Raw genomic sequence first — 144,179 nt, forward strand, 5'->3', positions numbered from 1 at the left:
GTTGAACAGGAAATTGTTCCTGATAATCAGTTGGTAGAGCCTATTGATAATATTCAGTTACCAACTGATACAGCTCCAACTGAAACTGAAGAAAACATTCAGTTGCCAACAGCAACAGTCGCTAATATGGACGCAACAAATACTGATTTAAGATGGAAGAAATCACATCATCCAGAATTAGTGATAGGTGATCCATCTGATCTGGTAAGAACTAGAAATCAAATGCTTAACTTATTTATTCATTCAGCCTTTGTTTCACAACTGGAACCGAAGAAAACTGATGAAGCTCTTGCTGATCCTAACTGGAAAAATGCAATGCAAGAAAAGCTTAATCAGTTTACCCATAACAATGTCTGGAACTTAGTTCCAAGACCAGTTTGTAAAACTATTATAGGTACAAAAAGGGTATTCAGAAACAAACTGAACGAAGATGGTTCAGTTGCACGCAACAAAGCAAGACTTGTGGCAAAAGGAGACAGCCAAGAAGAAGGAATTGACTACGATGAAACATATGCACCAGTTTCAAGAGTGAAAGCAATTAGATTGTTTCTTGCCTATGCATCATTCAAGAATTTTAAAGTCTACCAGATGGACGTGAAAAGTGCCTTTCTGAATGGTCAGTTGCAGGAAGAAGTTTCTGTTGAACAACCACCAGGTTTTATCAATCACTCTTTTCCTTATCATGTCTATCATCTGAACTAAGCTTTGTATAGTCTCAAACAAGCTCCAAGAGCTTGGTATGAGACACTTTCTAAATTCCTAACTGATAATGATTTTTTTGTTGGATCTGTTGATAAGAGTTTGTTCAAATTCTCTAAGAATGATCATATTTTATTTGTGCAAATTTATGTTCATAATATTATTTTTGGATCAACTAACCCCAAATTATGTGAGAAGTTTGCCAAGTTAATGCATGACAAATTCGAGATGAGTGTGATGGGTGAAATGACATTTTTCCTCCGTTTGCAAGTAAAGCAACTGGAAACTGGTATTTTTATCAGTCGGATCAAATATACGAAGGAATTGCTTTAGAAATTTGGCATGGAAACATGTTCAGCTGCAACTACTCCCATGAGTTCATCAGTATTGTATTTACTGTTTGTATGTGCGCTAGATTTCAAGCAAATCCTAAGCAATCGCATTATTCAGCTACCAAACATATTTTAAAATATCTTAAAGGCACACAAAATGTGGGATTATGGTATGCTAAAGACTCTTCTTTTAATTAAGTTGGATATTCAGATGCAGATTACGCAGGATGTAAGCTAGATCGTAAAAGCACCAAGGGATCTTGTCAGTTTCTAGGAGACAGACTGATCTCATGGTTCAGCAAGAAGCAAACATCCATAGCTACTTCCACAAGTGAAGCAGAATATCTTGCTGCTGGAAGCTGCTGTGCCCAACTGCTCTGGATTCAGCAACAACTGAAAGATTATTGAGTCGATGCAAAAGAATCTCCTATATTTTGTGACAATACAAGCACAATTGCGATCACATATAATCCAGTTCTTCACTCAAGGACCAAACACATTGATGTCAAGCATCACTTCATCAGAGATCATGCTCTAAAGAAAGCAATCAGACTAGAATATGTGCCAACTGAACAACAAGCTGCTGACATCATCACCAAACCTTTACCAGAGACTAAGTTTTCTCACTTTCGCAATATTCTTGGTTTAATTTTTGACTTGTCTTAATTATATCAGTTTATTGTTGATATGTTAGTTGCTGTTTATTCAGTTAGTTAACTGTTTATCAATTTTTGTCAGTTAATCATTTATCAGTTACCTAATTCAGTTAGTTCTTTGTTTTTAAATTGATGCCAGTTAGTTTTGCAGATAAGAAAAGAAACAACTACATTGAATCATAACAAAATTTTATTGTTGATAAAATCGAAACCAAGTTACACGATCCATGTGTAGCGCAGTGGAATCTTGCCAAACAGTCAACCAGTTATTCAAACTATGACTCCTAATATTCCTGAAGGTTTCTGTAGTAGAAATACTTTCAAGCAAGAACCACTCCTTCTTGAGCATCATATGGATCAGCACATCATCCTTAACAAGCTCGGAAATATGATCGACATCAGCAAGTCTCTTATACTTCCTGGCATTTGATCTCTGCTTTGTAGTAGCAGGAAATTCACCACTGTGAATTGATTGGAGTTCATGAGCTGTGGTCCAAACGGACATAACTTCTGAAAAGACGTACTTTTCAACAACCCTCTTAAATCTTTCAAAATGATGAGGAGTCCATGAAGGATGAGGGACGTGGGAACTGCTTTCACAATCCATCGAATTTTAAAATGTTATTTTCAATTAACAAACAGTGTGATTTATAGACAGCTATTGAAGAGACTGGAGGAAGACGAAGAGTCATCAGTTCCAAATAAATTTACATGATCCAGACTAAGTTTCTCTTACCCTTATTTTAAATTTTATGCATTTGGTGATTGGGAATATCGAATAAATGGTTGACTAAGAAGACAATATTCAGTTGGTTCTTAACTGAAATGATTCAGCTCATAACTGGTCACTTAGTTGCTGACCTAACTGATCTTCTCCAATAAGTTAACTGATTTGTAACGTACCGTACTTTTTACCTCTTAAAATTTGCGGAAAAATTAAAAAATTTCTTAAAAGAGTAAGCAACTTCAATTTCGATAACGTAAACCGTACGTCCCAAAAGTAGTTGCAACAAAAGATCATAAAATAAAGTTTGACAAAAGTATTTGTTCAAAATCTCATGACCAGTAGCGCGAAATCAGAGTATTTGACATTTCATAAAGACTTAAAACTTGGGCGGTCCTCAGGTCTGGCCTCATGCTCAGTCCAAGCCAGCTCCTTGGTTTCCACCCCTAGTCTCCTCAAAATCATCCTCCCCTGCATCGATCAAGTCTAGTGAGTCTAAAGACTCAAACGTATAAATTGGAAGTAACAAGTAATACGTAATAAAAATCACAAGCAACTTTAAAATAGGAAGTACATACTGAAACTTGAACTTGCATATCAAAGCTTGAACATACTTGAACATACATAACTTCATCATTTTGCGTAGAGGCATATTTCAAAGCGAGTGACCCATACATAAATACGCCTGATCAGACTAAACCACAGTACTGGGTTGACAGAGAAGAACCACTGCCACATACATGAGATCCCTTTCATGCTTTAACGGATGGATTGGTCCCCGTTCATGCTTTAACGCTTTCCAATCCTGATCTAAACCCGTTCATGCTTTAACGGGGTGGATTGGTCCCTAGTCATGCTTTACCGCTTTTCCAATCCCATACATAAATTTGGTCACAAGACATTTAGCATACCTCAAAATCTTAAAAGTATTTTCTTTGCACGTCGAACATACTTACTTGGCGTTGAAGATTCGTTGGATCTCGTTCGGGACCTTGCTGCACATACTAACATGCTACCATGAACTTTAAATTCCACAACTTAATCATGCCTATCGAATACATCACCCAATGAATTACTAACTTATGACCTTCTACAAATGCTCGGGACCTCACCGTAATAAACAACATACTTACCCCCGACTCAACCCCGAAACAAATCTTGTCAAGAAGTATGATTTTCCTCACCCAATAGAAGGTACGGACCTTGCTTAAAAAATAGTTCAACGGTCCCAAATCAAACTCCATGACATCTAGTATACTAGGACATAAAGACTTAATAGTACCCAAAGGAAGCAAGAACACCTAGATTTAAAGCCAAAAATCTACCCGAAGTAGCGCGTAGGCGCTGCAGTGCAGCGCTGCAGCGCAAGACTGGCGCCTAGGTGCTGCCCTGCAGCGCTGCAGCATTGCCCGATGCGTACCAGTAGCGCTCCGGTGCTGTAGAGGCGCTTGCTGGCACGTACCTGCAGCGCGGCGGCGCCCCTAGTACGGCGCTAGCACACACCAAAATTCTGCACACGAGTTTCCTATGGACTTCTAATGCATGCACAACTTAACCAACCCGAGATAACACCTCAAAATTCACATGATCAACCCAATGGACACTCCTAAACACAGCAATGAACCTCCGACGATTCTCAACGAAGCTTGCAACAAGAAATTCTCAAGAACACATCAATAACATAATTTTTCAGAAAACGCAGTTTGAGCAGTCCCACGAAAATGATCATATCTCACTCAATTTTTATCCAAATAATTTGAATTTTATATCAAATTGAAGGTATTGAAAAGATCTATGTTTCATATGTTGAAAGTTTTCCCAAATTATTGACCTGAGAAATCACAGAAATTCAAAATACAGTGAAAAACGAAATTTCAGATCTAAAAACGTTCAAAAATTGATTCGACAAGTTTATGCTCAACTCAAACCTACACATGTTTTCAATAATCAACATCACAAAATGTAATATAACGAGATCGATGCAGAAACAACAGATTATACATGCCTTTTGATAATTAAAAGTACCGAAACGACGATACCGACGCGGAGAAAGATGCGAGGTTGATCCGGGACGAACGTGGAACGATTTTCTTTGAAGAAAACACAACAAAACCTTGCTGGAATTTGAGAGGAAGAGGTGGCTGCTGTAGAGTGGGGGAACCCTAGGTTTTCTCTTTTAAAAATTTGAAATAGAGTGTAGAGAATTGTGTGTGTGTTTTGGTCGTGTATAAGTGTGTGTAAAAGTGTGTGTGCGCGTGAGTTTAGGTAGTAATTAGGGAATAAAAATTGCTTAATTAAAATTTAACAACTAATTAAATGTTAATCAAACACTAACTTTACTAAAAGTCCATTAATTAAAAATAAAAATGCACATGTACTAAATCTTTAAAAGTTTTAAAATCTTAAAATTACTAAATAATTCATTTAGACTTTAAAAATGCTAAAAACTTATAAATCATTTAAAAAATGCCCCAATCCTAACTTAAAATAAATTACCACGTTTTAAAATTACCTAAAATCGTCCTCGGTCTCTTCTATTCGATCCCGTATCGAATAATCGTGTGAAACATGAGACTCAAGAAAACATTTTAACGTGCATCACATAAATATTAAAATAATACAAATTAAATAAGTCATGACCACTAAAATCATTTTAAACTTAAATAAAAGATTTAATCATTAAATAAATCCATGAAATTTACGTGTACTGATTTTGGGTTCTACAGTTCCTCCCCCACTTATAAAATTTTCGTCCTCGAAATTAAATCTTACCAAACAATTCTGGATAGCGAGTCCTCATGTCTGCTTCGGCCTCCCAAGTGGCCTCTTCCACCGATTGGTTTAGCCACCGGACTTTGACCAACTTGGTCACTTTGTTCCGAAGTCTCCGCTCCTGTCTGTCTAGGATTTGAGTGGTTTTTTCCTCATATGACAGGTCTGGAGCCAACTGCAACGGCTCGTAGCTCAAAACATGCGAAGGATTAGCTAGATACTTCCTCAACATCGAGACGTGGAACACATTGTGTACCCCGGCCAGATTCGACGGAAGGGCAACACGATAAGCTAGTGTCCCAACTCTGTCAAGAATCTCAAATGGTCCAATAAACCTCGGACTCAGCTTGCCTTTTTTCCCAAATCTCATAACACTCTTCATAAGTACTATCTTCACAAAAACGTGATCACCTACGGTGAACTCTAGATCCCTTTTCCTCTTGTCAGAATAACTCTTTTGGCGACTCTGGGCGGTCTTCATTCTGTCTCGAATCTTGACCACCACATCTGCAGTCTGCTGAACAAACTCTGGACCAAGTTCTGCTCTTTCACCAGCTTCGTCCCAATGAATCGGCGATCTGCACTTCCTTCCATACAATGCCTCGTTGGGAGCCATACTTATAGATGGTTGGAAACTGCTGTTGTAGGTAAACTATACTAGAGGTAGCTTTGATTCCCAAGTCCCATGGAAATCGATCATACAGGCTCACAATAGATCCTCCAAAATTTGAATCACTCGCTCAGACTGGCCATCTGTCTGTGGGTGAAAAGCTGTACTGAATAGCAACTTCGTCCCCATGGCGGTATGTAGGCTCTTCCAGAAGGACGATGTAAACCTCGGGTCCCTGTCGGACACAATGGAAACTGGGATCCCATGCAAACGAATGATCTCCCTGATATAAAGCTCCGCATACTGCGTCATGGAGAAAGTCGTCTTCACTGGCAAAAGGTGTGCTGACTTGGTGAGTCGGTCCACTATAACCCAAATGACATTGAATCCTCTGATGGACTTCGGCAAACCAACCACGAAGTTCATGGTGATATTCTCCAACTTCCACTCGGGGATAGGGAGTGGCTTGAACATTCCTGCTGGCCTCTGATGTTCTGCCTTCACCTGCTGACAAGTGAGGCATTCAGATGCAAATCGACAGATATCTCGCTTCATACCTGGCCACCAGTACAGAATCTGTAAATCTTTGTACATCTTGGTACCTCCTGGATGAATGAATACGAAGATGTATGTGCCTCTGTCAAAATATCCTCTCTAATCGAATCTACACTAGGCACCCACATTCTTCCTCTGTATCTCACAATACCATCCGCCACTGTGTAGAGTACACTGCCTTTGGCCTCATCTTTCAATCTCCATTTCTGTAACTGCTCATCTGAAGACTGACCTTTACGGATTCGGTCAAACAACGAAGACTGGACTGTAAGATTAGACAGTTTAGGAGCCCTGCCCTTAGGATAAACCTCTAGCCCAAATCTCTGAATCTCTGACTGAAGAGATCTCTGTACTGACAACTGTGCGATGACTGCAACCTTTCAGCTCAAGGCATCTGTCACTGACGTTAGCTTTCTTGGATGGTAGCTAATATCGCAATCATAGTCTTTCACCAATTCTAACCACTGTCTCTGTCTCATATTAAATTCTTTCTGCGTGAAGAAATACTTGAGACTCTTGTGATCAGTAAATATCTAGCATTTCTTGCTGTACAAATAGTGTTTCCAAATTTTCAAAGCAAAGACAACGCGGCTAACTAAATATCATGAGTCGGGTAGTTCTTCTCATGCACTTTCAACTGTCTGGAGGCATAAACTATAACCCGGCCACGTTGTATCAACAATGCGCCTAACCCGAGCTTAGATGCATCGGTGTATAACACAAAATCTCCTTGCCCTGTTTGCATGGCTAACACTGGCGCCGAAATGAGAGCTTGCTTCAAGGTATCAAAGCTCCTCTGACATTCATCACTCCACTCAAATTTAGCATTTTTCTTAGTCAGTGAAGTGAGAGGCACTGTTATCGAAGAAAACCCCTGAATAAACTTATGGTAGTAACCGGCTAAACCCAGAAAACTGCGGATTTCTGATGCATTCTTCTACTCAACCCATTCCTTAATTGTCGCTACCTTAGCTGGATCCACCTCGATGCCACTGCTAGATAATATATGACCCAAAAAAGCTACTTTATCCAACCAAAATTCACACTTACTGAACTTCCCAAATAACTTGCGACTCTGCAAGGTCTGTAAAACTGTCCTCAAATGCTGGCTGTGCTCCTCATGGCTCTTCGAGTAAATAAGGATGTCGTCAATGAACGCTATGATGAACTGATCAAGGTAAGGCTGAAATACTCGGTTCATGAGGTCCATGAAAATTGCTGGAGCATTCGTCAGTCTAAACGGCATCACTAAGAACTCGTAATGCCCATACCTGGTCCTAAAGGCTGTCTTGTGCACATCTGAATCTTTCATCTTCAGCTGGTGATACCCTGATCGAAGATCTATCTTAGAGAACACTGTAGCTCCATGCAACTGATCAAACAAGTCTTCGGTTCTAGGAAGTGTGTATTTATTCTTGATCGTCACCCTGTTCAACTCTCGGTAATCGATGCATAGTCCCATGCTCCCATCTTTCTTTTTCACAAAGAGCACTGGTGCGCCCCATGGCGAGAAACTAGGGCAGATAAATTCCTTGTCAAGAAGCTCTTGAATCTGTTGCTTGAGTTCCAACTTCTCAGCTGGAGCTAATCGGTACGGTTCCTTAGAGATTGGAACAATACCTGGCATAAGATCGATTGCAAACTCCACCTCTCTCTCTGGTGGAAGACTTGTGACGTCGTCAAGAAAGACGTCTGGGAAGTCTTTGACTACTGGCACATCTGATAATAACGGAATGGGCATGTCAGGTGTGGAAATAACGCTGGCCAAGAAAGCTTGAAAACCCTTATAAATAAGTCTCCGAGCCTGCATGCAAGAGATCATGCAAGGGAAACTTCTCCATCTGGCTGGTTCAAATAGAAACTGCCTAATGCCCAACGGTCTAACCAGTACTGATCTCTTCTGAAAATCAATCAGGACTATGTTCTTTGTCAGCCAGTCCATTCCCAAAATGATATCAAATTCTGGCATCGGCAACACTATCAGATCGGCATATACTAGGTGGTCCTGCAGTTCAAGATCAATGTCTCTGACCACACTAGTAGCTGACAACTCTTCCTCTGATGGAACTGTTACTGAATAATTCACGTCGAGTCCAATAGACTTGACGTCTAGATGACTAGCGAACGATTCTGAGATAAAGGAGCGAGTGGCTCCTGAGTCGATCAGGGCCTTTGTAGATACTCTCTTTATGAAAATATTTCTTGAGGTACGTTAGCACAACACAAAACTTATATCCCAAAAATTAACCTCAAGTATCGTAGAAATTAATATCCCAAGTGACTCAAAAATATTACTAGCACCCCAATAATCCCAAATAAAATTTCAACATGCAAGGAGAAATAATACCGAGCTTAGGTAGAAAAGTTTACCAGTCACTAATGTCGTGTCTGGGTTTAACTCCTGCGCATGCATCGCGAACACCCTGCTCTAGGTTGGCTGTCTCCACTGTGGGCATTCCTTTAGCATGTGGTCACTTGCTCCGCACTTAAAACACTTGCCTGACCCATACAAACACTGTCCCGGGTGCTGGCGATTGCACTTTGGGCACACCGGTACTCTCACGGCCTCTGGGGGGCCTTCTGCTGCGGAACAGGGCCCTTGCCTTTCGGTGGTCCCTGATAAGGCTTTTTCCCTGGCTGCCCCTGGAACGGCATCTTAAACAGAGGTCGCTACTGCTGCTGCTGCTGTGGAGCCTGATAGAGGCCTCTTGCCTTGTCTGTCAGCCTCAATATCCCTCTAATCATGCTCTGCTGCCAAAGCTCTAGACACGGCAATTGCATAAGTCGTAGGACCAGCAACTCGAACATCCCGACGCAAGATCGGCCGCAATCCACCCATAAAATGCCTCAACTTACTCTGGGCATCATTAGCTATCAGGGGCACAAAGTGACACCCCCTCTCAAACTTCCTGACAAACTCTGCAACACTACCGTCTCCCTGTCGCAGGGTCATAAATTCTCTGGTCAGTGTGGATTGTACTTCTTCAGTGAAGTACTTGGAGTAGAATATCTCCTTAAAGACATCCCAAGAAAGGGTCTGCAAGTTCCCTGCCACTGACGCGCTCTCCCACCACAGTCTGGCGTCCTCGGTCAGTAGAAATGTGGCACACCTGACCCTATCTGCATCTTGCATGTCCATAAAGGCAAAAATCACCTCGATGAATTTAATCCATCCCTCGGCAATCATCGGATCAGTAGTCCTTGAGAACTCCTTTGGGCTCATCCGTCTTAACCTCTTGTATACTGCTTTTGGTCTGTGCGTCGCTTCTGTATTTGCCGCAGCTTGGTTCCTCGCAAACTGTGCAAAGAACTGCATCATTCCAGCAAGAATCTGTGCCTGCAAATCTGGCAGTGGAGGAGGAGGAGCGTCTCTCCCCTCCTCTCGAGCCTCTCTATCCTCATCCCTTGCTTCCCGGTTAATTATGCGACTAGGAGGCATACTGTTCCAACAATTACCCAACACGTAAACCCCACATGCATGAACATAATATCAATAGTACAAGATGCACGTAATTCGAACTTAAAACATGGACATCCTGAAATCATGACTTAATGCTTAGTACATAACATAACCCAAAACTTTAAAACATACAGACTTGAGGTGTGACTTCGTGAGCTTCTTGCGACAAGCAGTAGGCATAACCCTTTACAAGAACACGGCTCTGATACCAACTGTAACGTACCGTATTTTTTACCTCTTAAAATTTGCGGAAAAATTAAAAATTTTCTTAAAAGAGTAAGCAACTTCAATTTCGATAACGTAAACCGTGTGTCCCAAAATTAGTTGCAACAAAAGATCTAAAAATAAAGTTTGACAAAAGTATTTGTTCAAAATCACATAACCAGTAGCGTGAAATCAGAGTATTTGACATTTCATAAAAACTTAAAACTTGGGCGGTCCTCGGGTCTAGCCTCCTGCTCAGGAAAAGCCAGATCCTTGGTCCCCACCCCTAGTCTCCTCAAAATCATCATCACCTGCATCGATCAAGTCTAGTGAGTCTAAAGACTCAACATGTATAAACTGGAAATAACAAGTAATACGTAATAAAAATCACAAGCAACTTTAAAATAGGAAGTACATACCGAAACTTGAACTTGCATATCAAAAGCTTGACCATACGTACATACATACATAGACGTGCCATTGTCATAAAACTTTTCTTAAACATGCTTGTATACTTGAACATACTTGAACATACATAACTTCATCATTTTGGTTAGAGGCATGTTTCAAAGCGAGTGAACCATACATAAATACGCCTGATCAGACTAAACCACAGTACTGGGCTGACAGGGAAGAACCACTGCCACATACATGAGATCCCCGTTCATGCTTTAACGGTTGGATTGGTCCCCGTTCATGCTTTAACGCTTTCCAATCCTGATCTAAACCCGTTCATGCTTTAACGGGGTGGATTGGTCCCTAGTCATGCTTTATCGCTTTCCAATCCCATACATAAATTTTGTTACAAGACATTTAGCATACCTCAAAAACTTAAAAGTATTTTCTTTACACGTCGAACATACTTACTTGGCGTTGAGGGATTCGTTGGATCTCGTTCGGGACCTTGCTGCACATACTAACATGCTACCATGAACTTTAAATTCCACAACTTAATCATGCCTATCGAATGAATCACCCAATGAATTACTAACTTATGACCTTCTACAAATGCTCGGGACCTCACCGTAACATACTAACCCCCGACTCAACCCCGAAACAAATCTTGTCAAGAAATATGAATTTCCTCACCCAATAGAAGGTACGGACCTTGCTTAAAACATAGTTCAACGTTTCCAAATCAAACTCCATGACATCTAAATTAACTTTTAGTATACTAGGACATAAAGAATTAATAGTACCCAAAGGAAGCAAGAACACCTAGATTTAAAGCCAAAAATCTGCCCTGCAGCGCAGTGGCGCTGCCTGATGCATACCAGCAGCGCTCTGGCGCTGCTCTGCAGCGCCTAGGCGCTTGTTGGAACTTACCTGCAGTGCCGCGCTAGTCCTGCGCTAGCACACCCCAAAATTCTGCACACGAGTTCCCTATGATTTCTAATGCATGCACAACTTAACCAACCCGAGACAATACCTCAAAATTCACATGATCAACCCAATGGACACTCCTAAACACAGCAAGGAACCTCCGACAATTCCCAACAAAGCCTGCAACAAGAAATTCTCAAGAACACGTCAATAACATAATTTTTCAGAAAACGCAGTTTGAGCAGTCCCACGAAAATTATCATATCTCACTCAATCCAAATAATTCTGATTTTATATCAAATCGAAGGTATCTAAAAGATCTACGTTTCATATGTTGAAAGTTTTGTTAAAGTAGGTGCCCGTCGAGCCAAGTGTTGGCCGAGTGTTCACAATGAAACTCTATGTATAAGCAATCTTTATTTTAATAATATTTGAAATTATTGTTTTGGCAAATCTTTATCTGTATACCCATGCTAGTTGCATAGATAAAGACCTTGAATATACAAATAGTAAAAAGAATATGAGATGCTCATACGATGAGTATCATGAAACTCATATTTGGAACACTGTATATTCTAAACAGTTCCTAGTCGATTCAGCCGCCGCTAAGAAGGATATAGGCCGCTAGAGTTCGAGACTAGTATCTGCGATGTGAGTACCATGTTTCATTGGTAGGGGACATTGTGATGTCCGAGCATGCAGATAGGTGCTCCTGGTAGAGTGCACTGAACAACCCTCCATAAAGGACTTTCCAAGTGGTTCTCACTTATCGAGTTGAAACGTCCTAGTTTATGGTTGTACACCATTAGTCCTTATGAATCGGGACAACATTGAGACTCTATGTGCTAGAATTACACTTTGACTTGTTTACCGACTCTCAAGGGGTCATCAGGTGGCAAGGTTGGGTGTTCTGTCGAAACACATAGGAGTCGATGCATTGTAGTCGGGGATTCACCACTTACCTTCGGGTATGCATATCCTATGTGTTCTCATGTATGTGTAGGTTGAAATCTCTGATCAGAGTATGCTGGTAATTATGAAAGGGGTTTCATAGATTACACCATCGATGCAACTACGACATGACACATAGTATCGATTCATTGACAACTCTCGATAAAACAATGGTTGTCGAATCGGTCGGGATATATGAGTTGAAGGGACCGTACTGTACGCTAACCATAATTGAATGGTTCTTGCAGGCACTATCATTTGATACCTAGGGAATCATGTAAGCGATGCTGCTAGGCGTTTAACATGATTGGTTGGGTACTATCAGACTTGAGTTCTGACGTTCTTGTTATCAAGGAGTTGATAAGTAAGAATAGAGCAATTGGGGTATGCTCATATAAGGACATGTTTAGTCCGAATCACATGGAGATGTGAACCCACGGCTAGTTGTATCAATGAACCATTGAGGGCCACACAAGTACTAGCTTTCTAGATCCTGTTGAGAAGTAAAAATAGTTCAATGTGTTGAACGGCTTATAAAGAAGTTTATAAGCGTAGGGAAAATTAGAAGTATGTATTCTATAAAGGAGAAATTAGTTCAATGTGTTGAACGGCTTATAAATGAGTTTATAAGCATAAAGAAAAATAGAAGTATGACTTCTATGAGAGAAATGTAACTTTTAATTTATGGAAGTGTTCCTAAATTAAAAGTTGGCCAAGTGAATAATGTATTTGAAAATTGTGATTTTCATAAACATTATTATAGACTAAATTAAATTAATTCAAGTGTTGAATTAATTAAACACTAGAGGACCTAGTAGAGTTCAAATAATTAAATTAATTCAAGTGTTGAATTAATTAAATCATATTGAGTCTTGTAGAGCTCAATTTAAATAAATTATTTAACTAGTGGACTTGAGTAAATTCAAGTAATGTTTAATTAATCTCAAAAATGTTTGAGATAATTAAATTAAGTACATGGGTTTTTAATTTGTTAAAAACCATATAATATATGCATGCATGGGAGGTGAAGGGTTGGAGACTACTTTTTGGGTTATCAAGGCATGGCATGCAAAAATGTGTTTTTGCTTTTTGCCTTTTGGCAAGACCAAGACAAGTCTCCCTTCCCCCTCATTCCATCTACTATGGCCGAAATATTGAAGGGAATTCTCTCAAGTTTTCTCTCATTTTGTGTTCTTCAATTGTTGGAGAAAACACTCACTTCTCAAAGAAAAATCCTCTTAGTTTTCTAGTGCAAATTAAGAGAGGATCTACCTAGTTGGTGGTGGGCTTAATAGTTGAGCAAGGAGTGCTCAAAGGAAGCTTGAAGATAGTTTCTACCATTGAAGAGCTAAGGTGTTTACACCTTAGTTGTAACCATACATCAATCCTTGTGATTGATAGGTAAAATTCTAAACACACTATGAATGTCATTTATGTGTTTTATTGTATTTGCTACACAATTTCATGTGGTGGCCGAAAATTCCATGCAAAATTTCGATTTTTAAACTTCTGTAGCGCTTCCGATCACCGTAACCGATCCCCTTTCAAGTTTTCCCAAAATCTTGACCGAGAAATCGCAGAAATTCAAAATACAGTGAAAAACGAAATTTTAGATCTAAAAACGTTCAAAAATCGATTCGACAAGTTTATGCTCAAACTTCCATATCCTGCACATGTTTTCATGCATAATCAACATCACAAAACGTAATATAACGAGATCGATACAGAAACAACAGATTATACATGCCTTTTGATAATTAAAAATACCGAAACGACGATACCGACGCAGAGAAAGATGCGAGGTTGATCCGGGACGAACGTGGAACGATTTTCTTTGAAGAAAACACAACAAAACCTTGCTAGAATTTGAGTGGAAGGGGAGGCTGCTGTAGAGTGGGGGAACTCTAGGTCTTCTCTTTTAAAATTCTGGAATAGAGTGTAGAGAATTGTGTGTTTGTTTTTGTCGTGTATAAGTGTGTGTAAAAGTGTGTGTGTGTGCGTGAGTTTAGGTAGTAATTAGGGAATAAAAATCGCTTAATTAAAATTTAACAATTAATTAAATGTTAATCAAACACTAACTTTACTAAAAGTCCATTAATTAAAAATAAAAATGCACATGTACTAAATCTTTAAAAGTTTTAAAATCTTAAAATTAATAAATAATTCAATTAGACTTTGAAAATGTTAAACCTTATAAATCATTTAAAAAATGCCCCAAACCTAACTTAAAATAAATTACCACGTTTTAAAATTATCAAAAATCGTCCCCGGTCTCTTCTCCTCGATCCCGCATCGGATAATCACCTGAAACTTGAGACTCAAGAAAATATTTTAACGTGCATCACATAAACATTAAAATAATGCAAATTAAATAAGTCCATGACCACTAAAATCATTTTTGTGGGGACCCGGACGCTAATCATCTTCTTAATCATCTTTGGGATTTAATTATCAATTAAGATAAACAGGGTCTAAAAATTTTTCTTTTTAAAAATGTAAGTGCGGAACGTAATGGAATCTAACTAATATACATCTCAGTATATTAGTACAATAATGTACAACAATTATTCAAACTAGTCTAAGGTTCAACAACTAAATCTCAAGTATTAAACCAAGTCTACATCCAAGTCCGGATTCACCACTCTAATCTCGATCTCTCATCATCCTCTTGACCCTGATCCTGCCCCACTTGTTGTCATGCACACATACAAACAAGACAACAGCCGGATACTCCGATGAGAATAAATCCCAGTATAAATAATGTATACATGCAGTTAACTGAATTAACATAAAAGCATGAATTATATCTTATCACATGTAGCATAATCAACCAACAAGTATCAATACCAGTCTGTAAATAAAACATGAATCGTAATCTACGAAACATAACTCAATACGGATCTGTAAATCAAATTCTAGTCTCAATATCTAAGACTCGACTCATATCTCATTCTAATCTAGTCTAGGGATCCCGGTGAATATGAACGTAACAAATCTCCCACCTACTACCACCAGTCGCAGTGGTCGTACGTTCTTATTTCTGGACTTTGGTCTACCTGTATCGAATAATCTACAATAAGAACAATGTCTGTATCTTAAGCATATCGATACACCAAACGTCCAGTGCCTTGGCGTATCTACCAAGACTAAGCCTAGTCTGACAATGTGCAATGGGTCAGTGACTATACTGTCAAAATCTAACCCATCTGTCAGTGACACTCACTCAATAGCTCTCTGCTTTTTACTTCTAATTCAATAGAATAACATAATCATAAAAACACAAAGATATAAAAACAATACCATACAAGTATGTGGTTTAGGGAAACTCGAGTTAAATCTAACTCAAGTCGATCTCCCAGTTAACATCGATTTATACCTTTGTCTTCCTGGTCTGACGAAGACGAAGTCTCGTATTCCAATCTATCCATACCCAATCTGGCAAAGAAAAATCGCATAGATACAATATCAGGATATAGCTCAGTTCAGAACCTGTTCTGATTAATACTCAAATCAATACATAATCTGATCAATGTCAATGACATAATAATAAAATCTCATCAATACTGATCTGATCGAATTCCATTTACTGCTGTTTCAACGGTATCACTATACAGTCTCTATAACTCCGTAAATCTCAACATCGCAGATAAAATACCACAATTCATAAATGATATCAATATACTTCATATACAATTTCAGTTATACCGCTTCAGAATTTCATCACAATTGTACAAACAGTCGGTTCTTCGATCTGACTTCCAATATATACTGATTAGTATATACCAAACACATAATACTAATCAACTCTCAATTCATAGTCAATAACGATACGAATCTGATATTAAATCCCAACCAATATCTATCGAAAATCATAATAATTCCATACTGTATTTGTCCTTCAGTCCGGTTTCGATTATAAGATGTCTACTGTCTCGAGAACAACATATATGAATCATCTTCGATTCAATTAACATCGTATTTTCAAATCATCTCAAAACGTAATAAAACTTACGTCCAGTTGTAGCTGTCGCCGAGAGGATCGTAGAACTGTGCTCGGATTTAAATTCTGATAACTGGTTGGTATAAAATCCCAAATCTAGCACCACATCAAACTTGAAAGATTTCTGAGGGAATTCTCGTTTCTTGCTTAAGGAAGAATGAGGATTTGGTATATATATATATATATATATATATCACATTGCATGTAAGGCACATGGCTGAATGTGCTTACTGCACGTTTCACCGCGGGTGCGCTAGGCGTACTGATCATCATCCAAAATTTCAGAAACAGCGACCGCGGGTGCGCTCTGTCTTGCACCGCGGGTGTGCTGCCTCTACTGTAGTAGAACTGCGGGTGTGCTCTGTCTGGAACCGCGGGTGCGGTGCATATTCTGCCCAAAAATGTACCCTACTGCCCAACCACCGGGGTTGCGGTATAATTTCTGGCGCGGGTGCTGTCTTTCTTTACCAATCAACTCAATTTGCAACGGCGCTTCTCCACGTCTGTTCTTCCATCGCCTTATTCATACTACATATATCAATTCAGACATATCAACAAGAATCTCGGGCATTACATTTCTTTCCCCTCTTAGATACGATTTCGTCCTCGAAATCACAGACAATCAATTCAGCTATCAAACGAATCGTATAACAGAGGTAAACTCATCTCAATGAAATCATTTTGAAATCGCAGTCTCATATCAGATATCCCTCAAATAGTCTCTTTGATATTAAGTCTGTCTATTCTGAGCTATCATCGTATGCCTCTGAATTAGCTTCACTTCCTTTTCCATATTTCTGATCAATTTCGATTAAATTTCAGATACCTCAAAGATATCATCTCCATATGAAAGGAATCTGTAGTACTCACTGTACAATATCTTATCTGCAACTATCTCATTACTCTTCTGATGGCTATTATCATACTATAATTCATAGGATGACAATATGTCATATTAACTAGTGCTAGCATCTAGCACTACAGCTCCACAGATATCTTTTAATATCTGGATAACATACTCTGGCTATCTGCCAGTCGGTTGATAATATGTGAAAGAGTTCAGGGTATATTCTGTCACAATTACAACCTCAATCAAAATTCACAATCTGATATAATATATTTCAACATTCTGATCAATCTGACCATTTCTTTGACATCGATCTTTGTCATCTGGTCATGTTTGTACGTCATCTTGTACAAACTAATAGATATAGATTGAACAATCTGTCAATCACAATCATATCATATCACAATCTGGAAAGTATTACAGTTGTCTCATTACGAAATTCATCGAATTATACTCCCTATGCCTAGTCAGAAATATACCAATTCTGTAATAACTCTTCTGATTTCTATCTTTCTATCTTCATTTATTGGTGATTCGGACATTTCAGTACAAATTCTGCCAACATTTCAGTACAAATTCTGTCACCACTAATATAATATGTCTATGTCAAAATTATCTGTTCGAATATTATACATTCTCAGTCACCAGAATGAAAACTGAATTCATTACTGTGCGCTTCTGACCCTATCTGTCATTTCAGATTCGAACTATTTGGTACAAACAAATCAGTTAATAATATAAATTAAAGAAAAATACCTACCTGGTATTCGGTTCTGACTATCGATATTAAATTCTGTTGTACAATTCTGAAACATTTGGCATCATAAGATAACCATTCTCATACAATAAAAATCACATATCTGTCACTCTGATCGATGTTCTGCTCTGATTATCGAAATTAAGTTCTGAACATTCTGATTAAATCTCTGAACTGCCGTAATTCTCGAATTCAGCTCTGATTCGGTTTGAATAATTTGTATCACATACTGACTCAGAATAACGGTACTATCAAATCAGATTCGAAATATCAATAATCTATACTGATCTAGTGAGTTTAGTAAACTCATAAAACGGCAATTCCTGTCAATATTGTCAATTCTGACTAATCAATCACGTCTTCATGTCGTTCTGATCAACTGCTATATATCATCTGCAAATATAATATGCCCTCAAACAATATAAGCTGTCTCAAATATTGTCTTAGATTAATAACAATACTCAAGCAGATACAAAACAATAATCGTATAAGATAATCTGTCAACTCAGACCAAAAATAAATTTCTGACATTTCTAAAATTTCTGATCTTTCTGATATCGGTATCGTTCTCAGTCACTGATCACAATCTCAACTGTGTCAAAATCAATCGGTATATTAACTTCAGATACCGCTTATTCTGGATACAATCTGTTTCAAGCAAGATTCTTATCTGAATAATTTCTGTATACAATAATCACAGTTCTCATAGTATTCAATACAATCTTCAGATATTCGATTCAATCAATCAGATGCTGCAATTATATCAAAATATCATAGATACAACAAGCATGAAATCATCAGAATATCTCTGAACATACTGAAACATGCAAGAGAGAAACACTAAATCAGATGTAACTCCTGGTCGGTACTCTTCCACTGATCTTTCAATTCTTTCAACTTACTCTGTGTCATTCTGTACATTCAATATCATTCCGTACTGAATTCTAATAAAACAAACAGTACCTGATCTCATTTCAATTCTGAAGTCTATCTTTCAATCAGAAGCAAATCCGAAATCTCATCTGGAAAATATCAGCAACTCATACATTATTGGCAAATCTGCCAATTCTAGGCTCGATTTCAGTGCGTCTACTAAATACATAAGGATGTCCATCTGCTCCTTTCTGTAATAATCGAGTCATAGACAATCTAAATATCAAAGGAATTCTGAATCTAGAATCCTTACCGTAGAATTTCTACTTATCAGCCTTATCTGGTCTGAATCTTATATTTTCCTGAAAGAAATCTATAACAGTTCTGTACTTTTTCAGCATATTAATATCAATAATGCAGTCAAATCAGAAAACACAAGTACATCATAATCTAACTCAATCTCATTCTCCTCTTACTGTAGTATACACTATTTCACAGGAGTCTCTAATATCAAGCTTTCTTTCCCAAAAAGTAAGGGAATCAATACTACAGTACAAACAGATTCAATAGATACAACATATATATATCAATGCAACTCAGTCAAAGATAATCATAGGAAATGCATTAGTATTATCAATATATATGCAACGTAATCATAAAAGAACAGTACCTGCCACTATATCATCAAGTGCCTCTTGGGTCTGTTCATCGGTCACTGCCACCAGATGATTCTGCTCCCTGAAATTTTCGGGAACTTCTCTGGGGACAAACTCTAGCAAAATGCCCCGGCTGTCGGCAGATACGACAACTACCAGTAACTCCCTGGCATTGCTCCATGGAATGTCTTCCTCCGCAAATCCTGCAATACACTCCAGTATAACTCGAGCTCGAACAACTGGAACTAGAGGAACCACTCCCTAACTTCTTGAATGGCTTCTTTCGAGCTTTCAGCAAATCTTGCTTTCCACTCGTGCTGCCGCGATCAAATCGGAGAGGGGATTGCTGTGTTTGGGGTTGCATCGCACACACCCTTTTTAGTTGTCTAATCAGACTCGCCTCCGCTCTCTTCGCTCTACTCAAGGCATCAAAAAAATTGTAAGGTCGCTGCATATTCATCAATGCAACTATCTCCGAGTTCAATCCTCAGATAAACTGATCCGCTACAGCTTCATCATTCCCAATTACATGAGGAGCAAAACGCAGTAGAGTAGAGAATTTAGCAACATATCCTTCAATATTCAGTTGACCTTGTCTCAAATTCTCAAACACTGCTTTCTTGTCCTCCCGGTACGAAACTGAGAAAAAACTTCGATAAAATTCAGTTCTGAATATTTCCCACGAAATCACTGTACCTCTATGTTCTAGCATTCTTTTACTTGTAATCCACCAACTCCTGGCAGTCTCTCGTAACTGGTGGAATATCAGTTTAATTCTCTGCTCATCTGAATAATCAAGTAAATCAAACAGTATTTCTATGTCATCAAACCAGTTCTCCCAATCTTCAGACGTCTCAATACCACTCAGAATCGGCGGCTGAAATAACTGAAACTCTTCCAACTGGATTTCCATCTGAGTTTCTTATATATCTATCTGTTCAACCGACGTACTACCTCTTTTTGAAATTCTCCGTGGAGGCATATCTGATTACCAAAACCATTAGTAACCCAAATACTACAAACCTGTTCCATTCTTTCTCGGATCATCTTACTGCTGATCGAGAATCAAATCTGATTCATACTCAATAATACATATTACCAATTCAAATCAGATAATTAGATAACAAGTATTTTAAAGCAGTAAAGCATAATGTCATGCTAGCACACACAATGTAAGTCAACATTAAAATAAATCTCATGCTAGCAATCACATGCAAGGAAAGAAAACTCACTCTACCCCGCTCATTCTCTTCTATCTCAGTCTAAAGGATCTATCGCTCTGATACCACCTGTTGTGGGGACCCGGACGCTAATCATCTTCTTAATCATCTTTGGGATTTAATTATCAATTAAGATAAACAGGGTCTAAAAATTTTTCTTTTTTAAAATGTAAGTGCGGAACGTAATGGAATCTAACTAATATACATCTCAGTATATTAGTACAATAATGTACAACAATTATTCAAACTAGTCTAAGGTTCAACAACTAAATCTCAAGTATTAAACCAAGTCTACATCCAAGTCCGGAATCACCACTCTAATCTCGATCTCTCATCATCCTCTTGACCCTGATCCTGCCCCACCTGTTGTCATGCACACATACAAACAAGACAACAGCCGGATACTCCGGTGAGAATAAATCCTAGTATAAATAATGTATACATGCAGTTAACTGAATTAACATAAAAGCATGAATTATATCTTATCACATGTAGCATAATCAACCAACAAGTATCAATACCAGTCTGTAAATAAAACATGAATCGTAATCTACGAAACATAACTCAATACGGATCTGTAAATCAAATTCTTAGTCTCAATATCTAAGACTCGACTCATCTCTCATTCTAATCTAGTCTAGGGATCCCGGTGAATAAGAACGTAACAAATCTCCCACCTACTACCACCAGTCGCAGTGGCGGTACGTTCTTATTTCTGGACTTTGGTCTACCTGTATCGAATAATCTACAATAAGAACAATGTCTGTATCTTAAGCATATCGATACACCAAACGTCCAGTGCCTTGGCGTATCTACCAAAACTAAGCCTAGTCTGACAATGTGCAATGGGTCAGTGACTATACTGTCAAAATCTAACCCCTCTGTCAGTGACACTCACTCAATAGCTCTCTGCTTTCTACTTCTAATTCAATAGAATAACATAATCATAAGAACACAAAGATATAAAAACAATACCATACAAGTATGTGGTTTAGGGAAACTCGAGTTCAATCTAACTCAAGTCGATCTCCCAGTTAACTTCGATTTATACCTTTGTCTTCCTGGTCTGACGAAGACGAAGTCTCGTATTCCAATCTATCCATACCCAATCTGGCAAAGAAAAATCGCATAGATACAATATCAGTATATAGCTCAGTTCAGAACCTGTTCTGATTAATACTCAAATCAATACATAATCTGATCAATGTCAATGACATAATAATACAATCTCATCAATACTGATCTGATCGAATTCCATTTACTGCTGTTTCAACGGTATCACTATACGAGTCTCTATAACTCCGTAAATCTCAACATCGCAGATAAAATACCACAATTCATAATTGATATCAATATACTTCATATACAATTTCAGTTATACCGCTTCAGAATTTCATCACAATTGTACAAACAGTCCGTTCTTCGATCTGACTTCCAATATATACTGATTAGTATATCCCAAACACATAATACTAATCAACTCTCAATTCATAGTCAATAACGATACGAATCTGATATTAAATCCCAACCAATATCTGTCGAAAATCATAATAATTCCATACTGTATTTGTCCTTCAGTCCGATTTCGATTATAAGATGTCTACTGTCTCGAGAACAACATATATGAATCATCTTCGATTCCATTAACATCGTATTTTCTAATCATCTCAAAACGTAATAAAACTTACGTCCAGTTGTAGCTGTCGCCGAGAGGATCGTAGAACTGTGCTCGGATTTAAATTCTGATAACTGGTTGGTATAAAATCCCAAATCTAGCACCACATCAAACTTGAAAGATTTCTGAGGGAATTCTCGTTTCTTGCTTAAGGAAGAATGAGGATTTGGTATATATATATATATATATATATCACATTGCATGTAAGGCACATGGCTGAATGTGCTTACTGCACTGTTTCACCGCGGGTGCGGTATTTCTCACACCGCGGGTGCGCTAGGCGTACTGATCATCATCCAAAATTTCAGAAACAGCGACCGCGGGTGCGCTCTGTCTTGCACCACGGGTGCGCTGCCTCTACTATAGTAGAACCGCGGGTGTGCTCTGTCTGGCACCGCGGGTGCGGTGCATATTCTGCCCAAAAATGTACCCTACTGCCCAACCACCGCGGTTGCGGTATAATTCCATGGCGCGGGTGCGGTCTTTCTTTACCAATCAACTCAATTTGCAACGGCGCTTCTCCACGTCTGTTCTTCCATCGCCTTTTTCATACTACATATATCAATTCAGAGCATATCAACAAGAATCTCGGGCATTACAATTTTAAACTTAAATAAAATATTTAATCATTAAATAAATGCATGAAATTTACGTGTACTGATTTTAGGCTCTATATGATTTATCGAATAATATTCTATATTAAATGATGTTACTGATTGTTTACGCATTTAATTGTTGTCTTTAAATGAATAGTGTTTTAAAACATGGATCCACGTGATCCATTTATGTTCTATACACGTTTTCATCACACGTACACACATTTTTATTCAAATTTTCTTGGACTGACACGTGTCCAAAATTTGAACCGTCACCTACATATGTACTATACCCCGCTCCATTTCAGTTTTTTTTCTTACGCTCACATGAGCATTCAGAGCAAATCACTACTCAAAACTTATTCTCTTTCACAGTTTACAATTCACTCAAATGGCCAACCAAGTTCCTGCTCACATTCTCAATGATATGGCTTTTGATTTTGATTCAATCTTGACTGTGAAGGATGAAGGAGTCAAGAATATCTTTCTCAAACTTGAAGCAGTCGGGCTGAAGGGAATTCTGGTAAAATTTTCCCAAGAAATTTATTTGAAGGAGATTCAAGACTTCTACGCTAATAGATACATCACTACTGATGGCAAGATCGCTATTACTGTCAATACTCAGTTGCTGATTATTGATGAAGACTTCTTCAGCGATCTTTTTCAGCTGCCTACTGATGGGCTTACATATATCACTGAATTGACGGCATCTGATGTTGAAGAGATGCAAACTCTTCTTTCTGGTGATGGTCGGAAGATCAAGGTTTCCGATCCAAAGAAGTAGCTGAAGCCAGAGGTACAGTTGCTGGTTGATATTGTAGCCAAGGGGCTATTGGCAAAGGCAGAATCCTTTCTAACTCTAGAAAAAATTTTAAGCCATGACTGCAATCTTGGCTGACATGAAGATGAACTGGAATAAAATTATTTTCAATATTTTGAAGAATATGTTTCAATCAACCAAGCAATCCAAGGGATATGCAGTGCAACTCAGCTATATGCTGAAGGTGAAGGGGTTAGTGGGTGAGGATGCTGAGAAATCATCCAAGTTTAAAGTTTTCAATGCTAAGAATGTCCAGCCACCAAATGCTCAAATTGGACATGTCTCCTGAGCATGTTTTTGAAGGTAAAGAAAGATGATTGGGATGCAGGAGGCTCCTAAGTCAGTTAAGAAGGCTAAAACAACAGTCCAGAAGAAGACAATCAAACGTAAACTTATTGTATCTGAGTCTGAGAAGACTCCTCCACCCAAAATCACCAAGAAACCTCGCTCTTTGAAGACTAAGCCAGTAGTTGCTGTCAGCACCATTTCTACTGAACATCTGACACCATCAGGAGCCCAACAGCCTATTCAAGCTATACCTCTGCAAGCCATTACAATTGAATCTTCAGCTGAGGTTCAGTTACCTCAATCTGCTGCTCAAATAAAGGAGAAGATCACCAAATTTAGTGATGAGAAGAAATCAGATCGAATCAAGGCTCCATTGATTATCATTACTGGCCACACTCCTCTACCGATTGCAAGAAAAAAAGGAGTAGTGATCAGGGAGAGAATTGATGCAACAACTTCAGGGCTAAGCATCCCTCATGCCCTAACTGATTCAAAAGGCAAAGGGAAAATGCAAGAAGAACCTAGGCCATAAAATTCAATCCAAACTCACATTGATCTGATAAGGAAAGAGATCAATGAGTTTTTATTGACAAAGCTAAAAGCCTATGATGATTGGCTTAAATTCAGAACTCAAGTTTTTGCTACGCAGCTTTTGAAGAAATCAGTTCTGGAGAGATTCATAAAACTGGAGAAAGTTGTGCTCAAAATGGTCAAAGCCTCCTCAATTGTTCAAGCTCTGGAGCGGAAGAAATACTTCTTTGACCAGGTGCATGAGAAGAAGTTACAAAAAATGCTTGTTCAGTTGCGACTCAATTTTGATCCTACCAGTCCAACCGCATTCAATGATAAAGTTGTTTATGACCAACTGGACTCGGATCTTTTATCACTCCAGTTGGAAATCAAACAATGGGAAATGGACCAAGAGCTAACTCTACCAGCAGATTCCCAAAATCAATCAACTCAAAGCCAGCTGAACAATCAGCTCAACATCAGGAGCAGCCCGAAGAACCAGTTGCTGAGTCTTCCAGGAAAACAACTGATTCTATTTCCAAGGATGTACAACCATCCTCAAATGCTCAACTACTAGTCTATTCAGATGCTTAATTATCACTAGAAAATGTTGATGAAGTGATAAAATTAGTTGCCATTGACATTCATCTACAATCAACAAGAGCAGTTGGCGAAAGTTTCTGGAACTGAAGAACCAGTCGAACAGACAGAAGAACCAGTTCAGTTAGCAGACATGACTGAACAAGAAGTTTTTGAAGAAACTGACAAGGCTCAGCTGGACATGGCACAAACTGAAGAAGTGCCAGCTGAAGAACCAGTTAATATTTCAGTTGTTCAACCAACTGAAGAACTAGCTTCTTAACCAACTGATTCTCATACAAGAGAGCCAACTGTTAAATCTATTGATCCAAATCTTTCCTCTCCTCAACAGCTTCAACAGGGAAGCCTTACCAGAACATGATTCGGAAATGGTGACCCTTGAAACAGATACAACTGACAGGGCACTGATCATCTTCGATGATCAGAACAGAGAACAGGAACCAGAAACTTCTGAAACCATGCCTCCTGGCATCTCAATAACAACTGAATCCTTGTTCGAAGAAATTCAGGCGATCCAGACCAATCTTGTCGGTGTAGTGTCTTCCATTTCAGATATCAAGTCAACTCAATTCTGGCACACTATGAGGTTTGATTCTATAAAGGACAATACCATGGGAAAATTGCAGAAAATTCAAAAGGACGTCACTACCTTATTCCTTCAAATGAACGAACTTCGGAAAGACATAATGTAAGCTGAAGCTCATTTCCAGACTCAAGCTTGGTTACAAGATGCCTTGACTTTCTGGAAAGCTCTATATCCAAAAGAATGGATTTACTGCAAGATATTCGGTTAAATGCAGTGTCAAATCTCAACTCAGATGTGCGGATTTTATCGAAAAAGGTTAATGAGTTTGACAAAAAGGGGGAAGAACAAGAACAAGGAGGAAAGGATCAGCCAGAAAAATCTTCGAAGATCATGAAGAAGAAATAGAAGATTATTTTAATGTTTCTTGAAGATTATTTCTTTCTTTCATTCTTTGTACGAATCTGTACATTGAAAGGATTCTTTTATCTACAAAGAATTCGAATATAATTTTTGTGAGTTCAGTTGATCAGTTCACATATTCCAAGTTTTGTCAAACACCAAAAAGGGAGAAATTTTTGGAAACTAAATTTCGGTTGTTTGACAAACCAATTGCTTAAATCGATTGGATTAACTGATCAAGAAGTTTGAAAGTAACTGAAAAATAATCAAACTGACAGTTGCCTAACTGAAGATTAATGCGCAGATTTATAAAGGCAACTAAACTAGCTGAACCGATCTTACGCAGAAAACTGACTGATCAGTTAGAAACTGGTCAGTTGCTATATTCAGTTGCGATCTTATCAGCCATTGCTTATTAGCTGATCCTTCAGTTGTACACGTCAACAGTTAACAAAAAGGACTTTCAACCAACAACAGTACAAGCATACTGTAACAAATAGTGGGAACGCCGCAAACCTGCAGTGTACAAATGTCAGAAGAATATTGAAGTGGCAAACAATGGATACAAAGATTCAAATTACATTGATTATTACCATTGAAGATAAGCATATAAATAGCAGAGAAGGGTAGTTGAAAACAATCCCAACAATCAACGAGTTACTATTCTATCAATCTTGTTGTTACTCTGCTGAAATTCTAGCTCATATCAAAAGAATTAGTAGCTCACACTTATCAGATTTATTCGTAGCATTCTAGGATACTTCTCGAGCTTTCCAGCACAAATCATTTTGTTGTATATTCGATCTTTAAAAGAGATCAGTTGTGCTAAATCCAGTTGAGTACTGTGAAATATTTTGTAAACTAAGAGTTTCAGTTTTGGCATTGTTAAGTCCAAACTAAAGTGGGTCTGTACAAGTGTTTGTGTCTTTTAGTGGATATCCTATCCTTGTGATAGAAGGGGTGACGTAGGAGTGATTGAAATCTCCGAACATCCGTAAAATCTCGTGTTTTTTTATTTCAGTTTTATTCTATCTATCAGTCAGTTTATTTCCGTACTTTATTGTTAACTGATTGATATCGACTAACAAGATTTCGAGTTTCAGTTTGTCACTATACTGACTCAAGTTTCGAAAAGAGTGCAAAAATCGTGAGTGTTTATTCAACCCCCCTTCTAAACACTCTTTCACCAGTTAATCGATCCTATCATGCTTCAACTGAAATATTTTTACTCATTCAACTTGCATATATTTTAAATGCTTTACAAAATATTTAATTGGTTTCTACGAAATATTATTTCGAGTATCTTCCGCTTGGTTTGAACACCAAACTCGATTTAAATCATTGGTGTTCAATATTTCAAGAACCGAGCTATTGTAGCTCAACGATGATCCCCCTAACCGATCTTAACAGTTTTCTTTTTATTAAATTCAGATCGTTAATTGTGACTTTCGTATCATCACAAGGTCGATTGATCCATCTATCATATAACCACAGTATTGAGCGGTGGTGACATCAGCGATACTCTCACCTGTCAACTGAGACTTGGCCTATCATCATCATATGGAAATACGATCGTTGGGCTCCCTTTGGGGCCTTCGTCCATGAGCTCCCTCTGAGGCCTTCTCCCACGAATGGGCTCCCTCTGCGGCCTTCTCCCGTAAATAGGCTTCCTCTGGGGTTTTTTCCCTCACGATATCCTCATTCATATCATCATATCATCATAATAGTCACAATTACTTCAGCTCCTTCAATGTTTTACATTTTCATCACTTTATAAAAATCATGCATTTAATATCATTTTTCTTTTAAAAACAAGCATGCAACATATCTTTTAACGTTATCGTTTCATCATTAAATTCCATAAATAATCGTATAATTCTGTTGGAAACTAAATTCCGACGTTTGACAAAATATGAACCAACTGATACGCGCGATTATATTCAGCAACTGGACTTAACAACTGAAATCAGCTGATCTAATAAAGAAAACTGATCAGTTGGAAACCAATTAGTTGATACACTCTACCGTATGCTTTTAAACTGATCAACCAACTGATACGCGCGATTATATTCAGCAACTGGACTTAAAAACTGAAATCAGCTGATCGAATAAAGAAAACTGATCAGTTGGAAACCGATCAGTTGATACATTCAGCCGTATGCTTTTAAACTAAGCATCCTTCAACTGAACATGACTCGGAAAAGAACACTCAACCGACAAAGAGACATAGAAGACTGCAACTGAATATGAAACGCTGCACTTTCAAACAATACAGCTTAGAACAATGCATTTTGGCTAAAGCAGTTAAGACGCCGCATTACAATAAATGAAGCAAACAATGCCCAAGAAATAATTAAGTGGCAATCAACGGATACAAAGATTCAAATATATCTCAAGTTACCGTTGGAAGGGAAGCTTATAAATATGACAGAAGAACAACTGAATAAAATAGAGAGATCACTCTATTCAAAGCTTGCTGTTACTCTGCCAAAATCTTAGCTCACTCTTACTTGATTTATTCGTAGCATTCAAGGCTACAATTTGAGCTCACTAGCACTTTGTAATATTCGTTAAATTCGATAGTGCTTAGATCAGTTACGCACTGAGAACATTTTGTAATACTAAGAGTTTCGGCTTTTGGCAGTGATAAGTCCAAACTGAAGTGGGTCAGTAAAAATCTTGTATTCGATCAAAGTCTTTTAGTGGAAATCCTATCCTTGAGATAGAATGGGTGACGTAGGAGTAATTGAAATCTTCGAACATCCAGAAACAATCCTTGTGTATTTTATTTTCGTATTCTATCTTTCAGTCAGTTACTTTCCGCAACTACTTTAGTTTAACTGATTGTCATTGACCAACAAGATTTCGAGAATCAGTTTTCACTAAACTGAACTCAAAATTCGAGAAGATCGGTTTTAATTGTGAGTGTTTATTCAACCCCCCCTTCTAAACACTCTCGATACGTTAATCGATCCTATCAAGTGGTATCAGAGCTGTTGAATCTTGTTCTTGAATACTTTTGATCTATAAAATTGCTAGCATGACTTCATTCAACAAAATTCCTATGTTCTCTAGAGAAGAATTTGATGATTGGAAAATCAGAATGCAGGCTCATTTAGCTGCAAAAGATGATGACATGTGATATGTCATAACTGATGGACCCATGAAAATTCTAAAAACAAATACAGCAGTTGCCATAACAGAAGGGGCACCACAAAGAATAGAAAAGCCCAGAGATGAATGGACAACTGAAGATAAAAGAAAAACAAATCTTGATAATGTGTCTAAAGACATTCTGTACAAAACGCTGGATAAAGTAACCTTCAGCAAAATAAAGATGTGTAATTCAGCCAAAGAAATTTGGGAAAAGCTGATCCAACTGTGTGAAGGAAATTATCCAACCAAAGAAAATAAACTTTATGTTGTTGTTCAAAAGTTTGATAACATCAAAATGAAAACAGGAGAATCAATGCACGAGTATGATGAAAGAGTGAGCAGTATCGTCAATGAGTTAAATGCACTTGGAAAAGTGTATACCAACAAAGAGATTGCACTGAAGGTAATGAGAGGTCTTCCCAAGGAATGGGATGTCAAGACCATGGCAATGAGGGAGTCCAAAGATCTGAACCAGATTGAACTTCATGATCTATTTGCTGATTTAAAGGCTTATGAATTTGAGCTGAAGACCAGAGAAGGAGAACCATCTACCCCTGCAGCCACAACTGCTCTAGCTGCTGTTAGAAAAGAACCAATCAATTCAGTCGAGAAATCTGCTGATCAGTTGAGTAGTGATGCTATGTCATTGTTCATAAAAAAATTTGGAAGGTTTATGAGAAAGAATAAAGGAAACTTCCAGAAGCCATACCAAAGAAACAGCTCCAAAGATGAATCAAATGCCTGCTACAACTGTGGCAAATCAGGTCACTTTATTGCTGATTGTCCTAAACCAAAGAAGGATAGTCAAGGCTCAACTGATAGAAGAAAAAAATCATATGAGCACAAAAGAAGACCCAAGGAAGATAAGAAGTCCTTCAGAAAGAAACATGAGGTACTCTTAGCTGAAGAAAACAAATCTAAATGGGCAGAAACTGACAGTGAAGAGTCAGAACCAGAAAGCTCATGCAGCTCTAGTGATGATGAGGAAGTCAAGTTCTTGATGGCTAATGATGCAGAAGAAGAATTATCTAGCCAACAGGTATTTGATTTCAGCTCAACTGATTTCACACGAGAAGAACTCATTCTAACACTACATGACAAGGTAAATGAGTATCAAAAGCTTGCATCATTATTTGAAAAATCAAAGCAAAACAAACTGATCCCACAGACAATAAAACCAAAACTGATGAATCAGTTGATGGGTTGAGTCTAAAAAGGGAAATTGCTGAGTTAAAAACAGAAAGAGACAAAAATCAGTCATTAATCCAGAAGTTGATTCTTGAAAACTCAAACAGACTGAGCTCATTCAGTCTTGGAACAAGTCATCTACTGCACTGAATGAGATGCAGAATTCACAAAAATCAGTTTCTGATAAAATTGGTTTAGGGTTCAACACTCAAGGAGAAATGTATCCAAATGATACTCAACCAAAGCTAAAAACAGACAAAGGGAAATACATTCACTTTGTCAAAACAACTGTGGTACAAGAACAAATTGAGCCCAGTAAACTGATTGAGCAACCTACTGAGAATATGAACAAGGCTAGAAGATATGGGATTGGTTATAGTCAAAAATTCTCAATTGATTCACAAAGTCAGTCATCAAAGAGGTTTCACAAGAACTATTCGAATAGCTATTTCAATTATTATAACTGCAAGCCAGTTCAGAAGAGATATAGACTGAACAATCAGTTGAATAAAACTAAAACACATACTGTATCATCTGTACACTAAACACCAAGCACACAAAAGCCGAGAAAAACCATTTGGAATTCAGCTACTGGAAAGTCTGTTAGACTAATCCAAGTGTGGGTTCCTAAGGGACTAATCAGTTCAGGACCCAAATAGATATGGGTACCAAGTTATATTATGTGTGTGATTGCAGGTAACAGGTACAAACAAGAACTCAATATGGTATTTGGACAGTGGATGTTCGCGACATATGACAGGAGATGCAAGTGTGTTATCTCAACTGATCAAATACAGTGGTCCAAACATCAGTTTCGGGGACAATTCCAAAGGTAGAACTGTGGGTAAGGGTAAACTTATCCATGGTAATTTTAGTTTTAAAGATGTTCTATTAGTAGAAAACCTGAAGTATAACTTGATTAGCATTAGTCAGTTATGCGACAGTGGATTCTCAATACAATTTGACAAAAATTCATGTTCAATCAAAACTTCAACTAATAAAATCATACTAACTGGCAAACGTTGTGGAAACACATATAAAGTCAGTTGGAATGATCAAACTTATACACCAGTTTGTTTTATTGCTTCCAAATCGTCTAAAAACGGGTTGTCGCATAAGAGACTAAATCATTTAAACTTTAAAACCATTGCCTATCTGAGTAAACATGAACTTGTAATTGGTTTGCCCAAAATAGTCTTTTCAAAAGAAAAACTTTGCTCTGCATGTCAGTATGGTAAACAAGTACGATCCTCTTTTAAAAACAAGGGCTGTAAATCTTCATCCCGATGCTTAGAACTGTTGCACATGGATCTCTTTGGTCCTATACTAGTCATGAGCTTAGGGGGAATGAAATACACCTTGGTAGTCGTAGATGATTTTTCAAGATTTACTTGGGTTATTTTTCTCAAATCTAAAGATCATACTGCTTCGCAACTAATAAAGCTCTTCAAAAGACTTTTAAATGAAAAATCAGTTGGAATTGATCGAATCAGATCTGATCGAGGAACTGAATTCATCAATCAAACTCTTTCAAACTTCCTAGAAAATGCTGGAATTAAGCATGAGCTCTAAGCAGCCAGAACTCCTCAGTAAAATGGTGTAGCTGAGAGAAGAAATCGGACCCTTAAAGAAGCTGCTAGAACGATGCTTGCTGATTCTGGTATTTCTCAAAGATTTTGGGCAGAGGCAGTAAACAATGCGTGTTACACTCAGAACAAATCAATATTAATAAAAATCATATGAAAACACCATATGAGATTTGGCATGGAAGAAAAAGTATAATTACTTATTTCAAAATATTCGGCTGCAGATGTTTTATTCTAGATAATGGTAAAAATTATTTAAAAGCGTTTGATGCTAAATCTGCAGAAGGAATATTTCTTGGATACTCATCAGTTAGCATAGCTTATAGAGTCTTCAATAAGAAAACCCTAAATGTTGATCAAGAATCTGCTCATGTTGATTTCGATGAAACTGAACTAACTGATGAGCCAACTGGTCAAGTTGAGCTAGTTGATCGATTTACAGATATCAGTTTGGAAGATGATGACAAAAATGAAATGGCAATCAAAACATACTTCAAACACCTGAACCAGAAGTACTGGACCAATCAGATGTGCAGGAAGTCGTTGCTGATGATCAGTTGATAGAGCATAATGATAACATTCAAATATCAGTTGACAAGGCACCAACTGAGACTGAAAACTGTGTTCAGTTACCAACTGAAGAAATTGCTGATACAACAAATACTGAGTACAGATGGAGAAAATCACATCCACCTGAACTGGTAATAGGAAATCCATCTGATCCAGTAAGAACTCGCAATCAAATGCTAAATTTATTTATCTATTCAACTTTTGTTTCACAACTAGAACCGAAGAAAACTGATGAAGCTCTTGCTGATCCTAACTGGGTAAATGCAATGCAAGAAGAGCTAAATCAGTTCACTTATAACAATGTCTGGAACTTAGTTCCAAGACCAATTTCAAAAACTATTATAGGTACAAAATGGGTATTCAGAAATAAACTGAACGAGGATGGTTCAGTTGTGCGCAATAAAGCAAGACTCGTAGCACAAGAATATATGCAAGAGGAAGGAATTGATTACGATGAAACATATGCACCAGTTGCAAGACTGGAGACAATCGGAATATTCCTTGCCTATGCTTCATTCAAGAACTTCAAAGTCTACCAAATGGATGTAAAAAGTGCATTCCTAAATGGCCAGTTGCAAGAGGAAGTATATGTTGAACAATGTAATGCCCGAGATTTTATACCGTGTTAAATTACGATTATTGATTTTTAATCGATATAATTATGAAAGGGCTAACCGAGGCACGAAATGAGATCGCGTGTGAAAATTGATGTGCGAGGACAGTAGCATCGGCGCACATGCGCGACAGGATGACGGCACATGCGCCAAACAGGCAGAAGACCTCGCGCATATGCGCGGAAGATGTCGCGCATATGCGCGAAGCCTATGTGAGTAACTCCAAAGAGTCTCGCGCATATGCGCGGAGATGAGTCGCGCATATGTGTGAGGCGATGTACAGGATATGCGCGGAGACCGAGTGTCTCGCGCATATGCGCCGATTGGGGTCGCGCATATGCGCGAGACGTGTTATGTGAAGGAGTGAGCCACTTGCCTTGCATGCACGAGATATGTATGTATATATATAAACGTACAAACGTTAATCCTCAGAAGAAAAGGAAGAAAGGAACGGAAGAAGCAACTTCTGATTTTGATCGAGATTTACGAAAAATCCGCCCGTTCGATTTTGAATCCGACTTCAGTACTAGTGTTCCTATCAACTGCAGGCTACAACTGGACGTAAGTTTTGTTACGTTTAGACATGATTTGAAATTATGATATTGTCAGAATTGAATATGAATCAAATATAGTGTTTCTGCTACAGTAGACATTGTATAATTGAAGTCAGATTAAAGAATAGACTGGTTATACAATTGTTATGATTTTCAGAGTTGAATTGATTGAGATTCGATATCAGAGTTGTGTTATTATTCAGATTATGAATTGTACTGATACTGATTATGAATTCGGATACTATATCTGTGATGTTAAAATTGACGGGATTATCAAGACTGTATTCTTATTATGCCATCGAAACATCAGTTCATTTAGATTGATCAGATTCAGTAATGATTTCGATTGTATCATGATATCGTTGATATGAATTAGATTGTACCTTGTTCAGTTATGGATCCGAATATATATATTTCGATTTGAATATTGATCAGAACAGGTATTGAATTGAATGGTATACTGATATTGTATTTATGCGATTGTCATTGCCAGACTGGGTATGGACAGATTGGAACAAGAGACTTCGTCTTCATCAGATCGTGAAGAGAAAGGTATAAATAAATGTTGATTCGGGATTGCACAACTCGAGTTAGGTTTGACTTGAGTTTCCCAAAATCACATACTTTACTTTATTGCATTGATATTTGCAGATTATCAGATTGATATGTTCAGTCTATTGAATTATAGCAGAGCCAGAGCTTGAGTCTAGGGCAGATCAGCCTAGCCAGGGCAGAACCGCCGAGTCTTTGTCAGAACCGCGTAGACTCTAGGCTTACGGTGTATCGATGAGCTTAGATGTAGATCGACGTCTATTGTAGACATTCGATACAGCATACCCAAGTCTAAATTAGTCAGAACCATGTAGACTCTAGACTTACGGTGTATCGATGCGCTTGGATGTAGATCGACGTCTATTGTAGACATTCGATACAGCATACCAAAGTCTAAATTAGATCGGGATCCCTAGATTAGAATGAGAGATGAGTCGAGTCTTAGATATTGAGACTAGAACTTGATTTACAGATCCGTATTGATTTATGTTTCGTAGATTACGATTCATGTTTTATTTACAGACTAATATTGATACATGTTTTTTGATTATGATACATGTGATAAGATATAATTCATGCTTTTATGTTAATTCAGTTAACTGCATGTATACATTATTTATACTGGGATTTATTCTCACCGGAGTTATCCGGCTGTTGTCTTGTTTTGTATGTGTGCATGACAACAGGTGGGATAGGTTCAGGGTTGAGAAGATGAAGAGAGATCGTGATTAGAGTGGAGGCTCCGGACTTGGATTAGAAATAGGGTTGGACACTTGATATTAGCTGTTAAACCTTAGTTGAATAAATGTATGTAGTACAGGACTTGTACTTTTATACTGAGATGTATATATGTTCTATTTCACTACGTTCCGCATTTTTAAAAAAAAATTTAGACCCTGTTTTATAATTGATTAATTAGTCCCAATGATGATTAAGAACATGATTAGCGTCCGGGTCCCCGCAACAGGTGGTATCAGAGCGATAGATCCTTTAGACTTAGATAGAAGAGAATGAGCGGGGTAGATTGAGTTTTCTTTCCTTGCATGTGATTGCTAGCATGAGAATTATTTTAATGTTGATTTACATTGTGTGTGCTAGCATGAGATTATGTTTTACTGCTTTGAAATACATGGTTACCTGATTATCTGATTTGAGTTGGTATAATGTATTATTGAGTATGAATCAGATCTGATTCATGATCAGCAGTAAGATGATCAAAGAAAGATTGGAACAGATTTGTAGTATTTGAGTACTAATGTTTTGATAAGCAGATATACCTCAACGGAGAATTCCAGAAAGGGGTAGTACTTCGACTGAACAGATAGATATATCAGAAACTCAGATAGAAATACAGTTGAAATAATTTCATTTATTTCAACCGCCGATTCTGAGTGGTACCGAGACGTCTAAAGATTGTTAGAACTGGTTTGATGACATAGAAATACTGTTTGATTTACTTGATTATTCAGATGAGCAGAGAATTAAACTGATATTCCACCAGTTATGAGAGACTGCCAGGAGTTGGTGGATTACAAGTAAACGAATGCTAGAACAGAGAGGTACAGTGATTTCGTGGGAAATATTCAGAACTGAATTTTATCGAAGATTTTTCTCAGTTTCGTACCGAGAGGACAAGAAAGCAGAGTTTGAGAATTTGAGACAAGGTCAACTGGATATTGAAGAATATGTTGCCAAATTCTCTACTCTACTGCGTTTTTCTCCTCATGTAATGGGGAATGATGAAGCTGTAGCGGATCAGTTCATCAGAGGATTAAACTCGGAGATAGTTGCATTGATGAATATGCAGCGACCTTATCATTTTGCTGATGCCTTGAGTAAAGCGAAGAGAGCGGAGGCGAGTCTGATTAGACAATTAAAAAGGGTGTGTGCGATGCAACCCCAGACACAGCAATCCCCTCTACGATTGGATCGTGGCAGCACGAGTGGAAAGCAAGATTTGCTGAAAGCTCGAAAGAAGCCATTCAAGAAGTTAGGGAGCGGACTGAGCGGTTCAACTAGCTCCAATGTTTCCAGCCCGAGTTATACTGGCGTATATTGCAGAGCTTGTGGAGGAAGACATCCTACAGAGCAATGCCAGGGAGTGACTGGTAGTTGCCATATTTGTAGACAGCCGGGACACTTTGCTAGAGTTTGTCCTCAGAGAGGTGCCCGCAGATTTCAGGGAGCAGGACCATCTGGTGGTAGTGACCGAGGAACAGACCCAAGAGGCACTTGATGATATAGTGGCAGGTACTGTTACTTTATGATTATATTGCATATGTATTGATATATACTAATGCATTTCCTATGATTATCTTTGACTGAGTTGCATTGATATATACGGTATATGTTGGGTCTGTATTGCTGTAGTATTAATCTTTGTACCTTTTAGGAAAGAAAGATTGATATTGGAGATTTCTGTGAAATATCGTATACTACAGTAAGATGAGAATGAGATCGAGTTAGATTATGATGTACTTGTGTTTTCTGATTTGACTGCATAATTGATATTAATATGATGAACAAGTACAGAACTATTATAGATTCCTTTCAGGAGAGTATAAGATTCAGACCAGATATGGCTGATGAGTAGAGATTTCACGGTAAGAATTCTAGATTTAGAATTCCTTTGATAGCTGCGTGTTGTCTATGACTCGATCGATACAGAAAGGAACAGATGGTATCCTTATGTATTCAGTAGATGTACTGAAGTCGAGTCTAGCATTGGCAGATTTGCCAATGATGTACGAGTTGGCTGATGTTTGCCCAGATAAGATTTCAGATTTTCTTTATATCAGAAAGATAGATTTCAGAATTGAATTGAGACCAGGTACTGTTTGTTGTTTTAGAATACAGTACAGAATGATATTGAATGTCCAGAATGACACTGAATGAATTGAAAGAATTGAAAGATCAGCAGAAGAGTACCGACCAGGAGTTACCTCTGATTTAGTGTTTCTCTTTGGCATATTTCAGTATGTTCAGAGATATTCTGATGATTTCATGCTCGTTGTATCTATGATATTTTGATATATTCGCAGCATCTGATTGATTGAATCGAATAACTGAAGATTGAATGGGATATTCTGATAAATGTGATTATTGTATACAGAAATTTTTCAGATATGAATTCCGCTTATAACAGATTGTATTCAGAGTATGCGATATCTGAAGTTAGTAGTACCGATTGATTTTGACACAATTGAGATCAGAATCAGTGACTGAGAATGATATCGATATCAGAAAAATCAGAAATAGCAGAAATAGCAGAAAATTTCAGAAATGTCAGAATTGTCAGAAATTTATTTCGGTCTGAGTTGGCAGATTATCTTGTACGATTATTATTTTGTGTCTGCCTGAGTATCGTTATAATTTTACAGCAGCATTTAATACAGATCATTGTGAACCGGTGAGATTATATACAGATTATTCAAACCGAATCGGAGCTGAATTCGAGAATTTCGGCAGTTCAGAGATTTAATTAGAATGTCCAGAACTTAATTTCGATAATCAGAGCAGAGTATCGATCAGGATGACAGATATGTGATTTTTACTGTATGAAAATGATTATCTGGTGATGTCAAATGTTTCAGAATTGTACAGCAGAATTTGATATCGATAGTCAGAACCGAATACCAGGTATGTATTTTTCTTTAATTTATATTATTAACTGATTGTTTATACCCAATAGTTCGAATTGGAAATGACAGATAGAGTCAGAAGCGCACAGAAATGGATTCAGTAGTCGTTCAGGTAACAGAAAGTATATGATAATTCGAACAGATAATTTTGATATAGACAGATTAAATCAGTTATGACAGAATTGGTACTGAAATGTTGGCAGAACTTGTACTGAAATGTCTGAATCGCCAATAAATGAAGACAGAAAGATAGAAATCAAAAGATTTATTACAGAATTTGTATATTTCTGACTAGACATGGGGAGTATATTTCGATGAATTTCGTAATGAGATCACTGCAATACTTTACAGATTATGATGTAATATGATTGTGATTGACAGATTGTTCAATCTATATCTATTAGTTTGTACCAGATAACGTACAAACATGACCAAATGACACAGATCGATGTCAGAAAAGTGGTCAGAATAACTAGAATGCCGAAGTAGAGTATATCAGATTGTGATTTTACTTAATTTTGTACTTTTGGCAGAATGTGTAACATGATTTTATCTACGATTTATAGATTGACGGATAGTTGGAGTGAACTATCTAGATACTAGAGGATATCCAGGAACTGTAGTGTTGGATTTTAGCACTAGTGACCTGATGTCTTGTCACTTTGTGAATTATTGTATAATGATAGCTATCAAATGAGTATTGAGATAGCCACAGATAAGACATTGTACAGTGAGTACTGCAAATTTCCGCTGAATGGGGATGATATTACGGTGATATTTGAGATTGAATTTGATAACAGCTGATGAAATTGATTTGAGATTAGCTGTTGATTGGTATATACGGATGCTGTATAGCCAGTATTTGCAAGTAATTTTATCAGAATGGTGTGATAGAATGAATTTTCCGAACTAACCTCTATTATACATTCCTTCCTTATCTGATTTGATTGTCTGTGATTTCGAGGACGAATTCATATCTTAGAGGGGGAGAAATGTAATGCCCGAGATTTTATACCGTGTTAAATTAAGATTATTGATTTTTAATCGAGATAATTATGAAAGGACTAACCGAGGCACGAAATGAGATCGCGTGTGAAAATTGATGTGCGAGGACAGTAGCATCGGCGCACATGCGCGACCGGATGCGCGCACATGCGCCAAACAGGCAGAAGACCTCGCGCATATGCGCGGAAGATGTCGCGCATATGCGCGAAGCCTATGCGAGTAACTCCAGAGAGTCTCGCGCATATGCTCGGAGAAGAGTCGCGCATATGCATGAGGCGATGTACAGGATATGCGCGGAGACCGAGTGTCTCGCGCATATGCGCCGATTGGGGTCGCGCATATGCGCGAGACGTGTTATGTGAAGGAGTGAGCCACTTGCCTTGCATGCACGAGATATGTATGTATATATATAAACGTACAAACGTTAATCCTCAGAAGAAAAGGAAGAAAGGAACGGAAGAAGCAATTTATGATTTTGATCGAGATTTACGAAAAATCCGTCCGTTCGATTTTGAATCCGACTTCAGTACTGTGTTCCTATCAACGCAGGCTACAACTGGACGTAAGTTTTGTTACGTTTAGACATGATTTTAAATTATGATATTGTCAGAATTGAATATGAATCAAATATAGTGTTTCTGCTACAGTAGACATTGTATAATTGAAGTCAGATTAAAGAATAGACTGGTTATACAATTGTTATGATTTTCAGAGTTGAATTGATTGAGATTCGATATCAGAGTTGTGTTATTATTCAGATTATGAATTGTACTGATACTGATTATGAATTCGGATACTATATCTGTGATGTTAAGATTGACGGGATTATCAAGACTGTATTATTATTATGTCGTCGAAACAGCAGTTGATTTAGATTGATCAGATTCAGTAATGATTTCGATTGTATCGTGATATCATTTATATGAATTAGATTGTACCTTGTTCAGTTATGGATCAGAATATATATATTTCGATTTGAATATTGATCAGAACATGTATTGAATTGAATGGTATACTGATATTGTATTTATGTGATTGTCATTGCCAGACTGGGTATGGACAGATTGGAACAAAAGACTTCGTCTTCATCAGATCGTGAAGAGAAAGGTATAAATAAATGTTGATTCGGGATTGCACAACTCGAGTTAGGTTTGACTTGAGTTTTCCAAAATCACATACTTTACTTTATTGCATTGATATTTGTAGATTATCAGATTGATATGTTCAGTCTATTGAATTATAGCAGAGCCAGAGCTTGAGTCTAGGGCAGATCAGCCTAGCCAGGGCAGAACCGCCGAGTCTTTGTCAGAACCGCGTAGACTCTAGGCTTACGGTGTATCGATGAACTTAGATGTAGATCGACGTCTATTGTAGACATTCGATACAGCATACCCAAGTCTAAATTAGTCAGAACCACGTAGACTCTAGACTTACGGTGTATCGATGCGCTTGGATGTAGATCGACGTCTATTGTAGACATTCGATACAGCATACCAAAGTCTAAATTAGATCGGGATCCCTAGATTAGAATGAGAGATGAGTCGAGTCTTAGATATTGAGACTAGAACTTGATTTACAGATCCGTATTGATTTATGTTTCATAGATTACGATTCATGTTTTATTTACAGACTAGTATTGATACATGTTGTTTGATTATGATACATGTGATAAGATATAATTCATGCTTTTATGTTAATTCAGTTAACTGCATGTATACATTATTTATACTGGGATTTATTCTCACCGGAGTTATCCAGCTGTTGTCTTGTTTTGTATGTGTGCATGACAACATGTGGGATAGGTTCAGGGTTGAGAAGATGAAGAGAGATCGTGATTAGAGTGGAGGCTCCGGACTTGGATTAGAAATAGGGTTGGACACTTGATATTAGCTGTTAAACCTTAGTTGAATAAATGTATGTAGTACAGGACTTGTACTTTTATACTGAGATGTATATATGTTTTATTTCACTACGTTCCGCATTTTAAAAAAAAAATTTAGACCCTGTTTTATAATTGATTAATTAGTCCCAATGATGATTAAGAACATGATTAGCGTCCGGGTCCCCACAAACAACCTCCAGGTTTTGTCAATCACAACTTTCCTGATCATGTATATCATTTGAACAAAGCCTTATATGGTCTTAAACAAGCTCCCAGAGCTTGGTACGAAACTCTTTCAAAATTTCTAACAGATCATGATTTTTCTGTTGGATCAGTTGATAAGACCTTGTTCAAATTTTCCAAGAATGATCACATTTTATTGGTTCAAATTTATGTTGATGATATCATATTTGGGTCAACTAATCCCAAATTATGCGAAAAGTTTGCTAAGCTAATGCAGGATAAGTTTGAAATGAGTATGATGGGTGAACTGACATTCTTTCTTGGACTGCAAGTGAAGCAACTGGAGACTGGTATATTCATCAGTCAAACTAAATATACAAAGGAGCTGCTGAAGAAATTTGGCATGGAATCATGTTCAGTTGCAAATACTCCCATGAGCTCATCAGTAAAAATGGACACTGATCAAGGGGGAATATCAGTTGAGGCGACATTATATCGAGGTTTAATAGGTTCATTGCTGTACCTAACTTCCAGTCGTCCTGATATTGTATTTGCTGTCTGTATGTGTGCTAGATTTCAAGCAAATCCTAAACAATCACATTTCTCAGCTGCTAAAAGAATTTTGAAATATCTTAAGTGTACACAAAATGTTGGGTTATGGTATTCTAAAGACTCTACTTTCAATTTAGTTGGATATTCAGATGCAGATTATGCAGGATGTAAGCTTGATCGTAAAAGTACAAGTGGATCTTGTCGGTTTCTAGGAGACAGACTGATCTCTTAGTTCAGCAAAAAGCAGACATCCATAGCTACCTCAACAACTGAAGCAGAATACCTTGCTGCTGGTAGTTGTTGTGCACAACTGATTTGGATCCAGCAACAACTGAGAGATTATGGAGTAATTACAAATGAATCGCCCATATTTTGTGACAATACGAGCACAATTGCCATCACCTATAATCCAGTTCTTCAGACAAGGACCAACCATATAGATGTCAAGCACCACTTCATTAGAGATCATGCTTTGAAGAAGGACATTAGACTGGAGTATATTTCAACTGAGCAACAAGCAGCTGACATCTTTACCAAACCATTACCCGAGACTAAGTTTTCTTACTTTCGAAATATTCTTGGTTTAATTGACTTGTCTTAATATTATTATTGATGTTGTTTTACTAATAAAATTCTTTGCAGAAAATAAGAACACAACAACAAATTGGAAATGATACTTTATTAAGAATAAAATCGATTCCATCTTACAGAAGATAACTTAGAACCAACTGAATCTTGCCATTCTGTAATCCAATTATTCAACTCATAAATTCGAATTCTAGAAAATGATTCAGGTTAGAAATCTTCTCAATCACATGCCATTCCTTCCATAGCATTGCTTGTAACAGAACATTGTCATCAACCAGGTCTGTAACATGCCTGACTTCAAAACGATCAATGTATTTTCTTGTTGTTGCTGCTTGAGCACGATAAGGAACAGCACCACTACTACTTATCTTCTGCAAATCATGAATTTTGAACCATGTTGACATCACTTTCGTCAAGACATATTCCTCCATCGTTTTCTTCAACTCTTCTAAATAAGGACATAATTGTTCAGTAACTTGAATATGCGTAATGCTGCATGCATCAGAATTACTTGAATCCGATATATTGAACTGTTATTGTCTCACATTTTATCTCTCTCGTCTTGTTTATAGACAGATGAAATTAAATGTTGAAGAAACCAAAGAGTCTCAAGTCAACCAAAGCGTTTTTCTCATTTACCCAGGCTTCTTATTTATCAGTTGTTCATTATCAACTGATATCAGTTTATCATTAATTACTTAATGCTTAACTGATTTCAGTTCATAGTCAACTTATATAAGTTAGTCTTTCATCAGTTCATCTGCTTAAGTTCGCAATTCATATATAACAACTGATGAAATTTATCATTTGCAGGAAAGAGAAAAACAAAATTAAGCTTATATAAATACTTTATTCAACCATAAACGTTTGCACGGATTACATCATCATATTTTTCTTCTACAACAATTATCCACATTTACAACCAAGTGGATAAAGGTGCGGTAGATGTCTTGACAAAGCTCTGAGAAACAGCTATGCGCTTAAGTATTTTCAGTTCCTTTCGAAGCATTAGCTGATAGATATGACCATCCTTGAAGAGGTCCACCCACACAGCTATGGTGAAGTGCTCCCGCACTCTTTTCAACTCTGCCACCAGTTCGGGAGTGGTAGCATCTCCAGTATTATACAGGAACTCAAGCTTCTGTAACTTTTCCCAGTAGTGAAGACTCTTATAGAAGAATTCATCTTCTATAACAGCCTTCCTGGTCTCCAAAGCAAACGGCGAAGCACTCGAGCTACTCGTATCTGCCATTCTTTTTGTCTTGAATATTTTCACCAATATGACTGAAACTAACCGTGTTACTTCTATTTATAGCCGAAAATCATGGAAGCTGAAGGACCGTCAACGTTTCAGCAAACGATAATCTTTCTGACCTTTAAATTTATTTTTATATCGTCACATTAATTATTATATGCACCGATTAAGGGGGAATATCAGTTTTTAAGAGGTTAACTGAGAAGACAAATGTTAGTAAACTCTCAACTGAAAGGACACAGTCTTACAACTGATCGCTCAGTTGAGAATTTCACTAATCTTCTCACATAAGTTAACTTATTAATCATATTATATTCCAAATCAACTGACGTGACTGCAGTTTCATAACGTGGCCTATTTTAAACCGCTCACTTTTTTGTACACACGCTTACAGCACACGTACACATATTTTTATTCAAATTTTTTCATGGACTGACACGTGTACCGAATTTGAACAGTCACGTACAAATGTACTATGCCCGCTTCAATTCAGTTTTCTTTCTTACGAATACAATCAGTTCCTAAAAGCATACTAATTCCAGAGCTTATCTTTTACGAATTTCAGATCGTTTTATCTTTCGAAATGGCGAATCAAATCCCAGCTCATGTGTTGAACACTATGGCCATTGATTTTGACTCATTTTTATCAGTTCAAGAAGCTGAAATTAAGAACATCTTTCTGAAAATTGAATCTGCTGGTCTTAGGATGTTTTTGCGACAATCTTCGCAGGAGATATACCCAAGGAAGTAAATGAATTCTATCTGAAGGGGTTTGTCACTACTGATGGAAGTATCTCTGTAACTGTCAATGATCAGCTGTTGATCCTATCTGAAGAGGCCTTCGGAGAAATTTTCTCTTTACCAACTGATGGGTACGTCAGCTTCTCTGAAGTCAAAACATCTGAAATTGAGGAAATGCAATCTTTACTGTCTGCTGATGGGCGGAAAATCAAAGTTTCCTATCCAAAGAAAGAGCTGAAATCAGAAATTCAGTTATTAGTCGACATTGTGGCGAAAGGCATATTGGCTAAAGCAGGCTCTTATGCTGCCCTTACTCTTGAAAAATTCCAAGTGATGACCATCATCATGGGAGAGAAGAAAGTTAACTGGAGGCATATTATTTTCAATATTCTGAAGAACATGCTTCAATCTACCAAACAATCAAGAGGCTTTGCTATTCCAATAAGTTATCTTCTAAAACTAAAGGGATTGGTAGCTGAAAATGCTGGGAAATCATCAAAGTTCAAGGTATTCACTGCCTAGAACATCTTACCGCCAAAGACCAAACTGGACATTTCTCCCAAACAGTTTTTGAAGATCAAGAAGGAGATTGGGACGCAACCACCTGCTCCAACACCAGTCAAGAAGGCCAAAACTTTGGCCCAACTGAAGACTGCAAAACGAAAATTGATTATCAGTGAATCAGATTCGGAGAAAACTCCTTCTCCTAAGCTTGTCAAGAGACCGAGGACGCAAAGAACTAAACCAATAACAACGGTGGAATTCATTCCAACTGAGAGATTGACTCAATCACCTGCCCAACAACTTATACAGGCTATCCCTTTGCAGGTTGTTCCACCTGATGATTCAGTTACTGAAGAAAAGGCACCCACTAAAGTAAGAGCTCCCTTGACTCATGTAAATCGCACTACCATTTTGCCTCCGGCCAGATCTAAAGGCATTATATTAAGGGAACAAGTGGACACCACTCACTCTGGTTTGGATATTCCTCACATTCTCACTACTGAAAAAGGAAATGGCACGCTAGTTGAAGAGCCAAGACCATCTAATGCTATTCAAACTCACATTGACCTGGTTTGGGAACAGGTAAATGCATTTGCCACATCGAAACTAAAATCTTTTGATAGTTGGAAGAGTTTTAGGACTGAGATTTTTGCCAAAGAGCTGAAGCACAAATCCCAACTGAAAAAGTTTATTAAACTTGAAGTGATTGTGTTGAATATAGTCAAAGCTGCTACTATTGCCCAGGCATTGGAGAGGCAAAAATATTTCTTTGATCAAATTCGAGCCAAAAAGCTGACTAGAAAGGTTGAAAAGCTGAAATCCAACTGCAATCCCATAGGTCCAACTGCATATCATGATAGAGCTGTGTTCACCCAACTGGACTCAGATCTTAGTGGCCTACAAAGGGAAATCAGATTTTGGGAACTGGATCAGGAGTTAGTTCTTCCTGAGGAAGCCTCTGAAGAAGAAGAAGAAGAACCCTCCTCTCAGCAGAAAGAGCCATCCTTAGAACAAACTATTGTTACAACTGAAGAAACAGTTCAGGATGTGTCACAATCATCTGCTGATAAACACATGTATTCCGAGGCTGAATTAACTTTTGCCAATATTGATGAAATCATTCAGACGGTATCCCTGGAGGCTCAGCTAGAAGCAATAAATTCTAAATCAGTTGCTCCTTCAACTGAGAAACCAGAACAAGAGGTTCAGATATCATCTGAAGAACCAGTTGAGTCTCTTGTTGCCGAAGAATTAATTCAGCAAGAAATATCTGCTGAGACTGAAAAACAAACTGAAATGCCCATCCAAACTTCAGAAAAAGAACTAACTGAATCGGAGGAAACTCAATTAATCGTTGAAAATTTTCCAACTGAAGAGCAAGCCCCATATTTGGTGCAAGAACAACAAGAGGCACAAATGATAAACATCAAAATTGTACATTAATTAAATGTTTTATAATATAAATATATAGGTTTTGTTTTATTAAATGTTTAAATATTATATGTTTTATAATAAATTGTATAAAATACAAGTTTTTACTATTTTTTACAGGTTCGATAAAACAAGAATAAACTTGGCGTTGCGAATGGGATTAAGATGATTCTTGGACCTGTAGAAAGTTGATGTTAATATCTACAATATTGGTGGCAAGCATGAGATAAAAATCCTCTCACAATTGGGATCAAATTAAGCAACAAATAAAGTTACCAAAGGAGTGGCAGTTTTACCATGCTCTAGTATTTTGACCATATCTCTCAAATTACTTGGTCAAATGGTTTAAAAAAAATACCACAACTAGACAACTCAATTATCCACATGTTTCTTTTTATGTGAAGAAGCAAATTCGGAGAAGAAGATTTTCAAAAGTGATGTGTAATATAATATAATATCTTGGAACACCAATGAAGATTTTTGTATAAAAAAATAATATTTTATTTGTGGTTGTCTCCCCAAATTTGGCTATAAATAGGGGTGCATTGTAATGAATTGAGATATCCCTCATTCTATGAACAAACCTTTGAGTTCATAATATTTCTCTCTATATTTTTCCTTTATTTCTTCATTTAAATATAATTAACATGTTAATTTCATATTCAAAGTTTTACACTTTGAATAATGAATAGCTAACTTCCTAAAGTTCAGATGAAAAGGTGAAACTCTTGGCATGATAATAAGGTTACTAAAAGGTAAGAATCTATGTTTTATATTATTTAATCATTATTTATTGTTTATGTTATATTTATTTCTTTAAGCATTTTTATACCCTACTTATAAGTGGGAGTTTTGATTTATTGTTGCTATATGTTACACTAAATTCTTGGAACCATTAAAATGTTAGTTTGGTATTACCAACCATTTAAAGTGGATGCCTTGATTTATTATATATGAATATATTATAATATTAAATTCTTGGAACCATTTAAATGTTTGTTTGGTTTTACCAACCATTTAAAGTGGGAACCTTGATTTACTATATATAAATATATCATAATAATAATTTCTTGGTACCATTTAAATGTTAGTTTGGTTTTACCAACCATTTAAAGTGGGAACCTTGATTTAGTGTTTACAAATATATATATAGCACAATAAATACTTGACAATATTTATAAGTTTTGGTATATATTATATACTTATAAGATAATAATATATAACATAATATAAATATTATTATTTAATATATTGGAACCATTTTATTAAGTGAATTTCAATAATGTTCGTTAATGTTAACTTTATTAAAATACCAAGAGTGGATCCTTTAATCTCAACTACTTAAATTAAAATTTGAACAATTAAAAATTACCAATTAAAGATTCAAACAACTAAAAGAAAAAATAAATAAAAAGACATTGTAGTGGACTTGTAATTACCTTAGCTTCCTCGTGGATACGATATTCGAACTCATCGAATTATACTACTTGTGGACAACCTGCTCTTGGGAGTGCAACAATCAAAGTCACAACAAGTTTTTGGCGCTGTTGCCGGGGAAGTATAATTTAATTTCAAGTCTATTTAATTTTGTTTATATTTTATTTTTCTTTATTTGAATTTTTATTGCTTTTGTGTGTTTTTATTCTTTTGCATTTGCATTCGCATGAGCATTTGGTCACGTACACTTAGTGGTCGACTCATTCGAAATAACCCTTTATTTTTACAAAACATGGCGGAAGAACCCATCCAAGAAAGTGAAGATGAAATTCAATCTCAACATGATCATGATAGACGATGAACACTTAGAGATCACATGAATCCTACACGTACTAGTGCACCTTCATGTCTAGTTTTTCCCCCTGATGCATCTCATTTCAATTTTAAGCCTGGTATTATCCAACTTTTACCCAATTTTCATGGCTTAGATTCTAAAAATCCATACATGCATTTACGAGAGTTTGAAGAAGTGTGCAACACATATAATGATCTAAATTGTAGCATGAACACCATTCGACTTAAGCTTTTCCCTTTTTCTTTAAAAGATAAAGCTAAAACTTGGCTACAAAATCTTAGATCGTGATCCATTCGAACTTGGGATGAATTGCAACAACAATTTTTGAAAAAGTTTTTTCCATCTCATAGAACAAATTCTTTCAAAAGGCAAATCATCACTTTCACTCAAAAACAATGAGAAACTTTTTATCAGTGTTGGGATAGATACAAAGAATTGCTTAATCTTTGTCCACATCATGGTTTTGAAATTTGGAGAGTTGTTTCTCAATTTTATGAAGGCTTAACACCTAAAGATAGGAAAATTGTTGAATTTATGTGTAATGGAACATTTGAAGATAAAGATCCAAATGAGGCAGTTGAGTATCTCGATTCAGTAGCTGAAAATGCTCAAAATTGGGACACTATAGGTACAATCGAACCATCGAACAAGATTCAATCTCCTACATCTGGTGGAGGTATGTACACTCTCAAAGATGAACATGATCTTCAAGCTAGATTTACCTCTTTGGCAAGAAAAGTTGAGGCACTTGAATTGAAAAAGAATGGTCAATTAAAATCTGTTCAAGAAATTGTGTGTCACATCTGTGATACAAGTGATCATTTTACAAAAGATTGTCCCACTTTGCCCTCTTTTAAAGAATGTCACCATGAACAAGCCAATGTTTTGAACAATTTCAAAAGGCCAAATTTTGAACCATTTTCTCAAAATTACAATCCAGGTTGGCGAAATCATCCAAATTTTAGTTGGAGAAATGATAATGCTGCACAATTTTCACAACCACATTTCCAAAATCAACAAAATTTTCAAAATTATGCACCTTATGTTCCTCCACCTAAAAGAAATTTGGAAGATACATTGAATTCTTTCATTGCAAAGCAAGAGTCTATCAATACTCAAACTGCTCAAACCATGACAGATTTGAAAGATACTCTTGCTAAATTTGCATCTGCACTTAATGTTCATGAAAAAGGTAATTTCCTTCACAACCTCTGCCTAATCCCAAGGATCATCATTCACAAACTGGAACTTCTGGAACTCAACCGATGGATCAGGTAAAATCTTTTATTACCCTTCGAAGTGGTAAGGTTGTGGAAAAATCCATTCTTGAACCTTGTTAAGATGATGATAAATCAACTCCAAAGGGTAAGGAAGTGGAACCCATAACTTGCGAAGAGGAGGTTCAACAGACAGTGTCACCACCATTCCCTCATGCATTGAACAATACAAAAAAATCAAATTTGAATTATGATATATATGATATTTTTAAACAAGTAAAAGTTAATATTCCTTTATTAGATGCAATAAAACAGGTACCATCATATGCCAAATTTTTGAAAGACTTGTGCACTGTGAAAAGAAAATTGAATGTGAAAAAGAAAGCATTTTTAGCCGAACAAGTAAGTGCGATCATTCAAAATAATATTACTTTGAAATACAAAGACCCTGGTTGTCCTACTATTTCATGTATTATTGGAGAACGAAAGTGCCAAGAGGTATGGTAGAAGACGTGTTGGTCCAAGTTGATAACTTTGTATATCCTGTCGATTTCATAGTTTTAGATACACAACCTATCAAAGCTTGTAATGCAATTCCTGTAATTCTGGGTCGTCCATTTTTAGCAACTTCTAATGCCCTTATAAATTGCAGGAATGGAATAATGAAGTTGTCATTTGGTAACATGACCTTGGAGCTCAATGTTTTTAATCTTTGTAAGCAACCACATGACAAAGGAGATGAAAGTGAAGATGAAAATCTTATTGAAACTCTTGTGGAAGAAAACATTCAAGAAGGGAGTACTCGTGATCAATTAGATATTTGTTCAATTGAAACTGTTAAAGAAAATATTGAAATTGATCTTGATGATTTTATCAGGTCTCACTCGTTACCAGGATCAGAGAAAGAATTTGATGCAAAATATGAGAACAAAGACGAACCACCCATATTGGAGTTAAAACCCTTGCCAGAAGAATTGAAGTATGCATTTCTTGGAGAAGATGAAACATATCCGGTGGTAATTTCTTCCAAACTAGAAAGTGATCAAGAAAGTAAATTAGTTGATATGCTTAAAAGACATAAAAATGCAATTGGTTGGACACTAAAAGATCTCAAGGGCATTAATCCACTAATTTGCACACACAAAATTCATTTAGAAGAAAATGCTAAAACATCTCAACAACCACAAAGGAGATTAAATCCACACATGAAAGATGTTGTGAAAACTGAAGTTCTCAAACTACTTGATGTTGGGATTATCTACCCTATTTCTGATAGTAAGTGGGTAAGCCCAACACAAGTAGTTCCAAAAAAATCTGGCATCACAGTCATAAAAAATGAAAAAGGTGAATTGTTAACAAGTCGAGTCCCATCTAGTTGGCGGATGTGTATTGAATATAAAAAATTAAATGACGCCACTAGAAAAGATCATTTTCCATTGCCATTTTTGGATCAAATATTAGAAAGAGTAGCAGGTCATCCATACTACTGTTTTCTTAATGGATATTCAGGTTATTATCAAATTCCCATTACACTCGAAGATCAAGATAAAACTACATTCACATGTCCTTTTGGAACATTTGCATTTAGAAGGATGCCATTTGGATTATGCAATGCCCCAGCAACATTTCAAAGATGTATGCTAAGCATTTTTTGCGACATGGTTGAAAATTGTTTGGAAATTTTCATGGATGATTTAACTGTCTTTGGGAATACATTTGATAATTGTCTTGAAAATTTGGAAAAAATTTTAAAAAGATGCGAGGAAAAAGGTCTTATTTTAAATTGGGAAAAATGTCATTACATGATTACTTCTGGAATTGTTTTGGGACATGTCGTGTCATCTCATGGAATTGAAGTTGATAAAGCAAAAGTTGATGTCATTGACAATTTACCCCCTCCAAAAACCATTAAAGAAATTCGCTCATTTTTGGGACATGCTGGATTTTATAGGAGGTTTATAAAGGACTTTAGTTTAATCTCTAAACCCATTTGTAACCTCTTAACAAAAGACACTGCATTTGAGTGGACTCAAGAATGTCAAAATGCTTTTGATAAAATTATTCGACATTTAACATCAGCTCCTATCATGCAACCTCCTGATTGGTCTTTACCATTTGAAATCATGTGCGATGCGAGTGATTATGCAGTCGGTGCAGTACTGGGTCAAAGAAGAAATGGTAAGCCTTATGTCATATATTATGCAAGTAGGACTTTAAACAATGCTCAAATGAATTACTCCACAACTGAAAAAGAACTACTTGCTGTAATATTTGCAATAGATAAATTTCGTTCTTATTTGATTGGATCAACGACTATTGTGTTTACTGATCATTCTGCTATTAGATATTTTTTGACCAAACAGGATGCAAAGCCACGACTGATACGATGGATTTTGTTACTCCAAGAATTTGACATTGTGATCAAAGATAAAAAAGGAACCGAGAATGTCGTAGCCGATCATTTATCGAGAATAGTAACAGGATCATCTTGTGAAATGACATCAATTAACGATAATTTTCCTGATGAACATCTATTTTCAGTTACTACTACACCTTGGTTTGCTAACATAGTAAATTTTCTTGTGACAGGAAAAATGCCACCGCAATGGAGTTCCCAAGATAAAAGAAAATTTTTGAATGAGGTAAAAAACTTTTATTGGGATGATCCGTATCTGTTCAAGTATTGTCCAGATCAAATTTTTCGACGTTGCATACCCGACAATGAGGTAAGTAGTGTCATTAAATTTTGTCATTCAGAAGCATGCGGAGGACATTTTTCTTCAAAGAAAACGGCTGCAAAAATCTTGCAGTGTGGATTTTATTGGCCCACTTTGTTTAAAGACACCCACGAAATCTGCAAGATCTTTGAAAATTGTCAAAAATTGGGTGCGATTTCAAAAAGAAACATGATGCCTTTGAATCCTATCATTGAAATTGAAATCTTTAACTGTTGGGGAATTGATTTTATGGGACCTTTTCCATCGTCGTTTGGATACTTGTATATTTTAGTTGCAGTTGATTATGTTTCCAAATGGATAGAGGCAATTCCATGTCGAAAAAATGATCATAAAATCGTCATCAAATTTTTAAAAGAAAATATTTTTAGTAGATTTGGAATTCCTCGAGCCATGATAAGTGATGGGGGAACTCACTTTGTTAATAAACCATTTGCTTCATTAATGAAAAAATATGGTATTACTCATAAAGTAACTACTCCTTATCACCCTCAAACAAATGGACAAGTTGAATTAGCTAATAGGGAGATAAAGCAAATTTTGGAAAAAACTGTTAACTCAAATAGAAAAGATTGGTCTCTGCGACTTAATGATGCACTTTGGGCATATCGAACAACTTTTAAAACATCATTGAATATGTCTCCCTATAGGTTGGTTTATGGAAAACATTGTCATTTGCCTGTGGAATTGGAACATAAAGCTTATTGGGCGATCAAAACTTTAAATTCAAGCATGGATGATGTCAACAAATTGCGTAAATTGCAACTTAATGAACTTGATGAACTCAGAAATGACGCGTATGAGAATTCAAGGATTTATAAAGCAAAAATCAAATCATTTCATGATAAAACAATTCTTAGAAAATCTTTTGAGATTGGTAAAAAAGTTTTGCTTTATAATTCTCGACTTCACATATTCCCAGGAAAATTACGATCAAGATGGACAGGCCCATATGTTGTAAAGCATGTGTATACTTATGGAGCAGTGGATATTGAAAATCCTAAAAATTGTGATATTTTTAAAGTAAATGGACAAAGGCTTAAACCATTTTTAGAAAATGAAATCTTTCAAAAAGAGTTTATTTCCCTTTCTAATCCTTGATTTTTTTTGTGTTGTATTTAAGTTTGTTTGTTTTTATTTCAGGTTTTCTTAATATTTTTATTTTCCCGGTTAAATGGCGGATAACGGTACTCCGTGACTCTCATAGTTGGTTAAATCAGTTTTCCACAATTGCTGATACAAAAATAAAAAAAAATCATTTCTTTTGTTTTCAAAATGGATGAAATTCTCTCAAAAATTTGTAAATATTTTCCCTTTGTTTCTGAAAATGTTCTAAGAAAAATTTATGCAGGAAGGTGTGAAAGATTGAGATTGCTAATTCAAAAAAGAATTCCAGAAGATATTCGTCTTGTAATAGAAGCTAAGGTCCGATTAGGAGGAGAAGTTCCACAATCATTGTTCATTCGGTATTTGCCTGGATTAGGAAAAAGAACTTATGTGAAAAAACGAAGGGCCAAAAGTTTAGCGGTTTGTCGTAAGTGTGCAAGATGGACTTGTGACAAACGATGCAGATCTTTGGGATGTGTTTCCAATAACAGAGAAGATAAAATTGGTTTCAATAAGAATGGGCTGAGAAAGGAGTCTTTAGATAACATCTTATTGACTCTTGAGACGCATTCTAGTGGACATGTGCATATTGAACTTCTCCGTTTATGGAAACAATTCCAAGATGAGCGTCATAGTCTTGGGAATCCGACTAAAAAGACCATGTTTGCCAATTTATAAGAAAATTGGATGGAAAGTATATCCTCGACTCATAGAAGGCGTTGAAGCCGTTTCTGGATGTAAAACCAGAGGAAAATTGTGAGCCACAATCACACTACTGTTTATATGCATGTGTGTCATTATTGTTTTTACTATTTATTCTGTTTACGGCTGTGACCCATAGTTTTGTCATGATAACATATTACTCCTATAAAATCTCTCATCTTTCTCTCTATTTTCGCAGACAAAAAAAAAAGAAAGTAAAAACATGGCTTGATCCTCTGCACAAACATTGAAAAATATTTGTGTATTTTGTGGGTCGAGTCCTGAAAAAAATGAAGTGATTGTAGAAGCAGCGAATAATCTTGGAAAGATATTGGCTGAGAGATAAATTCACTTGGTATATGGGGGAGGTAATATTGGGTTAATGGGATCTGTTTCAACATCTGCTCATCTTGGAGGTAGTCAGGTTTTGGGTATTATTCCTACAGCTTTAGCTGAAGGAAATATTACAGGTGTTACGATTGGGGAGGAATTAAAAGTTTCTTCTATGTATGAAAGAATCACTCAAATGATTGAAAATTCTGATGCTTTTATCGCACTACCAGGTGGTTTTAGTACATTAGAAGAAATTTTTCACACTGTTTATTGGGCACAACTTAATATCCATAATAAACCTGTGGGCTTGTTGAATATCAATAATTATTTTGACAGTTTGTTGACATTTCTTGATAAAGCTGTGGAATAGAATTTCATTTCAGAAAATTCACGACGGATGCTCATCTGTGCTTCGACTGCCGACCAATTAATTGATGATTTGGAAGCTTTTGTTCATAAGCCTGATCCGATGATAACAAAGATCAATTGGTCGCAATCAAGCAGTAAGAAAAGAAAGTTGGATCATTGATTCAAAAGTCGTGGATTGGTTTGCGTTTGTTTCAGTTTGTTATCTTCAATAAAATTCCAGGTGATATCTCTTTCATTATGTACTCTTTATTAATAGTTATTTTGACATTAGGGACAATGTCATATTCTGATTGGGGGAGAACAAACTTATAAAAAAAAAATTTAAAAAAATAAAAAAATAATAATATTATTTTAAAATAAAATCATGTTTATTGTTTGTATCTTAGTAATTTTTGCAAAAATGTCATACATTACATGTTTGAAAGATTTATATTAGAATATGCATTAATCTATTTAAGAATGTTTAAATTTTTATTTGAAAAAAAATCAATTTTAATATTCTGATCAATATAAAAATATGATTTATGAAATCTTTTTAAGTAATTAACCATTGTGATAAAATCAGGTATTAAAGTATATGACCCAAGATATACCTTATAAGAGTGCCTATAATTTTAAACTCACACATATTTTGTGAGTGAGTGGAGAGGACTGAGAAAACAGCTTTCGAGCCTTTATTGATCATGAGAGAGACTATCTACTGTTTAGATCTTGAGTTCTTATTTTGAAGAAAAAAAATGATATTTCCTGAACAAAAAGGGAGAAAAATACAAAAAGAAAGATATTGAAGATCTATGTAATTTTTAAGTTATATGCTACGACCCATATATCTCTCATAAAAAAAAACAAAAAACAAAAAAGAGAGAGAAATTTATTGTACAAATTAAATAAATATGTGGTCAAGAAGCATAAACTTTGTCTGATTCCATGATGTTAGGCAAAAAAAAAAATATCAAGAAAAAATATATAATAAGAACAACTAGATTTTGAATCAATGGATTTTCTATCTTTTGATTAGTTTGGCTCGTTTGTCTATCTGCATTCTGTAAACCATTTTTCTGAGCATTTATCTGTATTCCAACTCCATGAGAGAAATCGTTGCCACAAATTGAAACATTTATTAACCTGTGAGGATATGGAGTTGAGACTCTTACTAGGAATTTCTGAAGGCCGTGTACATTTAACTACCTGAAATAAGCTTTGAATTGATCATCTCAAATTATTTCATAAATTATAATTATGATGATCTTGATATAACTTTGACAATTTTCAAATTTAATTTAAACACTTAGATAGTTTTGATTACATTTCTATTTAAATTAATCAATATATTTTGTATTGCTATTAACGCTTAAATTGCTAGGGACTAGCAATAAGCTGGTTGGGAGGTGTGATAAACATCAAAATTGTACATTAATTAAATGTTTTATAATATAAATATATAGGTTTTGTTTTATTAAATATTTAAATATTATATGTTTTATAATAAATTGTATAAAATATAAGTTGTTGTGTAATTACAAGTTTTTACTATTATTTACAGGTTCGATAAAACAAGAATAAACTTGGCGTTGCGAATGGGATTAAGATGATTCTTGGACCTGTAGAAAGTTGATGTTAATATCTACAATATTGGTGGCAAGCATGAGATAAAAATCCTCTCACAATTGGGATCAAATTAAGCAACAAATAAAGTTATCAAAGGAGTGGCAGTTTTACCATGCTCTAGTATTTTGACCATATCTCTCAAATTACTTGGTCAAATGTTTTATAAAAAATACCACAACTAGAAAACTCAATTATCCACATGTTTCTTTTTATGTGAAGAAGCAAATTCGGAGAAGAAGATTTTCAAAAGTGATGTGTAATATAATATAATATCTTGGAACACCAATGAAGACTTTTGTGTAAAAAAATAATATTTTATTTGTAGGTTGTCTCCCCAAATTTGGCTATAAATAGGGGTGCATTGTAATGAATTGAGATATCCCTCATTCTATGAACAAACCTTTGAGTTCATAATATTTCTCTCTATATTTTTCTTTTATTTCTTCATTTAAATATAATTAGCATGTTAATTTCATATTCAAAGTTTTACACTTTGAATAATGAATAGCTAACTTCCTAAAGTTGAGATGAAAAGGTGAAACTCTTGGCATGATAATAAGGTTACTTAAAGGTAAGAATCTATGTTTTATATTATTTAATCATTATTTATTGTTTATGTTATATTTATTTCTTTAAGCATTTTTATACCCTACTTATAAGTGGGAGTTTTAATTTATTGTTGCTATATGTTACACAAAATTCTTGGAACCATTAAAATGTTAGTTTTGTATTACCAACCATTTAAAGTGGATGCCTTGATTTATTATATATGAATATATTATAATATTAAATTCTTGGAACCATTTAAATGTTTCTTTGGTTTTACCAACCATTTAAAGTGGGAACCTTGATTTACTATATATAAATATATCATAATAATAATTTCTTGGTACCATTTAAATGTTAGTTTGGTTTTACCAACCATTTAAAGTGGGAACCTTGATTTAGTGTTTACAAATACATATATAGCACAATAAATACTTGACAATATTTATAAGTCTTGGTATATATTATATACTTATAAGATAATAATATATAACATAATATAAATATTATTATTTAATATATTGGAACCATTTTATTAAGTGGATTTCAATAATGTTCGTTAATGTTAACTTTATTAAAATACCAAGAGTGGATCCTTTAATCTCAACTACTTAAATTAAAATTTGAACAATTAAAAATTACCAATTAAAGATTCAAACAACTAAAAGAAAAAATAAATAAAAAGACATTGTAGTGGACTTGTAATTATCTTAGCTTCCTCGTGGATACGATATTCGAACTCATCGAATTATACTACTTGTGGACAGCCTGCTCTTAGGAGTGCAACAATCAAAGTCACAACAAGAAATTTTTGTAGTTACAACTCAGACTGCAGAAGAAGTCATTGAATCAGAAGTCCCTGATCTTACAACTGCTGAAACTGAAGTTCAGAACAGGATTCTAGTAATTTCTGATCAAGCTTCTAAAGATCAAACACATGGAAGATCTGATCAATCACCTCATCTTCAATCCACAGAAATGGATCTTGTCCTTGAAGAAATCCAGAATATGCAGAACAATATGCAGCAGATGATTACTGAAATCAAGAAAATTCAATCCACACAATTGTCTCATACTGTCAAATTGGATTCTTCAATTGAATTTGATTCAGCAAAACTTAAAGCCATTCAAGCAAACATGGAGTCTCTTACCCGAACTGTGCTTGAGATGAAAAATAACAGAGGTTTGACTGAGAGTCTCTCCATCACTCAAGACGTTATCAGCAAACGAGTTGAGCGATTGGAAACTTCTGTTTCTAATAAAATGGAATTGCTGCAGACTCTTTTACAATCTGCTGTCTCAAGTATCTCCTCAGATGTCAAAATTCTTTCCACTGACGTTCGAAGAGTATCTGAGAAGATGGATTTGTTTGACAAAAAAGGGGAAGAGATCAAAGAGATTCTAGAACAACAAAAGAAATCTTCTCGTTGAAAGAAAAATCTCTACAGATTCGTGTAGTCCATTATTCAGTTGATCAATCTCTTATTTTATCTACAATGAATTCAGACGTTCAGTTATTATTTACTTAGTTTTGTCAAACACCATAAAGGGGGAAATTAGTTGGAAACTAAATTTCGGCGTTTGACAAAATATGAACCAACTGATACGCGCAATTATATTAAGCAACTGGACTTAACAACTGAAATCAGCTGATCTAATAAAGAAAACTGATCAGTTGGAAATCAATTAGTTGATACACTCAGCCGTATGCTTTTAAACTGATCAACCAACTGATACGCGCGATTATATTCAGCAACTGGACTTAACAACTGAAATCAGCTCATCGAATAAAGAAAACTGATCAGTTGGAAACTGATCAGTTGATACATTCAGCCGTATGCTTTTAAGCTAAGCATCCTTCAACTGAACATGACTCGGAAAAGAACACTCAATTGACAAAGAGACATAGAAGACTGCAACTGAATATGAAACGCCACACTTCAATCAATACAGCTTAGAACAACGCATTTCGGCTAAAGCAGTTAAGACGCCGCATTACAATAAATGAAGCAAAAATGCCCAAGAAATAATGAAGTGGCAATCAACGGATACAAAGATTCAAATATATCTCAAGTTACCGTTGGAAGGGAAGCTTATAAATATGACAGAAGAACATCTGAATTAAAAAGATAGATCGCTCTATTCAAAGCTTTCTGTTACTCTGCCAAAATATTAGCTCACCCTTACTTGATTTATTCGTAGCAGTCAAGGCTACAATTTGAGCTCACTAGCACTTTGTAATATTCGTTAAATTCGATAGTGCTAAGATCAGTTACGCACTGAGAACATTTTGTAATACTAAGAGTTTCAGCATTCAAGCAAACATGGAGTCTCGTACCCGAACTGTGCTTGAGATGAAAAATAACAGAGGTTCGGCTGAGAGTCTCTCCATCACTCAAGACGTTATCAGCAAACGAGTTGAGCGATTGGAAACTTCTGTTTCTAATAAAATGGAATTGTTGCAGACTCTTTTACAATCTGCTGTCTCAAGTATCTCCTCAGATGTCAAAATTCTTTCCATTGACGTTCGAAGAGTATATGAGAAAATGGATTTGTTTGACAAAAAGGGGGAAGAGATCAAAGAGATTCTAGAACAACAAAAGAAATCTTCTCGTTGAAGAAAAATCTCTACAGATTCGTGTAATCCATTATTCAGTTGATGAATCTCTTATTTTATCTACAATGAGTTCAGACGTTCAGTTATTATTTACTTAGTTTTGTCAAACACCATAAAGGGGGAAATTATTGGAAACTAAATTCCGGCGTTTGACAAAATATGAACAAACTGATACGCGAGATTATATTCAGCAACTGGACTTAACAACTGAAATCAGCTGATCTAATAAAGAAAACTGATCAGTTGGAAACCAATTAGTTGATACACTCAGCCGTATGCTTTTAAACTGATCAACCAACTGATACGCGCGATTATATTCAGCAACTGGACATAACAACTGAAATCAGCTGATCGAATAAAGAAAATTGATCAGTTGGAAACCGATCAGTTGATACATTCAGCCGTATGATTTTAAGCTAAGCATCCTTCAACTGAACATGACTCGGAAAAGAACACTCAACTGACAAAGAGACATAGAAGACTGCAACTGAATATGAAACGCCGCACTTCAATCAATACAGCTTAGAACAACGCATTTCGGCTAAAGCAGTTAAGACGCCGCATTACAATAAATGAAGCAAACAATGCCCAAGAAATAATGAAGTGGCAATCAACGGATACAAAGATTCTAATATATCTCAAGTTATCGTTGGAAGGGAAGCTTATAAATGTGACAGAAGAACAACTGAATAAAATAGAGAGATCACTCTATTCAAAGCTTGCTGTTACTCTGCCAAAATCTTTGCTCACTCTTACTTGATTTATTCGTAGCAGTCAAGGCTACAATTTGAGCTCACTAGCACTTTGTAATATTCGTTAAATTCGATAGTGCTAAGATCAGTTACGCACTGAGAACATTTTGTAATACTAAGAGTTTCGGCTTTTGGCAGTGATAAGTCCAAACTGAAGTGGATCAGTACAAATCTTGTATTCGATCAAAGTCTTTTAGTGGAAATCATATCCTTGAGATAGAAGGGATGACGTAGGAGTAACTGAAATCTCCGAACATCCAAAAACAATCCTTGTGTATTTTATTTTCGTATTCTATCTTTAAGTCAGTTACTTTCCGCAACTACTTTAGTTTAACTGATTGTCATTGACCAACAAGATTCCGAGAATCAGTTTTTCACCAAACTGAACTCAAAATTCGAAAAGATCAGTTTTAATTGTGAGTGCTTATTCAACCCCCCTTCTAAACACTCTTGATACGTTAATCAATCCTATCAAATTCCATAAACATTTTGACGTATAAAACAGCATTCAGGACACTGTCGTGACATTTACAAATTTCTAGGTGTAAAATTATCGTTTTACCCCTAGACGTAAAAATCCTCGAATTTGACTTTTTCTTAATTTACTCTATCATGTCCCAAATAATTATTTAAACTTAAATTAAATTTCCATAATTTTATTTAGCATAAATACTGGACTTTTTAATTATTCCATAATTATTCGTTTTTAATGCATTTTAATCCCGAATAAATTCGAACTTTAATATAAAATTACTAAATTTAAAACTTAGACTTTTTATATTATTTTAGCCCTCGTGAACCATGACTCGAGCCCCGTAAGCCATGTTTCGAATTTTATTGCTCCAAGAAAACCCTAACCGAGCGCCTAGACTTCACCTCGAGCCATCTCCGAATTTTGTCGAGCCATGCTTGAACCATCATGAGATAACCTCATGCCAGACCCCCTATGGTAGCACCCATAGAACTTGACCCTAGCCCCAAAACCGAACCCATCAAACCATAGCAAGGAGTGGCCGAGAATCCTTCATGACAAGGACTCATCGATCAGCGCCTAGGATCTAGCCAACCGACCCAGACCCTGAACCAGCCTCTTGTGTACCCTCTTAAGACCCTAGTGAGTCACCCTAGCCCAGCCCGAAGCTCCCTGGCCAAGCCTTAAACCCCTGCGCAAGCTGCACCCCCTACGCGCTTCCTTGGCTTGTCTCGGGTTGGAGTCCTAGCTTTCTAGGACTCCTTCCCAGCCCTGGTGATCGAGCTCTAGTGAGGCTAGGCCTCTCTCCCTGATTCCTACAAGATCCTTGGCTAGCCCTAGTCCCAGCCGAGCCCAAGCCTAGCCTTCCCTTCCAAAAACCGAGCCCATATGATCACACATGACACCCGATTGTTTTAGCTTTGTTCTAACATGTTTGCAGTGTATTTGTTGTGTGTCTAGGACCTTAAACTTGTGTAAAAACATGCTTTATCATATCCTAATTCATGGCAGCCCCTTAACACATATTAAAACATGATTTTTGCATCAAATTCAGCCTCAAAATTAACACATGGCACAAAAACAAAATTGTTTCATGATGCACTTGTTTTTCATGAAAAAATCAATTAAGTAAAATACTATGGTGTGATAGATGTTTGAAGGAAAGAGCATGGCATGCCTTTGCGTATTTTACGCACGAATAAATGTTGAGGATTGCGAAGAACGGCGATGAACTACCTTGGCTTGAGATTCCCTTGAAATTTTCGAAACCTTCTCTCAATCTTGGCTTGTGTGTGCCGTGTATTTGAAAGGGAAGAGTTTGGAGTGAATTAAGAGAGTGGGGCGTGGGGTTTGGAGGGTTTAGGGTAGGTTTTCAGTTTTAAATATTAATCAAAATCCTAATCAAACTCTAATTGCTAGCTTAGGCCCATTAACCATGTTAATTAGGCCCATTTAGCACATCAATGTTTAATTAAAATATTTTGTTTAGAAAAGTTTGTGAATTTATTAGTCGGGTTGTCAATACGTTCGTATTTTTGTTGAAAATCGAACACCAATAAAAATTATGTCCCGGCGTATAAAATCACCTCAAAACTCCATATTTTCAAAAATAGGAAAAAGCATCAATCATATTTTAAATAATTAAAAACAATTATTTAATAAAAACATTTTATATTTTTCTGCATTCGGTCTCCGTTCCTCGATTGCAACTCGAATAACTCTTAAAAATAATGTTATAATCGGTTGATTGGTTGTGAAGTGTTTAGAGGAGAGGTTGAATAAACACTTGCGATTTTTTAATCTTTTCGAATAAAGTGTCAGTTTTGTGACAAACTGAAACTAAGAATCTTGTCAGTCAATGACAATCAGTTTAACTGATAACAGTTGTGGAAATAAACTGACTGAAAGATAGAATAAATAACTGAAGTAAGAACACACAAAGATTTATGGATGTTCGGAGATTTTAATTACTCCTACGTCACCCCTTCTATCATAAGGATAGGATATACACTAAAAGACTTTGATCGATACAAAACTTGTACAAACCCACTTCAGTTTGGACTTAACAATGCCAAAGCTGAAACTCTTAGTTTACAAAATATCTCACAGTTCTTCGACTGGTCTTAGCACAACTGATCTAATTAAAGATCAAATAAACAACAAAACAGTTTGTGCTTATGAGCTCGAAAAGTAGCCTCAAATGCTACAAATATATCTGATAAGTGTGAGCGATAGTTTTAGCAGGGTAACAGCAAGCTTAATGAAATAGTAGGTGGATGATATTTTCAACTGCTTCCCTTCTGTTATTTATGGGCTTCGCTTCAACGGTAATATTAAATGAAATTTGAATCTTTTTATCCGTTGGTTTGCCATGTCAACATTCTTCTGACATTCGTACACTGTAGCTGTATTGTGGCGTTCCCACTATCTGTTACAGTCTACTTTGTACTGTTGTCGTTGAATGTCCTTTTCAACAACTGATGACGTGTACAGCTGAATGATCAGCTGATAAGCAATCGCTGGAAAGCTCACAACTGAATATATCAACTGATCAGCCAGTTGTCTTTGTAAGTTCAATTCAGCTGGTTTCAATTGCCTTTGATAAACTACGCATTAATCTTAAGTTAGGCAACTGTCAGTTGATTTTTTTAGTTTAGTTACTTCAAGCTACTTGATCTTGTTAAACAACCGAAATTAAGTTTCCAACAATTTCACCCTTTTTGGTTTTTGACAAAACTTGTAAAGTATGAACTGATCAACTGAACTCAAAAATGTTCTTCGAACTCATTGTAGATAAAATAATTCTTCTAATGTACAAATTCGTATAAAGAATAAAAGAATAAAGAATTTCTGCAATAGTCTTCAACAAATAACTAAATTTAGTTGATCTTCATTTCTTCTTCTTTCCTTTGTCTTCTCGTTTCTGATCTTTTAATTCTTCTATCTCTCCTATTTCCACCTTTTTGTCAAGCACATCAACTTTCTTGGATAAAATTCGAACATCAGCTGCGATACCTGATACAACATTCATTACAATGTTTTGCAGCATAACAATCTTTTGGTGACTGTACTATCCAGAAAATCAAAGGGTCTGCCGACTAATGCTTGAGTTTGGAAATTAGATTCAGTCGACAGTCTGTCATTCTTGATTTCTTCCATCTGGAGAAAGAGTGGGGTCACATTCTGATTGATTAGATTTAGCCTGTTCGAGGTAAACTCATTGTTAGAGTTAAGCTTCAATGAGTGCGCAAGCTGAGTTGACTGTATTTTAGAAATAACATTAATCATACTGACGAGGTTGGTCTTAAAAGTCTGAATTTCTTCAAACAGGGCGTCAGTATCTGAAATACCATGAGATATGGCTCCGAAAGTTTCTGGAATCTGCACCCGTTTGTAAGGCCCGAGATTTTATTACTGTAATCTGAGATTAATCTGAAATGATTTATTTATTAATTGAGATGATTATAGACGAAACAGGATCAGACCGGGAGAGCCGAAAGAAGATTTGACATGAGGTGCAAGAAGAGTCCCCGCGCACATGCGCGACATGTATGGGCCGAGGAAGACAGAACCATGCGCACATGCGGCTTGAATGCGCGCACATGCGCGGAACGTCCAGAACCTTGGGCGCATATGCGCGGCTGGAGGCGTGCATATGCGTGAGTGAAGGGATGTGCGAGACAGAACATCTCGCGCATATGCGGGAGATATGTCGCGCATATGCGCGAGAAGATAAATGCGGAAGGTGCCGGGCAGAACATCCGGCGCATATGCGCAGCTTTGTGCGTGCATATTCGCGCGGCATGCAGATTTCCAAAATGCCACTTGGTCTCCACCGTGCACTTGATATATATATATATATACATATTATCCTTAGAGAATTCAGAGGAAGGAAACAAAGAAAGGCTCAGAATTCCTTCGGAGAATACAAGTTAGATTTACGCAAAATCCGTCCATTTGTTTTTGAATCCGATTACAGTACTGAGTTCTTATAAACACAGGCTACAACTGGACGTATGTTTTGTTACATTTAGACATGATTTGAACTTATGATATTGTCAAAATTGAATATGAATCAGATATGGTGTTTCTGCTACCATAGGCATTGTATAACTGAAGTCAGATTAAAGAATAGACTGTTTATGAAATTGTTATGATTTTCGGAGTGGATTTGATTGAGATTTTATATCAGAGTTGTGTTGTTACTGATTTTAAGTGTACCGATATTGAGATTATGAATTCTTGTATTATACTTGCGATGTTGAGATTGACGGGGTTATCGAGACTGTATTGTTATGCCGTCGAAACATCAGTTGATTTAGATTGACCAGATTCAGTAATGATTTCAATTGTAGCGTGATATAGTTGATATGAATTAAATTGTACATTGTTCCGATATGGATCATATTATGTATTGATTTGAGTATTGATCAGAACAGGTCTTGAATTGAGTTATATACTGATATTGTATTTATGTGACTCGTCATGGCCAGACTGGGTATGGACAGATTGGAATACAAGACTTCGTCTTCGTCAAACCGGGAAGACAAAGGTATAATTCATGTTTTGTTTGGGGAAGACACAACTCAAATGAGATTCAATTTGAGTTTCCCAACAAAATCACATACTAGAATTGTTGTTTATCTTTTTATATGATTATGCTTTGTTTATAGATTTATATTCAAGCATTTGAGATAAGAAAGTCATTTGGTAGATTCGCCAAATTACTAGATATTTGGTGGTATCGACGCTTCGGATCAGAGTCACTCCGATTGTAGATATTCGATACAGACAGGGCCGAAGTCTAGGAATAAGACGTACAGTCACCCCGATTGGGAGGGTAGGTGAGAGACAGTGACGTCTTATTCGCACCGGGATCCCTAGAGTTAGAGTTGAGTTGAGTCAAGTTTTGAATTGAATTGAGTTGCATGCTTATTTTATTTTGGTTTCAGAGATTATGGAACCCATTGTTACTGCATGCTTATTTTGATTTAGTTTCATAGACTATGAAACCTATTGCTGTTGATTTTATGCATGATAGTATGCTTTATGATTTATATTGTGTACATGCATGTCTACCATGTTTTATACTGGGATTTATTCTCACCGGAGTATCCGGCTGTTGTCTTGTTTTGTATGTGTGCATGACAACTAGGTGGGACATGATCGGGGTCAAGAAGATGATGAGAGAAGACGAGTTTAGAGTGGTGATTCCGGACTTATTGTAGACTTGGTTTAATACTTGAAATTTAGTAGTTGAACCTTAGACTAGTTTGAATAATTGTTGTACATTATTGTACTAATATACTGAGATGTATAGTTAGTTACATTCCATTACGTTCCGCACTTGTGTTTTAAAAGAAAAATTTTTAGACCCTGTCTAGTTTAATTGATAATTAAATCCCAAAGATGATTAAGAAGATGATTAGCGTCTGGGTCCCCACAACAGGTGGTATCAAAGAGATAGATCATTTAGAGTGAGATAGAAGAGAATGAGCGGGGTAGATTGAGTTTTCTTTCCTTGCATGTGATTGCTAGCATGAGATTTATTTTAATGTTGATTTACATTATGTATGCTAGCATGATACTATGATTTACTGCTTTGAAATACATGTTTACCTGATTATCCGATTTGAGTTGGTATTATGTATTATTGAGTATGAATCAGATCTGATTCATGATCAGCAGTAAGATGATCAAAGAAAGAATGGAACATGTTTGTAGTATTTGGGTTACTAATGGTTTTGGTAATCGGATATACCTCCTAGAAGAATTCCAGAACGGGGCAGTACTTCGGTTGAACAGATAGATATATCAGAAACTCCGATGGAAATACAGTTGAAGAAATTTCATTTGTTTCAACAGCCGATTTTGAGGGGTACTGAGATGTCTGAAGAGTGTCAGAATTGGATAGATGACATAGAACTGTTGTTTGATTTGCTTAAATATCCAGATGAACAGAGAATTAAATTGGTGCCCAACCAGTTACGAGAGACCGCCCGGAGTTGGTGGATTACAATCAAGGGAGTATTAGAACAATGTGGTACTGTGATCACGTGGGAAGTCTTTAAAGCCGAATTCTATCAAAGATTTTTCTCAGTTTCATACCGAGAAGACAAAAGAGCAGAGTTTGAGAATTTGAAACAAGGCCAACTGAATATTGAAGGATATGTTGCTAAATTCTCTACTCTACTACGTTTTGCTCCTCAGATAGCTGGGAATGATGAAGCTGTAGCTGAGCAGTTCATCAAAGGATTGAATTCAGAGATAGTTGCATTGATAAATATGCAGCGACCTTACTATTTTGCTGATACTTTGAGTAGGGCAAAGAGAGCTGAGATGAGTCTGATTCGACAACGAGAAAGATTGGATGTGATTCAACTCCAAACACAACAACTCCCTCTTAGATTTAATAAAGGCAGTACGAGTGGAAAGCAATATTTGATGAAAGCTCGAAAGAAACAGTTTAAGAAGTTAGGGACTGAGTGGTTAGTCTAGCTCCAGTGGTTCCAGCCCGAGTTATACTTGAGTATATTGCAGAACTTGCGAAGGGAGACATCCCACAGAGCAATGCTAGGGAGCGACTGGTAGTTGCCATATTTGTAGACAGCCGGGACACTTTGCTAGAGTTTGTCCTCAGAGAAGTTCCCGAAGATTTTAGGGAGCAGAAGACTGAGGAACAGGCACAGGACACACCTGATGATATAGTGGCAGGTACTGTTTTTTTATGATTATATTGCATAGGTATTGATATATACTAATGCATTCCCTACGATTATCTTTGACTGAGTTGCATTGAGATATGCTGTACCTGTTGGGTCTGTATGTACTGTAGTATTGATTTCCTTACTTTTTGGGAAAGAAAGATTGATATCAGAGATTTCTGTGAAATATTGTATACTACAGTAAATGAATGAGGTCGAGTTAGATTATGATGTACTTGTGTTTCTGATTTGACCGCATTATTGATATTAATATGCTGAACAAGTACAGAACTATTGTAGATTCCTTCCAGAAAAATATAAGATTCAGACCAGATAGGGCTGATGAGTAGAAATTCCACGGTAAGGATTCTAGATCTAGTATTCCTTTGATATCTGTATTGTTTATGACTCGATTGATACAGAAAGGAGCAGATGGTATCCTTATGTATTCAGTAGACATGCTGAAATCGAGCCTAGTATTGGCAGATTTGCCAAGTGATGTACGAGTTGGTTGACGTCTTCCTAGATAAGATTTGGGATTTGCTTTATATCAGGAAGATAGATTTCAGAATTGAATTGATACCAGGTACTGTTTGTGTTTTAGAATTCAGTACAGAATGATATTGAATGTACAAAATGTCACTGCATGAAGTGAAAGAATTGAAATATCGGTAGAAGAATACTGACCAAGAGTTACATCTGATTTAGTGCTTCTCCTAGAAATATTCAGTTCTGTCTATAGATTGATAAATCGTGTAGTTCAGAGGTATTCTAATGATTTATGCTTATTATATCTATGATTTGTGGATATATTCGCAGCGTCTAATCGATTGAATCAAACAATTGAAGATTGTATTGAATACTCTGAGAATTGTGATTATTGTATACAGAAATTATTCAGATATAAATCCTGCTTGAAACAGATTGTAGTCAGAATAAGCGATATCTGAAGTTAATATACCGATTGATTTTGACACAGTTGAGATTGTGATCAGTGACATGAGAACGATACCGATATCAGAAAGATCAGAAATTTCAGAAATGTCAGAAATTTATTTTGGTCTGAGTTGGCAGATTATCCTATACGATTGTTGTTTTGTATCTGCTTGAGTATTGTTATTGTTCTAAAACAATATTTGAGACAGCTTATATTGTATGAGGGCATATTATATTTGCAGATGATATATAGCAGTTGATCAGAACGGCATGAAGACGTGATTGATTAATCAGAATTGACAATATTGCCAAAAATTGCAGTTTTATGAGTTTACTGAACTCACTAGATCAGTATAGATTATTGATATTATGCATCTGATTTGATAGTACTGTTATTCTGAGTCAAGGGTTTGATACAGATTATTCAAACCGAATCAGAGCTGAATTCGCGAATTACGGCAGTTCAGAAATTTAACCAGAATGTTCAGAACTTAATTTCGATAATCAGAGCAGAGCATCAATCAGAGTGACAGCTATGTGATTTTTACTGTATGAAAATGATTATCTTGTGATGTCAAATGTTTCAGAATTGTACAACAAAATTTGATATCGATAGTCAGAACCGAATACCAGGAACTGTACTGAAATGTCTGAATTGCCAATAAATGAAGACAGAAAGATAGAAATCAGAAGATTCATTACAGAATTTATATATTTCTGACTAGACATGGAGAGTATATTTCGATGAATTTCGTAATGAGACCACTGCAATACTCTCCAGATTGTGATATAATATGATTGTGGTTGACAGATTGTTCAATCTATATCTATTAGTTGGTACATGATGACGTACAAACATGACCAGATGACAAAGATCGATGTCAAAGAAATGGTCAGATTGATCAGAATGTTGAAGTAGATTATATTAGATTTTAAATTTTTAATTGAGTTGTACTTGTGGCAGAATATACCATAAGCTTTCTCATATATTATCCACCGAATACCAGATAGCCAGAGTGTACTATCCAGATATTGGAAGATATCCAGGGAGCTACAGTGCTGGATGCTAGCACTAATTGATATGACATATTATCACTGTGTGAATTATTGTACGATAATAGTTATCAGATTACCAGATGGATAATGAGATTAAGATTTCAGAATGGATTCATTGAGATGAGTTTCTGATTTAAACTCTGTATACATTCCTTCTGATATGTCTGAATTGATTACTCGCGAGTTCGAGGACGAACTCAGATCTAAGAGGGGGAGAAATGTAAGGCCCGAGATTTTATTACTGTAATCTGAGATTAATCTGAAATGATTTATTTATTAATTGAGATGATTATAGACGAAACGGATCAGACCGGGAGAACCGAAAGAAGATTTGACATGAGGTGCAAAAAGAGTCCCCGCGCACATGCGCGACATGTATGGGCGCACATGCGCAAGGAAGACAGAACCATGCGCGACATGTATGGGCGCACATGCGCGAGGAAGACAGAACCATGCGCGCACATGCGCGGAACGTCCAGAACCTTGAGCGCATATGCGCGGCTGGAGGCGTGCATATGCGCGAGTGAAGGGATGTGCGAGACAGAACATCTCGCGCATATGCGCGAGAAGATAAATGCGGAAGGTGCCGGGCAGAACCTCCGGCGCATATGCGCGGCTTTGTGCATGCAGATTTCCAAAATGCCACATGGTCTCCATCGTGCACTTGATATATATATATATACATATTATCCTTAGAGAATTCAGAGGAAGGAAATGAAGAAAGGCTCAGAATTCCTTCGAGGAATACAAGTGAGATTTACGCAAAATCCGTCCATCTGTTTTTGAATCCGATTACAGTACTGAGTTCCTATCAACACAGGCTACAACTGGACGTAAGTTTTGTTACGTTTAGACATGAATTGAATTTATGATATTGTCAGAATTGAATATGAATCAGATATGGTGTTTCTGCTACCATAAGCATTGTATAACTGAAGTCAGATTAAAGAATAGACTGTTTATGAAATTGTTATGATTTTCGGAGTGGATTTGATTGAGATTTGATATCAGAGTTGTGTTGTTACTGATTTTAAGTGTACCGATATTGAGATTATGAATTCTCGTATTATACTTGCGATGTTGAGATTGACGGGGTTATCGAGACTGTATTGTTATGCCGTCGAAACAACAGTTGATTTAGATTGACCAGATTCAGTAATGATTTCGATTGTAGCGTGATATCGTTGATATGAATTAAATTGTACATTGTTCCGATATGGATCAGATTATGTATTGATTTGAGTATTGATCAGAACAGGTCTTGAATTGAGTTATATACTGATATGGTATTTATGTGACTCGTCATGGCCAGACTGGGTATGGACAGATTGGAATACAAGACTTCGTCTTCGTCAAACCGGGAAGACAAAGGTATAATTCATGTTTTGTTTGGGGAAGACACAACTCAAATGAGATTCAATTTGAGTTTCCCAACAAAATCACATACTAGAATTGTTGTTTATCTTTTTATATGATTATGCTTTGTTTATAGATTTATATTCAAGCATTTGAGATAAGAAAGTCATTTGGTAGATTCGCCAAATTACTAGATATTCGGTGGTATCGACGCTTCGGATCAGAGTCACTCCGATTGTAGATATTCGATACAGACAGGGCCGAAGTCTAGGAATAAGACGTACAGTCACCCCGATTGGGAGGGTAGGTGACAGACAGTGACGTCTTATTCACACCGAGATCCCTAGAGTTAGAGTTGAGTTGAGTCAAGTTATGAATTGAATTGAGTTGCATGCTTATTTTATTTTGGTTTCAGAGATTATGGAACCCATTGTTACTGCATGCTTATTTTGATTTAGTTTCATAGACTATGAAACCTATTGCTGTTGATTTTATGCATGATAGTATGCTTTATGATTTATATTGTGTACATGCATGTCTACCATGTTTTATACTGGGATTTATTCTCATCTGAGTATCCGGCTGTTGTCTTGTTTTGTATGTGTGCATGACAACAGGTGGGACAGGATCGGGGTCAAGAAGATGATGAGAGAAGACGAGTATAGAGTGGTGATTCCAGAATTATTGTAGACTTGGTTTAATACTTGAAATTTAGTAGTTGAACCTTAGACTAGTTTGAATAATTGTTGTACATTATTGTACTAATATACTGAGATGTATATTAGTTACATTCCATTACGTTCCGCACTTGTGTTTTAAAAGAAAAATTTTTAGACCCTGTCTAGTTTAATTGATAATTAAATCCCAAAGATGATTAAGAAGATGATTAGCGTTCGGGTCCCCACACCGTTCCTGTTGAGTAAAGACAACCATAGTGTCGTCAGTTTCTTCGGTTTCATGCGTCACCATTCCTGAAGTATTTTCAATTGTATGTTCCTGTTGAGGCTGAGGAGGAGAAGAGACAAGTGGAAGAACAAAAGTAGTAGAAGGTTCTTTAGTTTGTTGTTCAGCTGGGACAGTAATTTGTTCAGTTTCTTGCACAGGTGATTCCAAAATTGGTTCTTCAGTCGCTTGAATGACTGGCTCTTTAGCTTACACTTCTTCAGTTGTAACTGAGTGCAGCTGAGCCTCTTCAGTTTGTTCAAAAACTGCCTACTGAGTCATGACAACTGACTGAACGAGTTCTTCAGTTTCTCCAAAATAGCCTTGTCGGCTTCAACTGATTTCGATGTCTCCAGCTGAATATCAGAAGTGACTGACTTGATGACCTCATCAAGATTGGCCAATAATAATTCAGCTTCAGAATAAAGCTTCGGATCAGCAGTTGAATAGGGAGGTGCTGAGGATGATGATGGATGAGCAACTGATGTTGAAGGAGCAGTTGCTTGTTGAGAAGATTCAGCAACTGTGTCCTTGGAAGGCTCTTGAACTGGTGGTTCAGCTGGCTCTTCTGATGAAAAATCTTGGGAGGCTGCTGCAACAATCAGTTCTTGATCCATTTCCCAATTTTTTATCTCCATCTGCAACGAGAGAAGATCCGAGTCCAGTTGGTCATGCACAGCTTTGTCATTATATGCAGTTGGACTGGTAGGATCATAATTCAGTCGCAGTTGAGCAACTATCTTCTGTAGCTTCTTTGCTCTCAGTTGATTGAAGAAATAGTTCTTTCGCCCCAAAGCTTGAACAATGGTAGATGCATTGACTACCTTCATATCAATATTTTCCAAATCAACAAATTTCTTCAGTTTTGACTTCTTCTGAATATGCTTGGAAAAGATTTCAGTCTTGAATTTGACCCATTCATCATAAGCCTTGAGCTTGTTTTCTTAAAATTCATTGATCTCCTGCCAAATGAGATCAATGTGCGTTTGGATTGCGTTGGTTGGCATGGGCTCTTCTTGCATTTTGCCCTAGCCTTTTGAGTCAGTCAGGGCATGAGGAATGCTTAACCCTGAATTAGTCGCATCAATTTGTTCTATGATCACTAGCCTCTTTGGTCTGGCAAGAAGTAGAGAGGTGTAGCAAGAGATAGTGATCAATGGAGCCTTAACTCCAGCAAGTTTCTTCTTTTCACCTAATTCGGTGACCTTCTTCTTTGCGAGAATAGCAGACAGAGGTAACTGTTCCTCAGTTGAGGATTTAGTTGGAATATCTTTCTGAGAGATATCCTTGATAGGCTGCTGAGCTCCCGACTGCATCAGTCTTTCAGTTGGGATGGTCCCAACTGCAGCAGCAGGTTTTGTCTTCAAAGTTCTTGGCTTCTTGATGACCTTGGGAGATGGAGTCTTCTCAGAGTCGGTTTCACTGACAATCAACTTGCGCTTGATTGTCTTCTTCTGAAGAGTCTTCTTTTTTTGAACTGACTTGGGAGCCTCCAGTGTCCCAATATCCTTCTTTACCTTCAAGAACTTCTTAGAAGACATGTCCAGTTTCTGCTTTGGTGGTTGGACATTCTTAGCATTGAAGATTTTAGTTTTGATGATTTTTCAGAATCATCAGTCCCCAGCCCTTTGACTTTCAGCAAATAGCTGAGCTGCACCGCATAACCCTTTGATTTCTTGAACGATTGAAACATATTCCTTAATATCTTGCTCACGGTTTTCTGTATTTTTGTGCAAGGGCTTCTAGTTCACGATGCTAAGGGTCATGCCTGTCGTGTGTAGGGGTGGATAAGTATGGGAGCTTCGATTTTTGCCAAGCTCGAAAGGAAACTGCTCGGGTTTAGCGGAGGTTTTATGTTTGAGGGCTAGATTGAGGGGTTTGGGTGGTTAGCTGTGCATGGCTCAATTTCAGCCTTGAAAGCCGACCCCTTGGGTCCGTGGTAAGGCTTGGAGGGGGTTGGGAATGGCTGATCACGTGGGGAATATAAGCGAAGGAGCTAAGTTCGAAGGTGTGCTCGGGCGAGGCTAGGATTAACCGTGGTAGAGTGTTCAGGCGTTGGGACGTTTGTGGGCTGCAAGCCTCATTTTGTTGGGGTCCTGTAAGGTCCTAGGGTGGTCTGGGTGTAGTCGAGTCATAGCTGGTCCTTGATGTTTTGGTCTAGGATAGTGAAAATGAGAGTTCAGGCTATAGGGTTTTGGTTGGGGGCTTGCTGGAATTTCCAGCAACCGTTCAGGGCATTATACGAGTGTCTAAGTGCTGGTTTTGGGATTTTTATGACCTTATAGATGTTTATTAGGTGTTGTACAAAGTTGAGAAAAATTGGGTTTAGTTTCGAGTCGATTCGGGTTAAAACCGGGACCCCGGTCTAAGTTTTAAAATGAATCGGTTATGTTTGGTATTGGGCTCGAGTTTACGTCTAAGAATGCTTTTAAATAAGTTATGGGATATTTTAAGGAGTTTGGTAAGCTTCGGGTCAAATTTAGAGGTATAGGGGTAAAACGGTAATTTTGGATTTCCAGAGGTAAAATGATCATTTTGCAACTGGGGTGAGATTTTGGTCATGGCAGCGCCTTGAGCACAAATTTATCATGTCTTAAATGTTTATGAATCATGTTCATGATTTTTAAGGAATTACGATATATACGTTGCATGCTTGGTTTAAAGAAAAAATTATGTATATGCATGATTTTATTTAAGTGGTGAATATGATGACACGTTTTTGAAGGATGAGAGTAGATTGTGACTAACACAATGACACGATGACATGATGATACGAAAGGTTGGGGTTCAGTGGACGGGTAATACTGTCGCTGATGCCTCCGTCGTCAGGTACTTAGGTTACACTTAGATGGATCCATCGAATGACATGATAATATGAAAGTCACAGCTGGCGAATGGAATTCAAATAAAGAAAAAAAGAACACGTATATGTTTTTATGATTATATGGGCTATGATTATTAACATGTTTTGACAGGTCACGATTATGCATATGATTTTACCACGAACATGAAATGTATGTTGATTACGATATTTTTCACTGCTGCTTGTTATGTATATGTATATGTATTCGTTATACCAGTATAGGTGTGTTGAGTCTTTAGATTCACTAGGCGTGTGTGATGCAGGTGATCATGATTTTGAGGGGATTAGAGGTGCCGAACTCTGAGTAGGCAGGCCTAGATGTGCGCACGACCCGAGGACCACACTTTTCCGCACATCATGATTTTGGGATAGATGGGAGGAATTGGATATTTTATTCACTGATTTCAATATACTAATGATTACTAGTATTTTTATTTTCTCGTGCTTGCGATTACCTATTTGGAGGAGACCGATCATTTTAAATTGTATTATGTTTATTTTTTGTCAAATGTTTACGATTATTTTTTAATTGTATTTTTCTTTAGTAGGATTGCATTCATGCAAATTATTTAAGTGTTTATTTTCAAAATGTGAGCTTTACAAAAAAAATAATAATAATATTTACGCACTTTTAAAACAGTAGACGTTACAAGTTGTTCTGAGTAGTTTCAGATCAGTTGAGAACTGATAAACTCTATTGAAACTAAGAGTCTCAGTTTGGCATTGTTAAGTTCAAAACAGAAGAGGGTCTGTACAAGTCTTGTATTGATCAAAGTCTTTTAGTGAATTTCTTATCTTCTAGATAAAATGGCTGACTAGGAGTGATTGAAATATTCGAACATCCATAAATCTTGTGTCTCTTAATTTCAGTTTTATTCTATCTGTCAGTCAGTTTGTTTTTGCACTTTCATTAGTTAACTGATTGACATATAGACAAAACAAGATTCTCGAGTTCAGTTTATCACTAAAATGACCCATTATTCGAAAAGGTGGTAAAATTGTCAAGTGTTTATTCAACCCCCCTTCTAAACACTCTTTAACCTACCAACATATCCTATCAGTTTTATATCAACAAAACATGAGTTATATGCACATATGCCCATGAAAAAAAAAATAAATCTTGTGCAACATATTTTCATGCAAGGTTAATCAAATATACATAATATGGTGTGAAAGATGTTTGAAAGAAATTAAGGCGTGCCTTTTCGTATTTTACGCACGACAATTAAATTGAGATGCGAAGAACGGCGACGAACGGAACCCTTGTTTTCTTATCTCACAAGGGCATGTCTTTCCTTCTCAATATGTGCGTGTCGTGTGTGTTGTAGCTTCTAGGAGAGTTCTAGTTTGTGTAAGGTGTGTGGGGCGTGTGTTTTATGGCTTTAGGTTAGGGTTTTAGGTCTATTTATTTGTTAATTAAATATGTGTGCAAGCTAAGGCCCATTCGTCTAGTATAATAGGCTCATTAAGCTCATATGTAAATATTTAAAATATTTGTTTAGCAAAGTTGGTGAAGATATCAGCCGAGTTCTCGAAAAGTGAAAGGGGATCGGTTACGGTGCCCGGATGCGCAACGGAAGTTTCAAAAATTGATTTTAAACAAGTGAAAAACGAGCACTCACTATTAGTGTAGTAAATAACATAACACAAAATATGTCATACATAGTGTGTTTAGAGAAATACCTATCAATCTCAAGAGATTGATGATGGCTCCAACTAAGGTGTGAACACCTTAGCTCTTGAATGGCAAGACAAATCTTCAAGCCTCCTTGTTCTTGGACTCCTTTCTTCAAAATTACGTCCACCTCTAACAAAGTAGAACCTCTCTAATTTTGCACTAGAAAAATTAGAGTATTTTTCATTGAGAAGAGTATGGTTTCCTCAACAAAATAAAGAAGAAAAATGGAGAAGAATGCACACCGAAAATTTCGGCCAAGTGCTTGTTCAAGGAGAGAAGGGGAGACTTTTCTTGGTTATGAGAAAAGTTGTTGTGTATTCCAAAGGCCTGTAATGAATTGGATGTTGAAAAAGTTGTCTCCACCCTCTCACCTCCCATGCATGCAATTCTATTTGGGCTTGTAACAATTACAAGGCCCATGAACTTTAATTTTATTGTCTCAAACAAATTTGAGACCAATTAAACCTTACTTAATTTTACTCAAGCCCACTAGTTGAATAATTATTTCTAATTGGGCTCTACAAGGTCCAATGTTATTTAATTAATTGAACACTTGAATTAATTTAATTATTTGAACTCTACTAGCCCCACTAGTGTTTAATAAATTCAACACTTGAATTAATCTAATTTAGTCCATAATAATGTTTATGAAAATCACAATTTTCAAATACATTATTTATTTGGCCAACTTTTAATTTAGGAACACTTCCTCAAATTAAAAGTTACATTCTACTTATAGACGTCATATTTCTATTTTTATTTGCGCTTATAAACTCCTTTATAAGCCGTTCAACACATTGAACTATTTTACTTCTCAACGGGATATAAAAAGTTAGCACTTGTGTGACCCTCAATGGTTCAATGATACAACTAGTCGTGGGTTCACATCACAATGTGATTCGGTACTAAACATGTCCTTATTTGAGCATACCCCAGTTGCTCCATTCTTACTTATCAACTCCTTGATAATAAGAACGTCAGAACTCAAGTCTGATAGTACCCTGTTAGAGTAGGTGCCCGTCGAGCCAAGTGTTGTCCGATGGTTCATGTTTAAACTCTATGTATAAACAATCTTTATTTTAATAATATTTGAAATTATTGTTTTTGCACTTCTTTATCTGTCTACCCATGCTAGTTGCATAGATAAAGCCCTTGAATATACAAATAGTAGAAAGAATATGAGATGCTCATATGATGAGTATCATGAAACTCATATTTGTAATATTGTATATTCTAAACATTTCCTAGTCGATTCAGCCGCCGTTAAGAAGGATATAGGCCACTCGAGTTTGAGACTAGTATCTGCGATGTGAGTACCAAGTTTCATTGGTAGGGACATTGTGATGTCCGAACCTGCAGATAGGTGCTCCTTGTAGAGTGCACTGAACAACCCTCCATAAAGGACTTTCCAAGTGGTTCTCACTTATCGAGTGGAAACGTCCTAGTTTATGGTTGTACACCATTAGTCCTTATGACCCGAGACAACATTGAGACTCTATGTGCTAGCATTACACTTTGAGTTGTTTACCGACTCTCATGGGGTCACCAGGTGGCAAGGTTGGGTGTTTTGTCGAAATATATAGGATTCGATGCATTGTAGTCGGGGATTCACCGCTTACCTTCGGGTATGGATATCCTATGTAATCTCATGTGTATGTAGTATGAAATCTCTGATCAGAGTATGGTGGTAATTATGAAATGGGTTTCATAGATAACACCATCGATATAACTACGACATGACACATAGTATCGATTCATTGACAAATCTCAATATATCAATGGTTGTCGAATCGGTCGGGATATATGAGTTGAAGGGACCGTACTGTACGCTAACCATAATTGAATGGTTCTTGCAGGCACTATCATTTGATACCTAGGGAATCATGTAAGCGATGCTGCTAGGCGTTTAACATGATTGGTTGGGTACTATCAGACTTGAGTTCAAACGTTCTTGTTATCAAGGAGTTGATAATTAAGAATGGAGCAATTGGGGTATGCTCGAATAAGGACATGTTTAGTCCGAATCACATGGAGATGTGAACCCACAGCTAGTTGTATCAATGAACCATTGAGGGCCACACAAGTGCTAGCTTTCTAGATCCCGTTGAGAAGTAAAATAGTTCAATGTGTTGAACGGATTATAAAGGAGTTTATAAGCGTGAGGAAAAAATAGAAGTATGACCTCTATGAGGGAAATGTAACTTTTAATTTGTGGAAGTGTTCCTAAATTAAAAGTTGGCCAAATAAATAATGTATTTGAAAATTGTGATTTTCATAACATTATTATGGACTAAATTAAATTAATTCAAGTGTTGAATTAATTAAACACTAGTGAACCTAGTAGAGTCCAAATAATTATATTAATTCAAGTGTCGGATTAATTAAATAACATTGGGCCTCGTGGAGCTCAATTAGAAATAATTATTAAACTAGTGGGTTTGAGTAAATTCAAGTAAATGTTAAATGGTCTCAAATATGTTTGGGACATTTAAATAAAAGTCCATGGGCTTTGTAAATGTTACATGCCCACTTACATTGCATGCTTGGGAGGTGAAGAGTTGAGGAATACTTTTTATTAATTAAAAAATTGCAAGACATGCAAAATATGGTCTTAACTTTCTCACACACCAAGACAACTCATTCACTCTTCCCTCCCACCTCACTTGGCCGAAATATTGAGCAAAAATTCTCCCTCATTTTGTTCTTCAATTGTTGGAGAAAACACTTATTTCTCGAAGAAAAATCCTCCTATTTTTCTAGTGCAAAATATGATGGGATCTACCTAGTTGGTGGTGGGCTTAATTTTGAGCAAGGTGTGCTCAAGGAAAGCTTGTAGAAGTTCATCCTTTTAAGAGCCAAGTTGTTTACAACTTGGTTGGAGCCATCATCAATCCTTTGTGATTGATAGGTATATCTTCTAAACACACTATGAATGTCATATTTTGTGTTTTTGTATTTGCTACACATTCTAGTACATGAGGTGTTCGGTTTTCTTGCTACAAAATAAATTTTTGAACTTCCGTTGCGCTTTAGAACACCTAAAACCGATCCCCTTTCATACCCAACCAATCATGTTAAACGCCTAGCTGCATCGCTTACATGATTCCCTAGGTATCAAGTGATAGTGCCTATAAGAACCAATCTATTATGGTTAGCGTACAGAACGGTCCCTTCATCTAATATATATACCGACCGATTCGACGACTATTGATATATCGAGAGCTGTCAAAGAATCGATACTATGTGTCATGTCGTAGTTGCATCGATGGTGTAATCTATGAAACCTCTTTCATAATTACCACCATACTCTGATCAGAGATTTCATAATACATATACATGTGATCACATAGGATATCCATACCCGAAGGTAAGCGGTGAATCCCCAACTACAATACATCGACTCATATATGTTACGACAAAATACCCAACCTTGCCACCTGATGACACCATGAGAGTCGGTAAACAAGTCAAAGTGTAATGCTAGCACATAGAGTCTCAATGTTGTCCCGGGTCATAAGGACTAATGGTGTACAACCATAAACTAGGACGTTTCCACTCGATAATTGAGAACCACTTGTAAAGTCCTTTATGGAGGGTTGTTCAGTGCACTCTACCAGGATCACCTATCTGCATGCTTATACATCACAATGTCCCCTACCAATGAAACATGGTACTCACATCGCAGATACTAGTATCAAACTCGAGTGGCCTATATCCTTCTTAGCGGCGGCTGAATCGACTAGGAACTGTTTAGAATACATAGTATTACAAATATGAGTTTCATGATACTCATCATATGAGCATATAATATTCTTTCTACTATTTACATATTCAAGGACTTTATCTATGCAACTAGCATGGGTATACAGATAAAGATGTGCCAAAACAATAATTTCAAATATTATTAAAATAAAGATTGTTTATACATAGAGTTTCATTGTGAACACTCGGCCAACACTTGGCTCGATGGGCACCTACTGTAAAAAAAAGTTCTAATTTTTCTCGAAAATCGAATACCGTTTAAAAATACGACTCAGCGCGTAAAACACCTCAATATTTACTATTTTCCCAAAAATAATATATACCAAATACCATATATTAAAGGTATATATACCAAATACCATATATAGTAAAACGCCTTGACATCAGCCTTAACAACAGAATAAGAGGTCATTTCAAGGACCATTCAAGGGCAAGGGACAAAACCCTAGAAGAAAGCTACTTAGAAGCCTAACGACTGTCATGTGTGCCCGAAGTGCAATCGCCAGCATGAAGGAGCTTGCTTATTGGGGACAGGTAAATGTTTTAATTGTGGAGCTCTTGGTCACATGCTAAAAGATTGCCCACAGTGGAAGCAGCCGCCTCAGGGACGAGTCTTTGCTATGCATGTTGTGGAGGAAAACCCAGACACTACTCTGCTTACAGGTATTGCAATTAATTCGGCACATTATAGTTTATCGGAATTTGGGAGGCATGGTTCACTTTTTTGGGGTATTAGTATGATGATTTTTGAACTGCTATTAAAAAAATATTTGGATAGTGGATTCATTCTGTGTATGTAAGTAAGTCTAGTTCTTTTGAGAATTGTTGAGTTTAATGTTATGTTACTATTATCTCATGAAGGATCTTTATATCGGGAGCAGCCATGAATGCTGTGTTAGATTCTGGGCGTATTCGTTCATTTAAATCAAACAATTTTGTGAGTTATTTGTGCGTCAAGTCCACCAAAGCCGACATAAATTATTCTGTGACAGTCCCATCTGGGAAAGAATTGTCAGCTTCTAGTGTGGTCAGACACTTTGATCTCGAGCTACAGGGCCACACAGTCTATGCCGATCTTATTGTAATGTCGATGCCAGAAGTTGACATTATTCTGGGAATTGATTGGTTGTCGAAGAATGGGGTGCTAATCGACTTTCACCGAAGGTCGGTATTTGTTAGACCGCTGGGTTTGGAGAAATTTTTATTCGAGCCAAATGGATTTAGAAATTTGCATTGAATGATATTGTGAGGCCCGGGGCCGAAGAGGGCGGGGGGTGATCGCCGGTGCCATGAGGTTGCACGGACAATGAGCGGCTCCTTGCAGGCTTCTAGGCGGAGGGAACATGAATGAACCGATCTTACACCGGAAGGCGAGGGATTCCGAAATTGTTCAGGTATGAGGAGACAACCACAAATAAAATATTATTTATTCACACAAAAGTCTTCATTGTTGTTCCAATAAATTATATTTTAATACACATCACTTCTGAAAATCTTCACATCCGAATTTTCTTCTTTACATAAAACAAAACATGTAGATAATTGAGTTGTTTGAATTGTGGTATTTGTTTTTAACCATTTGACCAAGTAATTTGAGAGATATGGTCAAAATGCTAGAGCATGGTAAAACTGCCACTTCTTTGGTAAGTTTATTTGCTGCTTAATTTGATTCCACTTGGGAGAAGATTTTTATTTCATGCTTGCCACCAATATTGTAGATATTAACATCAACTTTCTCCAGGTCCAAGAATCATCTTAATCCCATTTGCAACGCCAAATTTATTCTTATTTTATCGAACCTGTAAAAATAATAAAAATTTATAATTACACAAAAACTTATATTTTATACAATTTATTATAAAACATATAATATTTAAAAATTTAATAAAACAGAAACTATAAATTTATATCATAAAACATTTAATTAATACACAATTTTTTATCTTTATCATTGGCCAACTTTTAATTTAGGAACACTTCCACAAATTAAAAGTCGCATTTCCTATAATCCTCTTATTGAAGTCATACTTCTATTTTTGTTAGCGCTTATAAACTCCTTTATAAGCCGTTCAACACATTGAACTATTTTTCTTCTCAACGGGATCTAGAAAGCTAGTACTTGTGTTGCCCTCAATGGTTCAATGATACGATTAGCCGTGGGTTCACATCTCTTTGTGATTCAAGATTAAACATGTCCTTATATGAGCATACACCAAATGCTCCATTCTTACTTATCAACTCTTTGATAATAAGAACGTTAGAACTCAAGTCTGACAGTAAGATATCCATAATTACCACCAACACTCTGATCAGAGATTTCAAACTATATACACATGAGATCACGTAAGATATCCATACCCGAAGTTAAGTGGCGAATCACCGACTACAATGCATCGACTCTTATATGGTTCAACAAAACACCAAATCTTGCCACCTGATGACCCCATGAGAGTCGGTAAACAAGTCAAAGTGCAATGCTAGCATATAGAGTCTCAATGCTGTCCCAGGTCATAAGGACTAATGGTGTACAACCATAAACTAGGACGTTTCCACTCGATAAGTGAGAACCACTTGGAAAGTTCTTTATGGAGGGTTGTTCAGTGCACTCTACAAGGAGCACCTATCTGCATGCTCGGACATCACAATGTCCCTACCAATGAAACATGGTACTCATATCGCAGATACTAGTCTCAAACTCGAGCGGCCTTCATCCATCTTAACGGCGGTTGAATCCATTAGGAACTGTTTAGAATATACAGTATTGCAAATATCAGTTTCATGATACTCATCATATGAGCATCTCATATTCTTTCTACTATTTATATATTCAAGGATTTTATCTATGCAACAAGCATGTGTATACAGATTAAGATGTGCCAAAAAAATAATTTCAAATATTAATGAAATAAAGATTGTTTATACATAGAGTTTCAACATGAACCCTATGCCAACACTTGCTCGACGGGCACCTACTCTAACAGGGTACTATCAGACTTGAGTTCTGACGTTCTTATTATCAAGGAGTTGATAAGTAAGAATGGAGCAACTGGGGTATGCTCAAATAAGGACATGTTTAGTACCGAATCACATTGTGATGTGAACCCACGACTAGTTGTATAATTGAACCATTGAGGGTCACACAAGTGCTAACTTTTTATATCCCGTTGAGAAGTAAAATAGTTCAATGTGTTGAACGGCTTATAAAGGAGTTTATAAGCGCAAATAAAAATAGAAGTATGACGTCTATAAGTAGAATGTAACTTTTAATTTGAGGAAGTGTTCCTAAATTAAAAGTTGGCCAAATAAATAATGTATTTGAAAATTGTGATTTTCATAAACATTATTATGGACTAAATTAGATTAATTCAAGTGTTGAATTTATTAAACACTAGTGGGGCTAGTAGAGTCCAAATAATTAAATTAATTCAAGTGTTAAATTAATTAAATAACATTGGACCTTGTAGAGCCCAATTAGAAATAATTATTCAACTAGTGGGCTTGAGTAAAATTAAGTAAGGTTTAATTGGTCTCAAATTTGTTTGAGACAATTAAATTAAAGTTCATGGGCCTTGTAATTGTTACAAGCCCAAATAGAATTGCATGCATGGGAGGTGAAAGGGTGGAGACAACTTTTTCAACATCCAATTCATTACAGGCCTTTGGAATACACAACAACTTTTCTCATAACCAAGAAAAGTCTCCCCTTCTCTCCTTGAACAAGCACTTGGCCGAAATTTTTGGTGTGCATTCTTCTCCATTTTTCTTCTTTATTTTGTTGAGGAAACCATACTCTTCTCAATGAAAAATACTCTAATTTTTCTAGTGCAAAATTAGAGAGGTTCTACTTTGTTAGAGGTGGACGTAATTTTGAAGAAAGGAGTCCAAGAACAAGGAGGCTTGAAGATTTGTCTTGCCATTCAAGAGCTAAGGTGTTCACACCTTAGTTGGAGCCATCATCAATCTCTTGAGATTGATAGGTATTTCTCTAAACACACTATGTATGACATATTTTGTGTTATGTTATTTACTACACTAATAGTGAATGCTCGTTTTTCACTTGTTTAAAATCAATTTTTGAAACTTCCGTTGCGCATCCGGGCACCGTAACCGATCCCCTTTCACTTTTCGAGAACTCGGCTGATATCTTCACCAACTTTGCTAAACAAATATTTTAAATATTTACATATGAGCTTAATGAGCCTATTATACTAGACGAATGGGCCTTAGCTTGCACACATATTTAATTAACAAATAAATAGACCTAAAACCCTAACCTAAAGCCATAAAACACACGCCCCACACACCTTACACAAACTAGAACTCTCCTAGAAGCTACAACACACACGACACGCACATATTGAGAAGGAAAGACATGCCCTTGTGAGATAATAAAACAAGGGTTCCGTTCGTCGCCGTTCTTCGCATCTCAATTTAATAATTACCACCAACACTCTGATCAGAGATTTCAAACTATATACACATGAGATCAGGTAAGATATCCATACCCGAAGTTAAGTGGCGAATCACCGACTACAATGCATCGACTCTTATATGGTTCAACAAAACACCAAATCTTGCCACCTGATGACCCCATGAGAGTCGGTAAACAAGTCAAAGTGCAATGCTAGCATATAGAGTCTCAATGTTGTCCCGGGTCATAAGGACTAATGGTGTACAACCATAAACTAGGACGTTTCCACTCGATAAGTGAGAACCACTTGGAAAGTTCTTTATGGAGGGTTGTTCAGTGCACTCTACAAGGAGCACCTATCTGCATGCTCGGACATCACAATGTCCCTACCAATGAAACATGGTACTCATATCGCAGATACTAGTCTCAAACTCGAGCGGCCTTCATCCATCTTAACGGCGGTTGAATCCACTAGGAACTGTTTAGAATATACAGTATTGCAAATATCAGTTTCATGATACTCATCATATGAGCATCTCATATTCTTTCTACTATTTATATATTCAAGGATTTTATCTATGCAACAAGCATGTGTATACAGATTAAGATGTGCCAAAAAAATAATTTCAAATATTATTGAAATAAAGATTGTTTATACATAGAGTTTCAACATGAACCCTATGCCAACACTTGCTCGACGGGCACCTACTCTAACATACCGCACCGTGGCGGAGTTTCTGACCAAGTTTGAGCAAGGGTGTCACTTTGAAACGCCAATTACTCGGTTTTCTTTAAAATATACAAGAAATTTTTTTTCTTTTCCGTACCAATTCGGCCGAAATACATCTATACACACATATATATTTCTGACACCCTTTTTTAAAAATAAAACAACCAATTATATTTGAAAATCTAATGGAAATTAACTCAAAACATAAAATCGTCAATCGTTTACTAAATCTAAACTTAGCAATATTTCAAAATAAACCTAACTCTAACACCCTCTCAAAACCTCTCAAAAGCATCATAAAAATCATAAAATCTTTAACATAAACTTAAATCATAAACTTAATTTAAATACAGAAAACTAGCGCTGGTCTTCGGGTTATGTGTAACTTAAGTCCAGCTAGTTCAACCATCAAGTCCTGTATCAATATCATGCTCACCTGCATCGATCATGCCTAGTGAGTCTACGACTCAACAAACCTTAACCATGATATCAAATAGTACATATACATCCACATACAATAATGAAAATACTTTTACTTAAAATAAATTTTCATGAACATGCATAAACACAAACAATTTTCCTTTTATCATAAAAATTTTCCTTTTCATCATTTACGTATACATTTTCCTTTTATTGAATTTAGATCGTTAATTGTAACTTTCGTTTCAGCTGAGGGTCGATAGATCCATCAACATGTAACCACAGTACTGGACGACGAGGACATCAGCGACACTCTCACCCGTCAACTGAGCCTTGGCCTTACATATCATCATAATCCTCGTATTAGTCACAATCACTTCACCTCCTTCAAATCCTCGTATTTTCATCACTTATAAAAATTTAAGCATATATAAATCATTTTTCTTTTAAACCAATTATGCAACATGTCTTTTGCCAATAACGTTTCATCATAACATTTCATAAACACTTAAAATAAGCATATTAACATATTTTACAGCATTCAGTTAATTTCCAGGACGCCTAATAAATATGTGGGTGTAAAATGATCGTTTTACCCCTAGTAGCATATTTTTCATATTTATACTTAGACCTCAGAACAATGTCCCAAATTGTCCCCAAACTTAGCCTAATACCCTAAAAAACTCCCATAAATATTTCTTAGGCTTAAAATTTCGCTTTTCGATAGGTTTCCCGATTCATTTTTAAACTTAGACATACATCCCAGTTTTGACTCGTATGGACTCGAAACTTAACCAAACGTTATTAAACTTGAACCAAAGCTTCCTAACACATAACTAAACCATATTAAACCCAATTCAGGCCCAATAATCCCCTTGAACACGTCCCTACTAGATACTGAATTTCTGCACAAGGAATCCTAGTCCTAGTGGGACTCTAGCTTCTATTACCTCAGCTCCAGCCCTTAACCAACAATACCAATCACTCACCAGCTATCATAGGACCTAGACTGAGCCCTCAACACACTTAAGAATCATACCTAGTGAGCCATGCACAAGGAGTTTCATGGTTCGATCCTCCCACACTCGCGCATGACTATAATGGGCCCTAGCCATGCGCCTACCCCTTCCCAGCCTATTAGGCCATGTTTGGACCATCTTGAATCCTGAATTAGACCATAAGAGGCCCAGCCCTTGCCCGGACAGCCCCCTTTGCGGCCCCTCTTTTGTTTTATTAAGGACCGCACGCCCTAGCCCCAAAATAGCGTGCAGCCTGTGTGTACTCTTCCAACCTTTGCACGGAAACTCTAAGACCCTTGTACCATCTCCTTATGTCTCCTGGACGTGACCCTAACAGCAGCAAACCGTTGTGCTCTCCTAGTAAGGAAGGCTGAAACCCTAGGACTCTAGGATTCCCAATCACGTTCAACATGTTTCCCCCTACTGTTCAGCCTTTGATCATACTCCTAAGTGTCCTTAAACATGTGAAAAAACATCCCTTCAAGGTATCCTACCATGACAGCCCCTTCACGCATCCTTAACATGAGTTTTATATCAACAAAACATAAGTTATATGCACATATGCCCATAAAAACGAAAATAAATCTTGTGCAACTTATTTTTCATGCAAGGTTAATCAAATATACATAATATGGTGTGAAAGATGTTTGAAATAAATTTAAGACGTGCCATTGCGTATTTTACGCACGACAATTAAGTTGAGATGCGAAGAACAGCGACAAACGGAACCCTTGTTCGCTTATCTCACAAAGGCGTGGCTTTCCTTCTCAATATGTGTGTGTGGTGTGAGTTGTAGCTGCTAGGAAAGTTCTTGTGTGTGTATTGTGTGTGGGGAGTGTGTTTTATGGCTTTAGGTTAGGGTTTTAGGGCTATTTATTTGTTAATTGGACATGTGTTTAAGTTAGGGCCAATTAGTATAGTATAATAGGTCCATTAAGTCTATCTGTAAATATTTAAAATATTTTGTTTAGCAAAGTTTGTGAAAATATTAGCCGAGTTCTCGAAAAGTTCATATTTTCGTCGAAAATCAAATACAATTTAAAAATACGACTTGGCACGTAAAACACCTCAAAAGTTACTATTTTTCCAAAAATACTATATACCAAATACCATATATTAAATAACTAAAATTATTTATTTAATAAAATATTTTTCCCTCGTGTGGTCCCTGGTCTCTGTTCCTGGATCGCATGTCGAATAACTTTTAAAACACAGTTTTAATGCATCCAAGTAGAAAACTACATCCTTACCATAAAAACATATCCAACATAATTAATTTATGCAATTAAAATAATTTAATTAGCTATTTTTAATTTTTCTCTAGATTTAAATGCAGTTGGATTACATTTTCATATTTTGGACCTTACAATTCCTCCCTCCCTTATATGAAATTTCGTCCTCGAAATTAGAACTTACCGAATAAATCCGGGGAGCGACTCCTCATGTCCCTCTCAGTTTCCCAAGTAATTTCTTCCTCCGAGTGATTTTGCCACTTGACTTTGACCATTGGGATAACTTTGTTGTGAAGTCTCCTTTCTCGTCTTCCTAAGATTTGCGTAGGTCTTTCTTCATATGACATATTTGGAGTCAATTGCAGAGGCTAACAACTTAGTACATGTGAAGGGTTCGACATGTACTTTCGCAGCATCGAGATGTGGAACACATTTGTGTTAGAGTAGACGCCCGTTGAGCGAAGTGTTGGCCGAAGGTTCACATTGAAATTCTATGTATAAACAATCTTTATTTTAATTATATTTGAAATTATTGTTTTGACACATCTTTATCTGTATACACATGCTTCTTGCATAGATAAAGTCCTTGAATATACAAATAGTAGAAGAATATGAGATTCTAATATCATGAGTATAATGAAACTCATATTTGGAATATTGTATATTCTAAACAGTTCCTAGTCGCTTCACCCGCCACTAAGAAAGATAAAAGCCGCTCGAGTTTGAGACTAGTATCTGCGATGTGAGTACCATGTTTCATTGATAGGGGACATTGTGATGTCCGTGCATGCAAATAGGTGCTCCTTGTAGAGTGCACTGAACAACCCTCTATAAATGAATTTCCAAGTCGTTCTCACTTATCGAGTGAAAACGTCCTAGTTTATGGTTGTACACCATTAGTCCTTATGACCCAGGACAACATTGTGACTCTATATGCTAGAATTGCACTTTGACTTGTTTACCGACTCATATGGGGTCATCAGGTGGCAAGGTTGGGTGTTTTGTCGAAACATATAGGAGTCTATGAATTGTAGTCGGGGATTCACCACTTACCTTCGGGTATGGATATCTTATGTGATCTCATGTGTATGTACTTTGAAATCTATGATCAGAGTGTTGGTGGTAATTAAGAAATGGGTTTCTTATTTTACACCATCAATGCAACTACGACATGACACATAGTATCGATTCTTTGACAGCTCTCGATATACCAATGGTTGTCGAATCGTTCCGGATATATGAGATGAGGGGACCATACTGTACGCTAACCATAATGGAATGGTTCTTGCATGCACTATCATTTGATACCTAGGGAATCATGTAAGCGATGCTGTTAGACGTTTAACATGATTGGTTGGGCAGACTTGAGTTTTGACATTCTTATTATCAAGAAGTTGATAAATAAGAAAGGAGCAACTGGGGTATGCTCATATAAGAACATGTTTAGTCCTGAATCACATTGAGACGTTAACCCACTGCTAGTTGTATTAATGAACCGTTGAGGGCAACACAAATACTAGCTTTCTAGATCCCGTTGAGAAGGAAATTAGTTCAATGTGTTGAACAGCTTATAAAGGAGTTAAAAGCACAAGGAAAAATTAGAAGTATGACTTCTATATGGGGAATGTAACTTTTAATTTGTTGAAGTGTTCTCAAATTAAAATTTGGCCAAATAAATAATATATTTGAAAATTGTGATTTTCATAAACGTTATTATGGACTAAATTAAAATAATTCAAGTATTTAATTAATTAAACACTAGTGGACCTAGTAGAGTCCAAATAATTAAATTAATTCAAGTGTTGAATTACTTAAATAATTTGAAAATAATTATTCAACTAGTGGGTTTGACTAAATTCAAGCAAATTTTAATGGTCTCAAATGTGTTTGAGATATTTAATAAAAGTTAATGGGCTTTGTATTTGTTACAATCCCAAATAAATTGAATGTTTAGGAGATGAAAGGTTGGGAGTTAACTCTTTCAAATTAAAGGCAAGCATGCCTTTGGAATACACAACACTTTTTACACAACCAAGAAAAGGTTCCCTCTTTCCCTTTCTCCTCTTGCCGAATTTCGCTCTCCATTATTCTTAAAAATTTGCTTCTTCATTTGATGGATTGATAGCAAACTTCTCAAAGAAAAATGTCTTACATTTTCTAGTGCAAGTGTAAAGTGGTTCTAGCTTGTTGGTGATGTGCTTGATTTTTGAGCTAGGAGTGCTCAATGAAAGCTTGTAAACTTGTCTACCATTGAAGAGCTAAGTTGTTTATCATCTTAGTTGGAGCCATCATCAATCTTTGAGATTGATAGGTAAAAACACTTAAACACCCTACGTATGTTTTGTGTTTTTCGTATTTGTTACACACTAAGTGAAAAATGCTTGGGTTTTTCTCTTGTAAATTATTTTTAAAACTTCCGTTGCACATTTTGGGCACCCGTAAATGATCCCCTATCAAGTGGTACCAGAGCTTAGGTCACTTTTTGTGTATCAAGTACATTATATTATATTGAGAACTTTTTTCTAACCGCATGAGAAATCGACTCAACGAATCAAGGGCCGGTTTTGGGGGTGTTTCGGCGTATGGTTGCTGCCCATTTTGGGCTGCCCGAAACACCACAACAAAATAAAAAAAAATTGTTGGCCGAAATCCGGCGACGGGCTCCGGCAACGACGATGACATCTAGGATTTCCAAAACTATTTGGGATATCAAAGTATTATGGGCCTTAAGTTTATTGAATCATTAGGATGGTTGTTATTTTGTGAAATTTAAATGGGCCAAAAAACTTTTTGTGAAAAATGTCTATTTGGGCTCTTATGTTTAAATTTACAAAATATGTGTATATTTTCTCATAAAATAAATAATTGAAGTTGTACTTTAATTATTTATAGTAAATTGTGATTTACAAGAAATTCGGTTATAAATAAATTAATTAGAAAATGAACAAAAGAGTTTGTTTACTTTGTTAATTTAATTTATAATTGTGGCGGCTAGTGATTGGATCAAGATATATAATATTAGATTAATTGATTATTGTGATAATTAATTGATGGTGTATGATATGTGATATTATGATTGATAGGATGATCAAAAGCCTAAGCCCAATTTGCTAGATGTATGCTAGGATATTTTATGTTAAATGATTGTAATACTTATCAATTTATAAGTGGGCTTGGTTTATAGCCCGTTCCCACTCCATGAGATGTATCCCTATTTGCCATGGATTTTTTTTGTAAGTACTAATATAGTGGAAGATCAAGATTGGAAGATGGTGGGCCTTAATGATTATGAAGATCGAAGACATATAAAATATTGTAATATCATGTAATTTGCATCCCATGCATTCCCTAGTATTGAGCCTAGGCCCGTGTTCGGCTCACATGGGACATTAGTATTGGGGCGATTGATCATCCTTGTTAGTTTACTATTTATAATATATGCTTGATATATTATAAATAATGAGTATGTGCGTTATTATTATGATAATAACAAAGTTGCATGAATCCAGCAAATATATGATCAAACATGGCAAGATTTTAAATAAAGTTAATGATGAGACCTTTCAAAATTAAAAACCCTCATTTTGAATAAGATTAAAAATTAATATCAAGCCCGAAAAGGGGAATTATAAAGGTGTTTATAATTTCCATGTCTTCCATCGACAATGGATGCATCATGAACGCCACCCGTGCTCAGTGCTCGGCTCATATTATTGGGGGAGCCCTGGACGCCAGAAAGCTGTTACATCAATTGACATGGTGTTGTGAACTATGTAGAACTCCCATGATTTCGGCTCATATTATTGAGGGAACTCATGGAGACCGTCCATTAAGGTTCAATATCGATGGGTAAGGCTTTACATGTAAAGATGAACGACGTCATATTATTGGATCCTAATCAAACGTGAGACAAATGTTTACGTAGAGGGTTGCATGGAGATGCAATTGGAAACTACCTTTTAGAAATTATATTTTGCTGATATTATTCGGGATCATAATTTGCTAATTGGACCTTACGTACCTACTGAGGAAAGGAGTTTCCTATTTTCACTAGAGGGTAGTGAAAAATGTCAAAACAGTGGGAATGAAAATTTATGAAGTAAAAGTCCATACTTTGTATCTTACTAAATATTTTAAAATAGTCATTAACATTTATCTATTCTTACTTTTCAGTACAAATTTGACAATGTCTTCGATACGCAACCCGTTATCTGCTATACTCGACAAACATATTTTAACCGGACATAATTACCTAAATTGGCTAAGAAACCTAAAAATCGTCTTGAATTCAGAAAGGATAGCATATACACTCACTGAGTCGCCCCCTATTAAGGATCCGACTAGCTGCACTCCTGAGGAATTGAAGACTTACAAGGATTGGTGTGACCATGACTTGCGAGCCAAGTTTTATATACAGGCTTCTATGAATGATGAGCTGCAGAGGCGTTTTGAGGATGCAAAGAATGATGTTGACATTCATATGCATCTGAAAGAGCTTTTTGGTGAGCAAACACGACCTTTTAGGCATGATACCGTCAAGGAGCTAATCACTTTATGCATGCGAGATGGGGCTTCGGTCCATGAGCATGGCCAAAAGATGATTGGGCTTGTGAACAAGCTCTTTGGCATGGATCTTGTGTTGCCATCGGACTTGACCACTGACGTGTTGCTCTTGTCGCTACCTAGCTCATTTGATCCTTTTGTGGTGAATTTCAACATGAACAAGCTAGAACCTACCCTTGAGGAGTTGGTGAATATGCTTGTTACGTCTGAGTCCACCATCAAGAAAGAGAAGTCAGTTCTTTATGTGGGTTCTTCATCTGGTACGAAGTGAGATCTACATGGGAAGGGAAAGAAGCATTCTTTCCGACGTCTCAAGAAGAACGTGCCATTGAAGAGGCAATATCCGAGTCCCGCTGTGGCAGCCATACCGGTTAAGGCTGACAAGACTGTTGATGTATGTCATCACTGCAAGAATCCTGGACATTGGAGGCGTAACTGCAGAGAATATCTTTCCCTGAAAGGTTATGGAAATGGTATATCTACAATGAAGTAAACATTTCAATTAACTCTACTTCTTGGGTATTAGATATCGGTTGTGGCTCACATCTCTGTAATGATTTACAGGTGATCGGAAGAAGTAGAAAACTTAGGGAAGGTTAGACCTTCTTGAGGATGGGCAATGGAGCAAGAGTTGCTATCAAGACCGTAAGAGATGTTTACTTATTGTTGAACAATGATTTTAAGTTAATTTTGAGAGATGTTTTGTTTGTACCTGAGTTGGTGAAAAACATTGTTTCCATTTCTATGCTTGATAAAGATGGATATTCTTGTTTATTTAGCAAAGGTGTTTGCAACATTTAAAAGAATGAATGTTTGATTGGTACGGGAGAACTTGAAAACGATCTCTACAACATAAAATTGAAAGATATTCGACTAAACAATATCCAAGAAATAACAACAAACAAACAAAAACAAGATACTCTAAATTCGGCACAATTATGGCATGTTCCATTAGGACATATTTCCCTAAGAATGATGAACATGCTAGTGGGAGTGGGCATGTTTGATATATCTAATATTAATTCTCTCTCAACTTGTGAATCCTGTCTAAAAAGAAAGATGACCAAAATTCCTTTTAAGGGCCATGTGGAGCGAGCCAAAGGATTATATGATTTGATCTATACTGATGTGTGCGGTCCACTTAGTATCATCACTAAGCATGAACATGCCTACTTCATCGCCTTTACCGATGACTTTTCGAGGTAAGGGTATATGTATTAGATGAAATACAAATATGAAGCATTTGAAATGTTCAAAGAATTCAGAAATGAAGTAGAGAAACAATTGGGACGAAGCATTTGAAATGTTCAAAGAATTCAGAAATGAAGTAGAGAAACAATTTGCAAAGGCCCTCGAACTACTTGCTTGAAAATTTGCGGAAAATTAAATTTTTTTTTTTTTTTTTAAAGAACTTAATGGCCTCGCTCATAAAATCACTGGTGAGACAAGTTCAATATTTCAAAATAATTGCAGCGGAAGAAAATAAAGTTTTCCAAAAATCACAATTTAAAAATATCCATCAACTGATAAAAATTGTTTGCGGAAAAACATAACAACTGCTGCACTGAGGTCCTCGGGTGCCACTACTGCCGACCCAAGCTGGCTCACTGGTCCCCGCCCTCGGCCCTGGCCTCATCAGTACCTACAACAATCAAGTCTAGTGAGCCTAAAGACTCAGCATGCATATATCGCAGGTAACGAGTAAAAATCTGAATTTAAAATATGCATGGGATAAAATATCCTGTCCTGAGGCATACTGAAAATAATCTGTACTGAGCAATTATAATACGTGCATAACTGAACTGGAAATCACTGTAAAAATATTTGCTCCTTGGAGCCTGTACTGAAATATCTGGTAAAATTTTCTGTTGAGATTATGTTTTACGCCTGTGGCCACTGCACTAAGCTGAACTGATCGGTAACTGGCTACCAGGGAGGCTGAAACTGAACTGAGCTGGCCGGTCACTGGCGACCGGGTGGTACCATACTGAACTGATCGGTCACTGGCGACCGTATAAAAATAACACTCCCACATAGTGAATGAACCACAAGCCATATCGCATAAATCTCAAAAATAATCATTTTCTGTTTAATGCACGTAAAATAATTAACTGGCATAATGAAAATTCCTGTAATTTTACCAACTAGATTGGATTGGTTCGTCCCCAGGCTCGCTGCAACCTAACTGTGCCATTAAAAATATGCAATAGTTTAAACATGACCAACTATGCAATTTACGTTCAAAAGATGCGACTATGACGCCTAATGACTTCGCATTTAATCATGACTCCGAGCCAACCTGAACCGACACTGAACTGACGTATAGTCATGATTAAAATACGCTGAAAAATCATAAAATAATGTTCCTAAAATGATAGGGTCGAAATCTAGGTGGAATGGAGGCCAAAACACGAAACGCTCTTTCGAGAGTCAATTTGGCACATTGCACCGTAAATTCTCGTACGACCTCAAAAATGATCCAAATGATGAACGGTCAAAAACATGACCTTCCTAACTCAATGAGGCACTGTCCAGTCCAAGGCCATGGGCTAAAAGCCAACCAAGAACTCGAACGAGCCTCTGAACCGACACAGCAACTTGCTGTAATTTCCAGCAGCTGCGACCTAGCTTGCATCGCGTCGTTTGCGAGACTTTTGGCCATTGGGGCTTGAACCACCGACCAAAGCCTCTCCACAACGTCCCAAGGAATGATTTGAACCATGGCTAAGGGCCCTATGCCAGCCACAATTTGCCTCATTCCAGCAACCACCCGAAAGTTCTCACCGAGGGCCCTCATGCGTGCGTGTGTAGTGTTGATGCTATGATCGATGTCTTGCGTTGTTCCAGTGGCCATTTGATTGACCATGGCATGATCTAGACATCTAGGAGCATGATATGAACCGTGGCTAAGGCCATAGGCCAACCAAGATCCACACCAAGCCAACCAACTCGAAGTACATGTGCTGTCAAAACCAAAGGGGCCGAGAGGGGAGGGGGCTGTTTTCACGTTTTTATTAAAAACCGAGGGGCCATGGACCAAGCCACCAAAAGGGAAACTTAGTCACGTCTTAGACATTCTAGGGAAGTGATCCAACCATGGCTAAAGGCCCTTGGGGCAGCCAAGATCAGATCCTTCCTCCTTGACATCCAAACTGAATTTTCGAATCACATTTCTGCACTTATGGGGAACTTGCTGTCATTTCGGTTTTCCAGCAAGTATGGGGCTGGTTTGAATGGACCAACATGGTCCTAATGCATCCTACTACATGTATAAAAGCCGCCTTGGGGGCCTGGAGTCGATCCAATACCTGAAACCATCAAAACTCAGAAAAAAACGTGAAGCTTGTCAAGGGAAGTCGAAAATTCTGCATGTGTGTTCCAAAATATTTTGACATGGATCTCGATTTTTGCTTGCTACAACATGATCATGTACTGAAAAATAAATGATAATATGACTTGATTGAGGTTTGAAAGAAATCTAGACATGCCTGGTTTTGTTTCGAAAGAAAACGAACGAAACAACGACGACACGGCACGGAGGAGGTGGAGCGCTTCTTGTCTACCTTCCTTGAACTCGATTTTCTTGCCTTTCTCCCTAGCTATGGCTCACGATTTTTACCTCTGAAAAGGGTCTTATTTTCACTCAGATTTCGAAAGAAAGGAGAGGGGGAAAAATGGTTAGGAGGGTAAGGGAAGTGGGTGCAAGATATAAGGAAGGATCAAGACCAAGTCCACTCCCTTTGAATTTGAATTTTGAATTATGGTTTGATATCAAATGAGTTGGTGGATGCTTCTAGGAGGTGGTGGCCGAAATTTATCTTGATTCTAGACTAGGATATGTCCATTTATTTAATTAAATTGTGCTCCCAAAAATCCTAGAATTATCCTACTAATTACATGCAAAGAATTGGTCAAAGTTGATGAGTTGGAAAATGAATCTTCTAGCACTAAGGGTGGCCAAAAAATGCATGATAAAATAAAGGGAAATGTTGATTATCTAGTCAACCAATAATCCTTAAAAGCCTTACTAATCCTTTAAATAATTTAGTGAGCTAACCCCTTAATTTAATAACTTAAATGAGTTCATTTCTTAATCACCTCAAATAATTAAATTAAATCTTCAAACCTCCCTTTCTAACTTAAATGAACTTAGTTACTAGTTAAATTAACTTCTGGAAATATTTCTCGAATCTTAAATTCTATCTCAAAACTCCAACTCCGGTCCGGCCTCACTGAAAATACTGAAATGCTAAAAATCATACTACTGAACTGAAATAATAAATAATTAACTTCAAACAAATGCATTTAAAATAATCATGCAATGAAGTCAATTAAATTTAAAAATCTAGAATTATGCATGGCTTATACGTCTACTGATATACGGGTTCTACAATCCTTCCCCCCTTAAATAAATTTCGTCCTCGAAATTAGAACTCACCGAATAACTCAGGGTATCGACTTCTCATCTCCGGCTCAGACTCCCACGTAGCTTCCTCCTCTGAATGGTTGAGCCATTTGACTTTGACTCGCTTAACCAACTTGTTCCGAAGTTTCTTCTCCTGTCTGTCTAGGATCCGCACGGGTCTCTCCTCATAAGATAAGTTCGGAGTAAGCTGCAACGGCTCTAAATTCAGCACATGCGAAGGATTTGCCATATACTTCCTCAGCATGGAGACGTGAAAGACATTGTGTACTCCGGCCAGATTCGGCGGAAGAGCCACACGATACGCTAGCGTCCCAACTCTGTCGAGGATCTCAAACGGTCCAATGAATCTCGGACTGAGCTTCCCTTTCTTGCCAAATCTCATGACACCCTTCATAGGTGCCACTTTCACGAAGACATGATCGCCCACTGCAAACTCTAACTCTCTCCTCCGCTGATCGGCATAACTCTTCTGTCGACTCTGAGCAGTCCTCATCCTATCACGGATCTTGACTACTACATCTGCTGCCTGCTGAACAATCTCTGGACCCAACTCTGCTCTCTCTCCTACTTCATCCCAATGAACAGGAGATCTACACTTGCGGCCATACAGCGCCTCATACGGAGCCATACCTATAGACGACTGGAAACTGTTGTTATAGGTGAACTCTACCAATGGTAAGTTCGACTCCCAACTCCCAGAGAAATCAATGACGCAAGCACGGAGAAGATCCTCTAAGATCTGAATAACTCGCTCCCACTGTCCATCTGTCTGCGGATGGAAAGCTGTGCTAAACAGCAACTTCGTACCCATAGTCGAATGCAAACTCTTCCAAAACGAGGAAGTGAATCTGGGATCTCTGTCGGATACGATAGAAACTGGAATACCATGGAGTCGGACTATCTCTCGGATATACAGCTCTGCATACTGAACCATGGTGAAAGTCGTCTTAATAGGCAAGAAGTGCGCTGATTTGGTAAGACGATCTACAATCACCCAGATAGCATTCGATCCTCTGGCTGACCTCGGCAATCCGGTCACAAAGTCCATGGTAATGTTCTCCCACTTCCACTCGGGAATAGGAAGAGGCTTGAGCAAACCTGCTGGTCTCTGATGCTCGGCCTTCACTAACTGGCAAGTCAGGCACTCGGATACAAAACGCCTGATGTCCTTCTTCATCCCTGGCCACCAATACAATAGCTGCAGATCTTTGTACATCTTCGTACTCCCAGGGTGAATGGAGTACGGGGACGTATGGGCCTCTGATAAGATGTCTGCTCGGATAGAATCACTGCTGGGAACCCATATCCTATCTCGGTATCTCACAATACCGTCGCTGACTGTATACAAAACACTGCCCTTAGCTTCATCTCTCTTCTTCCACTGTGCCAACTGCTCATCTGCTGCCTGACCGCTGCGAATACGGTGAATAAGAGAGGACTGGATAGCCAAGGTAGATAAACGAGGAACTCTACCTCGAGGGTAAGTCTCAAGATCAAACCTCTCCATCTCGATCTGAAGAGGTTTCTGCATCGTCAAATGAGCCATCACTGCGACTTTCCTGCTCAAAGCATCCGCAACTACATTAGCTTTACCCGGGTGGTAGCTAATGTCACAATCGTAGTCTTTCACAAGCTCCAACCAACGCCTCTGACGCATGTTCAGCTCCTTCTGCGTAAAGAAATACTTGAGGCTTTTGTGATCGGTAAAGATCTTACACTTCTCTCCATACAGATAGTGCCTCCAAATCTTCAAAGCAAAAACTACGGCCGCTAACTCCAGATCATGGGTGGGGTAGTTCTTCTCGTGGATTTTCAGCTGTCGAGAAGCATACGCTATCACTCTCCCATGCTGCATCAAAACTGCACCTAAACCAAGCTTCGAAGCATCAGTATAAAGGACAAACTCACCCGGCCCTGATGGCATGGCCAGAACTGGTGCTGAAATAAGAGCTTGCTTCAAAGTATCGAAGCTCTTCTGACACTCCTCGCTCCACACAAACTTCACATTTTTCTTTGTCAGTGCTGTGAGTGGAACGGCGATGGATGAGAATCCCTGAATGAATTTTCTGTAATATCCTGCTAGTCCAAGGAAACTGCGGATCTCGGATGCATTCTGAGGCACAACCCAATCTCTAACTGCTACAACTTTTGCGGGGTCTACCTCAATACCACTGCTAGAAACAATGTGGCCAAAGAACGCCACCTTCTCTAACCAGAATTCGCACTTACTGAACTTTGCGAATAATTTGTGCTTCTGCAATGTCTGCAACACTGTGGTCAGATGCCTGCTGTGCTCCTCCCGATTCTTGGAGTAGACGAGAATGTCATCTATGAACACTATCACAAACTGGTCGAGGTACGGCTGAAATACGCGATTCATGAGATCCATGAAGATCGCTGGCGCATTCGTCAGACCAAACGGCATCACAAGGAACTCGTAGTGACCATAACGAGTCCTGAAAGCTGTCTTCGAAACATCAGCACCTCTCACCCTCAACTGGTGATAACCAGAACGCAGATCTATCTTGGAGAAAATCGAAGCTCCCTGCAACTGGTCAAACAGATCCTCAATCCTCGGCAGTGGGTATTTATTCTTCACTGTAACCCTGTTCAACTCCCTGTAGTCAATGCAAAGCCTCATCGTGCCATCCTTCTTTTTCACGAATAAGACTGGCGCGCCCCATGGAGAAAAGCTCGGGCGAATGAACTCCTTGTCGAGAAGTTCCTGGATCTGCTTCTTAAGCTCTGCCATCTCTGTCGGTGCTAGACGGTATGGCGCTTTGGATATCGGAGCCGTACCTGGCATAAACTCAATGGAAAACTCCACCTCTCTCTCGGGTGGCATACCAGAGACGTCTTCGGGAAAAACATCTAAGAAATCTCTAACAATCGGAACATCTGAGGCTGACTTGCTGGATTCCTTGGGGACAGATAAAAAGGTTGCTAGAAATGCCCGACACCCTCTATGCATGAGCTTCCTAGCCTGAACATAAGGAATAATGCGCGGTAAAGAAAAGTACCTGTCCGGCTCAAATAAGAACTGCTCCATTCCAGGCGGTCGGACAAGAACGGATCTCCGCTGGAAGTCTATCAACACTCTGTTCCTCAATAGCCAGTCCATCCCTAGGATGATGTCAAATTCCGGCATCGGTAACACGATCAGATCCGCATAAACAAGATTACCGTGCAGCTCAAGGTCTATATCTCGGATAACATTGGTAGCTGCCATCTCCTCTCCTGACGGCAACACTACTGAAAAGGCTGTATCTAGCCCAATGGTCTGGATCTTGAGAAAGTTTGCAAAGACCTCCGAAATAAACGAGTGAGTGGCCCCTGAATCTATCAAGGCCTTGGTAGCGGAACCAGATATAAAAATTCTCCCTGAAAGAGCGGAGCTCTAAGTTGAATCCCACTACAAGGTCTAAACTTATAGACATGCAAAGGTCAAGGTTCCTCTAGCTTAATTTCCCCGAAATAAATCTGAGTAGAGCATGCAATCCTATAACAGTTCTAGGTTCAAAATCTAAATCCCGATTCCCAAAACACGGAAATTCAAATAATAACTTAAAGTTTAAAGGTACCTGTCAACAACATAGTCTCCGGGTTGGTTTCCGCGGCATGGAGAGCAAAAACTCTGCCTTGGGTAGGCAGATTCCTCTGAGGACACTGCAGCAACATGTGGTCTGGACTGCCACACTTAAAACACTTTCCTGAGCCAGCCATACATGCTCCAGGATGGCGACGTGAGCACCTGGGACAGACTGGGTGCTCCTGAGTCCTCGGGGCTGGGCGTCCCCGCTGCTGCTGCTGCTGGCCTCTGTTCCTGGGCGGTCCATGAAAAGGCCTCTTATTCTGCTGCTGATGCTGATGAGGAGGAGGGCGGTGCGGTGCCTGGACTGGGCGCTTGCCCTGGCGATCCCTCTCGATATCCCGCAGATCCTGCTCTGCGGCTAAGGCCTTGGAGACGGCAATCTCATAAGTAGCAGGGTCAGATACCCTAACATCCCGGCGTAAGATCGACCGTAAACCCACCAGGAAGTGCATCAGCTTGGCTTTGGCATCATTCGCTATCAGGGGCACAAAGTGACAGCCCCTCTCGAACTTACGGATAAACTCCGTAACCGACATATCCCCCTGTCTCAGACTCATGAACTCGGTGGTCAGCCTGGTGCGAACCTCCTCAGCAAAATACTTGGAGTAGAAAACCTCCGTAAAGCGGGTCCAAGAAAGTGTAGCCAATGTCAGGGCTACCGAAGCTCCTTCCCACCATAAGCGGGCGTCTCCATTGAACAGGTAGGTGGCACATCGGACTCGGTCCGCGTCTCCCAGCTCCATAAAATCGAAGATAACCTCGAGGGATTTGATCCATCCCTCGGCAACCATGGGGTCTGATGCCCCAGAGAACTCCTTCGGGCGCATCTTCATGAATCGCTCATACACAGCCTCGGGCCCTGTCGGCCTGGCTGCGGCTGCGGCTACGGCTGCGGCATTGCCCCCCGCAAACTGTGCGAAGAACTGTGCCATCCCAGCTAACATCTGGACACTCATGTCCGGTGGGGGCGGTGGAGGAGGTGGTAGGTCTCCCTCCTGTCTACGCTCCTCCCTATCTTCTCGGCGAGGCTCCTCCTCTCTGTTGCGCTCTAAAATGCGTCTAGGGGGCATACTGTTCCAACATAACCCATACGTAACTAACATGCATAATTCCATAATTTATTACTGAAATACTCAAAATCTGGAAGCATGCTGACAAAATAATTCATGCTATAACTGAAATGCTGAACAAAATGCTGAACTGAAAAACTTACAGACCAAAGGCGTGGCTTCGTGAGCTTCTCGCGGTCAGTAGTAGTGAAACCCTATACAGAACCACCGCTCTGATACCAACTGCAAAGGCCCTCGAACTACTTGCTTTAAAATTTGCGGAAAATTAAAAAAAATTTTTTTTTTTTAAAGAACTTAATGGCCTCGCTCATAAAATCACTGGTGAGACAAGTTCAATATTTCAAAATAATTGCAGCGGAAGAAAATAAAGTTTTCCAAAAATCACAATTTAAAAATATCCATCAACTGATAAAAATTGTTTGCGGAAAAACATAACAACTGCTGCACTGAGGTCCTCGGGTGCCACTACTGCCGACCCAAGCTGGCTCACTGGTCCCCGCCCTCGGCCCTGGCCTCATCAGTACCTACAACAATCAAGTCTAGTGAGCCTAAAGACTCAGCATGCATATATCGCAGGTAACGAGTAAAAATCTGAATTTTAAATATGCATGGGATAAAATATCCTGTCCTGAGGCATACTGAAAATAATCTGTACTGAGCAATTATAATACGTGCATAACTGAACTGGAAATCACTGTAAAAATATTTGCTCCTTGGAGCCTGTACTGAAATATCTGGTAAAATTTTCTGTTGAGATTATGTTTCACGCCTGTGGCCACTGCACTAAGCTGAACTGATCGGTAACTGGCTACCGGGGAGGCTGAAACTGAACTGAGCTGGCCGGTCACTGGCGACCGGGTGGTACCATACTGAACTGATCGGTCACTGGCGACCGTATAAAAATAACACTCCCACATAGTGAATGAACCACAAGCCATATCGCATAAATCTCAAAAATAATCATTTTCTGTTTAATGCACGTAAAATAATTAACTGGCATAATGAAAAATCCTGTAATTTTACCAACTGGATTGGATTGGTTCGTCCCCAGGCTCGCTGCAACCTAACTGTGCCATTAAAAATATGCAATAGTTTAAACATGACCAACTATGCAATTTACGTTCAAAAGATGCGACTATGACGCCTAATGACTTCGCATTTAATCATGACTCCGAGCCAACCTGAACCGACACTGAACTGACGTATAGTCATGATTAAAATACGCTGAAAAATCATAAAATAATGTTCCTAAAATGATAGGGTCGAAATCTAGGTGGAATGGAGGCCAAAACACGAAACACTCTTTCGAGAGTCAATTTGGCACATTGCACCGTAAATTATCGTACGACCTCAAAAATGATCCAAATGACAAACGGTTGAAAACATGACCTTCCTAACTCAATGAGGCACTGTCCAGTCCAAAGCCATGGGCTAAAAGCCAACCAAGAACTCGAACGAGCCTCTGAACCGTCACAGCAACTTGCTGTAATTTCCAGCAGCTGCGACCTAGCTTGCATCGCGTCGTTTGCGAGACTTTTGGCCATTGGGGCTTGAACCACTGACCAAAGCCTCTCCACAACGTCCCAAGGAATGATTTGAACCATGGCTAAGGGCCCTAGGCCAGCCACAATTTGCCTCATTCCAGCAACCACCCGAAAGTTCTCACCGAGGGCCCTCATGCGTGCGTGTGTAGTGTTGATGCTATGATCGATGTCTTGCGTCGTTCCAGTGGCCATTTGATTGACCATGGCACGATCTAGACATCTAGGAGCATGATATGAACCGTGGCTAAGGCCATAGGCCAACCAAGATCCACACCAAGCCAACCAACTCGAAGTACATGTGCTGTCAAAACCAAAGGGGCCGAGAGGGGAGGGGGCTGTTTTCACGTTTTGATTAAAAACCGAGGGGCCATGGACCAAGCCACCAAAAGGGCAACTTAGTAACGTCTTAGACATTCTAGGGAAGTGATCCAACCATGGCTAAAGGCCCTTGGGGCAGCCAAGATCAGATCCTTCCTCCTTGACATCCAAACTGAATTTTCGAATCACATTTCTGCACTTATGGGGAACTTGCTGTCATTTCGGTTTTCCAGCAAGTATGGGGCTGGTTTGAATGGACCAACATGGTCCTAATGCATCCTACTACATGTATACAAGCCGCCTTGGGAGCCTGGAGTCGATCCAATACCTGAAACCATCAAAACTCAGAAAAAAACGTGAAGCTTGTCAAGGGAAGTCGAAAATTCTGCATGTGTGTTCCAAAATATTTTGACATGGATCTCGATTTTTGCTTGCTACAACATGATCATGTACTGAAAAATAAATGATAATATGACTTGATTGAGGTTTGAAAGAAATCTAGACATGCCTGGTTTCGTTTCGAAAGAAAACGAACGAAACAACGACGACGCGGCACGGAGGAGGTGGAGCGCTTCTTGTCTACCTTCCTTGAACTCGATTTTCTTGCCTTTATCCCTAGCTATGGCTCACGATTTTTACCTCTGAAAAGGGTCTTATTTTCACTCAGATTTCGAAAGAAAGGAGAGGGGGAAAAATGGTTAGGAGGGTGAGGGAAGTGGGTGCAAGATATAAGGAAGGATCAAGACCAAGTCCACTCCCTTTGAATTTGAATTTTGAATTATGGTTTGATATCAAATGAGTTGGTGGATGCTTCTAGGAGGTGGTGGCCGAAATTTATCTTGATTCTAGACTAGGATATGTCCATTTATTTAATTAAATTGTGCTCCCAAAAATCCTAGAATTATCCTACTAATTACATGCAAAGAATTGGTCAAAGTTGATGAGTTGGAAAATGAATCTTCTAGCACTAAGGGTGGCCGAAAAATGCATGATAAAATAAAGGGAAATGTTGATTATCTAGTCAACCAATAATCCTTAAAAGCCTTACTAATCCTTTAAATAATTTAGTGAGCTAACCCCTTAATTTAATAACTTAAATGAGTTCATTTCTTAATCACCTCAAATAATTAAATTAAATCTTCAAACCTCCCTTTCTAACTTAAATGAACTTAGTTACTAGCTAAATTAACTTCTGGAAATATTTCTCGAATCTTAAATTCTATCTCAAAACTCCAACTCCGGTCCGGCCTCACTGAAAATACTGAAATGCTAAAAATCATACTACTGAACTGAAATAATAAATAATTAACTTCAAACAAATGCATTTAAAATAATCATGCAATGAAGTCAATTAAATTTAAAAATCTAGAATTATGCATGGCTTATACGTCTACTGATATACGGGTTCTACACAATTGGGACGAAGCATCAAGTCACTTCGATCAGATCGAGGTGATGAGTACTTGAGTGCCAAGTGCCAAGTTTCATGAGTACTTGAGTGCCAAGTTCCAAGAGTATCTTAGTGGACTACGCCTGCTACATCACAGTTAAATGGTGTTTCGGAGCATCGTAACCGGTCTTTGATTGACATGGTTCGGTCTATGATGGGGTTCACAGAGTTGCCTCCATCCTTTTGGGGATATGCGCTTGAGATAGCGGCACTGTTGTTAAACAATGTCCATTAAAAAGTAGTTGATAAGACACCGTATGAGATATGGATGGGTAAGCCTCCCAAATATTCTTATCTTAGAATATGGGGATGCTCTGCTTATGTGAAGCAGGTGGTGAGAGATAAATTGGATAATTGATTCATTTTATGTTACTTTGTGGGATATCCAAGGAATTCAGTTTGATATTATTTCTATCATCCCCAAGAAACAAAGGTGTTTATTTCTAGGATGCAACCTTTTTGGAAAAAGAATTTCTATTGGATAGAAAGGGGAGATAATAGAACTCGAAGAGGTCCAAGAGACACCCACGATTGTAGAACCCACACCCAAAGATCCAATTAAGGAGATACAAGCTTCTAGAAGATCCGAGAGAGTCTCGAGACCACCTATGAGGTATGGTCTGCTTCTTGAAGAGGGCCATGATGAGCCTGACCATGGATGTGATCCAATGACTTTCAAGGAAGCGTTATCTAATGCCAATTCATCCAAGTGGCTTGAAGCTATGGAATCTGAGATTAATTCCATGCGTTCGAACCAAGTGTGGAATCTTGTGGATCCACATGAGGGAAGTGTTTCCATTGGGTGTAAATGGATTTACAAGAGGAAACTTGGGGCGGATGGGAAGGTATTGACCTTCAAGGCGCGATTTGTGGCAAAAGGATATACTCAAAGGCAAGGAGTTGGATTTGAGGAAACATTTTCTCCAGTTGCAATGTTCAATTCTATAAGGATATTGCTAGCCATAGCTGTATGGTATGACTATGAGATATGACAAATGAATGTAAAGATAGCCTTTCTTAATGGGGATATTAAGGAAGATATTTACATGTCTCAACCTGAAGGGTTTACATCTATCGGAAGTGAGCATATGGTATGTGATAGGATCAGATAAATGTGGAAAAATGTTTAGAAGGGGGGGGGGGGGGGGGAGTTGAATAATCACTTTCGATTTTCAGAACATTTTTGACCGATGAGTCAGTTTAGTGATAAACTGATACTCGGGAATCTTGTAAGTCAATATCAATCAGTTAACAAATAGTTTGCGGAAACAAACTGACTGATAGATAGAATATAAACTGAAATACAAGGAGACAAGATTTTATGGATGTTCGGATATTTCAAATACTCCTATGTCACCCCTTCTTTCTCAAGGATATGATATACGCTAAAAGACTTTGATCGATACAAGCAGTAGTATAGACCCACTTCAATTTTGGACTTAACAATGTTAAACTGAAACTCTTAGTTACAAACTTGTTTACAGTACTAAATAGAACTGAAATAATCTAACACAACTGATCTCTTCAAGATCAAGTATTACAGTTTGTGTTTGAAATCTCGAGGTATAGCCTGAAAGCTATGAATGTATACAATATGCGTGAGCTTTTATGTTTACAAGGATTTCAACAGAGTAACTGAATAGAAAATCGATAGTCGTTCAGAGTTAAAGGATTCAAAAGTTTCAAGTGTTTTTCTTCAGCTCCTCTTCTCTGCTATATATAGGCTTCCATCCAACGATAATATTAAATACAACTTGAACTTTTCTATCTGTTTCTTGTCACGTCAACATTCATCTGACAGTCGTACACTACAGCTTTTCTGAAATGCTGCGATCCCACTACTTGTTGCAGTCAGCTTTTGTCGGTTAAATGTCTTATTCCTTAACAGATGATGTGTACAGCTGAGGGATCAGCTGATTGATTGTAGTTGATAAGCTCACAACTGTTTGTAGTAACTGATCAGCTTCCAACTGATTAGTCAGTTTTCTGCATAGTTCAGTTGTTGGTTCAGTTACCTTTGAAAATGAGCGTATTAACATTTAGTTACTGGCAACCGATAGTTTGTATATTTTAGATCAGTTTCTATCATTCTTCTAGATTAGTTAGATGCTCAATTTGTCAAACAACCGAAATTCATTTTCCAACAATTTACCCCTTTTAGGTGTTTGACAAAACTTAGAAAGTAAGAATTGAAACTGATCAACTGAACTCATTGTAGATAAAATAAATTTTTCAATGTATAGATTCATACAAAGAATAAAAGAATAAGAATCTTCTAACTGGATAATCTTCAAAAAAAATCTTCCAAAAATAGTCTTCTATTTCTTCTTGATCGACTTTGAAGATTTCTCTGGCCGATTTTTTACTTCTTCTTGTTCTTCTCCCTTTTTGTCAAACTCATCAACCTTTTTGGATAAGATTCGCACATCTGAGGAGAGGTTTGAAACTGCATTCATCAGGATAACTTGCAGTAAATCCATTCTCTTCGAGACAGTGCTTTCCAGAAAATCAAGAAACCAAGGCTTGATTTTGGAAATGAGCTTCAGCTGACACTATGTCTTTTCGAAGTTCTTCCATTTGGAAAAATAACTAAGTTACGTCCTTTTGATTTTCTACAGTCTTCCCATGGTATTTTCTCTTATAGAGTTGAACCTCATAGTGTGCGAACATTGGATTGACTTGATATCAGAAATGAAAGTCATTACACCGACGAGGTTGAAATGAGTAGCCTGAATTTTTTCAAATAAAGATTCAGTTTCTATTGGTATGCCAGGAGACATGGCTCCAGAAGTTTCTGGTTCCTGCTCCCTGTTTTCTTGATTGAAGATCACCAAGGCCCCGTCAGTTGTTTCAGTTACAAGATTGACCATATCTAAAATATCTTCTAGTAAAGCTTCCTGTTGATTTTGTGGAGAACAAGAGGAATTCGGAACGGCAGTAGAGTCTGAAGGCTTTTTAGGAGGTTGATCAGCTGAAATAGTAGTTGTTTCTTGAGCTGGTTGCTCAGCTGATTCTTCAGTTAGTTGAACAACTGAAACTATGGTGGGTTGTACAACTGGCACCTCTAATGTTTGTTCAGTCATGATGGATGACTGAACTGCTTCTTCAGTTCTTGTAAAAACTGCCTGTTCAGTTGTGGCAATCAACTGAACTGGCTCTTCAGTTGGTTGAAACGTAGCTTGTGGAGCTGGCTCGTCAGTTGCGAATAATTCTTCAACTGCTTCTGTAGTAGTCAGTTAAATATCAGCGACAACTGATTTAATAACTTAATCAATTTTTGCAAATGATAATTCAGCATCAGTGTAAAGTTGAGATCCTGCAATTGAGGAATGATGAGCATCAGTTGACAGTTGTCCATCCTTTGAAGAAGGAGCACTTACATCAGCAGATTCAACAACTGGTTCCTGGGGTGGCTTTTTTGGTTGAACTGACTGTTCGGCTTCCTCGTTTGATGAAAGATCTTGGGAATCTTCTGGAATGATCAGTTCTTGATCTAGTTCCCAATGCTTAATTTCCATCTATAGACATAAAAGATTCGTGTCCAGCTGGTCATAGACTTCTTTGTCATTAAAGGCAGTTGGACTGGTGGGATCAAAGTTTTGGTGTAGCTAAACAACCATTTGTTTTAGCTTCTTTGCCCATACTTGATCAAAGAAATATTTCTTCCTTTGCAGCGCTTGAGCCACTGAAGGTGCTTTGACCATTTTTAAAACAATGGTTTCTAGGGCAATAAACTTCTTTAAAACTTATTTCTTTTGCAGTTGCCTGGAAAACACGATAGTTCTAAACTTTACCCATTCATCATAAGTTTTGAGCTTAGTCTCAGAAAATTCATTGACCTGTTTCCAAATGAGGTTAATATGGGTTTGAATGGTGTTTGTTGGTTTGGGCTCTTCTGTCATTTTTTCTTTGCCCTTTGAGTCAGTCAGAACATGATGAATGCTCAGTCCTGACCTAGTTGTATCAATTTGTTCTCTGATCACTATCCCTTTAGGTCTAGAAAATGGAAAAGAAATTTGTCCAGATATAATGATGAGTGGAGCTTTAACTCCAACAGATTTCTTCTTATCACCAGATTCGGTGATAGTCTTCTTGAGAGGAGCAGCAGGTGAAGGTAAATGATCATCAGTTAAATATCCAAATGATATTGCTCTCAGTGGAGTAGCCTTGATCGGCTGTTCAGTTCCAAATTGCATCAGCCTCTCAATTGGGATGGTGCCCACAGTGATTGAAGGTTTTGTCTTCTGAGTTCTGGGCTTTGTGGCGATCTTGGGAGAAGGAGTCTTTTCAGAATCAGTTTCACTGACAATTAGTTTACGTTTGATTGCCTTTTCTGAAGTGCCATTTTGTCTTTCTTAACTGATTTGGGAGCCCCCTGCGTCCCAATCTCCTTTTTCACCTTGACAAACTGCTCAGGATATATGTCCAGTTTGAGCTTCGGCAGCTGAACACTCTTGGCATTGAAGATTTTGAATTTGGATGACCTCTCAAATGAGTCACCCACTAAGTCCTCGCTCTTCAGCAGATATCTGAGCTGCACAGCAAAATCCTTTGACTGTTTTGATGACTGAAACATGTTCATAAGAAGATTGAAGATGATACCTTTCCGGTTCACTCTTTTTCCAGTCATGATGGCGATCATGACTTGAAATTTCTCCAACGTGAGGGCAGCAAAATATCCTGCTTTGGCTCGAAATCCTTTGGCCACTATATTAACCAGTAACTGTATTTATGGCTTGAGTTCCTTATAGGGATCAAAGACTTTGATTTTGCGATCATCGACAGACAAGAGAGTTGAATCTCCTCAACATCAGAAGATTTTACCTCAAAATATTTGCTAGCCCATCAGTTGGCATCTGAAAAAAGTTGCTGAAGGAGTCTTCGTAGATCATCAGCAACTGGTTGTTGACGGTGGAAGTGATGTTGCCGTCAGCAGAGATAAAACCGTTGGCCTAAAGATCCTGAATCTCTTTAAGGATATATTTCTTGGCAAGAAAGTCCCAGAAATGCTTCAGTCTAGCAGCTTCTATTTTGATAAAAACACTTTTGATAGCCTCGTCCGGAACAGACAGGACTGAATCAAAATCAACAGCCATAGCTTTCAACATATATGCTGGAACTTGGTTTGCAATTACTGAAAGATTGATTATCTGCGAGAAAGAAAGCTCAGTGTATTGATTTGCTCTGGAGAATGAAATGCGCATAAAGAAAGAAAAACTGAAATGAGACGGGGATAAGTATGTTTGTATGTGACTGTTCAAATCTTTGGACACATGTCAGTCCAAGATAAATTGAATAAAATTGGGTGTGCGTGTTAAAAAAGAGTGAAGAATTTAAATGGACTTCGTCGGGCCACATTTTAAAACATTATTCATTGAAAGACGTGCATTAAATGCGTAATAATCAGTCACATCACTTATTATGGAATATTTATCGATTTATCAGTTAACTTATTGGAGAAGATCAGTTAGGTCAGTAACTGAGTGATAGTTATAAGCTGAAACATTTCAGTTAAATATCATCTGACTATTGTCTTCTCAGTTAACAGTTTATATTCGATATTCCCCCTCAATAAATGCATATAAATAAAAGAAAGAGTAGAGGAAACTTAGTCCGGATCAGTTAAGTCCATTCTGGTAACTGATCTCTCTTCGTCTTCTTCCTGTCTCTTAAGAGCAATCTATAAATAAGACCATTGTCATTCGATAATAAAACTCAAGCACTGATGGATAGTTCAAGTAGTTCCAATGTCCCTCATCCTGCATTGACACCTCGCCGTTTGGAGAAACTAAAGAAGTTTCTTGAAAAATTCGTCTTTACAAAGGTGATGTACACTTGGACCAAGGTACACGAGCTCCAAACGATTCAACGTGATGGATTATTTGCTACTGCCAAGCAGAGAGCAACTGCAAGAAAGTATAAGGGGCATGCTAAAGTCAACCATACTTCAGAGCTTTTTACTGACGATGTTCTTATTCATCTGATGCTTATGAAGGAGTGGAATGTGCTGGAAAGTATTTCTTCTTTAGAAGGCTTCAGGAGAATTAATAGTCATGAATTGACTAATTGGTTGTCCCTTTGGCAAGATGTCAATGAACATGAGATGAATCGTGTAACCTGATTTAGATTTTATCAATAAACTTGTTGTTTCAATTCAATGTTCTTTCCTTATCTGTATATGGACTGATATCAGTTGACAAATAATTAACTAACTGACAATGACTAATTTAACAGTTATTAACTTGTATTTGACTAACTGAATAAGAATAACAACCGACATATCATTATTGAAGATTAAGATAAATTAATTAAACCAAGAATATTGCGAAAATGAGAAAACTTAGTCTCTGGTAATGGTTTGGTGATTGAAATCGTGCTTGTATTATCACAAAATATTGGTGATTCTTTTGCAATGACTCCATTGTCCTTCAGTTGTTGCTGAATCCGGATCAGTTGTGAACAGCAGCTTCCAGCAGCAAGATATTCTGCTTCAGTTGTGGAAGTTGCTATAGATGTTTGCTTCTTGCTGAACCATGAGATCAGTCTGTCTCCTAGAAACTGACATGATCCACTGGTGCTTTTTCGATCTAGCTTACATCATGCATAATCTGCATCTGAATATCCAACTAAATTGAAAGAGGAATCCTTAGCATACCATAAGCCCACATTTTGTGTGCCTTTAAGATATTTTAAAATACGTCTGGCAGCTGAAAAATGAAATGGGATCGTTTAAGATGCTCACTTACGTAACAGAAGTTTCAATATATTTTTCATACAAGAAATCGAGCACCCTAAACACTAAGATGTCTAGCAAATACAATAAAACACAAAATGTCATACATAGAGTGTTTTAGAAAATTACCTATCAATCTTAAAAGATTGATGATGGCTCCAACTAAGTTGTAAACAACTTAGCTCTTCAATGGCAAGACAAATCTTCAAGCCTCCAAGAGCACACCTTGCTCAAAAATTAAGCCCACCACCAACAAGGAAGAACCCTTCTAATTTTGCACTAGAAAAATTAGAGGATTTTTCTTTGAGAAGTGTATGCAATCTTCAACAATTGAAGAAGCAAAAATGAAAGAAAAATCGAAGGGAATGTGAATAGGAATTTCGGCCATCTTGTTTAGGTGAGAAGGGAAGACATTTTTATTGGTTGTGTAAAAAGTTAAAGTGTGTCCCAAAGGCATGCATGCCTTTTGACTCAAAAAGTTGTCTACAATCTTTCACCTCCCAATCATGCAATTCTGTTTGAGCTAGTAACAAATACAAAGCCCATGGAATTTAATTTAATTGTCACAAACAAATTTGAGACCAATTATTTGGAGGCCTAAAAATCTGTGTTTGAAAATTTGCAGGAAAAATTAAAATTTTCTTTTTAAATAATTAAAATTGCCTCATTCATAAATGAACTGATAAATAAATTTTGATGTTCAAAATGGCAGCGGAAGAAATTAACATTTTCGAAATAACAGTAAAAGTTTATCCAACGACAATCACAATGTTTGAGCAATCAAATAATAATAAATGATGAACTGAGGTCCTCGGGTCCTACTACTGCCGACTCGAGCTGGCTCACTGGTCCCCGCCCTCTATCTCGACATCATCAGTACCTACAACAATCAAGTCTAGTGAGTCTAAAGACTCAACATGCATATATCGTAAATAACAAGTAAATAAATAGTAAAATTTTGCATGGGATAAAAATATCATGTCATGAGGCATAATGTGAAAATAACTTGTCATGAGCAATTATAATACATGCATAACTGAACTGAAAATCATAGTGAAAATGTTTGCTCCTTGGAGCCCTGTACTGAAATAGCATGTAATAATTTTCTGGTGAGATTATGGTCTACGCAAGTGGTCCCTGAACTGAACTGAACTGAGCTGACCGGTAACTGGCGACCGGGTTTAGTAATGTACGTCTGATCAGACTACTGCCACAGTATACTGGGTGAAACAACTGAACTGACCGATAACTGGCGATCGGACCGGTAACTGGCGACCGGGTTTAATCATGATAGTAAAGTGACCACAAGCAATATCGCATAAATCTCAAAATGAATATTTTTGCACGTAATATAATTAATCAACATAATTAAATATCTTGCAATAATTTTACTGAATGGATTGGATCGCTCCTAGGCTCGCTGCAACCTACATATGCCATAAAAATATGCAATAGCTTTTACTTGACCAAACTATGCAATTAAATCCGAAAACTGAGACAATTGCGCCTACGACTTCGTATTTAATCATGACTCCGTGCCAACCCGAACCAACACCGAACCATCAAGTAGTCATGATTAAAATACGCCTTAAATGATGAACTAATGATCCTAAAGTGGTGAGGGTCGAAATCTAGGTGAATGGAGGCCAAAACATGAAACGCTCTTTCGAGAGTCAATTTGGCACATCGCACCGTAAATCCTCGTACGATTTCAAAAATGATCCGAATCACGAACGGCCAAAAACATGACCTTCCTAACTTAATGAGGCACATTCCAGTCCAAGGCCATAGACTAAAAGCCAACCAAAACACGAACGAGCCACTGAACCGTCACAGCAAGTTGCTGTCCACAAAATACAGCAGCTGTGCTTTGGTTTTTTGCGTCGTTTTCGAGACTAATGGCCATTGGGGCTTGAACCACCGACCAAAACCTCTTACCAACATCCTAAGGAATGATTTGAACCATGGCTAAGGGCCCTAGACCAGCCACAATTCGCATCACACCAGCAAACAACCGAACGTTCCATCCGAGAACAAATTCTGCACGTAGGATGCATTGCTTTTGTTTTGCTGTCATGAATCGTTCCAATGGCCATTTGATTGACCATGACACGATCTAGACATCTAGGGGTATGGTATGAACAGTGGCTAAGGGCCGGAGGCCTAACAAGATCCACACCATTCCCTAAAAATCGAAACAACACTAGCTGTCAAAAATGATAAGCCGAAGGGTGCAGGGGCTGTTCTTGAGTATTTTGTAAAAACCGATTCATCCATGGACCAAGCCACCAAAAGGGCGACTTATTCACGTCTTAGACATGCTATGGAGGTGATCTAACCATGGCTATAGGCCTTTAGGGCAGCCAAGATCAGATCCTTTCCCTTGACATCAAAACAGAATTTTCGAAACACAAATGGCTAAGAATGAGAAGCTGCTGTCAATTTCGGTTTCTATCATGCATGGGGCTTGTTTGAATGGACCATCATGGTCTTGAAACACCCTAGTATGTGTCTAGATGTAGCCTAGTGAGCCAGGAGTCGAACCATCCACCTGAAACATCAAAACAAAAGAACCCGTGAAGAGCATCATGAAAGCCGAAATTCTGCATCTTATATTTTCTGAAAATTTTTGATAGATTTCGGTTTTTTTGCATGGAAATGATGATCATGTAATGTTAAATACTGATAATAGGACTTGATTGAAGAGTCAAGGAAGAATATATGCATGCCTTGTTTCGTTTGAAAGAAAAACGAAAGGATGAGGCGATTCGGCGTGGAGGAGTGGAGCGTTCTTGCTACCTTGATTCTTACTCGGTTTTCTCTCTTGTTTCTAGCTATGAGGTTCACGTTTTTCTACTCTAAAATGGCTCTGAATTTCGGTGATGGAGAGGAGAAATATTGGTTAGGAGAGTGAGGGAAATGGTTGCAAATATAGTGGGGAATGCAAGACCAAGTCTCCTATTTGAAATTTGAATTTTTGTTTGATATCAAATGATTTGTTGGGGTGTTTGTTTGAGTGCTAATGACCGATTCCTACATGCTAGACTAGGTTAGGATAATGATCTAGTATTAATTAATTAATTAAGGGTGAAAAGATAACCATGCTAAGGAGTGACAAAGAATGGGTCAAAGGGTGAGTTGGAAAGGTATTGTTTAGTCATCTAAGGGGGCCGAAAATTTAACAATAAAAATGAAGGGGAAATGTTGATTAGTTAGTAAATCTATAATCCTTAAAAGCCTTACCTATCCTTTAAATAATTTAGTGAATTAACCCCCTAATTATAGAACTTAAATGAATTTATTTTTTACTCACCTCAAGTTGTATATATAATTCCCTAAACCTTCTTATTAACTTAAATTAACTTACTTGCTAGCTAAAATAAATTCTGAAATTGTTTTCTGAATCTTAAATTTTATCTCTAAACTCCAACTTCAGTCCTGGCCTCACTGAATTAACTGAAATGAATAAAAATTAAACTACTACGTAAAATAATTAAATTTAAATACTCATGAAATAAAATCATTTTAATTTAAATACTAGAATTATGCATGGCTTATACGTAGTCTAAGTTAAGGGTTCTACAAATTAAACATTACTTAATTTTACTCAAGCCCAATAGTTGAATAATTATTTCTAATTGGGCTCTACAAGGCCCAATGTTATTTAATTAATTCAGCACTTGAATTAATTTAATTATTTGGACACTACTTGGTCCACTAGTGTTTAATTAATTCAACACTTGAATTAATTTAATTTAGTCCATAATAATGTTTATGAAAATCACAATTTTCAAATACATTATTTATTTGGCCAACTTTTAATTTAAGAAGCACTTCCTCAAATTAAAAGTTACATTCTACTTATAGACGTCATACTTCTATTTTTATTTGCGCTTATAAACTCCTTTATAAGCTGTTCAACACATTGAACTATTTTACTTCTCAACGGAATCTAGAAAGTTAGCACTTGTGTGGCCCTCAATGGTTCATTGATACAACTAGCCGTGGGTTCACATCTCCATGTAATTCAGGACTAAATGTGTCCTTATATGAGCATACCCCAATTGCTCCATTCTTACTTATCAACTCCTTGATAATAAGAACGTCAGAACTCAAGTCTGGTAGTACCCAACCAATCATGTTAAATGCCTAGCAGCACCAATTACATGATTCCCTAGGTATCAAATGATAGTGCCTGCAAGAACCATTCAATTATAGTTAGCGTACAGTACGGTCACTTCAACTCATATATCTCGACCGAATCGACAACTATTGGTATATCAAGAGCTGTCAAAGAATCGATACTATGTGTCATGTCGTAGTTGCGTCGATGGTGTAATCTTTGAAACCCCTTTCATAATTACCACCATACTCTGATCAGAGATTTCATACTACATATACATGTGATCACATAGGATATCCATACCCGAAGGTATGCGGTGAATCCTCGACTACAATGCATCGACTCCTATATGTTTCGACAAAACACCTAACCTTGCCACCTGATGACCCCATATGAGTCGGTAAACAAGTCAAAGTGCAATGCTAGCATATAGAGTCTCAATGTTGTCCCAGGTCATAAGAATAATGGTGTACAACCATAAACTAGGACGTTTCCACTCGATAAGTGAGAACCACTTGGAAAGTTCTATATGGAGGTTTGTTCAATGCACTCTACCAGGAGCACCTATCTGCATGCTCGGACATCACAATGTACCCTACCAATGAAACATGGCACTCACATCGCAGAAACTATTCTCAAACTCGAGCGGCCTATATCCTTATTAGTGGCGGCTGAATCGACAAAGAAATGTTTAGAATATACAGTATTACAAATATGAGTTTCATGATACTCATCCTATGAGCATCTCATATTCTTTATACTATTTGTATATTCAAGGACTTTATCTATGCAACTAGCATGTGTATAAAGATAAAGATGTGCCAAAACAATAATTTCAAATATTATTAATATAAAGATTGTTTATACATAGAGTTTCATTTGGAACACTCGACAAACACATGGCTCGACGGGCACCTACTCTAACAATCTCCCACTTGCACTAGAGCTAAGTACCCATATGCTTCAAACCCATCGATTCGAGATGCTTCTCGAATAATGGTCCAGGTAAAGGCTTAGTTAGTGGATCAGCAACATTATCTGCGGAGCCAACTTTGTCCATCGACACTTCTCCTCTTTCCACAATCTCTCGGAGGATGTGGTACTTTCTCAATACGTGTTTGGATTTCTGATAAGACCTTGGCTCCTTTGCTTGAGCTATAGCTCCCGTGTTGTCACAAAACACCGAGACAGGAGCAACTCCATTAGGAATGACGCCCAACTCTTGGACGAAATTCCTTATAAAAACTGCCTCCTTTGCTGCAGCTGATGCAGCAATGTATTCGGCCTCAGTGGTGGAATCCGCTGTACTGTCTTGCTTGGAACACTTCCAAGAGACGGCAGCACCATTGAGCATGAATACGAACCCAAAGGTTGACTTCGAGTCATCGATATCGTTTTGGAAGCTAGAGTCGGTATAACCTTCCAATTTCAGTTCTCCACCCCCATAGACCAAGAACAACTTACTAGTCCTTCTCTAATACTTGAGGATGTCTTTCACAGCTTTCCAATGTGGAAGACCAGGGTTCGATTGATAATTATTCACTACACTTAGTGCAAAAGCCACGTCAGGACGTGTAGATATCATCCCATACATGATGCTACCAATCGCATATGCTTAAGGAATGCGTGTCATCGTCGCTATCTCTGCATCAGTCTTGGGAGACATAGACTTGGATAGGGACACGCCGTGACACATTGGTAGATGTCCTCTCTTGGACTCATCCATCGAGAAGCGCCTCACGATGGTATCAATGTATAAGGACTGGGTGAGACCAAGCAATCTTCTCGATCTATCTCTATAGATCTGTATTCCCAATACAAAAGATACTTCACCCAAGTCCTGCATCGAGAACTTACTCGCTAACCATATTTTGGTTGATTGAAACATTCCTACATCATATCCAATGAGTAGAATGTCATCAACATAAAGCACCAGGAATGTCATAGCACTCCCACTTACCTTCTTATACACACAGGGTTCCTCAGGATTCTCAGTAAAACCAAAATCTTTGATTGTACTTTCGAATCTAAGGTTCCAACTTCTAGATGCCTGCTTTAGACCAAAAATAGATATCTGAAGTTTGCAAACCATATGCTCACTTCCAACAGATGTAAACCCTTCAGGTTGAGACATGTAAATCTCTTCCTTAATATCCCCATTAAGAAAGGCTGTCTTGACATCCATCTGCCATATCTCATAGTCATACCATGCAGCTATGGCTAACAATATCCTTATAGACTTGAACATTGCAACTTGAGAAAAGGTTTCCTCAAAGTCAACTCCTTGTCTTTGAGTATATCGTTTTGCTACCAATCGCGCCTTGAAGGTCAATATCTTCCCGTCCGCCCCAAGTTTCCTCTTGTAAATTTATTTACACCCTATGGGAACAGTTCCCTCAGGTGGATCCACAAGATTCCACATATGGTTCGAATGCATGGAATTCATCTCAGATTCCATTGCTTCAAGCCATTTGGATGAATCGGCATCAGATAACGCTTCCTCGAAGGTCCTTGGATCACATCCATGGTTAGGTTCATCATGGCCCTCTTCAAGAAGCAAACCATACCTCATAGGTGGTCTCGAGACTGTCTCGGATCTTCTAGGAGCTTGTATCTCCTATCTTGGCTCTTCGGATGTGGGCCCTACAATTGTGGGTGTCTCTCGAACCTCTTTGAGTTCTATCATCTCCCCTTTTCTATCCAATAGAAATTTCGTTTCCAAAAAGGTTGCATTCCTAGAAACAAACACCTTTGTTTCTTCAGGATGATAGATATAATATCCAATTGAATTCCTTGGATATCCCACAAAGTAACATAAAATGGATCGATTATTCAATTTATCTCTCACTACCTGCTTCACATAAGCAGGGCATCCTCATATTCTAAGATAAGAATATTTGGGAGGCTTACCCATCCATATCTCATATGGTGTCTTATCAACTGCCTTCGAATGGACATTGTTCAACAACAGTGCCGCTGTCTCAAGCGCATATCCCCAAAAGGATGGCGGCAACTCCATGAACCCCATCATAGACCGAACCATGTCCATCAAAGTCCGGTTACGACGCTCCGAAACACCATTCAACTGTGGTGTAGCAGGCGGAGTCCACTGTGAGAGAATCTCATTCTCCCTAAGATACTCTTGGATCTCGGCACTCAAGTTGTTGTGAGGACCCGGACACTAATTCATTTGTTAATCGTTCTTAAGAAAAATTGGATCAAATAAATAAACTGGGTCAAATTCTTTTTTTATAATACAAACGCGGAACACAACATAATCAATCTGATATACATATCAAAAGTAAAAGTACATGTCATGTACAACAGTATGTCATAACAAACTACTGTTCTTTCACTACATATCAAGTAATGAAAATAACTCTACTTCTGAGTCCGGATCTCCACGCTAAAATATAATCTCTCATCCTCGTCTTTACCCTGATCCTTTCCCACCTGTTGTCATGCACACATACAAACACAACAACAGCCGGATAATTCCGATGGGAATAATATTTCCAGTATAAACAACGTATACATGCAATCATATAAAAGCATATAAGAAAGCATAACAATCATCAATAACATGTAGCAATCTGAAACATGAAATGATATAAAACTGTAACTCAAACTCATATCTCTGACTCCACTCTGATCTAGTCTAGTCTAGGGATCCCGGTTCCCAGACGTTGGTATATTATATCGAATCTCAGCAATAGAAATCGATCTACTCCTAAGCAACATCGATATAAACCAAACATCCAATGTCTAGGCACCTCTACCCAAGATTTGGCACCTCTGCCAATGACTCATTCTCGTAATCTATATGCTATTCTCTGCTATTCTATAAGTCAATAGAATAGTCATATACATTCAAATAATACAACAGTATTAAAGCAATAACAAACAAGTATGTGGTTTAGGGAAACTCAAGTCGAATCTAACTCGAGTCGTATCTCCCATTTAACATTGATTTATACCTTTTGTTCGTTGGGTTCTAGCTCTGTTCTGTCTCTGAAATCTTCAATACCAATCTGGAATAACAAATTCGAGGAATACCTTATAAACATATACCCCAAACAATACCCGATATAACTAGACTTCAATATAATTCTGTTTCGACGGCATAACATCACAATCTTGAAATACCGGTGATACAAAATCAGTATATACGAATCCCAATAACTCGTAATCAATCAACAAACACAATCTGATACCAAATCTGTATAATCTCAATCAAATCGAATCTGATAAATTATAAGAATTTCATACGATATCTGTTCTTCAATCCGGTTTCGATTATACGATGTCTAATATATCAAGAACACCATATATGAATCATATCTGATTCCTTCAATATCATATTTTTCAAATCATATCAAAACATAAGAAAACTTACGTCTTGTTGAAGCTCTTGACAAGAGAAGTACAGTACTGAAGTCGGATTGAAATTTGGACGGGCGGATCTTGTGTAATCACAATTCTAAGAAGTGCAAAGGCGTAAGGATTTTCACGACACTTTCTCTAAAGCGTTTTCCCTGGGATTCTTTCTCGTTTCTTGCTGAGGAAATGAAGGGAATGAAGAGATTATATATATCTTGTGCCTGTCCAAGCCATGTGGCTAAGTCTTTGTGCTGCACGTGTCGCGCATATGCGCGACCCTCCTCGGCGCATATGCGCGAGACATTCTGTCTCGGCGTGTGTCTTCTCGGCAGCTCGCGCATATGCGCGCCCTCTCCCGGCGCATATGCCCAAGGTTCTCTGTTATACTCACGCATATGCATGGGTCATGTCGCGCATATGCGCGAGGTTCTCTGCCTACTCCGCGCATATGCGCCCGGCTTGTGTTGGAAACTAAATTCCGGCGTTTGACAAAATATGAACCAACTAAAAATACGAACCAACTGATCGAGTAAACTGAACTCAGCAACTGGACTTAACAACTAAAATCAACTGATCTAATAAAGAAGAATGATCAGTTGGAAACTGATCAGTTGATATATTCAGCCGTATGCTAAGCACCCTTCAACTGAACATGTCTCGGGAAAGAACATTCAACCGTCAAGAGACATAGAAGATTGCAACGCTGCACTTCAATCAATACAGCTTAGAAAAACGCATTTCGGCGAAAGCAATTAAGACGCCGCATCACAATAAATGAAGCAAACAATGTCAAAGGAATAATCAAGTAGAAATCAACGGATACAAAGATTCAAATTTATCTCAAGTTACCGTTGGAGAAAAGAAGCTTATAAATATGACAGAAGAACAAGAGGGAGTCAACACTATTGAAAAGCTTGCTGTCACTCTGTCAAAATCTTAGCTCACTCTTACTTGATATATTCGTAGCAGTTAAGGCTACAATTTGAGCTCACTAGCAAGTTGTAATAATCGTTGAAATTTGATAGTGCTAAGTTCAGTTACGCACTGAGAACATTTTGTTAAACTAAGAGTTTCAGTTTTTGGCAGTATTAAGTCCAAACTGAAGTGGGTCAGTACAATTCTTGTATTTGATCAAAGTCTTTTAGTGGATATCCTATCCTTGAGATAGAAGGGGTAGACGTAGGAGTAATTAAATTCTCCGAACATCCAGAAACAACCCTTGCCTACTTTATTTCAGTTTCGTATTCTATCTTTCAGTCAGTTATTTTCCGCAACTACTTTAGTTTAACTGATTGTAATTGACCAACAAGATTCCGAGAATCAGTTTGTCACCAAAATTCCCAGCATGACTTCTAAACACTCTTGATATGTTAATCAATCCTATCAAGTGGTATCAGAGCGGTTGAATCTCGTTCTTGAATACTTTTGATCTAAAAACTTGCCATCATGACTTCATTCAACAAAATTCTCATGTTCTCCAGAGAAGAATTTGATGATTGGAAAATCAGAATGCAGGCTCATTTGGCTGCACAAGATGATGACATGTGGTATGTCATAACTGATGGACTCATGAAGATTCTAAAAACAAATACTGCAGTTGCCATTACAAAAGGAGCACCACAAAGAATAGAAAAGCCCAGAGATGAATGGACAACTGAAGATAAAAGAACCTTCAGCAAAATAAAAATGTGTAAGACAGCCAAAGAAATTTGGGAAAAGCTGATCCAGCTGTGTGAAGGAAATGATCAAACCAAAGAAAATAAACTTTATGTTGCATTGCAAAAGTTTGATAACATCAAAATGAAGGCAGGAGAATCGATGCACGAGTATGATGAAAGAGTAAGCAGTATCATCAATGAGCTAAATGCACTTGGAAAAGTGTATACCAATAAAGAGATTGCACTGAAGGTAATAAGAGGTCTTCCCAAGGAATGGGATGTCAAGACCATGGCAATGAGGGAGTCCAAAGATCTGAACCAAATCGAACTTCATGATCTGTTTGCTGATTTAAAGGCCTATGAATTTGAGCTGCAGACCAGAGAAGGAGAACCATCTACCTCTGCAGCCACAACTGCTCTAGCTGCTGTCAGAAATTAACCAATCAGTTCAGTCAAAAAATCTACTGATCAGTTGAGTAATGATGCTATGTCATTATTCATCAAAAAATTTGGAAGGTTCATGAGAAAGAATCAAGGGAACTTCCAGAAGCCATACTAAAGGAACAATTCCAAAGATGAACCAAATGCCTGCTATAACTGTGGCAAATCAGGTCACTTCATTGCAGATTGTCCTAAACCCAAGAAGGACAGTCAAGGCTCAACTGATAGAAGAAAGAAATCATATGAATGCAAAATAAGACCCAAGGAAGATAAGAAGGTCTTCAGAAAGAAACATGAGGTACTCTTAGCTGAAGAAAACAAATCTAAATGGGCAGAAACTGACAGTGAAGAGTCGGAACTAGAAAGCTCATGCAGTTCTAGTGATGATGAGGAAGTAAAGTGCTTGATGGCTAATGATGCAGCAGAAGAATAATCTAGCCAACAGGTATTTGATTTCAGCTCAACTGATTTCACACGAGAAGAACTCATTCTAACACTACATGACATGGTAAATGAGTATCAAAAGCTTGCATCATCATTTGAAGAAATCAAAGCAAAGCAAACTGATCCCACAGACAATAAAACCAAAACTGATGAATCAGTCGATGGGTTGAGTCTAAAAAGGGATATTGCTGAGTTAAAAGCAGAAAGAAACAAAAATCAGTCATTAATCCTGAAGTTGATTCTTGAACACTCAAAACAGACTGAGCTCATTCAGTCTTGGAACAAGTCATCTACTGCACTGAATGAGATGCAGAATTCACAAAAATCAGTTTCTGATAAAACTGGTTTAGAGTTCAACACTCAAGGAGAAATGTATCCAAATGATACTCAACCAAAGCTAACAATAGACAAAGGGAAATACATTCACTTTGTCAAATCAGCAGTGGTACAAGAACAAATTGAGCCTAGTAAACTAATTGAGCAACCTACTGAGAATATGAAAAAGGCTAGAAGATATGGGAGTGGTTATAGTCAAAAATTCTCAACTGATTCACTAAGTCAGTCATCGAAGAGATTTTACAAAAACTATTCGAATGGCTATTCCAATTACTATAACTGCAAGCCAGTTCAGAAGAGATATAGACTGAACAATCAGTTGAATAAAGCTAAAACACATATTGTATCATCCGTACACTACGAAAGCACACAAAAGCCGAGAAAAACCATTTGGAATACAGCTACTGGAAAGTCTGTTAGACTAATCCAAGTATGGGTTCCTAAAGGACTAATCAGTTCAGGACCCAAATAGATATAGGTACCAAATTATATTATGTGTGTGACTGCAGGTAACAGGTACAAACAAGAACTCAATATGGTATTTGGACAGTGGATGTTCGCGACATATGACAGGAGTTGCAAGTGTGCTATCTCAACTGATCAAATACAGTGGTCCAAATATCAGTTTTGGGGACAATTCCAAAGGTAGAACTGTGGGTAAGGGTAAGCTTATCCATGGTAACTTTACTTTTAAAGAAGTTCTATTAGTAGAAAACCTGAAGTATAACTTGATCAGCATCAGTCAGTTATGCGACAGTGGATTCTCAGTACATTTTGACAAAAACTCATGTTCAGTCAAAATTTCAACTGATGAAATCATACTAACTGGCAAACGTTGTGGAAACACATATAAAATCAATTTGAATGATCAAACTTATGCACCAGTTTATTTTATTGCTTCCAAATCATCTAAAAACTGGTTGTGGCATAAGAGACTAAACCATTTAAAACATTTCTTTAACAAACTTTCAAATCTTATTACTTTTAACTCATCATAACAGAAACTAAACAAATATGAGACAGAGGTTATCAGACGATTCAGAGCAATTCAGAAATAGATCAGAACAATTCAGAACAGAACAGATCGGAACAGATAGAACACTGTTACTCATCTCATTTCCATGGTCAAATTGCCCCCAATATGTTAGTCCTCTAAGGTGTGAGTCCAGAACACGGTTTTATACCCACCGATGGGGGCCAGACAGAACATGGTTTTATACCCACCTATGGGGGCCAGACAGAACATGGTTTTATACCCACCAATGGGGGCCAGACAGAATTACAATTCTCGTCCCATTTCAAATCAATTCGTAACAGTGCAAACAGAATTCAGAAGTAACAGACAGAACTTTTCAGATATTCAGATTTCAGAGTTTTCATACTGACACAGCAGAATCAAGAAATTCGAGCACAGACGAGAACACATAATCGATCGAAATTTTAAAATACAACATGCTGATTTTTCGAAAATAAGGACACACCAACATGTATGTCATGTTATTGATATCAAGGTTTTAAAATACAAACGAAGTACATAACAAAAGCCCACTTACTGTATTTGCAGATTTTGATACAACACGTCTTCTCAAAAATCGGGCAACACTTCGGCGTAACTTTAACGAATACTATTGTTGATCGGGCAGCACTTCGACGCAAGATTTCCTCAATCGACTATACGAAAATTCCTTCCTTCCTCCTTGCTAGCCTAGGCCGAAAACTTGGAGATTTTGGTGGAGGGGAGTGGCCGAAACTTTGAGATTTAAGGGGAGAGGGAATTGAAATTTCTTGCTTGCTTTTGGAGTGTCTTTCTTTCAACCTATATGTGTTATTTATAGGCCAACTCAAGGCTCTTCACATAGCCCTTGGCCAAAATCTTGGCCTCCGAGAATGGCCATAATTGTAGTCCAAACTTCCAAGATTAGTCATGAATGTGGCTCAAAATCTCATGCACTCCTTAAATGTCATCTTGATTTTCTAAAGGGCCATTTCATGCATCATCAATATGTCCTAGCTCTTAGCTCCTCCCGCAGCTCCTTCATGGGTTAACGCGAAGGTCATTTCTTGCACATTTAATTTGTCCGAACTCTTGGCTCAACTTATAGCTCCCTTTTTGGTTTTGTTATGACAAACTTGGTTGAGCTTCTTTGAGCTGAAAGATCGAGTCCTTGAGCTAGGGGTTTTCTCCCCAAGAATAAATGAACTTCCTTGAGCTGAGGGTTTTAGCTTGTGAGCTGAGAGTTTCTTTTCCAAGAATCTTGGAGCTTCCTTGAGCTGAGGGTTTTAGCTTGTGAGCTGAGGATTTCTTCTTCCGAGCGACATACCCTTAATTCTCAAGGTTTTGCATTGCCTCGGCTTCTTTTTGAGCTACTTTCCGAGCTTTTTGAGGTGCTTTTCTTCGAAAAATCCGGGTTCTCACATTTTTGGCCTCCATTCACCAACATTTCGAGTACTGAAATTTTGGGGGCATTATTTCATCATTTTAGGTGAATTTTAATCATGAATATATGATGGTTCGGGTTGGCACGGAGTCATGATTAAATAATAAGTTGTTGGGCGTAATTGTCTCGTTTTTGGGTTCAATTACAAAGTTTTGGTCAAGTTAAATCATTTGCATATTTTTCATGTTAAAATTAGGTCGCAGCGAGCCTGGGAACGATACAACCCATTCGGTAAAATTAATACAGGATATTTAATTATGTTATTTAATTATATTACGTGCATAAAAATATAAAAATTTATTTTTGAGATATATGCGATATTGCTTGTGGCCACTTCACTATCATGGGATTGCAGCTTATCATGGGATTATAACTTCACCCGGTGGTCACTTACCGGTTCATGCTCAATTATTGGCACGGATATCCAGTCCAAGGGCTGTGATGATCTCTACCGCCCAGTATATTGTGGTTTAGTCTGATCAGGCTGATTCAGTTCAGTTCATGGGCCACTAGCGTAGAACATAATCTCAACAGAAAATTATGATATACTATTTTATGACAGGGCTCGATTGAGCAAACATTTCACTTATGATTTTCAGTTCAGTTATGCACGTATTATAATTACTCATGACATGATATTTTTACGTTACGCCAGACTCATGATATTTTTTCCATGCATGCAGTTTTATTATTATTACTTGTTATTTATGATATATGCATGCTGAGTCTTTAGACTCACTAAACTTGATTGTTGTAGGTACTGATGAGGTCGGGACCGAGGGCGGGGACCAGTGAGCTAGCTTGGGTCGGCAGTAGTAGGAACCCGAGGACCTCATTATCAGCATTTACCATTTTTATGCCCAAACATTTTAGCTCACTGGTCCCCGCCCTCGGTCCCGACCTCATCAGTACCTACAACAATCAAGTCTAGTGAGTCTAAAGACTCAGCATTGATATATCATAAATAACAAGTAATAATAATAAAATTGCATACATGGCAAAAATATCATAAGTCTGGCGTAACGTAAAAATATCATGTCATGAGTAATTATAATACGTGCATAACTGAACTGAAAATCATAAGTGAAATGTTTGCTCAATCGAGCCCTGTCATAAAATAGTATATCATAATTTTCTGTTGATATTATGTTCTACGCTAGTGGCCCATGAACTGAACTGAATCGCCTGATCAGACTAAACCACAGTATACTGGGCGGTAGAGATCATCACAGCCCTTGGACTGGATATCCGTACCAATAACTGAGCATGAACCGGTAAGTGACCACCGGGTGAAGTAATAATCCCATGATAAGCTGCAATCCCATGATAGTGAAGTGGCCACAAGCAATATCGCATATATCTCAAAAATAAACTTTTATATTTTTATGCACGTTATATAATTAAATAACATAATTAAATATCCTGTATTAATTTTACCGAATGGGTTAGATCGTTCCCAGGCTCGCTGCGACCTAATTTTAACATGAAAAATATGCAAATGATTTAACTTGACCAAAACTTTGTAACTTGAACCCAAAAACGAGACAAGTACGCCCAACAACTTATTATTTAATCATGACTCCGTGCCAACCCGAACCATCATATAGTCATGATTAAAATTCACCTAAAATGATGAAATAATGCCCCCAAAATTTCAGTACCCGAAATGTTGGTGAATGGAGGCCAAAACATGAAACGCTCTTTCGAGAGTCACTTTGGCACATTGCACCGTAAATTCTTGTACGACCTCTAAACTTAACCGAATCACAAACGGCCAAAAACTTGACATTCCTAACTCGATGAGGCACTGTCAGTCGGAGTCTATAGGCTAAATGCCAACCAAGAACTCAAACGAGCCTCTGAACCGAAGCACAACCAGATGTCACAAAAATACAGCAGCAGCGCTTGCGTTCCTTTGCGTGTTTGCGAGGCTAATGGCCATTGGCACTTGAACCACCAACCAGAGCCTCTTCCCAACATCTTAAGGTGTGGCTTGAACCATGGCTAAGGGCCCTAGGCCAGCCACAATCCAAGCAACACCATGGATCACCCGAAACTCCCACCCGAGAGGCAAACCTGCGCGCGTGGGAGAAATTGCTTCGTTTGCTGTCATGGACCTTTCCAGTGGCCATTTGATTGGCCATGACATGATCTAGACATCAATGGGTATGATATGAACCGTGGATAAGGGCTAAAAAGCCAACCAAGATCCACACCAACAACATAAACTCGAAACTCACATGCAGAACAATGAAGGAGATCGAAGGGGCTGTGCTTGTTTTATTTGAAAACCGATGCAACCATGGACCGAGTCTTGAAAGGCCAACTTGGTCTCGTCTTAGACATAATGAGGAGATGTTCTAACCATGGCTATAGCTCTTAGGGCAGCCAAGGTCAGAAACATCCCACTTGACAGCAAACAAGAAAAATAGAACACAAAGTGACACTAGGGATGAGTTGCTGTCAATTCTGAATTTCAGCATGCATAGGGCTTGAACAAATGGACCAACAAGATTTTAATACACCCTAGCACATGCCTAGGGGCCACCTTGGGAGCCTGGACACGAGCCAACCACCTGAAACACCAAAAACACAGAACTCGTGAAGGCACACATGAACCAGAAAAATTCTGTACATAATTTTCGAAAATATCTCTCATGTATTTCGGTTTTTGCTTGATAAAATCATGAGTATGATGTTTTAAAAATACTAATATGGCTTGATTGAAGAGTGAAGGAAAATATAGACATGCCTTGGTTTGCTTTGAAAGAAAACAAACAAAACAACAACGCGACGCGGAGGAGACGGAGTGCTTCGCTTTCTTACTTTTCTCTCTTGTTTTTCCTTAGCTACCTCACGATTTTCTCTCTAATATGTGCTCTGAAATTTCGAAATAATGGAGAGGGAGAGAATGGCTAGGGATGAGGGGAAAGTTTGCAAGATAAAGGAAGGAAATAATCTTTCTATCTTCTAATTTGTGAGATAAGGAAATAAGAATGATATCAAAAGATTTTCAGGGATAATTCTAGGGTGCACTTGGTGGATATTTTAGTCTAGGAGTAAGGGAGAAATTGCTTAAATAAATTATTTGTTGATGATTAAAAAGTGGGGAAAATATCTACCTAGAAAAAGATTAAGGGAGGTTAACAAGGAATGAGTTGTCAAAATAATTTAAATCTTTTAAATGAAATGGCCGAAAATTTGATGCTCAAAAAGGGGTAAAATAATGCTTAATTACTATTTTTTGAAGATTAAATAGTGAGGGAATTATCTCTAAGGAAATGGTTAAGGAAAGAATTAAAGATGGAGAGTTGACAATTAATTAAATCCCTACAAGTGAAGTGGCCGAAAATTAAGATAATGGGAGGGAAAATATTTCTTAAATATTTTATTTTAAATCCTTAGTGTTTTATCTATCCATTAAATATTTTAGTGAATTAGGAAATTATTTATGGAATAATATTATCTTGCATGCATGGCTAAATATTTAAACTACCTAAATAATTCCTTAAACATCCTTTTATATTAAATTAACTTATTATCTATCTTAAATAAATTCTAGGAATGATGACTTAATATTAAATTTTTATCTCAAACTCAAACTCCAGTCCGGCCTCACTTAATTAACTGAAAGGATATTAGTTAAACTACTGCATAAAAAAATAATTAAATTTAAAGAAAAGAATTTAGATATTCATGCAATAACATCATTTTAATTTAAATACTAGAAATTATGCATGGCTTATACGTAGTCCGATTTACGGGTTCTACAGCTGTAGTGATGGATTTTGGTATTGGTTGGCAGGATTCTTTACCACTTGTCGAGTTTTCTTATAACAACAGTTATCAAGTGAGCATTGGAATGTCACCATTTGAAGCACTATATGCTAGAAAGTGTCGATCTCCTTTGTATTGGGACGATTTATCTGAAGCACCAATTGTAGGACCCTATATGATAAAAGATATGACAGAGAAAGTAAAATTGATTCAGAGTCGTATGCGAGCTGCTCAGGATAGGCAGGCTAAGTATGCGAACATGAGGAGATGACCATTGATGTTTGATAAAGGTGATAGAGATTTCCTGAAAATATCTCCTTTCCGTGGTATAGTTAGATTTGGAAAGAAGGGTAAATTATCACCGAGATTCATAGGTCCGTATGAGATTTTGGAACGTGTTGGTGATTTGGCTTATATATTAGCTCTTCCGTCTGCATTATCAGGTGTTCATAATGTTTTTCATGTGTCTATGTTGAGAAAATATAATCCAGATCCTTCTCATGTACTTCCACCCGATGAGGTTGAGTTAGATCAGAATTGAGCTATATTGAGAGACCGATTCTAATTCTAGACAGAAAAGATAAGCAACTCAGAAATAAATTGATACCGTTGATTAAAGTACAGTAGGAACAGACATGGTGTCGAGAAGGCAACTTGGGTATTAGAAAACAAAATGAGACTAGAAATATCCAGAGTTATTCAAATCAAGTACGCTTCTATTCTTGGTTTTATTTTCAGTATTGATCATTACATGTTAGACTTGAAATTGATGATTGATTTCGAGGACGAAATCTATTTTTAGAGGGGATGAATTGTAATGCCCGAATTAAAAAAAATGTGGCAGTAGTTGTGATTGTTTATGGCTTTACGTTATGGTATGAATGGTAATGAATGTTATGGAATGGAATAGATAATGGATGGGTAGAATCAAAGGTTGAATTTGAGCTAAATAGGTAATGGAAGTGCAAAAACGGTATGAAAAGTATGGCAGTAGTTGTGGTTTTTAGCATAATGTTTTGTATATTGATCCAAATGATGTGAGGATACTTTCATTAGAAAGATAAGACATAAGACTATAACTTTCATGTTTTGACTTTTGGTCAAATCATTAGGGAAGATGAGACAAAAGTGGCCCGAAATGTGTCGTGTGTATCGTCGTTTCCTGCACTGACACATTTTGGGAGATTGAGCATAACTCTTTACTCAGACCTCCAAATGACATGAGGCCAATTGGAGATGCAAGACAAGACATAGGGCTACAATTTTAATGTTGACCACTTTTGCAAATTCGGAAGTTAAAATGCGTTTTTGGTAGAATTCCGCGCGTCATCGCGCAGGATCCGGCGCCCTAGCGCGCCGGTTACTAAAATTTTTGGTGTTTGGGTAGCAAGGGGCGCGCGGCTGCGCCAAAACATGCGCCATGACGCCCAGCACATGTACAAAAAACGTGTTTGAGGTTTGAATGGTATATATTAGATTGGGGAATGATTTTTGTACCATTTCTTCTCATCCTCATTTCTCTCCATCGGTTTAGAGCTAGGGTTCCTCATTTCTCCTTCAATCCAATTTCTTCCAAGACATTAATCTTTGATTGAAGCCTTAATCTTTGCTTGGAGATTAGAAGTTCTTCTCCTCAAGAGTTTATAAGCAAGGTAAGAAAGCTTATTTCCTTGGGTTAGTGATTGAAGGGAAAACAATGGGTTGCTTGGTTTGAGTGTTGAGGTAAAGTTGTTAATATAATGATTGATGGTATTATTATTGTTATTGTGTTGTAGGATTATTGTCAAGGTGTTTAGATATCAAATCTTCAAGTGGTTGTAAGTAGATTCTTCCTTTGAATGCATCTCATCAGCTATGTATATGATAAATGAAGATTCAATTGATTTTAGCTCCTTTAAATCATTGATTATGTATATTGTATGTATTGATATTTTGAAAAAAAATGGAATTGAAGCCAAGGGCAAAGTAAAGGAGCTAACTCTTTAGCACGCACGCCACGTGTTTGACAAAATGATTCAATGAATGTTTTTATGGAATATTACTGTTAAGAAATGATACGGATTCATTCTTTACACAATTGTTGGGATTTGAGTTTTCTTGAATATCCAATTGCGGATCTTGATTTGAAGTAGTATTGAATTAATTATGAATTTTGAACAGAAACTACTCTGCTTTGATAGATTATTAAAGTTCTTGAGTTATAGTAGAATTCAGAGGTTCAAGACTTCTCAACCATATATTTTGATCTCTTGTTGATAATATTTGAAAGGTATGTTACGGTCGGTAACATACGAGATAAAAGTATCATTTTTATTTTAAATTGAAAATTCAATGGCATGATGAATTACTTGTGATTTGTTGATGATTGATCTTTTGAGATGAGCTTATTATGATATTGACTTGATGAGATTGAAATGCATCATTGCATTGCATATTGAGCCACTTTTCTATTCAGATTTGATATGGCGGAGGTCGCCTTGACTAATTGATTTGTTTGACATATGGGGCTATAGTTGAGTTGGCATAGTGTATGCGGAGGTCGCTGCTATGGCATGAATACTCTCTATAGGCGCACCATAGTCTTGGGAATTGTAGAACACAGTACCCCACCCCGAGCGGATGAGTCGGTGGATGTTGCTGGGGGATTCTCTTTCCTTGGGTACCCTATGACCTGATGATTCACTTGATCTTGAGATTTATTGACAGCCCACAGCTTCTGATCATACATTGCATTACATTGCATCTTTATGAATTTAAATGAACTACTTGTCATTTTAAATCTCATATGTTATTGATTGTATCATACTGGGTTTATACTTACCGGCACGTCGGCTACCTCTTGTTTTCATGTGCTTGATGGTAGGTGAGGCGAGGCTTGGGATGCCAGAGTCCAGCTCCAGGCGAGGAGATACGAGTTAGAGTGGATTCTCGGGTCTTAGGATCTATTTTATGATGTTGGGATTACTTTGTCTTACAAGTTTATTTTGGCATGTTGAAAATTTTATTTCAAACATTTGAGACATTTAAATTATTTTAACGATGTTTATGTGGATTTGTGAACCACAAATTATGTATTTTACTCAATCGTTTGGTCTGTTATATTTATAATTATTAGTATAAGATGTCGGACCCGGGGCCCCATAACAACTGACTGATCAGTTGATATATTCAGTTGTGAGCTTACCAGCGATTGCTTATCAGCTGATCATTTCAGCTGTACACATCATCAGTTGTTGAAAAGTACATTCAACCGACAACAGTACAAAGCAGACTGCAACGTATAGTGGGAACGCCACAATATAGCTACAATGTACGAATGTCAGAAGAATGTTGACATGGCAAACCAACGGATAAAAAGATTCAAATTTCATTTAGTATTACCGTTGAAGGGAAGCCTATAAATAACTGAAGGGAAGCAGTTGAAAATATCATCGATCTACTATATCATTAAGTTTGCTGTTACCCTGCTGAAATTATCGCTCACATTTATCAGATATATTTGTAGAATTTGAGGCTACTTTTCGAGCTCATAAGCACAAAATGTTTTGTTGTTTATTTGATCTTTAACTAAATCAGTTGTGCTAAGATCAATCGAAGAACTGTGAGATATTTTGTAAACTAAGAGTTTCAGCCTTGGCATTGTTAAGTCCAAATTGAAGTGGGTCTGTACAAGTTTTGTATCGATCAAAGTCTTTTAGTGCATATCCTATCCTTGTGTTAGAAGGGGTGACGTAGGAGTAATTAAAATCTCCGAACATCCATAAATTTTTGTGTGTTCTTACTTCAGTTATTTATTCTATCTTTCAGTCAGTTTATTTCCACAACTGTTATCAGTTAAACTGATTTTCATTGACTGACAGGATTCCTAGTTTCAGTTTGTCACAAAACTGGCACTTTATTCGAAAAGATTAAAAAATCGTAAGTGTTTATTCAACCCCCCTTCTAAACACATCACAACCAATCAACCGATCCTGACAAATGGTATCAGAGCAGTTGAATCTTGTCTCAGAATACTCTTATTCACAAAACTGATCAACATGTTTTCATTCAATAAAATACCGATGTTTCCCAGAGAAGACTTTGACGAGTGAAAAATCAGAATGCAGGCTCATTTAGCTGCACAAGATGACGACATGTGGTATGTCATTACTGAAGGTCCCATGAAGATCCTAAAAGCAAATACAGTAGTTGCCATTACTGATGGGGCACCTCATCGCATAGAAAAGACCATAGAGGAATGGACAACTGATGATAAGAGGAAAGCCAACCTAGATAATGTGGCTAAGGATATCTTATATAAAACACTGGATAAAGTCACTTTCAGCAAAATCAAGATGTGAAAAACTGACAAAGAGATATGGGAGAAACTGATCCAGCTGTGTGAAGGAAACGAGCAAACAAAAGAGAACAAGCTATCAGTTGTTGTTCAGAAATTTGACAACATCAAGATGAAGGCTGGAGAATCCATGCACGAATATGATGAGAGGATCAATGGTATTTTCAATGAGCTGAATGCACCTGGAAAAGTGTATTCGAACAAAGAAGTGGCACTGAAGGTGGTCAAAGGTCTTCCCAAAGAATGGGATGTCAAGACCATGGCAATGAGAGAGTCAAAGGATCTTAACAAGGTTGAACTTCATGACTTGTTTGCTGATCTAAAAGCTTGCGAGTTTGAACTACAAACCAGAGAAGGGGAACCTTCCACACCAGCGACCACAACTGCGTTAACTGCTGTCAGACTGGAACCAACTAGTTCAGTTGACAAGTCTGCTGATCAGCTAAGCAAGGACGTGATGTCATTGTTTATAAGTATGTTTGGTAGGTTAACTGATAAGACAGATGTCATTTGTTCCTTAACTGAATTGATTTAGTTTCAAACTGATCATTTAGTACTCAAACCAACTGATCTTATCAAATAAGTTAACATATATTAATTCAATTCAATTTTACTATAATATTTGTGACTGATTAAACTATGTTATTTCAAAACTGATTAATTTCATCTATATAATATTATTTTTTAACTGCTTAGATTCAGTTTCTGAAATGAGTTAATCGTTTGAAAGGATTGATCTTATTTTAAATTTATTTTTAAAAAAAATCTCGGACTGAAACGTATCCGAGAATTTGAAAAGTCACGGACATGTATGAGTACAGTCCTACTAAGTTTTCCCTTTACCCATCCTCAAAATTTTAGAGCAAATCACTTACACGATTATTTCTTACAGAAATTCAATACAAATGGAGACTCAAAACCCAACATTTCTATTGAACGCATTTGCTGTTGATTTTGACTAAATCCTCACTATCAAAGATGAAGCAGTTCGAGGAGTTTTTTCAGAAGATTGAATCTTCTGGGCTTCGTAAATTCTTGGGGATGACAACTCAAGAAATCTACTCTCAAGAGCTTCTTTCTATTTACGAGTCCAGCTCGGTGACTGATGATGGGAAGATTCACATGAAGGTTAACAATAACTCAATAATTGTTTATGAAGAGTTCTTCAGTAATCTGTTTCAATGACCAATCGAATGGCATTCCAGCTTCTCGGAGATAGCCACTTCATATATCGAGGAGATGCAAACTCTGCTCTCAGCTAGTGGGAAAATGATCAAGGTTTTTGAGTCCAAGCGAGAACTGAAACTTTAATTTCAAATGCTGGTAGATATTGCTGACAAGGGTATTTTGACCAAGGCTGAATCATTCGCCGCCTTGACCTTAAAAAAATTTCAAGTGATAATGGACATCATCAAGGGAAACAAGATGAACTGGTCGTCCATTATTTTCACCACCCTGAAAAATATGATTCAATCGACCAAACAGTCTACGAGATCTGCACTGCAACTGAGCTCATTGATTGAAGACTCAGGACTGCCCTTGGACTCAACTTCATCAATGTCAAAATTCTAGATTTACAATGCCCAGAATATTTTATCGAACATGCCAAGACTGAATATCTCTCCGACCAAGTTTTTGTGTTCAAGAAAGAGATTGGAGAGGAGGTAGCTGCCAAGTTGAAGAATATCGCCAAATCAAAAGCTGTTGCTCCTCAGAAACCAAACTGAAGCTGCTGAAATTCAGGCTTCAACTAGACTAGTCCAAATTGAACCAGTTTTGGAACAGACTATTGCTGAAAAGGTTCAAGAGACATTTCTTCAATAACCATCCGAAGAAGCTCAATTCTCAACCTCAATCGTATTCATAGTCATACTCGTTTCAGTTCTGGAAGCTCAACTGTCCACTTACACTGATAAAGAACCATTCGCCGCCTTGACCTTAAAAAAATTTCAAGTGATAATGGACATCATAGAGGGAATCAAGATGAACTGGTCGTCAATTATTTTCACAACCCTGAAGAATATGGTTCAATCGGTAAACAGTCTACGAGATCTGCACTGCAACTAAGCTCATTGATTGAAGACTCAGGACTTCCCTTGGACTCAACTTCATCGATGTCAAAGTTCAAGATTTACAATGCCCAAAATGTTTTATCGAACATGCCAAGACTGAATATGAAACAACCCACTTCCATGACAATAACATTTAAAAGAAATAACATACGCGGATGCCTTAACATTGAAAAGGGAAATAACAAGATATCATTTGATCATAAACATCTTTTCCACTAATTACACATATTCATTTACAAAATATCCAAAAGCTATCACAAAGTTTACCACAATTTATTTAACAACATACATATTACTAAAATTTCTAATGTTCACTACAACCCATATAAAAGTTACATGACAAAAGTTCAAAGGTTTTTCCCTTTCCATTAACCATATGACTTCTTCCGTCCTTGACAATCCGCTTCATTCCTTTTTATCACCTGCATCACATGACATTAATTGTAATGAGATATAACTCAGTAAGTAGAAAGCTATACATAACAAATACATATACATAGGCTTGGTTTGAAACATAGCTATAGCAATGACAATGAAATTGAATAATGCTATCTTCAAATGAAGAATAATATCAAAACAATAAAGATAGTATTTCTTAGCATGGATTAAAGAAAGGAAATGACAGTTCTATGACCTGTGACCTGTCGTAGTATCACTTTGATATAAATATCAAAACTGTGATAGATACTTCATAATCATGTGATTGGCCAATAAAATGCATGAATTACTATCATTCATTGGCTTTAATCATAGGAAATCTCTTTGAAGCAATAAAACAAACACTTGATAGGCACAACGATATATTAGCTCCTTGATCAATGAATTCAATCATAATCCTTGACAATGAATATATAACAATATATCGATCAAGTATATACCAATGAAAGGAGCTAAACATCAATAAACATGGCTTATATACATATATTTATCATGTGAGCACAAGGAGAAGTTTCTACTTACTACCCACAATCACTTGATTGCTATAATATCTTGAAGAAATTCCTACAAGATAAACACAACAATAACTATAAATCATCACCAATAATCAAAAAATTCACTAAGGCAACATGAACCTTCATCTTCTTAAACTCTTCAAACCTCTAAAAAGATAAGTTCCTTACCATGATGCTTGAAACCTTAGGTGAAAACCACTAAGGACTCAACTATGATCCTTGAACTTGAAGTAGAAAATGAGGGAGAAAAACCTTGAAGAAAAACTTTGAGGGAGAAAGGCAAGAACCAATGGAATAATAAGGGAGGAAAAGTAAATGATTAGAAAGCCCTAGCCAATGCAATATATAAGTCCTTCAGTGCCTAAAAAACGTGTTTTCAAGTAACACTTCTCATCCGCCTAGCGCCGCAGCGCCACCATATTGGCGATGCGGTGCCTGCGTTTCGCGCCTGGCAGCACCGCGGCGCTGCCCACGCCTATCAGCGCTGCTCCCATGCGCTGCGGCGCTGTCCCTGCACTACAAAATCATCACCAACACACCTAAATCCATCCCATTCCAATCCTATACAATACCAATGAACTAAACATCCAATTATATCCTTTAATCATCCATCAAAACATCACATCAACAACTCATCCATTTCCATACCCAATAACAATTAGAAAACATAACTCCAAAAACCATTCAAATAAACATAACCATAACCATTCTATTACCATTTCAATAAACATCACCATAAACATTAACCATTACCAATAACCATCCGACATATATTCAACCATTGAGCCATATAACATGTTCATAACAATAATAAACCATAGATATTAACATGATAAAAGGTTGGGCTATTACAATCTCCCCTCCTTATAAAAATTTCGTCTTCGAAATTTGCTTACCGTCAAATAAAATCGGATAACGATGCTTAATCTCCTCTTCCGGTTATCACGTGGCCTCTTCAATCACATGATTCTGCCATAAAACTTTCACAAGTCCAATTTCTTTGTTTCTTAATACTTTTACCTTGCGATCAGGAATTTGAACCGGCATTTCTTCGTAGCGTAGGTTAGGTAGGAGTTCCAGTGATTCGTGCCGAAAAGCATGAGATGGATTGAGAAGATATTTACGTAGCATAGAAACATGAAAGACGTTATGAACTTGATCTAAGTCCGGTGGCAATGCAAGACGATAAGCTCGGTCTCCAATCTTGTCAAGAATCTCAAACGGTCCAATGTATCGAGGACTTAGTTTACATTTCTTGCCAAAATGCATAACTCCCTTGAGAGGAGCTATCTTAATGAAAACATGATCACCAACCTCGAATGCCAAAGGCCGTCGTCGTACATCAGCATAATTTTTCTATCTAGATTGAGCGGTCTTCATTCTCTCTTGGATCAATGCCACAACATCTGTTGTCTGTTGAACCAATTCCGAGCCCAACATCTTCCTTTCACCTACTTCTTCCCAATACAAAGGAGATCGGCACTTTCTTCCATATAAAGCCTCATATGGTGCCATGCCGATTGAAGACTAGTAGCAGTTATTATACGTGTATTCCACCAACGGCAACTTAGAATCCCAACTTCTCGGGAAATCAATCGTGCAAGCTCGTTGTGAGAACCCGGGATTTTCCGATCTAAAGCGAATCATGTAAGAAATACAAACTTGAAATTTAGCTTAAACTAAGCTCAACAACTTTCATTCTAACTATAAAACCAAATATGAACTTAGATTTTCAGCTAACTTAATTCAAAGAAGTAGCTTCAAAACTCGGAGATTAGCTCAACAGGAGGCCAAGCTGCAAATAATCGCATCCATCGAAGAGTTGTCACTGGAGGAGTAAAACCCCAGCTCAAGGACTTGATCTTTCATCTCAAAAAAGCTCAACCAAGCTTGTCCTAACAATACCAAAAAGAGAGCTAAAAGATGAACCAAGGGATTGAACAAACTTATTATGCAAGAAGTGACCTTTGAGATAACCAATGAAGAAGCTAAGGGAAGAGCTAATGGTTTGTACAAACTTATTATACAAGAAATGACCATTGAGAAAACCAATGAAGGAGCTAAGAGAGGAGCTAAGGGACTAGGACACATTAATGCTGCAGGAAGTGACCTTTGGTGCTTGAGATGCTTTGACCACAATTATGGCTTCCTTGGTGCCCAAGATTTCGGCCAAGGCTAGTGGCAGGGTCTCAAATTCCTCTATAAATACTACACCATGGATGAAAGAAAATGCACTCAAAAATTCAGCAAGAAAATCGGTTCCTTTCCCCCACAAAATCGTTCCAAAAAAATTGGCCAAAGCAAGGAGAAGCTTCGTGTTGTTGAATGCTAAAATTCTGAGTCGGAGTGCTGCTGGATTGAAGACATCATTTGGTAAAGTCACGTCGAAGAACTTTCGAGAGAAAAACTTCGTTCAAGAATCTGCATAATCGTACCGTACCTTCAAACACAGTAAGTGGATTTTTGTTACGTAATTTATCATATTTTGAACTTTGAATATAAATATCATGACATGCATGTGTATGTCCTTATTTTTGAAAATACCAATCTGTTCTTTTAAAATTTCGATCGATGATATGCTCTGTTTGTTCTTCGAAATTCTTTGACTCCGCTATATCCGTTTGAAATTCTGATATCTGAAATTCTGATAAGTTCTGTCTGGTAAATCTTAATTTTGTGTTTCACTGTTACGAATAGATTTGAAATGGGATAAAATTGTGATTCTGTCTGGCCCCATTGGTGGGTATAAAACCATGTTCTGTCTGGCCCCCATTGGTGGGTATAAAACCATGTTCTGTCTGGCCCCCATCAGTGGGTATAAAACTGTGTTCTAGGCCTCACCCCTTAGAGGACTAACATATTGGGGACAATTTGACCATGGAAATAAGATGAGTAACAGTGTTGTGTCTGTTCGTAAATTGTTCTAAATGATCTGATTTGCTTCCGAACTGCTCTGAATCATCTGATAACTTCTATCTCATATTCGATTCTTTCTATTATGATAAGTTAAAGGTAATAAGTTTTGAAAGTTTGTTAAAGAAATGATTTAAAGATTAAGTTTTATGTGTATCATGGAAATCGATCGACCACCACTTGCTGAGTGTTTCCCAAAACACTCACCCCTTACAAATTTCAGATAAAAACAAAGAGCAAATAAATGAGGAGGAGCAAGAAGCTTTCTGGGTTTGGTGAATCGGTGATCGAGATCAAGACTCAAGATTTTTACTTTCCTTTTGTTTCCGCTTCTGAAACCCTGATGTAAATTTTCATTTCATTGTCATTGTAAAGACAATATTGTTTTATGAAAAAGACTGGTTTGTTTTTGATACAAGGCTTAATTAGTTTTCAAGTAATTGTTAAACAATGACGAATGTCACCGACTGCTTCGGACATGGGGCGTGACATTTAAGTGGTATCAGAGCCGCCAAGTTCATAATCCCGCTGGGATTTTGACAGACAAAATTTGGCGAAGTTAAATTTTGGCAAAAGCCTAGTGCATTCTGAAACAAACTTTCATCCTTTCCAAAATTCTTCGAGAAATTCGAATTCTATTTCCTTCAATCGTTCTGAAATTTCTTTGTATCGAAAATTCCACGACAACTTTGTTTCTATTATTTGTGCCTTTCTATCCTTTATATGATTCTGAGATATTACCTCCATTTATTCTAGGAAATGACAGGCAGACCACCCAGAAATAATCGAAACACCAGAGGGGTTAATCAAAACGAGGATGAGAATTCCCCAGGGGTGAATCTCAGCCGGGAAGATATGATGGCTATTGCTACTATAGTAACCGCCACATTGCAAGGAATTGTGAACCCTATTTCCAACGTCATTCAGCCGCCACCGGAACCACAACCACGTGGAATAAAATATCATTATAAGTCTCTGAGGAGAAATCGCGTCCCAACTTTTGATGGAAACCCAGATCCAGAAGTCAGCCACAACTGGCTCAAGAATGTCGAAATACAACTACATCTACTTGAAGTACCCAAAAAACTGAGAGTGGAGGTCATGATACCGTTTTTGGAACACCGAGCAAGGAAATGGTGGGAAACTGTGTCACCACCTTTGGCCGAGGAAGAACAAATCACATGGAAACAATACTACCCAGCAGAATTTCGTCTACAAAAGTTGAGCGAGTTTGAGAACTTCAAACAAACACAAGACATGACAGTAATGGAATACACCTCAAGGTTCAACGACCTGGGAACCTATGTCCCAACAATCATGTCTGATGAAACATTAAAAATGCATCGTTTTAAGAAGGGACTGAACAGCCGGATTCAATTGGCTTTGGCAGTGTTTAAGCCAAGAAATTTTGCGAATTTGATGAGCGCTGCAATGAGCGCAAAAACGGATATTAAACACCGTGAAGAAGAAAACAGGAACAAGAGACCATTGGTTGGCCATTCTGCTCAAAATGGTCCCAAATTCAAGAAGCCAAATTATTCAAGTGGTCCTTCAAGAGGAAACTTTAACAGTGCTGTCAGTACAGAAGGAAAGTGGTGCGACACTTGTTGACAGAAGAACATTGAGGAATGTTATCGGAAAATATGTTCTTGTTTCAAATGCGGTAAAGTGGGTCACCGGATTAAGGATTGTCCAGACAATAAAGACAAAGGGACGGGACCCAACAAACCAAATGAAAACAAGACTAATGCTCGGGTGTATGCAATAACCCAGGAGGAAGCTGATAACACCAACGAAATGGTGGCAGGTACTGTTGTACTCAATGAAATACCTGCATATACTTTGTTTGATTGTGGTGCTACGCACTCATTTGTGTCTAGAAGATTTGCTAAGAAGCTTAAACTTGAGCATGAAATTCTTAGTGAACCATTAAGAGTGGGAACACCTGCAAGAAAAACAATTGAAACCCACAGTGTATCGAAAATGTCAAATTTGTATCAGTAAATAGATTTTTGATGCGGAATTAATTCAACTCAATATGATTGAATTTGACATCATTCTGGGAATGGACAGGTTAGCTAAAAATCCTACCATAGTAGACTGTCAAAAGAAAGATATTAGACTTCAGACTCCGAATAAAGAGGAAGTCATATATCATGGAAAATCCAAAGAACGAAAATATCTGTTATCTGCCTCACAAGCCTGGAAGGCCATAAAAGGAGGAGAAGAAATTTATCTGGCAGTAATCAATGAGATCAAAGAAGAAGAAGTCCCAAATTTAGAAGATATTCCAATTGTTCAAGAGTTTCCAGATGTCTTTCCCGAGGAATTACCGGGTAAGATACCCGATAGGGAAGTGGAATTTGAAATCAATTTGGTCCCTGGTGCTGCACCAATCTCAAAGGCACCATACCGAATGGCTCCTGCAGAATTAAAGGATTTAAAGGAGCAACTTCAGGAATTATTGGACAAGCAGCAGATCCACCCTAGTGCATCCCCGTGGGGAGCCCCAGTACTATTCGTAAAGAAAAAGGACGGAAGCTTGAGGCTATGCATTGATTACCGAGAGTTAAATAAGATCACCATAAGGAATAAGTACCCACTCCCGAGAATAGATGATCTTTTCGATCAGCTAAAAGGAGCCAAGGTTTTCTCAAAGCTCGATCTAAGATCTGGCTATCAACAGTTGAAGGTCAAAGAAGAGGATATACCTAAGACTGCCTTTAGGACAAGATATGGACATTACGAATTCACGGTAATGCCTTTTGGTCTAACAAATGCTTCTGCAGCATTCATGGACCTTATGAACCGAGTATTCAAACCATATCTCGGCAAGTTTGTGGTCGTTTTTATAGATAATATCTTGGTATACTCACCAAGTGAGGATGAACATAGAGAACATCTGCGTCTCACTTTACAAACTCTGCGAGAAAAGGAAATCTATGCCAAATTCAAGAAGTGTGAATTCTAGCTGAAAAGTGTGGCGTTCCTAGGCCATATAATCTCTGAATTTGGGGTGTCAGTAGACCCTAAGAAAGTAGAGGCAATTGAGGACTGACCACAACCAAAAACAGTGACTGAAGTAAGAAGTTTTCTGGGTTTAGCAGGCTACTATAGAAAATTTGTGGAAGGATTTTCTTCGATAGTCATTCCTCTCACCAAACTTACACAAAAAAATTCGAAGTTTATTTGGAATGAAGCATGTGAGAGAAGTTTTGAAACCCTTAAAACCAAGCTCGCATCTACACCAGTACTAATTCTTCCTGAGGATGGTAAGAATTTCACTATATACAAAGACGCTTCAAAGGGAGGATTAGGGTGTGTGCTTATGCAAGAAGGTCAGGTAATTGCTTATGCCTCACGGCAATTAAAACCGTATGAGCAAAATTACCCCCTCATGACCTTGAGTTAGCCGCAGTAGTTTTTGCGCTCAAAATCTGGAGGCACTACCTTTATGGAGTACAATGTGAAGTGTTTACTGATCACCAGTGTAGAGCCCAAAATCAGTACACGTAAAACCCATGCATTTATTTAATTTTTAAATCATTTATTTAAATTTAAAATGATTTTTTTTTGTGATGCATGACCTATTTAAATTGCATTATTTTAAATTATGTATGTTTATGTGATGCACGTTAAAATGTTTCTCGAGTTTCATGTTTCAGGTGATTATTCGATGCGGGGTCGAGGAAAAGGGACCGAGGACGATTTTTGGTAATTTTAAATGTGGTATTTTATTTTTAAGTTAATGTTGGGGCATATTAATTAATTTAATAAGTTTCAGCATTTAAAAGCCTAAAATTATGTAATTAGTGACTTTAGAATTTTTAAACTTTTAAAGTTGGCTTTGTGCATTTTATTTGTTAAAAAGGAGAATTTTATAAAAAAATTTGAGTGTATTTATTTTTAATTGAGGAGTTGTTTAAAATTAGTGTGAGTTAACTTTTGATAGTATTTTAATTAGTTAAGTTAGCAATAATTTCTCCTTATTAAAAACACACACACACGTCACACACACTTACACATTTTTACACCCATCAAAACACAAAACACGCACCTGCACATTTTATTTTCAGAATTTGAGAGCAAAAACCTACGGTTTCTCCACCTAAGAGTAGCCGCCCCCTCCCTCTAACCTTACAACAACTTTTCGTGGTTTTATTTCAAGAAAATCATTCCACAAGCGTCTCGGATCGTCTCTCGCATCCTTCCCGCTTCGGAGTCGTCATTTCGGTAACGTTAAAGATTTAAAGGCATGTATATTCTGTTTTTCCTACGTCGATCTAGTCATATTATGTGTTGCGATGTTTTTATGTGAGAAAATACATGTGTGATGTGTAGAAGTTTGAGCAATCATGTTTGGATCACTTTTGAAACCATTTTTGGGATCTCAAATCTCGTTTTAATTGATCTTTTAAAAACTTAGATATTTTGGTCGAGATTTTGGGCAAACTCTCAACGTAAGAAACATTGAACTATTTAATACCTTCGATTTGATATAAAATTCGAAATATTTGGATAAAAATTGAGTGAGATATGATCATTTTCGTGGGACTTCTCAAACTGCGTTTTCTGAAAAATTATGTTATTGATGTGTTCTTGAAGTTTTATTGTTGCAGGATTCGTTGGGGATCAATGAGAGATCGTTGCTGCATTTAGGTATGTTTAGTATGATGTTGGGTTTATATTTGGCATGCCGTTTAGTGTCGATAGGCACTTAAATTCATTAGAATTCGTAGGAAATGATTTGGTGTCAATTTCTGTGATTATGAGATTGTACTGTGTTAGGATGGGCGTCGTGTTTCGGGGGGTTTTTACAGGTTGTATAAATATAGTAGCATCCTAGATAGGGTCTCGAGGTGTCGATCCATAGTCTGTGCAATCGAGTTTAGAATGTTAAGAAATACATGTATTGAATTTTCGTGGGTTTTCAATCAGTGCAGGTATCCGGACCCGGACACGGACCCTTACACGGGGTCCGTACCTTTGTTTCCTTTGAAGTGTCAAATTTGCGACCCCCACACGGACACTAGCACAGGGTCTGTGCCTTCATTCTTTTCGGTGTGTTTTTACAGCCCCTACACGGACCTAGGCACGGGGTCCGTGCCTTCCCTTTTCTTCACACGTATTTTGCAGTACCTACACGGACCTGGAGCCGGACCTGGGCACGGGGTCCGTGTACCTCCTGTTTGGGAATA

General features: G+C 37.5%; 1 protein-coding gene across 1 annotated transcript; it reads left to right on the forward strand.

Annotated features, from left to right (window-relative positions):
• The first annotated feature begins 80,168 nt into the window (after positions 1-80,168).
• LOC142550542 (uncharacterized) lies at positions 80,169-80,839 on the forward strand. The gene is made up of 2 exons (XM_075659616.1): positions 80,169-80,265; positions 80,484-80,839. Exons 1-2 carry the CDS (start codon positions 80,169-80,171, stop codon positions 80,837-80,839), a joined length of 453 nt encoding a protein of 150 aa, XP_075515731.1.
• Positions 80,840-144,179: the final 63,340 nt, after the last annotated feature.

This window comes from Primulina tabacum, chromosome 7 (assembly GCF_025594145.1).
Source record: "Primulina tabacum isolate GXHZ01 chromosome 7, ASM2559414v2, whole genome shotgun sequence".
NCBI lineage: Eukaryota > Viridiplantae > Streptophyta > Magnoliopsida > Lamiales > Gesneriaceae > Primulina > Primulina tabacum.

Excerpts from the sequence above, each read along its gene's own strand:
- LOC142550542 (XM_075659616.1), top strand. The coding sequence starts at position 80,169 with ATGCTAAAAGATTGCCCACAGTGGAAGCAGCCGCCTCAGGGACGAGTC. Across the intron at positions 80,266-80,483 it reads AGACACTACTCTGCTTACAG|CCATGAATGCTGTGTTAGAT; the intron begins GTATTGCAATTA and ends TATCGGGAGCAG.